The following is a 144,179-nucleotide window of genomic DNA, read 5'->3' as shown; positions in this document are numbered from 1 at the left end:
CTACTCGCATTAATTATACTTCAGGGTATCGTCGTCAAACCAACAAATCGTATGTACTACAGTCAGAATAAAATTATCCAAACTCCTTTTTTCAATGAAGTAATGAAACGTGAGAGATTTGATCTGTTGACGGCATTTCTTCGTTTCAATAAAAAACAGGAGAGAAGTAAATCAAATTCAAATTACGACCTACTTCAGATAAAACCAGTATTAAATATGCTTTCGGAAAGGTGGCAGTCGACTTACACTCCGGAGAGGGACGTATCTATCGACGAGAGCCTGTTGCAGTGGAAAGGGCGCTTTAAATGGAAGATTTATGTACCGAGGAAGAGGAATAGGCTGGGGATAAAGTCGTACAAGTTATGCGAATCGTCTACCGGATACGTATACACTTTAATGATATATTCTGGAGATAAAACTGCCATTCCCGACAAGATACAAGATATTGACCTCGAAAATTTTGATAAACCTGCTCAAATAGTGTTGACCCTGATGGAAAGCTTGCTGAATCAAGGACACAGATTATATGTTGATAATTTTTACGCATCACCTAAGCTGTTTGATGCCTTGGTGGAGAAGAAAACGGATGCGGTCGGTACCGTTAGACGCAACAGGAAAGGTATGCCAAAGAAGTTGACGCTTCGAAATGACACATTAGCGGCATACTATCGGAAAAAACTAATGGCTTTAAAATGGTTAAGTAGAAGGGAAGTATATATGCTGTCGACCGTTCACGATGATAGTATGAAAACTTACAATAATATTTGTAAACCCGAAGTTATTATTGATTACAATAGAGGAATGGGAGGAGTTGACCTTTCTGATCAACGGATCACAAACTATTCCCTTGCAAGGAGAAAAACAAAAAAATGTTATAAAAAGTTTTTTTTTCATCTTTTAGATATCACCATCTTGAATTCTTTCATCATTTATAAAAAATGCGGTCACGACATTACTCATCTGAAATTCAGACTAGAGTTAATCAAGGACCTAATTGATCATCATTTAAGAAGAACTTGTAAGAAAACAAATTTTAAATCTATGAGAACTGACATGTCTTTGAGACTAGTAGGAAAACATTTTCATTCTTACAATTCTCAATCTGGGAGGCATGTTTATCGTAGGTGTGTTGTTTGTTCTGCAAATCATATTCGGAAACAAACTAAATGGCATTGTCAGCAGTGTCACGTCGCTTTATGTGTAGTACCATGTTTTGAAATATTTCATACGCAGGAACATTTTTAATACATTTTACTATATAAAAGGTCTTTTTATCCTTGTTTCCATCTGGAAAATTTAAAGATTATATTTATATGAATTATAATTTTTTAAACCTCTGTTGTGTAGAGGATGGATACACAATTTGTCTTCTGTGCTACGAGAATACATATTTTATAAATAAGATTGTCACCTTCATAAAGTTTTAATTACCTTCAGTGTTTAATAAATTAGTTAAAAGCAATTGTGTGTACAGTGTTTATAATGTAGTTAACATAGAGACAAGTAGAATTTGGACCATCTAACCCATTCTCATCACAAGTTATGCTTTCAAGCGTAGATAACTTATGGCATGCATGCTCTGTAAAGTGTATGGGATAATTTTTTATGGCCCACCACACCAAAAAAGGAAAGCAAAAGTTACGCCAATCTAAAATAACATTGCTGAATATCCTACTTCGGTTGACGAAAGAGTGAGATCCTTATCTTCTGCTGTTTAAAATTCATTCATCTGTATTAGATAAATGAGGTTTATGGTCTCATTGAGGAAAGATGAACCTTATAGGAAGGTATCCCACTACTTCTCTCGCCATGCCTCTCATGTTTACCATGTATGATAACCATAGTCACAGGTATGGGGTTAACAGTTCACCTCTACTTGCTCAAACTTTGCTTTATCGGGAGACCTTCTTCATCTTCATTTTGTTTTTTGTTTTAAATAATTTGGGAATTATAAAAAAAAATATATCACTGTTAATTGAAAAGTTAGAGAAACAATAGCATATGTGCATAGTAAGTCAAATACTGTTTTATTTTGTCAAAGTGCCGTACTGTTAGTAAGGGTCAGAGAAAGTCATTGATTTTAGAACAAAAATTGAGTAGGATCCCTATAATATTATTAGAGAAGTTGAGTTTAGCTTGGAACCTTTGTAGAACTTCCTAAACAATTCTTTAGTAGCTTATTACCTTGATAACAACTAACATTTTCTATCCTTCAGCTGGATCTTCTTCAGGTCAATCATAAACATTGCATTTTTTAAATTAGTTGTTACCAAGGTAATAAGTTACTGGGGAATTGTTTAGAAGGTTTGGTGCTATACTTTCACTCCAGTATTCATAATTGTGTGTAGAATATTGCAAGCTATGCATCCGGCCATTGTAAATTATGTTCCTTTGAGGCCGTAGGTGCAGTTTTGTTATAAGGCCCTTTATGTAAAAGTGTTTCTTACATTAGAAAGACAATAAGAGTTATGTCACTGTTCATGCCAGGGTGCAAAATACACAGTTTTAAACGTTCACTAAATTTTTTTAAGCTTATTATCTTCCAGCTATATAATTTGAGGCTCCTCTAGACTAATACCGTATCTAATGCACCTGTCGGGTAATCTGTCATTTATAGACTGAAGCTCTTACAATATAATTAGATATTTGGATCTAAGACCTGAATGATTCTGTGGAAGAAATAAAGCTTATTTGGTCCATTTTTTCATAATTAAAAGTTCATTTTAAATTATTTCTTTCTGCAAGATGACGGGATAACTCATGGCTGTTCTGCAATGAAACCAAAACACATTTTTCTCCCAATTCAAGAACATAATTACCAAAAATAGGATCAATATTAGGAGACAGAACAGGTTTATATCTTGAAGAAACACCTCTCTATCATTATTATTATGGTTTTTTTTTAATCAAGACTCCTCTATACAACTGATTAAAGATGATAAAGGAGTGGTATTACAAAAGGGTCAAGGAAATATGGAAAGAATATTTTAGGAATTTATTGAATGAAGAAAACCCCAGGACTTTATACAAGAATGGTGAGGCAAATGAAGGAGTGGTGCAAGATATAAGCAGAAGAAGAAGTGGAAAGTGTGCTTAGGAAAATGAAGATGGGGAAAGCAGTAGGCACTGATCATATTCTGATTGAAGCTTGGAGAGGTTTGGGTAAGAAGGGAATTGATATCCTGTGGGACCTTATGAAGAAACTCTGGCAGCAGGAGAAGATACCAGATGAATGGAGGAACAGCATTCTGGTGACGATCTTTAAAGGTAAAGGGGATGTACAGAATTGCGGAAATTACAAAGGTTTAAAGTTATTGTCCAGATTTGGGAGAAAATTGTAGAAAGAAGGATTAGAGAGGAATCTGAGATTGGAGAGGAACAGTTTGGCTGGAAAGGAGTACGACTGATGCTATCTTTGCTCTAAAACAGCTGATGGGAATGCAAGAAGATTTGCACATGGGGGTGTTTATAGATCTAGAAAAAGCGTATGATAGGGTACAAGACATATGTAGATGTTTCAGAGAAATATGTTAGGCTCGTCAAGGAAATGTACTAGGGAGCAAAGACCCAAGTTAAGAGTAGTGTGGGCACTACAGAAGGGTTCTTCGTTAATGTCAGTTTACATCAGGGATCGGCCCTTAGCCCTTATTTGTTTGACCTGATAATAGACGTGTTGGTGCGTAACGTGAAGTGTGAGGCTCCGTGGAGTATGATGTTTGCGGATGATATTGTACTGTGTGATCTTTTCCAAACTGGAAGATTGGAGGAAAGTTTTGGAAGAAAGAGGCATGAAGATTAGCAGAACTAAAACAACTTGAATGACTCTGAATGAGACGAGTGTAATATTAAAATAAAAAATGTGCCCCTTCCTTTGGTTCTGAGTTTTAAATATCTTGGGATATTTGTCGAGATGGGAGGAGGATTGATCTCGGAGGTGCAGCATAGAATTCAATGTGGGTGGATGAGGAAGCTGAGTGGTGTGTTATGCGACGAGAAAGTGAGCTGCAACCTGAAAAGAAAATTGTATAACTCAGTTGTTAGATCTACAATGTTATATGGAGCGGAGACATGGGCAATAACAAGAGCCCAAGAAAGAAAGATGGAGGTGGCGGAGATGAGAATGTTGAGATGGATGTGTGGAGTGTCAAGGAAGGATAGAATAAGGAATGATTTTATTAATAAAGGTTCTATTTAGGTTGAGCAAAAAGATGCAAGAATGTTGGTTGAGGTGGTTTGGCCAGGTAGAGCAAAGAAGCGACAATTATGTTGGAAATAAGATCGGAAAACTGTTAATAAAAGGAAAAGAGGAAGACCAAAGATAAGGTGGAAAAAGACTTGAACCAGAGGGGACTTAAAGCCCTGGATATTACACGATCCTCACCAGAGTTAGCCTGAAGCAGTTCTTTGAGTTGTCTTCCAATGTGTGGAAGACAACTCAAAGACAACTCAAGCTGCTACATCTTGCATTAAAATAGTGCTGTGAAGGAGTTCACTGTAGCAGAGCGGATCTAGGAATTTCATTTATGGGGTTGCGCTTTATGTCAATATCGATACGCTTTGTAAAATAGTTCTATTATGGAAAACTCTTTTCTAGGATAATAGGGATGCGTACGTACAGTACCCTCCGCACCTCCTGGATCCGCCCGAGTAGTGCTCACTCGTGACAACGCATCTTTTAGAGCCTTCAGAAGCTTATCAATTAATTTTTTACTTCACGAATGATTTTAAAAGCGCCGTATTAATTAAAGAACTAAATAAGGTGCTGTCCATAAATGACGTCCACACTGGAAGGGAGAGAGTTATGACAAGTCGGACAAGGGAGGAGGGGTTGAACTTCAATGAATGTTCGTTTCATTTCTTTAAATTTTACACAGTTTATACATTTTATTATTCATAAAGTGATAAAGATTTTGAGATTGGTCGAGTTTTGTTGGACGTCCAGAGGCAAAGGAGTTGCGGAGAGGGAGTAAAAACTTCAAGAAAATGAGGATTTAATTTATGGATAGCCTTCTAACAATTGCAATTTCATAATAATTTCTGAATTTTTTTATATTTTCAAGGATTATCTACGTATAATGAGTATAACTACTTACATTTTTTCAGGATATGAAGCAAAATTAGGGTTGCCGTTCTCCATTTTGAAAACTTATCACGCTTCTTCCAGAAAAAGGATCCGGGTACCCATTAGTGGATAAACCATTGAATGCACCTCAACGGTTTTTTTCACGTGTCTAACATTACAATTGGAGACAGTTTCCCATAGAAAGCGCACACCAAATGGATAAAACCACTGAACACCTCTACTTGTGGGTTCGTGCCTCGACAATGCGCTAACGGCATGGAGTTTTCCGTGGTTTTTTTTTCAGTTTAGTAATTCCTAAATATGAACCAGTTTCCCATAGAAAGTTTACTCAGAATGCTCTCCCCTGGCGTTGCCATATTTCATCCATCCAACGCAATGTAACGCCGTTAGGACCTCGTACAGTACTTAAAACCACCGTGGATATGATATAGACAGAAGCTCAAATGTCTTCTCACCTAGGCCTAAAACTATTGTGGTTTTGGGTTTGGGCTTCAATCCCACCAGCGGTCGAATGGGTGAAATTATTGGATTTTGGTAATTGGTCACGGGTCGCGTTTACCAACCGGATAGTCACTTGATTTTCCTCGTTTTCTTCGCATAAATGGGGGCAATTTTCACATAGAAAGTCCCTGGGAAGCGCAAACGTTGGCAGATCTCCATTTGTTGCTTTACCACTAAACCAAACGAACCCATATTTCTTACAATAATTCTCCTTGTCCTTGGTCACGCAAGAAACAAAAGTAATAATTAGATAACAATATTTCCTTCTATTGTGACGACATTCCTACCTACCATGACCCCGCAGATAGGGGTGAGCTTTGTTTCTTTCCAAGTATAGAAGTATTAACAGGGCCATAGAGGAAAACAAATACCTGTAAAATGTGCATACGTTTTCATTATAAGGTTAATAGAGAATTTATTATCTTTTAGAGAATCAAATAATTTTGTTAGCGAAGATCTGTGGAAGTTTGGTCGCTATTTATGTATTTCATAAATAAATAGCCTCTTAATTTGACGAACAAAATACCCTCTAAATATGGTGAGAAGTGAGGGAAATTCCCTTAATTATGGTGATAGATAAAGGGAACATCCGTAAATGTAGTGAGGGATAAAGAAAATGCCCCTAAACATGTAGAGAAGTAAGAAAATATCCCCTAAATATGGTGAGAGGCAAAGGAAAATGAGCTACATTACTGCACAATATTTTATTTTTCCATAAAAGATATCAATAAAACAATTAATAGACAAAAATTATTCGCGTGAGCTGTATAATTAATCATATTTATTTTTTACATTTTCATGAGAGAAACATTTTATTCCCTTATTATTAATAATACACGAGAAGACAGAAGAACATTTAAAGAGAGTAATGCTTTGTTACCACGGTAGCATCGGGTATGTGGCTGTAGCCAATGGTAAGATCGAACACGTGTGACGTTGTACACAAGTGTTGCTGTGACACACGCGATGATCTTTCTAACATTTCCTTCAGGGAGAAATAAATCACGTGATGCAATCGGACTAATCAAAATCATGCAAATACACGAAATATTAGCAATTATTTAGATCGATTCGTGATTTTTCTGTGTTTACAGATAAATAATAAGATAATTTTATTGCATTTTAAGCAAAAAAAAAGGTCCTCTAATCGTTTATTTTAAACAACATTTTGAATTCTTGATACGAAATGACGTAACAATGGTCAGTACGAATGACCGTTATTTCGAATGGAAGCTGACGTAATAATACTAGAAATGATGTCACGATGACGCATCTTCGAGCATAATTACGTGTAATTTTATTGTATAATTACAATATTAACATTTATAAGCATTTTATACGTTATTACGGTGCTTATTATATGAATTTTAAGTGCGTATAACGTATGATTGCATTGAAATTTTCGACGTATTGTGTTATTAATTACTGCATATTCACAGTTAATTATGCATTTATACTCGCCTTAAACACTGTAAATTACGTAAGTATGCTTACGTAATAATATATTTTAAAATAGTGATTAATAAACGTCATTTTATACAGTTGATGACATACTAAGGTTTGCAGTAAACAGTACAGTATATTTTTAGTTATTGATCATTTGTAGGCAACAACGTACGCTCACGAGAAATAATTAGGTATGAACAATACGTTGAATTTTTATATCGTGATATTCAATGAAGAAAGCAATGCTGCATTGTTTTGTACTACAAAATATGATATTGTATTTTTTTATGCAGCTATACAAGATATAAAAATTACAGTATTGCATCTTCGTGCAAGGAAAAAAATCGTTATTTTATATTTTTTTTTNCTGCACTACCTCTATGGATGTCTAATGCTATCAGCCAAAAGGCTGCAGCTTCAGTTGATCAGTGACAGGAGGAAGGGCCATTGACTAACGACAGTGATACCTATATCTACTTCCGTAACCTCTCAAAAGTAACCAGCAGCTTACCACCATACCATTTGGATAAACCATCACATTTATGCTATTGGCTGCATATTTTGTACTCACCATTGTATTCACTTTCACTGTAATTACGAAATCCTCGCAAACAGCTATTTATATATACTATACGATTGCATGTAAATAACGTACCAATGTATTCTATAATGTTTTATGTTATGTTATCCTATCTTATCTCATCTTACTTTTAATTGTCAATTTATGAGTTGCAAAATATACAATTTTCAATCTATTTTATTTTAAAATTTAAAAGTCTGTCCTCTTTCTTATCATCTTGAATTGTTTAGTAATTTAAAAACACAGGTTGTTAATTGACGTGATTTTCACTATAATTAAGAGTAAGATTTTATCATTGCCTCATGCTATGTACTGTACATATTACTAGAGTTGTAGGCTATTCCTATACCAGGTAAAAACCAAAACGAATTGAAAGTCTCGTAGTGATCATTCATTATATATGGAAAACAAATGTTTAGTTGTTTCACACTTACATATATTAGAATTGTACATAAGTTTAAGGAATTCAATGTCTTCCATCTTCGGAACTTTTTCCATTTTGTTCTACTTGTACATATTTCTACAATAGCTCACTGTTTGAAAACATTTAATCAAAGTTATTTGCTGGAAAAGTGTGTAGCAGGCAAAGCTCTGGCATTGTGCAGTAGTGGGACAGCATCTGTGTGTAGGTGTGTTCAGTGTCTTTATATACTGTGATAGTTCCAGACTTGACTAGTAGTGATCTCTCTCTTCCATCACTCTTCACACAAACGTGCATAAACTAGAGGAATTACAGTAGTGGGACAGCATCTGTGTGTAGGTGTGTTCAGTGTCTTTATATACTGTGATAGTTCCAGACTTGACTAGTAGTGATCTCTCTCTTCCATCACTCTTCACACAAAGTATACATAAAGCAATAGACTATAAAACTGTGTCTTCATCTCTTTTTTCTTTCACATTTTCTTTAGCTTCCATTCTATGGTCTGATTTTATAAATGTTTTTTTTAACATTTTCACATTTCAGCAGTGATTTTAAACACTTAATGCCTTTTGTCTGTTTATAGCTCTCTCATCTAGAGCTTAATTCTTTTCTTAAATATGTTTGCTGGTCATGTACTGTCAGTTCTTTATTATACAAACAATGTCTGTTAAGTGAGATGCTATTAAGTACTTTTCTTAAGTCAATAAAAACATGTATTCTTTGTTTTCTTTATGTAAAAAACATTTGACTTTTCAAGCTATTCTATTTTAATACTACTATTAATCAAAATTTTTTTTCTAATACAGTATTCCTTTTAAAAGTCTCTCATCAATTTTACTAAGTAGTGAAGTCACTACAAATTCCTGTGTAATTTTCACATGTTCTGCTATCTGTCTTTATTGTATTGATGAAATTACACTTATCTTCAATTCATCCGACAGTGCTACTAGTGTTAAAAAGTTATGGAAGCATTCTGATTATTTATGCTATTTCTTCATTTATAACTTTCTAAAATATTTCTAATAATTCAGTTGTTTTTTCTGTTAATAGTTTCTAATAGTAATTTGTCACTAATGTGCAAAAGACCTACATATAAACTGAGCTGAAGGTTGATGTTTAATCATGCATGTTGCTATACATTGGGAGGTTCACTCTTGGATTGAGAACAATGCGATGAAGGAAAGTTACTCGCGACTCATCTTAACACATTACCATGCACTGTNATGTAAAAAAACTACAAAAATTATTGCATTTTATTCAATAAAACATCAAAAAATTACGTACCAAATTGTAATTTTTTTAAAAATTGCTATTGCATTATCGATTTTTATCTGTTATAAAATGCAGTTTTTACAAAAAATCAGTTTGTTTTTCTAAAAAATGCAATTTGAATTTGAAAAATTACATTTGGATGCTTAAAATCGATTTCCAATTCAAATTTCTCAATCACTTTTGAATTCTTATCACCTGTAAAGCACACTTCTAAATCCTTATTTATCTACAGATTAGAATATAACGTAAGTATGTCTGTCCTCTGTTTATTCACTTCAAATGTAAATAATTATTTTAAAATTTAGAAAAGAAATTGGATTAAATTAATTAAAATTTATGCCTTTTTTTTTAAAGAAATCATTGGAGTGTTTTTTTTTTTCCTCACTCTATCGCCGTAACGACGTGCCATATGCCATTGTTTACTTAATGAAACTGTGTTAATTTGTGACGTAAACAACTACGTCAGCATTTCGGAGATTTAAGGAAAGGTGTGATACTGTGCGATTTTTCTAAATGCAGGATTGAATTTTTTCGTTGCAGAAACTAGTTCAAAAGGTTAATTTATGATTGGAATGTGGAACGAGCGCCTGTGCCTGTGCACAGATGAGTGTAACGGTTGTTATTGCCCGTACCGCAGAACCGGCGTCAGATACTGACTGCATGACATAACAGCTGCTGTGACGTCACAGCAGGAGGAGAAGAGAACTGGTGTGTTGAGATGCCGCGGGGAACACGCCTAAATATAACGAACGTGTTTCCTTCGTCGATATCAGATGGGCGTGCAAAACGTTAGCGTGACTCAACGTGTACAGTACGTTATTAACGTCTCGTACAACGTTTTTTAACGTTAACTTTTGTTAAATATAAGCATCGTATCGGATTGTATAAGTCACAGAGGATTGTGTTGTTGTATACCGTGCGACAATAAAACAAAGAGAAGGGGGAGAAAAACATGTTTGACGTTGAGAAATTTATTAGTGCCGTAGAGAAGAGGCCTGCCATCTACAATTGTAAGTTGAAGGAATACAGCAATCGTGACATTAAGAGGAAATATTGGGATGAAATCGGTAAAGAGATGTACGAAAAATGGGACAGATATTCGGCAGTTGAGAAGAACGAATTGGGTAAGTCAACGTTTACTTGTAATTTCACTTCTCTTTGTTATAAACTTTGTATTTAAACAAAGCCCTTCGTATGCTGACGTCATATTCTTTTATGTAAACAATTTACTAACTTCTGGCACAAATCCTTCCGCTAGATTCACGTTCATTGGCTATTAAGTTTCTTCTTTTGTCGGTTACACAACTTTCTTTTGTTCTTATCCAATCTCCTATTCGCATAATAATTCAAATTGTTTTTACGATTACGAAGGCGTAACGTTCGTTACGAAACGTCGGGTCTACGTTACGCGGAATGTTACCTTCTCGTTTACAAAACGTGAACAATGAGTTTCGAACCTTTTCGCACTTCTTTGTTTCGCATAAAAGAATGGCTGATGTAAACAAACCAGTTCACTAAGGACGTGTTCGTCCGCACGTAACGTTCGCCCATTGGTCGAAGGTGAGTCACGTGGTGGGAGCAGGTCTTAAGCACGTGCGTACACACGTGGGGGAAGTCTCGTGCGTAATTGATGACCGATAACAAAAGAATACCTTTTTTTTTTTTATATTCGTTATCGCTCTTGTGTTACCTTTTTTTCAACGTTAAATCGTGTTACTGCGAATTTTTTTTCTTTGGGAATTATTTTTTCAATTTCTTCTGTTAATAATTATATTTTAAAGCACACTTTTCGATTATTTTTGGCACGCAAAATACCTCTAAACACGGGTTTATAAGGTTAATGTAAACTGTAAACTTTGTATAATGATATAAACCACTAAACTTTAGAGATTCAGAGGATTAGAGATTTTATATAACCAAAAACTCACTTTGTGCTTCAATTATTACTATAATTACTATGTAAATGTTCAATAGCCATGAGAGATTTGCAGGTAAATATTGAGGTTTTATTTCTAAACGTTCATTAATTAGGATTTATGACCCAACTAATTTTTAATGACGCTCTTCTTTGTGTAAAAATCTCCCTGAAATTAGCTATAAACTCTCAATAATCAGCTGGCATATAAAGATTAGAGGTTTACTAGTAAATGTAGAGGTTTTACCCCTATTTATATGGAACAAAATGATTAATCAGCTGGAATTTAGTCCACTCATCTAATATCTGGTAGCCTCTGACAATTTTTTTTTTTTATTTTTTTAATGTAAGGACAGGCAGAATATACAGGATATTGATGATGACTCATCTTTTATCATCTTTTTTCTTCCATAATACATCAAAAATGATTAATAACTGTATGTAAAATGCATGAAAACTCATACATGAAGATGAAATATTTCTATATTTTTAACTGAGGAAGAAAAAAAAAATTTGTTTTTGAACACTGGCAGTGACATGAATTGGTTCTGTTGAATGTTACCCCACTCGATTTATTCATTGTTTTCAGTAAAATCATCACTTATTCTGTGTGTTGTGATTGTTGCCTTGTTTATTACCATTTAACTAGTGAAATAAATCAGTTTAATAATGCTAGATATAAAATTTTTAGAGTTGTATAGGGATATTTACCTATAAAACCTATTTACAGATATATATATAAGTAGGTTTACTTGCAAAATCTGTATAGCCTTTAGGGATATACAGGTATTTATACAGTTGATCCCTCTATAACACTGTTGATTTTTCCGTTTTATATGAATTCCATGTTGTACGAGTCACTTAGATTTTACAAATACGTGAGCCATTCACAGCCCGGTACACATATTTGAAAAATATAAGTGACTCGTACAACATCAAATTCATATAAAACGGAAAAATCAACAGTGTTAGGGATATACAGGTATTTATACTTGTAAAACCTATTTAGGGATATACAGGTATTTATGCTTGTAAAACCTATTTAGGGATATACAGGTATTTATACCTATTTAGGGATATACAGGTATTTATACCTATTTAGGGATATACAGGTATTTATACCTATTTAGGGATATATAGGTATTTATGCTTGTAAAACCTATTTAAAGATATACAGGTATTTATACCTGTTTAGGGATATACAGGTATTTATACTTGTAAAACCTATTTAAGGATAAAGCCTTTAGAGATATATAGCTTTTTGTATCTGCAAACCTTATTTAGGGATATATTACATATAGAATATATATATTAGGGATATAAGTTATATATTTAATTTTAACTTTACTAGTAAAACTTATTTATGAGTAAATTGTTTAAAACCTTTATCGATAACCTGATAAATTGATATCTGTACCTGTAAAACATATTTAGGGATTACTATTAGGAACCTGTTCAGGGATATATAGATAAATTCACCTTCAAAACTTAGGGAAAAACCCCTCTAAATCTGTATAGAAACAAAACTTTTACAGGTAAAACCTCTGTTTATCTGTAAGAGTTTTCTTTTGATATTTTGTAAAGTGTAATAAATAAAATTTACACGGGGGGTGACTCGAAATTAAATTAATATTTGTGTTAATGATACAATTAATTTCGTGGATCTTGAAAGCACGTATATTATAAAGTGATTTAAATATTAATTATTACATTTGTAGTGGCGTATGCAATAAAAAAAATGTGCCATGATTTATGTTTCATCCATTCTTTAACATGTAATCTCTCCTTGGATGTGTGGAGTAGTTCTGCACGAGAATTTCAATATTTTATTTATTTAATGATTTTTTTATGAAATTCCCTGAATTTTATTCATTTGATATATTGCTTCTACTGATTTAAGTGAGGGAGTTGACTAATCAATAAGATCTACTTCATCCTGTTATCGCGTTAACTGATTGATCCCTAGACGATGTCGGAGAGGAGAGCAAAGTACTCGAAGAAATTTGCAATTTACCATGAAATATCTTAAAATATCTTCTCTACAACTGCTTGCAGCAACGAAATTTATCGTTTGGATTGCATTTTACAATATTATGTTAATTGAAATACGGTTCAAACCTCTGTACGACGGCCACTGACGAGAACATAAAAAATTTCCATTGTTTTGTATGCTTTGTTTTACAAGGTTTCTAAAAAAGTGGCCGTTACTGGAGGTCGTCTAATGGAGGTCCATTAGTGGCGGAGTGGATAATACCACTGAACACCGGTGGCGGGATTCCAACGGGTGGCCACAGGTCTTCTTTACGTGTCCAACTCCTAAACAGGCCAATTTCCCATAGAAAGTCTTCCTGGGAGACCCCACTTGGCAGATTGCCCGTGTGTTGCGTTGCCTTTATTCATAAAACCGAAAGAATTTTTGGACTCCATTTATGGATCTACGATGTCATATGATTATGCTAAAGTTATGGAAAATTTATGCAATTTTCTACTATTAAAAATATTAAAATTCTCACTGTTCTCAATTGGGTTACGTGTTACATTTATATACATGAATTGTATCTACCCTTCTTCTGTTGATCTTGTTTTGGATCTGCGTATGAATGTAAATATGGTTTTGTTGGAGAGTATGCATTCATCACCTGCATTGAGATTAATTTATGCCAAGAATTGCCATAAGCACTAACGTGTTGCTTAATCATCCGTCCTTCTGATACCACGAGAGCAATCAAGATGTGGCATAATTCATGAAATCTCCTGAATTTCAGACTCGTGTGCGATTTGCAATGTGGAAATTTCAGGATGTATTTTAAGTTTATACGTCAAAAAAAAATGATGATGCTGTAATAAATTAAATGTCATATCCGTTTTTACTTATAGGAGATTTATTAAAAAGAAAATGGAAAAATATCAGGGATTCATATGCAAGATACTTAAGAAGCGTAGAATCAACTACAGGACACATTTCAAAGAATGTAAACCGCTACAAAAGCTGGCAATGGGCAAGGCAGATGGAAGTTTTTAGGCCTTTTCTATTTTCTTCAAGGTAAGAGTTAGTGATTATGTAAAAAAGTCCATCTTGTGGCCGTCTTATAACGATGTTTATCATTATAGAAACGATTCAAATGCCCACGAATCGAACACAGAACACGAGGCAATCCATCCTGAATGGGAAAGTGATGAACAACCGACACGCGAGTCTGAATATTTCGAAAACCAGAGCATGGATCCTTCGAGTAATCATTGTCAGGATGTATCATCATCCGCTGTACACATAAGCGATAATGAATCACGGAATAGGAATAAACGTAGGAGAAAGGAGGAGGTAGAAAACCACTCATCCGTTGACAAAGTGTTGGATTATTTAAAAAGCAAAGGTTGCCATAGCAGTTTGGATGCAACCGAACTGATATTTTTAGGATACGCAAAGACACTTAAGACATTCTCTCCTAGGAGACAGATTATGACTAAAATGAAAATTGCACAGATTATGATGAAACAAGAGCTAGAAGAACAAGACGATCGGGCATCTTTAATGGATATTAAACCATCATCATATGGTTCCTGTTACAGTCATTCTACAAATTCTGACATGGCATCACCGGCAACGTCAACAACTACAAGATCTTCGATTGCCGAATATCAGGAGAGCCTTTTGGGTGAAAACCAATCCCACTTATCATCCTTTCTTCACCAGATTACTGATGTATGAAAACTTTACGGATTTTTATAATCGTTGCAATTAAATATGAAAACAAAAAATGTAAGATAATTTCTTATTGGTAAATAAATTTGCTATACGTCAACAAATTCTTCTGTAGAGATAGGTTATTCGATAATTTATTTATAGCCAGAGGACGGGTAGATAAAACCGCTAAACAGTCGCGGATTCGCGCCCCATTAACGTGTTTTCCGGACTTTTTTCCCGTGTCTAACAATTAAATAGTGGCCGGATTCCCACAGAAAGTCCTTCCGAGTGGCACCCTTCTTGGCAGATCGCCCAAGTGTTGCATTGCCGTATCCCAGTAACCCAAATCCAAAACCCTATCCTTAAACAAACGAATATTCACGTGGAATTTAATTAGCTTCTTCTGTAACCTACTTAATCTGTGGGTTCGTATCACAACTGTTCGAACGACATCTTGAATTCCCGAAAACCGATCCGTAGATTTAATGTTTACTCCACCGCACTCCAATGACTTGGGGTCCCACCAGTATCCAAGCGGTCTTCGTTCCCTGAATACTGGGAGTTCGGTCGTGGGTTCGCGCCTCCCTCGGACGAGCTGGCCACGTGGAGTTTTCCGGGTTTTCTCTACGTCTGTAACGCCTAAATATATGGCAATTTCCCTTAAAAAAGACCTGGAATGCATCCCCCTAGGTACGTCGCTCAAGTTTTGCGTTGCCATTAGTAAAGCAAACCAAACCAATGACTTGGATTCGATCCTTGATGGTCCGAACAATAAGTTCTTGAAATGGAATGGAATAAGCATTAAATCTGAAGTTGGATTTTTCAAATATGGGAGATTTATTGTGATTTATTTCGACAAATTGACTGTCACATTCGAGCTGATGGCGTAAAGACATGCAGATTGACAATACGTCATAAAACTCTTTTCTCTACGTAATAAGACATCTCGGAGCTATTAAAATTGATAAATTCTATTTAAAATCCTATTTTCTAATGTTAAAAACTTTTTATTATTATTATTATTTAATATTACTTTTTCTATTTACAGGGAAGCTTATGCTAACAAAATGGAAGTCGATACGAGACCACTTCAAGAAAGAACTTAGAGCAAACAGAGCGTCGAAGAATGGCGATCCTGCGACGAAGAAGAAGAAGTACATATACTACGATAATCTTCTATTTTTGATTCCTCTATTGGACGATAATCATCAAGCAACCACAAACTTTACTTTTGCCAATGAATCTTCGGATTGTTTGGATGTTCTGGATGAACAGGTGACAGAAACGATCGCTAGCAGCTCTACAGAATTCTTAACTAATGAAGCAGCATGCTCGACACCCACCACGTCTGCACCCAGTTTTCCATTCCCCGAGCCTCCTAGGCGTAAAAGAATGGACGGTAAGAAGAAAGCAAGCCTGGAGGAAGAGAATTCGGAGGCTATACAAAGGCTTACTAAGATACTGTCGGAGAGTGTTGCCATTCAGAAGGAAGAAATGAATGACGAATCGGGAAACAAGGCATTTTTACTATCACTTTTACCATTCATGAATAAGATATCCGACGAAGAAATATTAAGTGTGAGAATTAGACTTATTGATGTGGTACGCGAGGGGTTGAAGAAATCCAAATACGACCAGCATTCTTCGTTCACAGCTAACATACAGGAACCACTATCGGGTAGCACTGCCATATCGGCAACCGCTAATGATGACACTAGCGAATCTTCGATATGTTCGTTTCTAGATTTATGATCCTCAATCGTTTAATTAAATATCATTATAAATTTTATCATTTCATTTCTTCATTTTGTAAAAAATATTTTAAAAAGTAAATAAACATTTCAAACCCATCCTTAAATTGTTTTATTTCTCATTAATAAGCTTCATCTTATACTGTACAAGCTGTCTCCTCTCTAAGGGTGTAGGTTCGGACCCTGTTGGTTCGAACCCACGCCGTAGAAAATATATATGCTTGGGATAATATGCCAAATGTTCTTTCATCTTTTCAGGGACGTGGGTTCAGACCCTTAATGATCCGAACCCACACCCTGAATTACAATTTTCGTAATTAACGTAATATTCAACACTGATTAAATTATAAATCGTTTTTATTGTAAGGTTTTCAGGTTATTCATCAGATTATTTTGAATTTTACATTGTTCAACGTTAAGGAATAATTTTGATTGTTTTGCTTGCAAACTCACCCCATTTTTCTCCATAATTTGCTCTCTTTTGAATACTTAATATTGTATTTACTGTACTAACAAACGGAGCTGCAGACGTATTCACCTGCTCCTGCCAGTATCAGCAGTGCTCTTCCTTAGGCAAAAAGGAGTATCGATGATTAACACAAAGATACCGCAGGAAAATCAATGTTAGATTATAGAAATTAACACGAAAATCTACTAAAAATATCAATTTAAATACAGTCGACCCCCCTATAACACTGTTGATTTTTCCGTTTTATATGAATTCAGTGTTGTACGAGTCACTTAGATTTTACAAATACGTGTGCCAAGCTGTGAACGGCTCATGTATTTGTAAAATCTAAGTGACTCGTACAACATGGAATTCATATAAAACAGAAAAATCAACAGCGTTATAGGGGTGTTGGCTGTAATCATCACTTAATTACACGTTGTATACCGAAATGAGTACTATAAATGTTATACTATATATTTAATTAATAAATTTAATTTACAGCACATTACACATTACAACGTAACACATCATTGTACAATTACATCAGTACAGTATACATTAATTAATTGATATGTACTGTAATACTATAAACATTTACGTGTTGATTTCTGATACAATACTGAAAAATTTACTGTATACATTTAATTACGAACCGTAACACTTTACAGCATACATTTCGAGAATAATATGCTTAAATAACACGTGTATTGCTTGAAAATTACACAATTTAATGCCTTATTAATTGCGTTAATTTGTATTTAAATAGCTCTAGCTAATTTCATTTCGTTTTTTTACGTGTATAAATTAAGAAAAATGCAAGAGGAAAGCAGAAGAAAATAACAAGGAGAGTAAACGAAACTGTCAGAAAAGATATTGATCTCATTATTTCCCTTTGGCATTTGAAAGGTTTTTTATCCCCCCCTTTCTCTTTTTACTTTCGTACAAAGGTAAGAAGAACACACGAGTAAAGGTCGAAATTGATGTTTCTATTTTTAAATTTTTACTAGAAAATCTTAACTCTGTACTCTATTTTACGAAATAATTTAGTTCTGGATCTATCTCGCGGGGGGGTAGGGTAATTAATTGGAAATGTTTTTGATATCCTGAATTGATCACCTGACGTGTCTTCTCTTGCCTATTTAAAAAGGGGGGTTTGACGAAACATCTGCCGCTCTAACTAGTCGTGTAACAGATGTTTTGCGATCGAATATCGAAAGAAGCAGTGTTGAAGGTAGAAAATAAAGAAAATGCAGCAAATGGAATATCGATAAAACGAAAAAAAAGGTTAGCTAAAGAAACGGATTTGTAATTGCTACTGTCTGAGAAACCTTTTTACCCTCGTGGTAAAAGGTTTCTCAGACAGTAAAATTTTGGTCATAAAGGTAANTTATTAATTTTAACTCGGTAATATTGCATTTTTATTAAATATAACTCGATTATAATATTGCATTTTATTAAATTTAACTCGGTAATATTGCATTTTATTAAATATATCTCGATAACATTGCATCTTTACATTGTAAAATTAAACAATATTTTCTTTTTCACACAGTGTAAATAAACAACATTGCATTATTAATACAGCAAAAGTGAACAACACGGTATAACGCGCAACAGAAAATGCACGATTGCTTTTTATACACTACAAAAAAACATAATAATAATAACAATAATAAACGATACTGCAGTGAACAATACCAGAAGCGATATCGTGCAAAAATTTTACGCACACGCGTAAACGTAATCAATAACACTACACCTTAGAAATATCAATCACGTGTTCATTACATATTTCGCGTGTGCAACTGACACTATCTTGGCATTATATTGGCATTCATCTTGTAGTACAGTCGGAGAATAAACCTGACGCACACAAAGGTTGGTACCCAGTAAAGAGTAATGCCATCTCGAGTTGAGGGTAGATTGGGGAGTGTGATCAATACCGAGGGGCGTGAGGGCTTTGATGCATCCTGTACAGTCCAAACTCTCGTTTCACGTCTTGCCGGAAATGGTAAGCTAGCTGGAACCGGTTTCAAACTTACAATTCCTGTGTTTTCGGGGGGGACGAGGCGGGGGCAAAGGTCGAGACCATTTCAAAAAAAAAGAGAAAGAGACGAATCGTTATAATGGCTACTTTTAAATCCCGCACGTGATCGTAAATCATGTGTACTCTGGCTTCGAAAACAGGATTGTTGGTGTTTTCCTTACTTTCAGAAGGAAAATTACAAAAAAAATTACAAAAATTGTGACGTAATTTCTGGTGTTTTTTTTGGTTTCATTCCTTTGTTCTGTGTGTGTGTGTATAATTGGGTGTAACTTAAGAAAAAAATACAGAATATGTGACGTAATTTGCTCTTTTCTTTTCTTTGTGTGGGTGTAATTGGGTGTTTTTAAATTTACGTATGGATTTTTTCAGTTGAATTTTTTAAAAATTAGGAAGAAAATTCGTGGAAATTAANCGGAGAGTGTTGCCATTCAGAAGGAAGAAATGAATGACGAATCGGGAAACAAGGCATTTTTACTATCACTTTTACCATTCATGAATAAGATATCCGACGAAGAAATATTAAGTGTGAGAATTAGACTTATTGATGTGGTACGCGAGGGGTTGAAGAAATCCAAATACGACCAGCATTCTTCGTTCACAGCTAACATACAGGAACCACTATCGGGTAGCACTGCCATATCGGCAACCGCTAATGATGACACTAGCGAATCTTCGATATGTTCGTTTCTAGATTTATGATCCTCAATCGTTTAATTAAATATCATTATAAATTTTATCATTTCATTTCTTCATTTTGTAAAAAATATTTTAAAAAGTAAATAAACATTTCAAACCCATCCTTAAATTGTTTTATTTCTCATTAATAAGCTTCATCTTATACTGTACAAGCTGTCTCCTCTCTAAGGGTGTAGGTTCGGACCCTGTTGGTTCGAACCCACGCCGTAGAAAATATATATGCTTGGGATAATATGCCAAATGTTCTTTCATCTTTTCAGGGACGTGGGTTCAGACCCTTAATGATCCGAACCCACACCCTGAATTACAATTTTCGTAATTAACGTAATATTCAACACTGATTAAATTATAAATCGTTTTTATTGTAAGGTTTTCAGGTTATTCATCAGATTATTTTGAATTTTACATTGTTCAACGTTAAGGAATAATTTTGATTGTTTTGCTTGCAAACTCACCCCATTTTTCTCCATAATTTGCTCTCTTTTGAATACTTAATATTGTATTTACTGTACTAACAAACGGAGCTGCAGACGTATTCACCTGCTCCTGCCAGTATCAGCAGTGCTCTTCCTTAGGCAAAAAGGAGTATCGATGATTAACACAAAGATACCGCAGGAAAATCAATGTTAGATTATAGAAATTAACACGAAAATCTACTAAAAATATCAATTTAAATACAGTCGACCCCCCTATAACACTGTTGATTTTTCCGTTTTATAAGAATTCAGTGTTGTACGAGTCACTTAGATTTTACAAATACGTGTGCCAAGCTGTGAACGGCTCATGTATTTGTAAAATCTAAGTGACTCGTACAACATGGAATTCATATAAAACAGAAAAATCAACAGCGTTATAGGGGTGTTGGCTGTAATCATCACTTAATTACACGTTGTATACCGAAATGAGTACTATAAATGTTATACTATATATTTAATTAATAAATTTAATTTACAGCACATTACACATTACAACGTAACACATCATTGTACAATTACATCAGTACAGTATACATTAATTAATTGATATGTACTGTAATACTATAAACATTTACGTGTTGATTTCTGATACAATACTGAAAAATTTACTGTATACATTTAATTACGAACCGTAACACTTTACAGCATACATTTCGAGAATAATATGCTTAAATAACACGTGTATTGCTTGAAAATTACACAATTTAATGCCTTATTAATTGCGTTAATTTGTATTTAAATAGCTCTAGCTAATTTCATTTCGTTTTTTTACGTGTATAAATTAAGAAAAATGCAAGAGAAAAGCAGAAGAAAATAACAAGGAGAGTAAACGAAACTGTCAGAAAAGATATTGATCTCATTATTTCCCTTTGGCATTTGAAAGGTTTTTTATCCCCCCCTTTCTCTTTTTACTTTCGTACAAAGGTAAGAAGAACACACGAGTAAAGGTCGAAATTGATGTTTCTATTTTTAAATTTTTACTAGAAAATCTTAACTCTGTACTCTATTTTACGAAATAATTTAGTTCTGGATCTATCTCGCGGGGGGGTAGGGTAATTAATTGGAAATGTTTTTGATATCCTGAATTGATCACCTGACGTGTCTTCTCTTGCCTATTTAAAAAGGGGGGTTTGACGAAACATCTGCCGCTCTAACTAGTCGTGTAACAGATGTTTTGCGATCGAATATCGAAAGAAGCAGTGTTGAAGGTAGAAAATAAAGAAAATGCAGCAAATGGAATATCGATAAAACGAAAAAAAAGGTTAGCTAAAGAAACGGATTTGTAATTGCTACTGTCTGAGAAACCTTTTTACCCTCGTGGTAAAAGGTTTCTCAGACAGTAAAATTTTGGTCATAAAGGTAAAGTTTGTGGGTAAAAGGTTCCTCAGACAGTAAAATTTGGGCAATAAAGGTAAAGTTTGTGGGTAAAAGGTTTCTCAGACAGTAAAATTTGGGCAATAAAGGTAAAATTTAATAAAGGTAAAACTTAGTAAATACGAGACCACTTCAAGAAAGAACTTAGAGCAAACAGAGCGTCGAAGAATGGCGATCCTGCGACGAAGAAGAAGAAGTACATATACTACGATAATCTTCTATTTTTGATTCCTCTATTGGACGATAATCATCAAGCAACCACAAACTTTACTTTTGCCAATGAATCTTCGGATTGTTTGGATGTTCTAGATGAACAGGTGACAGAAACGATCGCTAGCAGCTCTACAGAATTCTTAACTAATGAAGCAGCATGCTCGACACCCACCACGTCTGCACCCAGTTTTCCATTCCCCGAGCCTCCTAGGCGTAAAAGAATGGACGGTAAGAAGAAAGCAAGCCTGGAGGAAGAGAATTCGGAGGCTATACAAAGGCTTACTAAGATACTGTCGGAGAGTGTTGCCATTCAGAAGGAAGAAATGAATGACGAATCGGGAAACAAGGCATTTTTACTATCACTTTTACCATTCATGAATAAGATATCCGACGAAGAAATATTNGTAAAAGGTTTCTCAGACAGTAAAATTTGGGCAATAAAGGTAAAGTTTGTGGGTAAAAGGTTTCTCAGACAGTAAAATTTGGGCAATAAAGGTAAAGTTTGTGGGTAAAAGGTTTCTCAGACAGTAAAATTTGGGCAATAAAGGTAAAGTTTGTGGGTAAAAGGTTTCTCAGACAGTAAAATTTGGGCAATAAAGGTAAAGTTTGTGGGTAAAAGGTTTCTCAGACAGTAAAATTTGGGCAATAAAGGTAAAGTTTGTGGGTAAAAGGTTTCTCAGACAGTAAAATTTGGGCAATAAAGGTAAAGTTTGTGGGTAAAAGGTTTCTCAGACAGTAAAATTTGGGCAATAAAGGTAAAGTTTGTGGGTAAAAGGTTTCTCAGACAGTAAAATTTGTGGGTAAAAGGTTTCTCAGACAGTAAAATTTGGGCAATAAAGGTAAAGTTTGTGGGTAAAAGGTTTCTCAGGCAGTAAAATTTGGGCAATAAAGGTAAAGTTTGTGGGTAAAAGGTTCCTCAGACAGTAAAATTTGGGCAATAAAGGTAAAATTTAATAAAGGTAAAACTTAGTAAATTTTTTTTTATTCCAGACGTGGGTTCAGACTATTACGGGTCCGAACCCACGTCTGGAATAAAAAATATTTTTTTACTAAATTTCAGTTTATTTTGAATTTCACCTTGTTTAACATAAAATAATTTCTTAATTTTAATTGTTTCGCTGGCAAGCTCGCCCCAAATTACTAAGATGTTATAATTTCTGTAGTTTGGATTTCTCAACTGGTAGATCGCGAGCACGTTCTTTCCCACAATATTAAAATCAGATCGAACAGGTTGAGAATCTCCGATGTAATTGCCGGAAAATGAAGCTTAAATTTTCGGAGAGTATTCTGTATTAATTTCTAGAATTTAAATGTTGTAGACAGTTTATAAATGTATTTAATTTCATTTATTACGGCAGAATAAATTTACTGCAGTGTTGTTATTGATAGAAAACTGACTGCAGATCGTAAACAAAGGTGTACTGTACTAAGTTAATGGAAGGTAGCTGTAGCAAGCAGCTTGGAGAACAAAGAACAGCAAGTGTTAAATTACTTCGGTTCCTCCATTTTCCCAGAAAATAGCGTAGTGTGAACCTTAATGACAATGAACGTTCGACCTAATTACATCCCGAAGCGAAACAATTATAAAACTTTGTTAATGATTTAACAATAATTGTTCAAATGGAAATTTTAACATGTATAGAATTAATTATTTTTATTTATATTATTTTTAAAATAATTAATTACGTTAATACAATTATAATTATGGTATTAATTTATTAATTTAATATTATCATTTTCCATAGGAAATTATTCGATCCAGAAAAATCTACAATATGGATTTTAAATTATATGTATAACTAATTTAAATGCTTAAGAATTTTGTGTTGATTCTAGATTTTTATCTATAAAATTCTAGAATTGTTTGTAATGTAATACAGTGAATACACTTTTAACAATTGTTTACTCTAGAACAGTCAATTCCAAACGATTCTAGATTTATTTAAGAATTTCTCTTCTTCTAGATATGTTTTAGAATTTCTCTATAAGTTTTCTATAATTTTCTTAGAATTTCTCTTTTTCTAGATTTGTTTTAGAATTTCTCTTCTTTTAGATTTGTTTTAAAATTTCTCTAGAATTTCTCTTATTATAGATTTATTTTAGAATTTCTTTTCTTCTAGATTTGCTTTAGAATTTCTCTATAATTTCTCTTCTTCTAGATATGTTTTAGAATTTCTCTATAAGTTTTCTATAATTTTCTTAGAATTTCTCTTTTTCTAGATTTGTTTTAGAATTTCTCTTCTAGATTTGTTTTAAAATTTCTCTAGAATTTCTCTTATTATAGATTTATTTTAGAATTTCTTTTCTTCTAGATTTGTTTTAGAATTTCTCTATAATTTCTCTTCTTCTAGATATGTTTTAAAATTACTCTATAAGTTTTCTATAATTTCCTTAGAATTTCTCTTTTTCTAGATTTGTTTTAGAATTTCTCTTCTTTTAGATTTGTTTTAGAATTTCTCTTTTTCTAGATTTTTCTACAATTCTAGAATCAATATTACAAATAACTCTAGAATTTTATATTTATAGTTCCATATATAAACGTTTTGTCCAATGGTTTTAAATATATAAAACAAATTTATATGTGTTAATTCTGGAATTTTATCACATTATTTTCTATAAATATTCTAGAATTTCCAGTTTTATATTTCTTTTAATAACACTTTATATCATAAATGTATTAAATTATGTATAATTAAGCGTATATATATATATATATATACTAATTAAATTCAAAATTTAGATTATTATCTATAAAATCTAGAATTGTTTGTAATATATTTGATTATATTTTAAACGATTCTAGATATTCAAAATACTATTATTTCCATTCTAGAATTTCGTATACGTGTTTATATAACTACGTATACATGAAATTGTAACTAAGAAAGATCTGTTAATTAATAATCTATAAAATTCTAGAATTGTTTCGTATAATTCTAGAATTTTACTGTCCATGTATAGATATATTTTACTGTAAAATAATAATAATAGTAAAAAAACAAAGTTCGAGTGTAATCAAAAACTTGGCTCATTCTGTGCATGTTTGACTGCTACATCAGTGACGTAAACAACCCTCTTGTGTGTCATTCACGTGCCATCTGTTGCCTCCCTTTACCGTTTCCATAATGAGATCGGTTTCAGAAACATTAACGTTAACCTGTTAGTATATATTTTTTTAAAAATAGAAAATAGTTTGAAAAACTTTGACCCTTTTCTAATGTAGTTTATAGTGTTTACTTTCATTCTCGTGTTTTTTTTTTTGTATTTAATTGTTAAGTAGACTGCACTGTATAATTTTAGTGTTTGAGATAATCGATGAGATTTCACTAAAGCTGCACATTTGATAGGTTCTATCAGGTTTCTGTGTTCAGTCACACGTGATAATAAAGTGCAACACCCTTCGTTTTCACTACTCCCTTGTAGAAATGAACTGCTCCATTCGTTACTGCTTAGTGATAACACCCACTGTACAGTACACTGAAAGGTTATACACTAAATTATTGTTGTTAAGTATTAAAAGTTGTAGTTTATGTATAAATGAATTTTTTAAATATATCACCTGATGTTAGTAATACACTACCTGTTTAATTATAGTTTAAGTCTTTAGCATGGGTGTATCAGATAGAGAATTATACAGCAGCGTGTTATTATTATAGTGAGCATGAATGGGAATTAAGTGATAGAGAATATGGACGAGACAATTTCCAATCAATGCACCACTGGGTTCACGTGAAGCGTCAGAAGAGCTCTTCTCTGCAGGTGCTGATTCAGCACAGATGCGCTCGTTTTTCTTTTGCTTTTTTTCTTTTTTTGTGTGTGTGTATCGTTGTTGGGTGTGTTTTTTGCCGTTTTTACTGTATTTAGTAGCTAAATAAGCAAGTATTTGTAATTTTTAAGATGTCAGAAAGGTCACAACTAGTCAGGAGGTGTGGGTTAAGAACGAAGTGCTACAAAAAATAATTCACGTTAATTCTTCCAGCGTGAGAATTGTAGTGTTTTAATAAGTAAAATAGCTACAAAACAGTGTTTTAATTAGAAAAATGGGCTACAAAGCAGTGTTTTAATAAGTAAATTAGCTACAAAGCAGTGTTTTAATGAGTAAAATAGCTACAAAGCAGTATTTTAATGAGTAAAATACCTACAAAACAGTGTTTTAATGAGAAAAATGGGAAAGCAGTGTTTTAATGAGTAAAATACCTACAAAACAGTGTTTTAATGAGAAAAATGGGCTACAAAGCAGTGTTTTAATAAGCAAATTAGCTACAAAGCAGTGTTTTAATGAGAAAAATGGGCTACAAAGCAGTGTTTTAATAAGTAAATTAGCTACAAAGCAGTGTTTTAATGAGAAAAATGGGCTACAAAGCAGTGTTTTAATAAGTAAAATAGCTACAAAGCACTGTTTTAATGAGTAAAATAGCTACAAAAGTGTTTTAATGAGAAAAACGATTTACAAAGCAGTGTTTGACCTCTAGAATCATTTCCAAGTGCTCACGTGAAGGGGGTTGAGTAGACACTAAAGTAGATGGGTGTGGAAGTTAAATATCAAGAGATTAATTGTTCACAGGTTACATTTACCGTACACTACAGAAACAATGTATGTAGTGAAAGCATCGATTTAAACTTCAATAGACTGGCACAGTGTGTTCACCTTATGCGGGGATTGGCCTTATATGGCTTACATAAGATAAAAGTATTCACACATCTGATTTTATTACGCAATTTGCTTTTAATTTTTAAGCGAAAAGCTTTAATTCTTATAAATAACCTGTGATTATTTGTGATTAATGTGTGCAGTGCTCTTGCATTTACGTCAATCGTAGTTATTGCTTACGATAAGGGATGGGAGGGGTCACTCTATAAGATTAGTGAGTGCATTATTAATTATTCAAATGAATGGAAACTATTTAAAGAAATGTTACAAGGTGTTCTTTGGCATCATGTGTAAATATATTTTTATATATTTATAGTAATTCTTTATATCTTCGTATGCAGCCATGCCTTTATGCAGGCAATTTTTGCTAGTAATATGTTATGTAAGATATTTTATATGCAGCTACACGTTATAAAAGATTGAAACTACTATCTAAACAAATAATGTGTTTGCTTACGTACTGTACAGCTAGAATACTCAAGAAGATTACAAGATATTTCATACTGTAAAATCATTTTTCATATTGTTTCTTTGATTTCTGAATAAATTCACCATTGGCTAAGCGGATTAAACCACTGAAAACTCATAGTTAGTGACGGGTTAGCACCTAATCAACCTAATCAACGAGCTTGCCACTTGGACCTATAAACACGTAACATTACAACACGTGATATTGTAAAACACCAAGCTTTCCAGGTTTTCTTTGAGTGTCTAACATCTAAACAGGTCAGCTTCTCATAGAAAGTCCTCTCAGGAGGCATCCCTTTGGCAGAGGGCCAAAGGGGTGCCTCCTGAGAAGACTTTAAAGGAATTGCATTGGATTAGATCGAGGGAACAGGGCACGCAAGTCCCGTTTTACTCTAGACCGAGCACTTAATCAGGGCCTCGAGATCCTCAGCGTTTAAATTGTTTTAAGTAATAAGATTTTGGTAAAAAATTAAAGGTTTCATCTTCCTAATTCACGAGAAATGAATAATTTGCAACAAATCTCTTCGAGGCCCTCGTAAATGTGAAGTCCTCTCTTGACATTTCGATGGTAGGGCCTGCATTAATTAATGCAGATAAGTGACGTCAGTTATATCAGTTTGTTATTTAAAATACATTTTGCTAACAACGTAAATTTCTTGAAGGAAATGATATCAAGCGAACCGCACGACTACGACGGTAATTACGAGTCAATGAATGCCAAGAAGTTAATAACTGGCTGGCTGACACTAATGAGTGCCAAGAAGTTAGAATAATTAACTCGAATGTTTTATTATTGCAAACCTACATTCACTCTGTACCTTGTGGTGTAGCCAATAGCTCGATAGACCAAGACTAGAGCAAGTACAGTAGAGAAAGAACGTATATTTAACCCCTGTACCTTCTCGATTTAGCGGAATAAACTACTTCTGTCACATTGCATTATCCTGTAGGGCCTACCTGATCGATTTTTTCTTCATTTATTTGTTTACAGACGTAAAGGGGCACGGATTCATCATCCCCCAACCTGGTTACCCTAAACGTTTGGTTTCTAGATGACGTGGTATTGATTACTCCACGTGTCATCATCATCATCGTACACCTATTAGCCAAGTATTCTGTTGTATGCTAAACAGTATGCAAATGAACAATGTCTTTCTCTTCTTGACGCCATTTTTTTTATTCGGTACCAAGACTGTTATTACTCTAATGTATGCAATCAGGAAGGCGCGGCCAAATTTCTTTACAGGACACAGATATAGAAGAGTAATGATTAGTGAGACGAGGTCCTAAAAAAGGCGAGGGCCCCCGGGTATGCCCGTGCGTTAATGCGACTTGTATGCATTAAATACGCGTATCTAAACTGATCATCAGTTAAACACGGTAGACGTCATCTTGATCATCTGATAGTATGATTGATTAGCTGAATTAGCTGCAAAATCCTGACACCACGCTAGTGTCACGTAGCCAAGTAAGCAAACCAATGATACAGTGTGTTTTATATGAAACAGACTACATAATTGGTTTGCTTACTGAGCTGCTGATCATCCCAAGACTTTATGCTAGGCATTTTTATGAGGATTTTCTCTAACAATCAGTTGCAAGCAGATAGCAATTTAACATTCCCCCTAGTCATTAGCCTACCCAGTTATTTCGAAAACCTGGCAATGGTTGAACGCTATTCACAAATACAGTCAAACCTCCAATAAAGGACACCTTCCAGCAACCTCTAAACAGCAATCACTGTACGTTTTTGAAGGAAAATGAGTACGAAATAACCTCCTTTTGTTTATGTTTTCTTCGGAGGTTTTACAAAAGTCTTATTGGTTTAAAAATAGCATAATTCAGTTGTTATCTGTACACAATGGAGGTTAATTAAAGAAGTTTTGGAACGGATACAACTGCATTTAAACTAGATACGTCAATCGATACCTGTACATCAATCACTGCATCACCTCTCTCTGATCGTTTAACTTGTTACAGATACGGATAGAAGGATAATAAAGAGCTGAAACGTGCTGTATTTTAATATATTTGACTATATAGGACCCGTATTGAATGACGTGTGGTACATTTTAAACCGTGTAAACGTAAATTATTACTTATTTTAGCTGTGTTGCGTGCAAGGAACTGTTGACCTCCATTTATTAATGACCTATTTATAATATATTTTCGCATAAAGTATAAGAAATAATTCTTAAAAATCGATGTATTTTCGTAAAGATGGATGCAAAACTCGTATTATTTCTTCGATTTTAAACGTTAGAATCGATAATTGTACTATATTATAGTGTATTAAAGGATAGAAGTTATATCAGAGTTTGGAATAATATAATGGATGGCGAGCGAAGTACAACAGGAATCATTTCCCTTCCCCCTAAAAAGCACGTAACTTCTCCTCTATATAGAAAATGAACTGCTCCGTTGCTACAGCTACGAGGTACGATAACCTTGTACTGTTGTGTACCGGAGATCCCTGCTGTAGTTGCTTTGTGTACAAGCCACTACAGTGTGTTGAAAAGTTTTGATGATTGGAAATTTCTGCATTTATTTTCAGAACAAGTGAAGCGGCAAAACGAAAGCAAAGAAACGAAGAATCGTGTACGAATAGTTCAGATGACACCATAAGATACTTATACACCAGGGATACTTATACACCTGCGATTTTAATGACAGTGAAACAGATAAGCAAGACAACCCTTTCTCGATTTAGGAAGAATTAACAGAAACCATAGAGTTACACACAAGTATTTACGCATCTGAGGAGATTTACAAGGACTAGAATGGGAAGACACTGTGATGAAGTGGTGTTACTCATTGCGTTACTCATCCTACAAGGAGTAGTATAAAAACCACATGGTCAATTGTATTTTACTAAGAAAGAAATGATGGCCACCCCAGTCTTTCAAGAGCTCGTGATAGAGAATAGAATTTATGCATCTTACTATCGATTCAGATCAAAGTAGGAAAGAAAAAGAATTGTCATTTCTTTCGAATCTTACCTCTTTTGAATCATCTAAAAGAGAAATGGCAGGAGATAAGTATAGATGAGAGCTTGCTTATGTAGAGGGGTGGTTTGAAATGGAGCCAAATGGGATGACCAGTACGAGCTTAAGTGTCTTACCGACTCTACGAATCTTTCACGGGATACGTCTACAACACAGTAGAATCAACGCTTCTGTCTGATAAAGTAAAAGATCTCGATATAAAAAGCTTTAATCAATCTTCCAGTGTGGTGGTGTGGTGTTAACTATGATGGAAAGTCGACTCGACATAGGTCATAGGTTATTTCTGGATAACTTTTATTCTTCGCCCAAGTTATACGACGTTACAGAACTGATGTAGTGGGTTACTGTTCGAATTAACAGGAAAGATCCTTCATATCTGGTGAGATATGAAAGAAATCGCGGGGTAGTTTTGCTCGTGGTAACGTGGAAAACTCGTGGCACTGAAATGGCGCAAAAGAAAAGACGTTTGCATGCTTTCTACCATTCATGATGGTGGCATGAAAAGTATTGAAAGGAAGCATTGAAACCTGTAGCAGTGTTGGATTATGACAAAGGAATGGGAAATGTCGGTGGGGCAAATGACACATTGGTCGTTATTCTACAAAAAAGAAAGCAAATTTTACATGAAGATGTTTCTTCATCTTCACGCTGTTTAATTCATGCGTAATTTATAATAAATGCGGGCGTAAGACATCCCATTTGAACTTCATACTAAATTTAGCCAATAATCTCATATACAAATCACAGTGTCAAACGAAAACAATATCAAAAACATCCTTCAGATCTACCGAGGTTGAATGATAGGCACTTTATGACCTTTAACCTCGATTTTGTAATAAAAATGGTGTACAGGAATATACCTGGAATACATATAACAAGGTTAACTGAATTTTGGGCTAAATAAATTTGAATTTTGTATTAACTAATTAATATTAGACAGATTACTTTTGTTCTTTATAATATAAAGTATATATATATATACACGNTAATGCTCCCCCTCACCCCCCCGCGTTGGAATTTCGAAAAATCCTTTCTTAGTGTGCGTTTCCATGACGTACCCTAACTGTGTACCAAATTTCACCTCTTTAGGTTAAGCGGTTTGCTCTGGGCGATGATGAATCAGTGAATGAATGAGTGAGTCAGTCAGGACAAGCAATTTTATATATTTAGATACACGCTTTATAATAACTATTTTTAAGTTTTAAGGCCCTATGTGGAGAGATAACAGGGCATAGTAAAGAGCAGGAATCGTATTAACGTGTTCGCGAACTACCAGTTGAGGAAACGTGACTAAAATGGTGATGAAATTACCCACAATACCGGATTATTCTAAGAAACAGCACTTAAAAATGAGCTACCGGATGCTTAACGATAATTATTTTAATGAAATTAATGGTAATTATATGCGAAAAATGGTCGGAAACAAAGATAAAATGAACGTTTATTATACGAGATGTTTTTAAAATTAGCTTCTAGATATATAAAGAGCACGTAAACAAGTGCGCAAAGAATGCGGCAACCGCTGAGTATGACGTCACTGGAAATGATCCCCCCGTAAATTGACGTTGCTGTTGGCAACAGAGGGGTGCCGTATGGGTAAAGTCACGTGTTCTTTGCACTTTCTTTGTTGTTGGTTGACGTTGTTGAATAAAATTCCAAAAAATTCTTTTGTTGTTGCATGGTTAATTAGAGTATTACAAAAAAAACTATTAAACCTGTGTATTTTTTACCGTAAACTTCCCGTGAGTAATAAAATATAACACCTAGCTTTAAACATACGGCACGAGATACTTCCCTTACTCCCCTCCAACCGTAGACTAATCCGTTGACCTTTCGACCTTGTGACCATAACCTTTCTCGCAGTAGTATGGAAGTAAACACGTGTTTTAATCTGTAGGAATGGATGGGAGGGAGAGGAATTACGTTGTTTAATGTAGTATTTTTGAATAAGTAAGCCGTTTCAACCCATTATTTCGGAGGAACCAGTTCCCTTTAAGCACTTTTTCAATCATTTTCGAATTGAATTTCTACGTGGTAGATCTTTCTCGTTTGTTCTAACGTGTAGTAAATAATGTGAACAGATGTTACTACGTCACTTGCTTCTTTAAGTTACACTAAAGCTATGCCAGGGGGTAGAGTTAGACACGTTTAACAAAAATACTACTTGAAAATTCTTCCGGCGTAAAGTATTTCATTTAAATACATTAGACTCTTGCTAATCCGGCCATTTTTTTTTTGCATAGAAGAGTAGCAGATTTGGAAAACAAACACTAATTTATTGAAATTTTTAAGTGTTTTGTATTGTTAACACTTGGATTATTAAATGTTCTGGCAGTATTGTTGATAAAATGGTTATTGTGTTTAATTGAGTAGACCCCCCCTATAACACTGTAGATAATTCCGTGTTATATGAATTCCATCTTGTACGAGTCACTTAGATTTTACAAATACGTGAGCCGTTCACATCCCGGCACACGTATTTGTAAAATTTAAGTGACTCGTACAAGATGGAATTCATATAACACGGAATTATCTACAGTGTTATAGGGGGGTTATAGGCTGTTTTTCGTAAAGGGTAGAGAAAAAGGGTTGTGTTAGTAGTTTTAGTTCTTTTCAGTAGTATACGGAGTGTTTCGTATAGACATAAAGAAGAGATCGAATGCACTCACGCAGGTGTTTGCAAGATGCAGAAAGGGAGGTGTGCCTATTACCGCCATCTTTCGGGATATTTCTGAGTTATAAGATACTTTTTTACGTTCTTCCATTAAAGAAATATATGGTAAATAAATAACAGAAAGTTAAATATATCATTTATTAAACTGATCCAATTACAGACTGACTATTGTTAAGAATAAATCTCATACCTGTAATAGTTGACTGCATAAAAAATGGAAGAAACGAACAAAAGAAATTGTATAATTATACAGTATTTTAAATTTTGCATAATTAATTCCTTTATTGTGTTACAGTTTGAAGATATTCGAATGAATTTTTAATTTGGAAATCTTATAATTCAGAAAAGTTAAATTTAAAAATGTCGACACCAGACGAAAAAACAGCGCTGAGTTCAGTAGAATTATCAAGGAAGTAATTGACACCAGGTAAGGAAATCTTTTCTTAACTTGGAGGAGTTTCCATGGCGCAAGTTTGTTTGTTATGACAACGCAATCTGCTTTGGGGGATGCATTCCGGGAGGTGTATTAAGGGAAACTGGCCCCTATTTAGGCGTTACAGACGCGGAGAAAACCTGGAAATCTCGACGTGGCCATCCCGCATAAACGAGGCGCGAACCCACGACCGAACTCCCAGTGTTTAGGGTACGAAGACCGGTTGGTCACTGGTGGGCCCCCGTGGTGCAAGAACATGGATATCAAGTTACATCTGGTAATGGGGGTTTAGTTTTGCTGCCAGTGAGCTAATCTTCCATTACAACAACATGAAATCTTTAAATAACCTGAAAATCAGATGAAACCCAGTCATTTGGACATAAATGGGCCTTTAGGAATACGAAACCTGTTAGCAAGTACTTAGTAAAATACGAAGTAGCTACAAAGTACCTCCCTACACACGAGGTTGTGTAGGGAGGGACTCATATTTCTATGACAATCAGTAGTTAATGAATTTGATACATTTCCCGCATACATTTAGATTAGTTCTCAGTACTGTACTATGTCAAAAGCTTATTTTATTTCTTAGCTCCCTCCTGTAATCAAATGGAACTTCACATATTATTGACGCCATTTTTGTTTTTATTCTTGGTAGTAAGAATATTATTACTTTGACATGTGCAATCAAGGAGGCCAACGGTCGAATTTCTTTCAAGGATACAGATGTAGAACAGGAATATTAGTAATAAGCGGTGAGATGAGTTCCAAAAAGGCATACCACTAAGTATGCCCGCAACCTGAGGCATTAACTACACTTGAGAGTATAGCGCAAGGACCAGTATATCTATCGATTCTAGTTATACTGTAATTAATAGTATAAAAGTTATTTTTTAAATAAGATCTTATAATAGCCGGGAAACTTGTGTAACTCGTTGCTGGTTTTTTTTATAAGTTACTAAAAATCTCCATTGATAAGATGTTATTTTGTATGTGTTTTTGCTCAAAAAGAAAACATTACGTTCCTAAAGATAATGGTTGCTATTAGAAGTGGCCGTTATCGGAGGTTCGACTGTATTAACATATATCGTTCAATAGGGCTAGGTTTCTGAAATAACTGAGACTTATACCCCCTTACTTTCAGAATTCAATTCGCCCCAGGAAGTCACTATCACTGGCTTAACGTGTTACTGATGAAACAATGGATAATAAAGAGCTAAAACGTGCTGAATTTTAATATTTGATTAAACTTCTCTCAAATAGGACCCGTACAGAATCAAGTGGGTAAGCTTTTATCTAAGTTACTCAAATTTTAAACTGTGTAAACGTAAACTATTACAATAGAACCTCGATTATCCGAATTTTTCCTTATCCGGGCTGTCTTCATCCCCAATTAGTCCGGATAATCGAGGTTCTACTGTACTTATTTTAGCTGTGTTGCCTGCAAGGTAGTGTCGACCTCCATTTATTAATGACCTATTTATTTTATATTTTCGCATAAATTACAAGAAATATTCTTAAAAATCTATATATTTTCGTAAAGATGGGCGCAAAACTCGTATTAGTTGCGTGATTCTAACGTTAGAATCGATAATTGTGCTATATTATAGTGTCACATAATGCATAATGCTTCTAACAAAACCTTCCTCTCACAAAGGAAAAGAGGGATGGGATGAGTGGGGTACGGTTAGGGGTGTTTGGCATAAGTGTATAGAAAAATGGCCAAGAAACCTCACACTTTATGCTAGATATACTAGTAAACAATGGTCGATATCAAGTAGATACTATGCTGGACATCATTATGAGGTTTTATAATCCGTTGTACACATAACAATTTAAAATGAGGGTGTTTCTTTTAATATACTTACAATGGAATCTATTGATCATTCTAAACGTGTTACGTAATAGTAACTGTTGGTCTCTGTATATTAATGACCTATTTATTCTGTCTATTTTTTGACAAAACCCACGAAAACATTCTTAAAAATCGATCATTTTGCTGAACTTTAGTGTCATACAATTAACTATTTTAAATATACTGTTAGTTTCAAATTATTTACGAATGTAAACTAGAAATAATACGAGATTGTGGGAACAGAATCGTGTGGAAAAATACAACTGAAGGCGAGCAAAGTACAACACAAATCATCCCCTCTACACCGAAATGAACTGACCCGTTACTACAGCTACCCGTTACGATAACCTTGTGAGGTAATACACTAGCGATCTCCTCTGTAGTTGCTTTGTGTTCAAGCCAGTACAGTGTGATGAAAAGTTTCGATGATTACAAATCCCTTCATTTACTTACAGACCAAGTAAAGAGGCAAAATGGAGTCGAAGAAAGCAAAGAAACGAAGATACGAATACGAAATTGAATGGGATAGCTGCAGTTCAGACGACACCCTAAGATACACCAGACATGAGGTGTGTGATGTTAGTGACAGTGATACAGATGAATACGAATCAAGTGAAAGCGATGAAGGTGAGTCTTGGAGTCTTTCAGGAGAAGCGAGAGAACCCTTTCCCACAGATAGCAATTTAGGAAAGGTTAACGCCAACATTCCTTTCTTGGATCGTAATCCGGAAACGATATTTGAATACTTCTTTACGCAAGAATTAACAGAATCCATAGTGTTACACACAAATATTTACGCGAGGAAAATATTTAAGAAGAAGAAGAAGAAGAAGATACGCGAAGAAACACAGAAAAAATTAAGCAAAAGTCTACAATGGAAAGAAACTAATTGTGATGAAGTGAAGTTATTTCTTGCTTTACTCATCCTACAAGGAATAGTGAAAAAGCCAGATATGAGACTGTATTTTACTAAGGATAAAATGCTGGCCACCCCGTTCTTTGGAGAGATCATGACAAGAGATAGGTTTGTAGATCTTTTAAGGTTTATGCATTTTACTATCGATTCGGAACAAAGTAGGAATGAATACGATTACCATTTCTTTCAATTCTTACCGCTTTTGAATCATCTAAAAGAGAAATGGCAGGAGATCTACACGCCAGAAAGGGATATAAGTATAGACGAGAGCCTACTTCTGTGGAAGGGTCGTGGTGTCGTATGGAGAACCTACATACCAAGGAAGAGGGCACGTATGGGAGTAAAGTCTTACCTTCTCTGCGAATCGTCCACAGGATACGTCTACGATATGATGATCTATACAGGAGAATCTACACTTTTGTCCAATAAAGTAAAGGATCTCGACCTTAAAGGATTTAATAAAACATCCAGGGTGGTGTTAACTCTGATGGAAAGTCTACTGGACAAAGGTCATAGGTTATTTCTGGATAACTATTATTCTTCGCCCAAGTTATACGACACGTTAGCACGTTACAAAACTGATGTAGTGGGTACTGTTCGAATGAACAGGAAAGATTTGCCACCAGGTATGAAGAATAAAGTCCTAAAACCCGGGGAAGTTTGCTCGTGGTATCGTGGAAGACTCATGGCACTGAAATGGCACGATAAAAGAGACGTGTGTATGCTTTCTACCATACACGACGGTAGCATGAGAAGTCATAAAGGTAGAGGACGGAAAACTACGATGAAACCTGCAGCAGTGTTGGATTATAACAAAGGAATGGGAGGTGTCGATTTGGCAGATCAATGCATTAGTAATTACGCTATAAAAAAGAAGCGCATGAAAAAATTTTACATAAAGATGTTTCTTCATCTCGTAGAAATTACGGTGTTTAATTCGTACATAATTTATACAAAATACGGTGCTAAAACAAGACGTTTGAACTTCATGTTAAATTTAGTGTCTAATCTCATAAAGAAATGCGCTCAAAGCAGCAATCTTGAAAGATATAAACATTCGAAAACGGATCTAATAAGGTTAAGCGAAAGGCACTTTATAACCTATAACCCTTCTACGGCAAATTTTGTTCGTCCCTATAGAAGATGTTTTGTTTGTTCGCGCAAAAAGAAAAGAAAGGGAACAATGTACAGGTGTGCAAAGTGTAATGTTTCTCTATGTGCTATTCCTTGTTTCGAAAAGTATCATACAAAAGTACAATTTTATTAAGTAAAGAGTACACAAGATTCACTTATTGCACCTTGAAAGAGTAATGTCTTTTGCACCTTGACTGAGCAATTCCTTCTTTAATTAATCACGATGCTCTGTGTATTTCTCTTGTGTTGTTTAACCTCCACATGGTTTAACCTTATCTTAAAAGTACAGGATAACCTGGAGATTACTTACAAGTGATAATAAAACTTCCAAAAATTTTAATTAATTTTATAAAAAGGGGGTTTACGATATGAAATTTCACGTACGGTTTTCAATTATGAACTTACGAACACTCCTTCATTAATTGGAAGAACTAAAATACGAAATACCAGTCGACCCCCCTATAACACTGTTGATTTTTCCGTTTTATATGAATTCCATGTTGTATGAGCCACTTAGATTTTACAAATACGTGAGCAGTTCACAGCCCAGCACACGTATTTGTAAAATCTAAGTGACTCGTACAACATGGAATTCNGTATATCTATCGATTCTAGTTATACTGTAATTAATAGTATAAAAGTTATTTTTTAAATAAGATCTTATAATAGCCGGGAAACTTGTGTAACTCGTTGCTGGTTTTTTTTATAAGTTACTAAAAATCTCCATTGATAAGATGTTATTTTGTATGTGTTTTTGCTCAAAAAGAAAACATTACGTTCCTAAAGATAATGGTTGCTATTAGAAGTGGCCGTTATCGGAGGTTCGACTGTATTAACATATATCGTTCAATAGGGCTAGGTTTCTGAAATAACTGAGACTTATAACCCCTTACTTTCAGAATTCAATTCGCCCCAGGAAGTCACTATCACTGGCTTAACGTGTTACTGATGAAACAATGGATAATAAAGAGCTAAAACGTGCTGAATTTTAATATTTGATTAAACTTCTCTCAAATAGGACCCATACAGAATCAAGAGAGGAATTACGTTGTTTAATGTAGTATTTTTGAATAAGTAAGCAGTTTCACCCATTATGCGCCAGGCTGTGAACGGCTCACGTATTTGTAAAATCGAAGCGACTCGTACAACATGGAATTCATATAAAACAGAATTATCAACAGTGTTATAGGGGGGATCGACTGTATTTTAATGTCATATAATGTTGTATTATAAATATATTGATAGTTTCATATTATTTACGACGGTAAAATAGAAATTATATAAGAGTAGTTACAACACAAATCATCCCCTTCATCGCACCCAACTTCTCCTCTACACCGAAGTGAACTGGCCCGTTACGATAACCTTGTGTGGTAGTATACCAGGGATCTCCTCTGTAGTTGCTTTGTGTTCAAGCCAGTACAGTGCGTTGAAAAGTTTCGAGCGGCAACATGGCGTCGAAAAAAGCAAAGAAACAAAGGATCGAATACGAATGTGAATCAGATCAGTTTAGTGTCATTTCAGATGACGACGAGTGTGATATTAGTGACAGTGAAACAGACGAATACGAATTAAGTGAATGTGAAAGTGGTGAAGGTGAGTCGTGGAGTCTGTCAGGAGAAGCGAGAAAACCCTTTCCCACAGACAGCAATTTAGGAAAGGTTAATGTAAACATTCCTTTCTTGGATCGTAACCCCGAATCGATATTTGAGTACTTCTTTACCCAAGAATTAATAGAATCTATTGTGTCACACACAAATATTTACGCATCCGAAACAATTAAGAAGAAGAGGTCGGAAGGATCGCTGAAAACAGCGAGCAGAATTCGATATTGGAAAGAAACCGATTGTAATGAAGTGAAGTTATTCATTGCTTTACTCATCCTACAAGGTGTAGTAAAGAAACCAACCATGCAATTGTATTTTACTAAGAATGAAATGCTGGCTACCCCATTCTTTAGACAGGTCATGAAAAGAGATAGATTTCTACTTCTTCTATCATTGATTCATTTTACTATTGATTCAGAAGAAAGTAGGAAAGAAAACGATTACCATTTCTTTCAAATCGTACCGCTTTTGAATCATCTAAAAGAGAAATGGCAGGAGATCTACACGCCAGAAAGAGATATAAGTATAGACGAGAGCCTGCTTATGTGGAAGGGTCGTGGTCTCTCATGGAGAACCTACATACCAAGGAAGAGGGCACGTATGGGAGTAAAGTCTTACCTTCTCTGCGAATCGTCCACAGGATACGTCTACGATATGATGATCTATACAGGAGAATCTACACTTTTGTGCGATAAAGTAAAGGATCTCGACCTTAAAGGATTTAATAAAACATCGAGGGTGGTGTTAACTCTGATGGAAAGTCGACTAGACAAAGGTCATAGGTTATTTCTGGATAACTATTATTCTTCGCCCAAGTTATACGACACGTTAGCACGTTACAAAACTGATGTAGTGGGTACTGTTCGAATGAACAGGAGAGATTTGCCACCAGATATGAAAGACAAAGTCCTAAAACCCGGGGAAGTTTGCTCGTGGTATCGTGGACGACTCATGGCACTGAAATGGCACGATAAAAAAGACGTGTGTATGCTTTCTACCATACACGACGGTAGCATGAGAAGTCATAAAGGTAGAGGACGGAAAGCTAAGATGAAACCAGCAGCAGTGTTGGATTATAACAAAGGAATGGGAGGTGTCGATCTGGCAGATCAATGCATTAGTAATTACGCTGTCAAAAAGAAGTGTTTGAAAAAATTTTACATGAAGATGTTCCTTCATCTCCTAGAAATCACGGTGTTTAATTCGTACATAATTTATAATAAATACGGGGCAAATACAACCCATTTGAACTTCATACTAAATTTAGTGACCAATCTCACAAAGAAATACTCTGACAGAATCAAACCTAAAATAAATGAAATATCGAGGATACGTCTATCAAGTTCAAAGGAGAGGCATTTTATGACCTTTGTCCCCGTGTCGAGTAGAGACGAAAGCAGGCTGCTTAGGAAAGCTTGTTATGTTTGTAGAATGGAAAAGAAAAGAAAGGATACTAAATATCGGTGCGCTAAATGTAATGTTACGTTATGTCTTATTCCATGTTTCGAAATATATCATACAAAAAACAATTTAGTTACGTGAAAAGTACGCAAGATTTCTTTATTGTTCCTCATCAGTATCGGGAGAATGAACAACAGAGCAATTTCCTGTGTTATCGTAATGTCTAATGTAAACCATTCCGTATTGCGATGACATTTATTGAACAAGTGGATTACCCAAGTGGTTCAACTCAGGTGATTTTAAACTTTATAAATAGATATACTGTTATTCTGTACAACTTTTGATATATTATTAATAAAGATACACATTATTTTCATAGTATTTTAAGACTGGCTTCACTACGTAATGGGTGGCCCGCAAATCAGTTAACCTAAGACTGTATAGAGGAATGAGTATGGCGTCGGTTGAACCGTACCCCCATACCGTGAATTGACGTTGCTGTTGGCAACAGAGGGGTACCGTATGGGTAAAGTCACGTGTTCTTTGCAATTTCTTCTTTGTTGGTTGACATTTTTGAATAAAATGGCAAAAAGTTTTCTTTGTTCGCGGTTGAAATTAACGGTTAAGAAAACCGTCTATTAAAGTGTAATAATTAGGACATTACATACGAAACATATAGCACGAGATACATCCCTTATACCTCTCGCACTGTAGACTAATCCGTTGATTTTTCGACCTTGCGACCATAACCTTTCTCGCAGTAGTATGGAAGTAAACACGTGATTTAATCTGTAGTAATGGATGGGAGGGAGAGGAATTACGTTGTTTAATGTAGTATTTTTGAATAAGTAAGCAGTTTCACCCATTATTCTCTACTATTACTAGTTTACTACACGAATAAGGCAGAAAAATACAGTAGGGGGTATGCCTTATTGATAATTGAGAGGGTATATTAGCAATAGTATACCGTAGTGATTGTTATGTAAGTGAGAATAATGCTTGCTTATCCAGCTGTGTTAAAGCCTCTTTATCGGGTATTGTAAGCAATCACACATGCAGAAAAATCTCCCTCTTGTCGCCATCTATCGGGATATTTTTGAGTTATAGGTCTTTTAAGATATTATCAATTCACCAATTGAAATGGTCTTTAAAGAATATTTGAATTGACATGTTGTGATAAAGGTACTATTGACAATGATGCTGTATGGCTGATCATGTTGCTCTTACAGCAGAGACAGCCAGGCACTAAAGGCATCGGTTCTTAGTGTTTCGGGTTCGAAAAGCCTCATAAATTTTAACGAGTAGTCTATTAAGTTCTTCACTATCAACTATTCCCATTATGGTGTTAATAAAAAGATGATACTTCTTGATAGAAGAAGTATCATTTTTCATCCCACTGGATGCAGAACCAGTAAGCCGCCGTGGGTGCCATGTGTTTACAGGAATTTTTAACTACAGATACTCTATATAACGTATTGCGTTATATATATATCAATTTATTATAAATTTTAATAATGTTTATAATTTTTTAAAAATTTAATAAATTAAATCGATTCGTTATTTACAATTTTTAAAAAAAATGTTTTTTTTTTTTTTTTAATTTTTACTCACAGGTGGCACTCTCTATCAGACATGTGCTTAAGGAAAACAATATGGCGGCCTCCACGTGATAATTGTTTTTCCATGTTTTAAAGACGGTATTTGCTCGTTTAATCATTAATTCTCTAAATTTTATATTAAAATAACGTAATTAAATGCTTAAAATGTTTAAATATTTTAAATTTAAATGAAACTGTAAGAGATTCCATTTTTTGTTTTGATTGCACGAAAGTTTTAGCAGTTTTATTAATTAATTAAATTTCTTTTAATTGTAGACTTTTATAAAGAAGTTATTTTCTTTTACAATAACGACTTTCGATGACACTTTTTATGTTTATTAAGGGTAAGTGTTTTTTTTATTCCTTTCCTTTCGCTAAATTATTGATGAATACAATGTAAACAATTAAAATATTGGCAAGTGTATAATGCAAATACAATTTCACGCTTGAAAAGTTTCGCTTCTAATTAAGTTTAAGGTTAGAATTAATTAAAAAAAACTGGTTCTTTAAACAGAGCTAGGAGCGAAGTTGCTTTTTTTTCCCTTAATTTCCGGAACATTAATGATACAAGCACAGTTAACTATGCCTTTTGTGCTTTTTATATTTATATATAATGCATGATATGATGAACTATTAACTTTAATTATTATCTGATGTAAAATTGTCTATGAGATTAATAAAAAGTTTAATAAAATGTCTTTAAAACTGCTGTATAAATTGCTGTCTCGGGCAATACATGTGAAATTATGTACAATTTCTTCCATTATTATTTATGAAATCTTTTGTAAATTGATAAGAAATTCATAATAGTATCAAGTAGTAATAAAGTTATTTTTGATTATGTAATATTTGTTAGTTAATCTCTCAGTATACTATTTAATAGTTATTCTATAAAAATCAAATTGCAATAATCAATCTACATGAAAGGTTATTCAAGGAAGGAACCTATTTAACTGTACTGTAATTAAATTTATTTAACTGAATATTAATTTTTAATCTTTGTTATATTTATAATGTTTATCTGGTATTTAGATCGATGGCTAAATTATTATTTCTGGTATTTATTATTATTTTTTTCAAATAATTATGCTACAAGGACATGGAACTACTGAAAGTGTATGTTTATTTCTCTTCTAGATTCCAATAATCAAGCAATTAATATTTTAATAAATACCTCGTGCCTCTTCATAGTGCCAGTAGTTATTATTACTATAGATAAACTTAATTGAATTTTCCAATTGATACGGAGACAGTTTACTGTAGGAATTAGATTTTTTTCATGTAGAGACTTACTATGCTTATATTGATGAAGTGTTCTATATTTAAATATATTTCTAATTTATTTTATGATTAATGACACAGACATGTTAAATATGATGGGTTGCAATACTGTAGACTTATTAGTTTGTATGTAATTATTATTCACTGACTTATGTTTGTGAGGCTTATTAGTCAAGTAATAATGCATTGAATAAATTTATCATACCTTCTTATAAATTTTTATAATGCTTTTTATGCAAATCTATAATTAAATCAGATCGTTAAATCACGTATCAATATACAGTCAAATGTGATTGATACAAAGTTCGAGGGACTCAAAACTTGGCCCTTTGGGTTAATGAAATCTGTATTAACTAAACTTCTTAATTAACATTGAAACGCCTATCGTCCCTCACACACAGAACGTCGAGTGTACTTTGCATTAATGCAGACTTCATGTAAATTAATAACGTGATAACAGAATTTGACTGTTATTTTAAAGCATTTTACTATAAAGTAAATTTTCATATAAATTATTATTTGGTCTGACCAATTATAACAGTAAGATGTCAGCGTACCACTGATGGATCCAAACTTCAAACTTGCTTCATAATTTATCATGGTTGATATGGATTGGTGTATTGTTGTACATCTCATGACCAATCTCCTAATTATGGCTTGTAGTGTTAATCAATCAGTTTATTTGTGTAATAATAAACTATTTGTGTTAAAATAATTATTAAATTCTGATTTATATCCTGAATCTCATTCAGACCCTATTCATCCAGCTGGATCTCCATCACCAGGCCCTATCCATCTAGCTGGATCTTCCCTCATCTAGGTCTGTATATTCAGCTGCATCTCCCATCATCCAAGCCTTATCCATCCAGCTAGATCTTCATCATCAAGCCCAAGCAATCTAGCTGGATCTCCCCTCATCCCGGCACTGTAAGGATAGGGTTCAGCATATTCAGATCAAACCATTCTAGAATATTTTGTGGCTGTGATTTAGATTTGAAGCTGTTTGGAGCAGCCGGTTTATACCTTTCCTTCAGCCATTTTAAAAAGAAACCAAAAATATAATATTTAGTTGTATTTATTACAATAAAAAAATTAAATGAATGTTGCTAAAAGTATACAGTATATTAAAGCTTAACGACAAAATCATTTGGCCTGCAGCATATATAATCATACTTCAGTGTATTGATTTTTCATTTAACAATGTACCTGAAGGTACATACAAGTCATTAATCTAATGCATATTTCTTGATGAATTATCAACTCATTTTAATTAGTTTCGACTTACTAAAAATATCAAAAAAAAATATATATTAATTATATTATATCATAATTAAAACACAGTAAATAATTGAGAAAAAATAAAAATAAAAATACTCTTTAAAATGTAATTACTAGATGGCAGCACTTGTTAAAATTTTCAAGAAGTGCTTCCATCTAGTGGTTAAAGAAAAAAACAAACTTTATTAATAATGCCTTTTTTTTTTATTGGTATTTATTAGGTTAAACGTTGCTGAAAGGTAAAACTTTTAACAGTTCTATATCAAATTAACATCAGTAATTTTTTTATTAAAGAATTAATAAAGTTAACAAAGACAGTCTGTGATACCATATTAGCATACCCTGTATTAGTATATTAATTAAAACAGCTCATTATAAAAAGAAAAATTTATGTCTACTTGTTATCTGTATAATTTATTAATAATGACTTCCTCAATTTTAATAAGAGTGATAAATTAAAATCAGATTTTTGTTAAGGAACAACTTCTTCTTCTGCATCAATAAACCTTAACATCAGTTCCAAATATTCCATTAGCACAGTGTTTACTTATGAAAGAAGTGATAAAGTAGATAAAAGAGCAGCAAAAAAATTTATAAAATGGAGCCAAAGATCATTTTTCTGTTGAAAACATTTGTTATTTTTTTTTCTTATCAGATTAAATTGTTAATTTGATTATAAAAAAAAAAATCCAATGATAAATGTCCAATGTTTAAAGTGGGTTTTAAGCATTTATTCCCTGTTTTTAATGTATTTTAAGTTATTTTGTTTCAGGTTTACTTTCCTTATACCTATTTTTATAACTGAAAACAAGTAATAAGAGCTGCTGATATTAGTTTTCATTTAGTACACAAACTAAGTACAGAGCTTACTAAATTATAGAATATTTTCTACATTGTTTTTTATAAATTAACAGTTTTTTAGGGCATATTCCAGAAATATTGGGCTTTTAATCCTCTTAACTTAATTAATTTTTTAAAAATAAATTATAGTACAATATTGCCTGTGTTTTATGTTATATACGTATGGGTAGAAAGATAATTTTTTCACCTTTTTTTTTGTATTTTGTATGTAATTTCAGAAGCGACCGTCTGTGTGTCGCGTGTTGCGCTTTTTTTTTTTACTTCTCAGTTCCTAGAACATCGGAGAAAAGTTAATTTCATCCAGTTTCTTGAAAACAAAAATGGTGAAGGCACTCTTAAAAAGGAGCGCCGATTTCATTAATTTTCTGTAGATTACAGAGGCCAGTACTGTTTGTCTGTTCGACGGAAATCTCGTAAAAAGTAACGAACATCAACTCCTACACCAATAGAGGAGGAAAACTATGATTAAATATTTGTTGGAATTGTTACTTCTTGGAACCAAACAGAAAAAATAAAATAATGTAAAATAAAAGAGGACAAACGTAATAAAAACTGAATGGAGTTCAATATCGGGAGTTTATTCTAGGTAATACTATATAGCCAGTCACGTGAGCCGTGTTGTTTTCTTATTGTACAGTTAACAGTTTTGTTGAAAAATCTCTCAAAATGTTATAAGTCTATCAGGACGTCCCTTCTTTGTCAAACGATAACCAGGGGGTTAAAGTTCGGTCATTACTCTACTGATGGGGTTAAGCGATCTCATCCTTTCAACAATATCCGGGAAACAGAGGACCCTATCTAATAAAAACCAGAACTGACTATCGGCGATTGTTATCTTTAACACAGGGCAATTTATATATTTGAGTTATGGCGTCACCGATTGATAATACCAACGATAGCGATCTCTCGAACAGAAAAGAAGAAAAAAAAACTTTAATTTATTTCTCGCTCGAATTGGCTTAAAAATTAATTTTAATCACTTTTAAATTGTATTCAGGGTTGTTATTTATTTAATTTTCGTGACGTGTAAAGTGTGCATGGATTTTAAAATGGCGGACGGGCAACTTTGTTAATGCTTGCTATTAATTACTATAACTCGTTATTCGTGTATTTTAACGCATTCGTTCTAAGTAAACATTTGTATTGTCGGTACTTATACGTCCACTCTGAATCTGGTATTAATACGTGATATAGATTTTGATTAAATCGGGTAAATTATTTAGGAGCACGCTGAATTTACTATGTTTTTTGCTTCGTGTCAATTGACCTTGTTTACATTATTAATGAGGATGGGTGACAAGGTTAGTAAACTTAATTAGTCATGACACACCGAAGGTTATCTCCCTTTCACGTCTTAGATTATCAATAGACCTTAAACTTAACTATATGAGAAAATCTTCATTGTCATTATTCTATTATGAATGAGAATTGTAAAATATTCTGAATAACAAAGCATTAGTGAAAGCGTATAAGAGAATTCATGTTTTTTTTTTTAACGATGGAGTTTTTTTTAGTTATGTGCGGTTGTTATGACGAACAACTCTGTTTTGTGATTTAGACATCCAAGAAATCAATGGTGGAGGAGTTCACTGACCGCCTCCCCTGCGATCGATACAATATATAGGTCACGGACAGAATAGACTCTCCCAATTTCAGAAAACAGGTGAAAATCCATCCATCACGTTAGCAATGCTTTTCACGTATTTTGACAGCTGTTATAAGAACCATAAAAAGTATCAATCGCTAGAAATTCCTCTAAGGAGTTATAACAATCAAAGAAATATTTTATATTAGGGTCAGAAAAAAATTTATATGCTGAAACAAGATTTAGAAAAATATTTATAACATGAATCTTGTAATTTACTTCATAAACAACAGCAATTTATTCGTTAAAAAAAATGCAATTCAATCGATACGTTAAATTCGATTTCAAATGAGCCAATAAGACGACGGAAAAAAAATTCAAATTTGAATTATCCAATTAAGTGCAATAACCGATTCGAACGTTCCAATAGGATTAATTTTTTTTATTGCAAAGAGCCAATGACCTTTATCAATCAATTTAAAAGGAAAAAAACAGCAAAAAACGTTATTAATTAAAAACAACTGTCACGAAGCTTTATGCTTCGTGTTTTTAATAAATAATTACAAATAAAAGTAAAATTTAAGAAACATTTTACTTAAAAATAACTGCGAACTGATGGCATCTTTCAATTATAAACCATAAAAAACGATTTTTAATACCTTTTAACCCGTAAACCTCGTTACATTATACGAATAAGTTACGGTCTTTAAATTGTTAACGCCGTTAATGTACGTTTCGGTAGCAATGTTAAGGTTACGTTCCTTAAAATATCAAATATTTAACCTTCATAATGCAGTTAGACAATGTTTATGCAGCTTAATTCAGAAAAATAATTAACTATGCGAGTCTAAATTTCAAATGGGATCCGATAACCTGAATATAATGTCTAATTTATTATTACGCTGCAGTGTAATTTAAATTTCGCACAAGATTACAGTCGATTCCCCTATAACACCGTTGATTTTTCCGTTTTATATGAATTCCATGTTGTACGAGTCACTTAGATTTTACAAATACATGTGCAGGGCTGTGAACAGCTCACGTATTTGTAAAATCTAAGTGACTCGTACAACATGGAATTCATATAAAACGGAATAATCAACAGTGTTATAGGGGTCGACTGTACCCCCATTTTGCTAAGCTTCGAAATTAGCTCAAAGGCTTTAAATGTATGCTTTCTAATTTGCATATTTCGCTTCGATTTTTTCCTCGACCACGTGATGGCGGATATAAAAATAGAAACACGTGCTCGCCTGGTTTTCTAAATATAGAAGAAAGTATCGAGTGGAGGTTGGACGTCAATCGCAATTAACTAATTTGAATTGCAAAATTCATTTATTTCTTTACTTCTATTCCTTTAATAATAATAAATTGGAATCAGTTTAGACGTTAAAAACGCACTGCCAAAACTTTTTTTTATAAAAAAAAAACCCGTTTAATTCGTTAATATTTTTAACCAATAAATTTAAATTACTATTTTTTTAAAAATATCCAATGAGCGCTCGAAATTATCAAATAGCCAATTAATTTGAAATGTTCGATTTGAAATTGACTAATGAGACGATAGTAGGGCGTACGTAAGCCAATAAATTTGAAATCAATTTTTCAAAAATGACCAATGAAGTGTCGAGATTGATGAATACGCAATCGGTTTGAAATTTGCTCATTTTAACGGACTAATCAACTATTTCGAACCACGTTTGAATTAAATAACCGATTTATAAGGGACCAATTAAATTTTTTCTTACGTTTTTTTTTTACTTTTATGGCATTTAATTCAAAACTTATTTAGGTCGAGATTCCTTATATATATTATCCGGAGGGTGAAATTAAGTTTCGGTCCACGGATCATCTTTATAAAATTATATAAAAAAAGGGGTGTATGTGGAGAGAAATAAGTCATTCAACCGAATTACTATAGAAAAATTATCGTTTTGATAACAAACAGCATAAAAAATGGAGGAGTAAATGTTCAAGTGGAGTTCATCCACATATACACAAATACACACTTCTATTCTTTAAAAAAAAATGTCCTATTTTGGGTGATAAATTTGCATTTTTACACCCTGAATTTTTATTAAATTATCTGTTTTTTTACATGCGGTATGCCTAATTGTATCTTACAAGGCTCAGTTAGTGATAATTTATGTCATGTTATCGCTGTTAACAGTAGATTCTTCTGTCAGATCTCCATCTTACATACGTTACAACTAATAACATCACCCTTAGATAAGTTATAACAGATAAGCCGTGTTGTTGTTCCCAGTTATAATTACTGTCCACAAGAGAATGCTTCACAGATAACTTACAAAACCATAATTACTCATACGGAATTCCCTGTTCTCAAACAATACTTGTGTACAATTATATATTCTCTCTATACATATGCCAAATAGAAGGTCGAGGATGCCTACAAAATTGTCCCAATTCTTTATATGCAAGTTTTCCCGTGAGAAGAAGAAGAAAACAAATTAAGGATCGACGAGAGAAATACCTTGTTGCAATCTATTTTAAAGGTTTATTTTTACAGGAAAACCTTAAATTCTAGGACCCTGATCCATAAAATTTATTAGGATCTTCAGGTGAATTCGTGTAGGTATAGTACCTCTAATAAAAAACTGGCGTGCCATTATGGCTCTTGTTACGGACTTTCTTTAAAGGGTTCATTCACATTTCTGCCCTCAAAAAATTTAAATAATGTTACTCGAAAACAAATGATTATCGTGAACAACAAATTATGAAACTGAAATCTGGACATTTATAGGACTGGCGTAGGTGTGGGTGACTTTCAAATCCCCCCTTTTAATTTCCTCATAAGGTCTGTGGGTAGAGTTAAACTGTGATAAGCTTCAGAGAAACGTGAAATTTTCCTCTTTGCATGCTGTAAAATCGGTTAGATACGTAAGATTTTTACGTGTCAGAAAATTAATTAGGCTATTGTCATTCGGTTCCACTTGGTTTACATTTATGGATTTATACATACAGTTTTTTTTCTAGTGTTTTGAGAAATACAATCCGTTGTGGTCAAGGGCTCTGGGTGAGTCATACATCTCTATAAGATTTTGAAATACAATCTTGTGTATTTTTTTTAATATCATTTTAGGACGATTTAAATCATTTTCCTGTCATCCTGAGCTCACACTCTTATGATGGACCCTACTGACCCCATTTTGAAGGTGATCAAGATTAACCGGTTGGCTTTAATGTAAGGTGCCCAACAGATATGTTTAAGATTAAATTTTTTTAGAAACCAGCCCGCACGACGAAATCAAATTAATCTTTGGACCCAATTCCTCTGGCGGGATAATTGGTTGCCATTTGTAATTTTCGGTAAAACTTGTTAAAATATATCAAACGTGTTCGTATTGTTGAATCGAGGCCCAGTTTTCGGTTCAAAACATGACTTGGCTCTTTTAAAAAAATTATAGTGTAAATTCGTACTGACCCAACTAGTCCAATTATGTTAGAACAGAAAACGTATTGTACATTCAAGTTAAATGGTTCAAACTTAACCCCTACTTAACATGCGTTAAAAAGGAGGGAAAAAAATTGTAATTATATGAAACAAATGAAGAACTTGAACACCTTTTCCTAAATTTTAAATAGTGTAATTGATAAAATGCTAAGATTAAAGAGTGATGAGTGCACAGGTGCACAAATGACCTAGAGCAGTCGAGTTCTATCCCCTCAAGGTCGACCTTTTCTGAACGCTTAGAAAATTTATCCTTGAATTTTTCATCCTAAAACATCGACTAAAAAATGCTTTTCTCATGCTCGTAAACAATATTTTATGTAAATTTTAATTGTTAAATTCACAAAATGGGGCGTTTTTGTCGTTTATAGTTGGATTTTTCTTCCCTTTCACTCCATTACTTTCGTCTGTAAATTCATGCCCTGCATCCTAATGGCGATTGAAACTATTCATGCTGAAAAATTAAAATGTCTTACAAGTTTTTGGATTAAAATTTTGGCCCTTATCAAGCTAATAAATTGTATATTTTAAAGTTTAATTTCCTGTTTACGTTCAGATTTGCAGAGAGGTTTTTTTTTGGTTGTAAACAGGACATTTTGGAGCCTCACATAAAGCTTCACGTTTTAAATTTATTGTTAGGATATGGAGGAGGAGGAGGAGGAGGGCCTCTTACATGATACAGTTTAGTGCCACAAGTTGTAAAACAAGGCCAATCGGGAATCTTATTTCTCAAAATGGACACGTATATTTTTGAAATTTCAAAGTTTTTCTTAGCTTCGTGTGTCATTGTTTAAATTGCAAAAGTGAATCACATATTGCTTCATCACTAAAATATATTCATTAAGTAACCCGTAAAGGGTGATGATCCTAACTACATCATCGTCCTGATGGTGCTAAATCATTCACAGCATCATCCTACTTGGTAAGATTTGTATTGCACATCCATCGATTCTAAGAAATTTTGGGTACGTTTCAGTACTTGGCACGTTTACAATTGAGTAAAACTGGTTGAGCGAGAGATTTCCTTACTTTGTCGTTTTATAAACCTTTTTAAAATCCTTTTACGTCAATTGTTATAACGCTTGACCTTGTTGTCTTGCATTCCTTAACAGTATCTAGCTTAATGTTAATTTATTTCGAATTCGTTCCAAATTTTGGATCCAATTTCGTAATTTCCATGCTCTAAGATTATATTTCACTCATTTTTTTTATTATTAATGAATATGAATTAGACGAGGGCCTCCATTTTTTAATGGCACACACCTGTTGTAATTGAAGAAATCATCAATAAATTGCTTGCAATTAGGCGTTGTTGTGCCTGAATTTTCTGGGCGTATTTTTAAGGATACGAGATGCCAAAAAAATTAACACGCATTTTTCCTTAAATTACAATTCTAGACAATAGTTTCTAACGGTTTTTACGCAGTTATGCAAATAAAAATCGCAAAAATCTCATTAGTTTAGACGAGGTGGAGCGCGTAACGTAGACAACTTACTCCTCCTTTTTGGCGCCGTTACTCAGGTGTGCCATGGTGTTACAAGATCGGAACAGTAACTCCTTTAGCGGTGAAAAAAAAAAGAAAGAATAGCTTAGAAAAATTTACTATATTACTCTTCACCCAAATGGGACCTCTTAACGTGTGTTTATATTGCCTCCACTTTAGGCAGAAGTGTAGTCGTTCCTCAACTTTAATAACAATGTTCATCTTTGACGAAAGGTGTGATTAGTTACGAGACAAAATGGATCGTTTATCCTAAGCAAATAATACACGTTTGGTTCATTGTAAATAGTGCTTTTTATTCTTCTTTTTTCCCACACCGTTTGATACAGTGCAGGCCTGTTTATTTTAGTAAAGAGGTTGAGAAAATCGCGTTAATTCCGGTTTGAAACCACATGCGAAGATGTGTTCATCCCGAGTTCTTGTGATTATCTATCAACTCTTAACATTTTCCGTATTGTTTTTTTTTTATTTTTGTAATTTATCCAAGTAATTTACTCTCACACAACGCACTTTGAGAACATTCTCCTTGTCTAGATTAAATAATAATAATAATAATATCTATATAAAACGTAAAAATCGCTTAATTTGTAGATAATTAATAAGCGAATAATCTAATTTACACGAAAATACATTAAAACGCACCATTTATTTGGCATAATATGCAAAAAAAAAACTTTTTTTTTACTACGATGTACGAAAACGTCGCGCGACAAATCGCTGCGATGTTTGCGATTTTTCGTTTTTATAACTTTAAAATTAATTACAAGAAAATGTATTTATTTTGATTTTATATTTTACATAATTAAAAAAAAAGTAAATTTTTTAAAAAGCTATGTACAAAATGTCGCGCGATAAATCGCAATATCGCAGCGACCTGTTTCTGCGATATTGCGATTTATCGCGCGACTTAATTTTACAGTTTTTTTTTTAAATCTTTATGCTTAAAAAATTCGATTTTTTTTTTAAAAGTTTAAGAGATTTAAATCATGCAGAAAAATCATAAACGTCTTTGGTTTCTCGTTAACGAGATAAATTTTACTTTAAAAAAATTTGGGCCATGTTAATGCCATTTCTCTCTCATCTATAGATAACATCGGCGGAGGCGAAGTTGTGGTTACGATAGGAGGAAATCTTCAATGTGCCCTGAATGCTGATAAGATTTAACTGTTATAAAAGTTTTACGTATTAAGATATTAATTGTGACGCACAGGTCACACTTTTCGAGCAGCCAAACTCCTTTTCTACACAATTTTCTTCCTGTTTTCGATTAAAAGTAGCAAATCGAGATGTGTCTTACATAACGTAACTTCTCTATTGATGTAATACTGTAATACGAGTCATTCGTTCTGTAAACTGTCTAGCCTCATAGCCTGAAATTCTATCATGTGCCTTAAAAGTAGCCTGAAAGGAGCCAAATTAAAAAAAATTGCCCGAAAATAATGAATAAGCCTGAAACAATATGATGAAAAGTAACCTAAATCACATAAGAGAATGGACGTAGAATAGCCTGAAACCATGAATGAAAGGCTATTTTTCAGTGGTGTGAACTTTTCGCTCCTTCTTTATCTCATCTTAATGCTCCTATAAGGAAATTGTAGTTATATCTATTATTTTAATACTGTTTTCTTAATGGTAACACGAATTTCTCTCACTTAACAGCTTTCACTTTTTGGGAGTGGTCACCTGTTTTTTAAGTATCTATATTGCTAATCACATATTTATGAATGTTGTGGTTTCGACAAAGGACGTTCAGCCAATTTACCTTGAAAACGTATTTATGTATTTATTTATTTATTTTTCTGAATGTCATAAATTTATCTACGTTACGTGGTTACGAAATTTAATATATATATTTGTTACGCCGAAACTCGGACGATTTTTGTCTGTTCGCGATGACGTGACAAATGCTATTTTTATGGTAAAATGTCGGATTTTTTTCCGTATATTTGAAAACCAGTTTTTCCAAAAATACATTAATTTAGCCTCCCGTGAACTGGTAACTTGAACGTGTTTAAAGGTTATTTAATTTACCGTAAAATAGGGGGATTAACTCTTGTCGCTCTTAGAGTCGCGTCGCGATCTGCTGTTATCGCTTTACCAATCCATTAAGATAAACTGAATCGTTGACGATTGTAATTTTTTAATTATTATTATTATTAATCTTAATTAATTCGCTGTTATCGTCGCGATTTTCAGTAATTATCCTTTCATTTTTGATTGTCGCTGTAGAGTTTTGCGATTTGTCGCAGAGATCTTCCAAAGCGATTTTTTTTAAATATTTGTCGCATCGCTTCGCTTCTTTATCCAATATGGCGTAGCGATACGGTGTGCTAAACTTGTTTGTTTTTAAACAGTCGAGATAGTAAAATAAATCATTACAAGGTGAAATATGGAAGAACTTGTCTGGTATCACGTCGTAACAACGCCGTTTTTTTCATATTTTTTTTAAAATAGTGCGGAGAGCGAAGCGAGTGAATCTTGTCGTGTCGCCATGTTTAAAGCGGCGCGAGTTACTTTCATAAATGATCGCTATTTTCGTAACAATATGGCGCTGGAGGTGTGCGTATATGCAACTTCCTTTTTATCTCACCTTCATAAATTATGTCAACCGAGTTTATCGTGATTCATCGCTCAGATATCTCGTGTTTTGACACTTGACTGGTGTGATGCCACCCACGTGTTAATATACCGATTTCTATTCCGCATAAATATGTAATATTTACCAAACCAATTATGGAATAATTCGTCCGCGTGTCTGTACCGAAATAATAACCGGAGAAAACTCTGATTGTTTTGATTACTTTTGCTGTAAACGGAAATGATTAAAATTCTAGAAAAGGCGCTGTCCTCTTGGAACAGTATCAAAAAACACTGCCAATTGTTTAAATCGATGAAAACGTGGTCACGTTCACGTGACGGGCATTACATTCTAGATGTAATCAATACGTTAATGCGGATATGTTGCCCTCCTTAGATATAAAATTTATACAAATTGTTGTGTGTAAAACACACGCTCTTCTTTGCCTGTACCGAGTGTCAAAGATGGCTGCTGATCGATCATTTATCGATCAGTTTTGTGATGATAATGATAACTTCCCATTCATCACGCCGCTGAAATATGTTACGATCAATCAAATGATACGATTGATTCATCAGAGAAATCAGTATAAAGTTAGGAATAGTACAGTTTAAAATAAATACCCTTTGTGAAAGAGGACACGATTAAAATGTCTTATTCACTTTCCACTTGGAAATGAACACCTTTAAAATGGTCTTTTCACTTTCCACGTGGAAATGAACACCTTTAAAATGGTATTTTCACTTTCCACGTGGAAATGAACACCTTTAAAACGTCCTTTTCACTTTCCACGTGGAAATGAACACGTTTAAAACGTCTTTTTCACTTTCCACGTGGAAATGAACACGTTTAAAACGTCTTTTTCACTTTCCACGTGGAAATGAACACGTTTAAATACGTTATTTCCACGCAGGCCATTCCGCCAACCCGCAAAACCAACTGAAATTAACAGGAAGGAAATTTCACAGGAGTAAATTTTAATTTGCGATACTTCAAAGCGATAACACGTACTTGAATTGTTTGTAGAAACCTTCGAAAATTGTTTCTAAAGTCTCTTCACGTGACGTGCGTAACCCTTTAATGACCTAATTTCTGGTCGGGGTTGGCACAAGGCGTCCTTGAGTGGGTGCTGCTATCTTGGCAAATGGTACGCCAACATTACTTTTTAAGGTACTTGGCACTTACGAGGAAGTTACAGGTAAATTTACTAATTTGGACACCATCGAAGGAAAAATTAATGAGATCGAATCGATTTTTTAGAGATTTTTTTTTCTCTTTTGCTTGTTGTTTTAAGTAGAAAATACTACCATTTTGTAACGTCATATACCCTTGAAATTTGCATATTTAAATTGTGGAAATTTAAAACTTAAACAATGTCATGACTTAGTAATGATTTGTGGTTAATTTTGCAACATTTTAATGCTGTTTTTCTTAACATAAAACCTCCCCACATCACGGATTCTTCGAAAAATCCCTAATTTAGGGGATTTTTTTCAAAATGTATCTCCTTGCTCTTCCATTTTCCAGAAAGAAGTAACGTGATAACGGTGAAATCGATCCCTGATCTCCCGTGAAATCCCTGCATCATTTTTAAATCGGGGGAAGATGTTTCTGGCAGGGATTACAGTTCGATTTCACTGTATTTTAACGGTCATTTCCTTTCTGTTTACGCATTATTTGTTTATGAAATACGCCACGAAACAGGTTATTAAAGAGAACAAAATATTTATTATTTATTTTTTTTATTCAAAGTATACCCTTTATGAGGCGCCTTAACATCCGGATTTTGCTACTGGCACAAAGTTAAGACCTAAATTTACGACATTCCAACCGTGAACGTGAATCTACGTGGATCTGCTACCTGTTTGGCCCTATTTCTTTTTCTCCCTCCCTCCCCTTCACTCAACTGCTCACAAAATACAGCAATTTTTAGAAATTGATTTAGAGAATTAATAAGGAATTGCTTTCCTTGCATGCAAAATTTGTAACATTATAGAAGTGGAGGGGTTGGAAACGCTTTTCTTGAGCTTTAATTACAGAAAAATCGGTTTTTATCCCTTTGCAAAGGGGTAATTATCTTGAGTTTCTTCCTTTGCAAAGGGGGTCCATTGGTGGCATAGTAGATAAGACTGATAAGTTGGTGCCTGACCAGGTGGCTTTTCTTGTTTTCATTTGTCTAACACCTGAATATGGCCAATTTCCTGTAGAAAATTCCTCGGGTGGCACCCCTTATTGTCTCATTCTTCAAACCCTCTGCAAAGGGGATTTGAAGAATGAGACAATAAGGGTGTGCCACCCGAGACAATAAGGTGAAAACTAAATGATTTACGATTACCACGATGATTTAATACCCAAAATTGAATTTCTTGACCCCCGCAGCTAAATTGTAAATATTAATTTTTCAATCCGGGGTAGTGTTTATCTTAATTTGGTAGCGTATCTTGTGCAAGACACGCGAGCTTTAAAGCCAATTTGGCATGGCAGAGATAGCAGAGATACTACCAAATTTGGAAAATCATTCCACAATTCTTAACACGAATGTTTTATTTCTCAACAAGGAATTGATTTTTCAAGTATGGCAAACGAAATTCTTTTTTTTTTTTATTTGTAACACGCAACAATTGTCAACTTATGTCAAGGTGACTACACTATTATCAAGACAAAAGGATGCATTTTGAAAATGCCACCGCTACCAAAAACGTCCAGAAATTTCACTTACGCAAAGGGGTTAATGCCCAAAACCGGTGAGGTGAAAGAATATAGATAGAGGCAACACCTCGAACCTTTATTTGGAAGGACACAAGAACCTCTTAATCTTATTCTAACCCACATTTTATCATGGAAACGTACTCATTTATATTCCTGTGTAGTCTCGGTCAAAGACTTTCCTCGACAGTTAAGATATTTATTGACAAATCTATGGTCCTCCGGGGTCAAGGATTCATTAGCAAAAAGTAAAAGAAGTAGAGAGGGGGGAAAGGAGGACGGTTTTTGGAAAGTAAAATCTTTTAAATTACTTAGCATCATACGCGTTAAATAGTTAATTTCTTTGTTTACGCTTCGTTATAGACCGTTAAACTGTCGTTGCTTCGATATACCGTTACGGTTTCGCACCGTTGATCATGCACGTAAGAGTGTTTCTATGTTATGGTGTTAGACAAAGCAGAAAGGAAGTTTAACAATATTCCACTTTGTACACCATCAGATATGTCTCAATAACTGATCCACTTCTCCACTCTCGGTAGGGACAAAGGTTCACGACTTGTGTTCTTTTCTTCGAGCGTGTGAAGTAGCATAAACTATCCTCGTGCTACCATAGTAACAAATGACTTTCTCTTGGGCCAAGTTTCCACACCAGTTGCTTCTGTAGTGTATACTCTTTACTTTTTCTCAGCTGGAGAGAAGATTGGCTTAGGACATCGTCCTCGCTAATCGTTCTTGGTGTCGATCGTGTCATTAATCCCGTTCTCTGATCGATTTCTCACGTTTATCGCTCAGAACTTGATCGAGTATTAACGAGTTGATTCAATATCTAGAGAGCTGCAATACTGTTCGATCGATCTCGATTAAAAATTATCGAGATCATCGAGTTTCCTTGCTGCAGCAATTCGAATTTGGAGATGATCGGTCGAGTCATGAGTTTGTTTTCTTTTATGCGATCGGTCAAGATCAGTTTCTTTCGATCGATCGATAGAATGAGCTGAAAAGGTCCGATCGATCTCGATTTAAAATCGAAGCAATTTCAAGAACTAAGTCGAATTTAGAGATGAATCGAGATAAGTTTTGTGCGATCGAAATCGATTTCGATGAGTAATTGAGTCATCAAGCGATCAATCAAGAGATCGATTTTCATACAATCGAGTGAATGAGCTATAAGGAAGGGGGATGAATTACAAAATTGTCCATTTTATCTCGATTGAAAATCGAAGCAGTTTCGTCAGATCGATCGCACGAAAGTGCTTTGTGGATTGATTAATCGAATCTCCAGATCTTCTTCATGCTATTAGTTTCATTTGACCGATCGAGCTTCCTGATCGATCAAGATCATCTGAATTCAAACGGAAATAATTAGGAATTCAATGTAAAATTCGAGTCTTTTAATTCTGTTTATCAACACGGGAGGGATCGAAAATCGAAATTTTGAATCTCGTTTGGACGGAATTGATCGAAACGAACAAATTTCATAATTTGCGCCATAATTCCCATCGAAGTTTATGAACGAAGGGGCATTAAACACAGCGTTTCTGACTAAAAAAGGTCACATTACTCGCCCATTCAGTGTGGATGGATGACGGCACGTGACTTAATTTTTGTAACTTTCCTGCAGCAACCCCCCTTTCGAGCCCTCCAGGTCTTAAATAGGTTGCGTTAACTTCCTCTCTTATAAAAATTCATAACTAGATTGAAAGAACAGGAAATTGTATAGGTAGATGAAACGACGAGGTGCAGTTAGTACCCACAATAAAGACAAACGTTTTTCTAGAATGGAACCGTCTATCCGTTGTTATCGAGTGGGCACCCTACCCGCTCCCTATTACTAGGTTATCTACAAAATACCTGCAACCTACGCAGCGAGGCGGGTCTGCTTGGATCAGATCAACCCAACTGGAGAATTAGGGTGGAGATGTTGCCCGCAGCGTGAGGGGATGCATTGCTTTCTATATATATATTTTTTTATTTTTATTTTTTTCTTCTATCCTTGATCCTTTTTTGAGGTCTTCCCTTCTCCCCCAGTTCAGCGAAGATCATTGAAGACGTGGATCAATTAAGGAATTAATGATACTACGCTAGATACCTTCTTTACAAATGATGGTTAGGGGCTCGCTTTAGGGGGTTTTTCTTGGACGGTTTTTTTAAAATCTAGTAGTGTAAGCGCCCCAAAATTAAATCTACTCTTTATTTGTAGCGCCCGATGGCGTGAAATACATTTTGCATTCGGTTTGATCATCATTCGATCGTGCTCAAGGTTATTCTGTTTTTCGATCAAGGTTTTCGAATTGCAAAAGATAGATTTAACCGGGCGTTTTGCTTGATTAAAAATAACTCTTTTGTTCAATTTATCCCTTGAACATCGTACTCGAATTGTGCAGATTAAGCTGCTCAATCAAGCAAAACATTTGAGGTTACTCTGATGGAAATAATGAGTACCCTACAGGTCTTCTAGTGATACCCTATAGGGCAACGAATTAAACCACTATTCCGCTTAGCTGTAGAGTATACTAAACACTCTATTTTGCTTAGTGTTACTCTAGAAGAAGAACCCCTATAGGGTAACCATTCAGCACAGTGCAAAAGAGGATGGACATAAATCACAAAAAAAACCAACAAAACCTTTCGCGCGTGTTGCCCTATCAACGTTATCTCACATCAAAAGAAACTGTGCAATTTTGGAGTGTAAAAGCAATTGAACAGCGCGTGCAACAGACATTAATGGATAGCAGATGCATTTTTATGTTCGTGTCGATGTGCTCATTGCTCAAATTTGGTCATGATTCCGGTCGGCATTTTGAAGGTCGTCGAAGGGCTCGCGTGTATCGCAGGTGTTGCCGGTTGACGACTTTCACTCGACCTACGAACTTTCTATCCATTTTAATGGGCCAAGGGGAAAGTTGGCGCTCGCGTTATTATTATTATTATTTTTTTTTTTATACGCTCCTCTTCCATAATCCATTATGATCCTTATAAGGTTTGGACCCTACTAACCTATATAAACAAATGAAAGTTTTTTCGGGGTTAAGTTTGTTTTCGTTCGAATTGTGTGGGTCATTCCGGTGTCAAATTGTACTTCTCTCCAGATTATCAATGGTTGTGACTGTTTTCTAGAGCGAAGGCCATGCTTCAATTAACTTTTCCTACATTTTAACAAAAGTTCTAGGTTATTCGCACCGAATGCTGCAATTTATTTTTTCTTTTCTTTTTTCTTTTTATAGCTTCGTTTTTTTCTGAACTAATTTCAAGTGTTCAATTGAAAGTTATCCGTTTATATTAAAAAAATGTCACGGACATTTTGAATTTTACTTCTTCTCAGTTCGTTAAACCGACTTTTTTAAAGATTTATTTCCATGTAAAAACGCGTAAAACCGAGTGTAATTGGAAGAAACGGTTACGCGTAATTCAAATTTCGCTCTGTTTCTGTGTGTGGATCAATGATGGATCAGTAATTGAAAAAATTGAGGATCTAAAAGACAACAAAGACACCTTTTTTTTCATGTTAAAATTGATTTGCGTAACGCTCGATTCGTTACGAAAATGTTGCTTTTTTAACGAATGAATTTTATGCAATTTCTCTCGTAAATCTTCGGTACAGATCCACTTTTTTTGGGCGCTTAAATCCCGTTTTTTTGTGTGTGTGCGCGTGTGTTACGTTACCGGAAAAAGTAACCGATTTTAGCGCCATTTTTTCCACTCGTAAGCGTTAAAACACGTTTACGTAACTTTATAGAATCGGCGTAACATCTTTTCTAAACAAGAGCCAGGTTGCGGCCGAAGTTTTCATCTCTAAAACGTGAACGTAGAACGTAAACGTGAACGTCGAACGTAAACGTGAACATCGAACGTCGAGCGCCGCTCGACGTTCGACGTTCACGTTTACGTTCTACGTTCACGTTTTAGAGATGAAAACTTCGGCCGCAACCTCGCTAAGAACTCGCCAGAAACTCTAATTTTCCAACCATTAAACCTTTTAACCACGTATAAAAGGAAAACGTAACAAGAAACATTCGCTTTATTTTTTTATTTTATTGTTTTTTTTCGCAAAATGTTACAACGCTAATATACAACATTACAGTTAGTCCTATTTTTTTGCTGTTTTTTTTTGTTATTACACACAAACTTTTCAATCATCTTCATTCTTATCATCATCATCATCATCGTCATCTCTTCGGTAACAGGCATTTCATATATATATATATATATATATAAACACAAAAAAAGTGGCTTGAAACAGTTACGTCCCATTTGAAAAATCTTCCAAAAATTTCGTTATTAACACTACTCATCAAAAATTGACTAGTTGAAAACATTTTGATCGTAACAACTTATGTATAATAGCGAAAAAACCTTGTAAATGTCCATTTTTTGTTGTTGAAACCGATCAGTAACAGCTTCAGAAGGTAAGGCACCTATCACAGATACGTACCAAACAAACGTAACAGAGGGTTGACAGTCACGTGGCATTGAAAAACACACACCGGCTCACCATTTTAACATATTTAACTAATCCGTGACGTTACTTTGATTTTGATTAAGCTTCGAAATTTAGGATATGTTACGCATATGTTAACAGAATTTGGGTACCTTACCTTCGTTAACTTTACCCAACGGAATGTGTGTGTGTGTGCTTTTTTTTCCTGTTGTTTAAAAAACTTCTCATACAACGTTACTAATTCGGTTACGTTCGTTACGTACACGAAAACAAAAGATTTAAAAAAGAAACCAATCATGTACGGTTTAACATTGCACAAATGTACATCAACCATTCATACTTATTATTTTTTGGCAAAAGAAACATGCGAAATCATCGAATGGCATCCTCTCTCTATCTCTCTCTCGCTCGTTTTCCTGTCGTAACACGTTTTGTTCTCGAAAATTATGCAAAAAAATGGTTCCTTTTGTTTACTCGTGTGGTCGGGACTAAACACAATGGGCTTGTTTAGCTCCCCCACACGCTAATTATCAAAAAATGGAATGTGAGTTACTTCATTAACGCACGTTGCAACGTTGGGGCTATTCACATAGACGAAGGGTGTAAAAGGGAGCATCGAGTCGTTGTTTAGCGATCATGCACCCCCGCACCCCCTACTGTTTCGCGTTTTTTTTCTTGTAAACTTTACTGCATTTTCTGAAAGAAAAATAGTTTTATTTTTTTTGCTTCTTAGCAGGTACTAATTCATCACAGAAGCTCGACGGATGGCATGGCTACTTGTTTATTAGTGGAGGAAGAGTAGGAGCAGGAGGTGGAGGAAGAAGAGGAGGAAAATAAAGGTCAGTGGAGAGCAACACCTAGCGTATTTTTCGGATCACAACCGGTTAAACGAAAGAAATGGATTATTTCTTTTTTTTTTTTTCTTAATGGGATTGTCGAGGCATTTTATGAGGCATCTCAATTGCGCCAAGTTCGTAGAGGTATCTTGGATGGCGACATTCCCATCGAGTCCTTGCGAGGGGAGTAATTTCGCTGATCGCTTTCGTCTTCCAGTCCCGGTTTCCCGTTCTCCACCTTTTTCTTGTACTGATTGATGAGCAGCTCCATCCTCTCGAGGATCTTCTCGTCCGAGTCCAAGTTATCGTCCCTCAGCATCTCTTCGAGTAGGGGTGATATCTGCTTGGACCTCGCCGGGCTGCTCACCGCTATGGTGGGGTTTTCGGGGGAACGCACTTTGGGGGTGGTTGCGGGACTCTTCCGTGGCCTGTACGTCTCCCTGACAACGCTGGGGCGCGGGGAGCGCTGCCTGAAGGTCCACGTCTTGTTGCCCGTTTCCACCTTCGGTCGCTGCTCGGTCATTCTGAGATTTCGGCACGAGTACCGGCCCGGGCCCTGTCTGGACAGGACGGGGTTGTCGTCGAGCTCGTCGTATGTCTGCGACTGGCTCCTGGGCATTGAACCGGTACCCGTCGATGCCCTCCTACCCTTAACTGGACTCTGGTTGGGGGATGCCCCTCTGGAGTAGCTGTTGTAGTGGTGATCCGATCTACGCCCACCGTAGCTAATGGTATACAGGTCCTCCGAACTCTGAGCTTTCTGGTAGCAGGAGAGCTTCCGGGCGGGGGGATCCAAGCAGGGTATGCGAGATTTGAATATCTTTGCATCGTTATCGTCGCAGGTGGAGCGCCTTCGACCCGTGTAGTGACTGAGCTCTTCGATGGAACTAGCGTCTTGAGAGGACGGTCTAGAGCCCTGAGAGTACCTCCAATTCAGGTGGTCCTCTTCGTAATCGGCGCTCCCTCTGCTGATCTTTCGAGGCACGCTTCTACGCCTTCCCTGAGTGCGACCCTCGCCTTCGGACACTTCCGAAGAGCTTTCGGCTGACATGGGGTGGGGGCAACCGTTGGTCTTGATTCGTGGCGTGGGGCTGTCGTCCCTAGTGTGGACGCTGGTGCTGGAAGCCGAAGAATCGTCGCTGCAATGGGAATTTCGGGAAGGACCCCGAACTGGATAATCTCGGTTGTCCATTTCCTGATGTGAAGATCTTCTACGAACTTGGGGAGATGTCGGAACGCTTGCTGGTTTGTCGCCCCTGCCCAGGCCTGGTGTGGTCGATCTGAAAAGAGGAGCAGATTTTCGTGAGCATTCGATATGTAAACACACTACACCTGTCACAATTGGTGAAACGTGATCTCACCTGTTATACGTGACCTGCATCTGGGGGCCGTATTTACCAGGCGACATGCTCAGCTTGGCCGAGGTCGAAAACCTGTGGCCTGCGTAAGAAAAAAAAGGTAAACGAAACAATTAAGGCTCAGTCGAAAGTCGTAAATGTCACCCGATCCCGATTGTTAAACAATGCGTGAACTCACCCGAACGACACCTGCACGGGTCGTGTTTGTCTAGGTAGTGCTCCAGGGTGTCCCAGCCTCCGCCTACTCTCACCATCACGTGATTTCTTAAAATCTGTAAGAGAAACAACACAAATAAACGACTCGTTCTAAAATCCCTATTTTTTGACATCTGGCCCACTAAATGCCTGCTGATTCTACTACCAACGAATGGAACTGTATCACGGAGCATTGAACATTCTGCTGCACACCAGGTAACAATGGAATCTGAAATATTCGTGTTAGCAAACACTTGAAAAAAAAAAACTGGAATTTCGTTTATTTTATGATTAAGAAACCGAAACGCTCGAGCTAGAAATGATTTTTCGAGTGTAAGCACACCTGTACCTTTACAGGAGAAAAGCACGCGCTCACCAGGAAATCGTGTACACGTCCATCTGTACAGGACTTCTATTCTAATCTGTGACAAAAGTTTAACCAGCTGCACGACGGGATGTGTTCTAATAAAAGAAAAACAAAAAAGAAAGAAGAAATACCCCGTCATGCAACTGGAATTGAACTTGTAGGCTGTTATCACAGATGGGAAAACAGCAGCTTACAGGTGCAACATACCTAAGTATCAACCGATAAGTACCTGCGTATGATTTACAATACTTATCACTACCCTTTTGCGTATCGTCGCGCGTAATACATTAACATTCTTGTGTGTTACGCTCGCGTTAATCTTGTAAGAAATTCGAAAAATAAACGTGACCTACCCTAACGAAGATGAGCACTTTGGTGTCTCCAATCCTGTACTTGCCATCCGCCACCCGAATCATAGGAAACTGCGAAGGACAGGTACATCGATTGAGCAGATCCACAACCTGAAAAACAATCAAATAAATAAATTTAAAAACGTCACAGGGGGCAAAACAAAATACAGCATTTAATATGAACTTTAACCCCGCGCGATCCGTAACCACTTTCATACGCTACACCTGTTGACCCCTTTAATCGGTCAGTTTACCCAAACAAATGGCTCGAGTGGCACTAGACACAATTTATTAGATTCTTTTTTGTTTTTTACTTTTTCCTCCCCTAGAAGAGGTTAATATTCTGGACAGACGGTGTCAAAGTTCGGCGCGTGCCCGCCGACAGCATCAACAAACACAGAGAAGAAGTTGTCATCGTCGATAAGACAGCCGCAGCAGACTGGGATAAAAATATCTGACATGGGCCTCTGAGGAGTGGCCTCCCATCGAGTATAACATGATCGCCCAGTTTTTAGGGAAGGAGACCGGAATAAACTCGAAAAATATGACGAAAGGATCGCGTCACGTGACCGGCTAAAATAGGATATGGCGAAGAGACATTGGTATGAAGATTTAAATAGAAAATTTTCCGCGTGGTTTCGATTCTTTTAAATTGGACCACGCTGTATCAAGTTCCTCACTTCGAATTTTTTTTCAGGTCGGAGAATTTCACGTTTATATTATACAATTAAACCATTTTCTCGTGTTAGGAATTTGAAATAGAGCCACGGGTTCGGGTAATTTGCATTATCTTCACGATTTCGATCATCAGAATCACATTACGTGATGGTACACACACCCATACATAATTTCAATCAATACGACATTCAAATTATCACCATAAAAGAAGCCACGTTATATATGATAACAAAGCGGACATTCTTCCAGGGGTACCATAAACCACTGAAGTAGTTGGTTGAGGGTTCGAGCGCTGGCCTTTTCCGGGTTTTCTCCACGTGTCTGACCCCTAAATAGGGAACAGTTTCCCATAGAAAATCTTCCTGTAGGGAGGCAGATCTCCCAGTCCATTCTTCCATACGTAATTCCCATAGATACATTATGGCATTCGTCCCATTGGGAATATGCCGACACTTACACGTACGATAATAGGGTTTCGACACCTTTTCGCTCCAGATTTCCCATTAAAATAATTAGTGCTTAATTAGCCACTATCTACCACATGATGCCACCTCGCAAGAGCACCCATCTGAATGCTCTTTTGTAGTTTTTACTCTCCCCGGTAACAAACGAAGCTATTAACTTTACTTATTTATAACCTCTTAAACTTACGAGCTGACCCATAAAACGCGACCCCCCCTACTAAAAGATTCTATTACAAAAATCACGGAAAGGCGTGAACTACCAGGAAGAGAGCGGCACACTCGGGGGGTGTAACTCGATTTCGATCGGTTACTTAAAGTCGTTAAAGACTCCCTTCCGGATAATCGGCGCGGATCTAATCGATTAACCGGCCCCTAATGCTCGCACAATTCGAGTTCCAGGAAGAGAAAAGACTCGTCGTACAGAGACGAAGTCCCTTTAATGATGCCAGTTTTTCGACTCGTGTGACTCACATCTGTGTTATTGACCTTGTGCGGCACGGCGCAGGCTGGATGCGTAAAGCATCCAGCGAAAAATAGCGCAGTTGTAAATAAAAAAAAACAAAAAAAAAAAAACTCTAGTGTTTTCCGAGCATTCCGATCGTCCATCAGCATTTTATACACTAGTGACGTAGCGTGATTCCAATTGCTTTATTGGCTAGGAAATCACGTGCCATTGCAATGCATTAATGGAATTTATCCCGTTTGTCACCGAGTGGCGCGGCGCTGTATCGTTTTCTCACGCGTCGTTTTGTGATATCGATGACAATTTATACAGCCTGGCAACAATGAATAGTTACGTTGATGTCGTTTGTGGCAACCTTGTAGAATTTTTTTTTATCAAATGTGGGCCGTTCTTCTGCCCACCGCTTGAAGTAGTTGGGCCATCAATCTTCTCCGTTCGATGCCTTCCACCGCGAGTGTAGTATAAAAAAAAAAAAGAAAAAAGAATCTAGTTAATGGGTTTCGATGAGACCCTACGCTTGTTGCACAATTTTTACCGTTTCGAGTAAGTTAATACCCTGGCCATTTCGATTTTACGACACGGGTTTGGTGAGGTTAAGATCGTTAACCTCGCCGCCGAAAAACGAAATCCGTGTAATTTATATTCAATTACTAAGTTAATACATCCGAAATGGGAGTTTATTAATCTGACGAAAATATTCAATAAGAAAATTATGGGGCGTGGGCGCATTGCTGAATCATAAAAATTTCCATGTCTTTCTACCCCTAGTTCCGCGTAGCGTGTTCAATTTTCTCAGGTGGCACCCTCGTCGATTGTTATAATCGCTACGCTTGGCGCCCCCTGAATTTTTAATTTTTTTTCAAAAAAAACTCTGACGTTAATTTTAAACCATCGCACTTAAACCGAAATAACCTTTCGAAACACTTCAAATCTTCGTTTTACCTATTCGAAACAATGCTAATCGATTTACAGACCAATTCAATTATTATTCGAGCGCGAAGAATCATGAACTGATTTTATTTTATTTATTTATTTTTTAATATTTATGCGACAGAAAAAAAAATCCACCCACGTCTTTTACGCTTCGTTAAAGGGGGACGACGAGAGAGAAAAAGAGAAAAAAAAGGGGGCAGGTTTTTCGAAAGTCGTTTTTCTTCTTACGGAATTTTGTAGGACGATTGAATTAGCCCCGAGCCCGAAAAATTTATATTGGTTTACCCCGATTATGTATAACTCCGTATGTATTGGACTTCCGTCTAGCCGAGGGCCCATTTAGGCTCGTAAAATGTTTCTCTCCGTCCCTTTTATGTTCGTTTTCGATTACTCCGAAAATTATCGTACTTTTTATTATTATTATTATTACTATTATTACCGCCATCTTCGCCCTTCAGGCAAAAATTCGGAAAATCGTATCGAATCCATACGCGATGTTCATGCCAAATTATTATTTTCGATTTCGTTCGGAAATGCCATTTTCCTCCCCTTTCCCGAAAGCGTCACGCTTGAAATTTTTCTAAAAAGCGCCATTTTTTTCCCCGTCGTGATTCGCGCTTCGTGCTATATATGTATATAAAATAAATAAATAACGTTATGTAATGTTTACCGAGAAGAATATCTTCTTGGCTTCGGTTTTTTCTACAAAAGTCTCATTTTTTTTTCTTTCGTGTTTACCGGCGCGACGTCACGAAACGGGAGGCATTCAGCTTCTCCACAATGCGTAAAAACCGAGTGAAAGAGGCCATTTGTGCTTGTTTACTTAATAGATCTCCCTTTTCGCTTAATCCATTCCCCTTTTCGTTACTAAAGACGTTTATTTTTAGTGTCATTCTTCTTGTGTCGTCACCCATCACTGATTTGTGCCATTTGTCTCTTTCAATAGGGGGTTATAAATCTTTCTTAAGCGTAGAAAAATCGATATGGTGAATATATACAATCAATTCTTCGTTAATCACTCGTCACGAACGAAAAAAACAGACCTTTGAATACCTCGAATTACTTAGCCAGTTTCAAAGTAACTTTCTCTAGGGAACAACGGGCGATATTTTTGTCAATTGTTAAATAAAATTACCGGTCGCCATCTTTGGATCTCGGAGAAAAAAAAAGCGCAGTCCTCTTCTTATATGCATTTATGTCATCGCACCGATTTACTTCATTTAATTTCCCCAGAAGGCACAAAATCTCAAATATATAATATCCGGGAGATAATATATTCCGCTGACGAGTCTCAGCAACTTTATATAGATTAAAATCTCTTTTTCATAGCATTAAACTTGCAAGAACCTTTATAAACAACCAGAAGAATCGAGTAATTCGGTTATGGCGTAAGGCACAAACCTCGTTACTTTGTCGAAAAAAAATGCATTAATTTGAAAAAAATATATATATAATCAAATTTAATTCTTTACATCCACAAGAATCTCTTCAATTTTCATTCCAGAAACACAAGAAACGGTTACATTTTCGTAATTAATGGCCAAAATATGGATAAAAATACTTCCGCCATTTTGAATTCCATTTTCAAATTGTATTGTTTTTTTTTTTTTCTGGAATATTTTCGCATTTTATTTACACAAAGATTTTCGAGTAAATATTCAAAAGACGCAATACGATTTTTAAATCATTTTTCCATTCATAAATCACAATTTCCATTTTTTTCTTCTCAAAAAACAAAGATTCTTTCTGCGAATGCCATAGTTTCTTTGTTACTTCCTTAAAAAATACGTCGAAAATGCGTAATTTAATGAAAAAAAAAAAACGTTGCGAGTCGTTATTTTAAGCGTAAACATTTTTAAAATTACATTTATTTAGTGACTAACTCCATTTTTATTCCTTTACTGTTATGACGTCAGAACTGAATGGCAACAATTTAATGACTTTAAAAGAGCTTTTTAGTCATCAAAATACTCAGAAAATGAATTCTTAAAACTTATATTCTCCGAGGAAATCCCATTTTCTATCTTTTATACTTTAATTCGCAAAAAAAAAACAAAATGTCTGCCGGATCCACGTAGTGACGTCATTACCGTCACGATCGTCTGCTTCTCTAAGTTACTTTTTTTTGTGTTTTTTTAACGTTTCTTCTTCACTCAAATTATTTTTATGGGTGGAGTTAGCTTACTCGCGTGTTTCAACTTCCATCTGTTCGTTGTACGGCAGATGGGCGACCTTGTGTAGGATATTCTCCACCTGTTTAGAATTAGTTCCATTAATCCGTCCGCCATAACGCACCTACCTTTACCCTCACGCCCCCTGCTGATAAAATCGCCTGACCTAAATAGATATTACAAAATTCGTTTGGGAAATGAATTGTTTTATTATTATTAACTCGAAACGTCGTGACGAAATACGTTTTGCTTTTTATTTATTTGTATTATTATTATTATAGTATATAAAATATACTATATTCACCATTTCTTCTTTTCGGAAAAAAAAATTATATATATATATTATATGTATGATGACGTAAATGTGTTAAATCATGACGCAATAAAAGTGGGCCGGGAAATGATCCGATGCCCCTGGCGCCCGATCGATGTATTAACGCGTTGACCTTGTTACTGAATGCTTAACAGGTGTTCGGGAATCGAAGGCCGGAGGGACCGGTCCATACCGGGATGGGCGTTAACCGATGCACGTGCGACCCGTCAGCTCCCAATCGGCGATTCTGATGGTACGGATTGATCACTTTCGCCGGTTTCCTTTTTTTTGTCTGTGGTCTCTTTTAAAGATCTGCATAGATAATGGGAGACCCCGATTGGAAGATGGCATGCAGCAACCATTCTAATTTTACTACTATACATCAATCATATTCGTTCGTTTCCATTCAATACGAAGTCTAGAATGTACGTCTACGATTTCCCCCCTCAAAAACTGATTATATCTACGTAACGAGACGATACGTAAAGCTCTATCTTGGTATTTTTCTAAGAGGAAAAACCCCCCGAAAATAACTCTGACAACGTGTCCATTAGAAACCCGCATCCGGAAGCGCTTTCACAATAAACAAATAAAAAGCGGCAGAGATTTTTTTTCTCTTCTCGATTATGCCACCTTTAAGACGCCTACAGTCAAAATTACACTCGTTTTCTATGACTTACGAAATTTATTAATATCGTTATCGACACGCAACGTGTGACGTTGCCGATTATTAAGAGGAAGCAAGAGATAAGGAGCGATAAAAACAGAGGAATTTTCAAAAGCCCCTTTTCCCTGAGGGTAGTTTTATTGATCAAAACTACTTACTTATCGAACAAAATATAAGAGTGCCACCGTGGCCGACGTCACGTAACATAAGTCGACTTCCTCATCCCTCGAAACTTGGTTATTGTATTTCTTTTATTAGTTCTTTCGCTACGTTTTTATGATAAATTTAATGCCTGACTTTATTGCTTTTGTATATAATAAAAGCTTCAGCATGTGGTCACCCCCTCTCTAACTTAACGCAGGGAAGGTCGAATCGTGGGTTTTTTTTTTATTCTTTCTATTACGTAGGACTGCGTGTTCGCGTAACTGAACTTATTGGATGTAAACGAGGGATGGTTGTACGGCGTGATCCCTCCTCCCTCGCGAGTTTAAACCCTCTTTCGAATTAGTGTGACATTGGTATAAACAAATGACTTACCCGTTCGTGCAGGCTTCTCAAATCATTAGTGATGATTTGCATCCTGGGTTCGGAATAGGTATCCGAATCGTCGTCGGCTTCGTGTCCATCCGAGTCGGCACCACCTTTAGCAAGTTCCGCATCGATCTCTTGTTCCATTTGCACCAGTAGCGGCGCAGGCATGCCAAACATGGCACCTCTTCTCGCCACTTCCAAAAGGCATAGTATGAAACTCCTTTCGTTCTTACGCATCACCAGATCTTCCGTTTCGAAGAGTAAACAGTCCTTGATGGCTAGACTTCGGCACCAAGTGATGAAATTCGATACATTGTCGCGTGCGTGGAAAGTGCCGGGCATGACCCCTGTCCTATAGACAACATCCCTATCGGGGATGGGCATATTGACCCCATTGTGACCCGCCTTGTGCCAATCGCGTGCCATGTGAAGCACATGATTAGCGTGTTTGCAAAGTATAACACCGGTCTCTAGACGATCCATAAAATTGTCCACATTGATGTCCAAATCGTAAAGGCTATTCAACCATTCGGCCAAATCCTCCTTCATGGCGTATAGATATTCTTCGCTTGATTTGAAGGGCCGGAAGGGCCTAGGTTCTAAGTGGCGTAGGAGATGAAGATCGTCGATGGCTAGCCCTTCGCCACCGCCGGATGGACAAGTATCCACGTCGTCTGCGGCCATTCTAATTCCCTTCATAATCCGTTACGTTAGAAAGGTGCACGACTAAACACTAACCATGTCATTTTGAGGGAGAGGTGCACCTCGTACCGAAACACACAGCTAACTAGTTGACAAACTAGCTTTACGCCAAATAAAAACCCTATGTCGGCTGAGATACATGTGACCGCATTGCTGTAGTGACGTAGTAGTACTCTTTCGTAGCGCCATCTCTCGAGATGACAGTAAAGCTGAAGCGATCAACAACAACCCACCATTGAGAAAATTTCCCGTCTCTCCGATCCCCCTAGGGAAATTCCCTAATACTATCCGCGACGCTCGCATTCCGTAACACTGCACCTCCCGAATTTCGGGGAAAATTACACATCGTTTTCGACAATTTAAAAAAAAAAATTTCTTTAAAAACGTTTCCGTAAATGTTCACAAATCGGGACACACAATGCCGAACAAATTGACCTTGTTTCTAATAAACACAGAAAAAATCGTACCGAAGTCCGAAAAAAGAAAACATATACAGTACACGAATATAAATTGTATACTTTATTATTAAATAACTTCACAACAGGGAAGAAAAATGTCTCGACTAAATTAGGGAAAGGATGATAAATCATCTTTGCCCAACGGGGGTATAGAACACAACTAATTTGTAAGGATGCCAAATCGTGATTCACAGTTGTAATCTTTAATTTCCCTAATTAGGATCGCTGTTGCCATTCGGCATTACTCATTAATTAGGTTCGATTAGAGTGCGGTCTATTTTTTTAATTAATATGAAAGTTTTAATCGAAATAATAATAATAAATTTTTCGAAATTCTTTTGTGAATTGTATCGATGAGAGGCGTTTCCTCACAGTTCCACTTTATAAGATTGGAATGTGTTAATTTTCACTCTTACCGGATGTTGTCATGGCGATTGCCTCTTCACTTTTGTTTAAATAAAGAACTTATTTTTATTTATTAACATTTTCTATAAATAATTTTTAAATAAAATATTCATTTTAAATGATAAATCGTTAAAATTTCGAACGTTATTTTTTTTTTGAAATTTATTCACAAACTCGTCTTTCGTTACCATAGCAACTAAAGTTTTAATAATTTTGTTAAATTTCTTTTATTTACGGTTCTTTTTGTATAAAATCGAGTTTATTTCTAACGTATTGATATTAATTTTTCAATTATTGTGCATTTTAGTAATAAAAAAATTTAACATCGATATTATTTAAAGCCGATTAAAATCTCGCAACCCATAACAACACGTGGCTTTACGATTAGTAGTAATTAATTTAATTAAATCTCCATAAATTTTATATATTAATATCCCAAATTAAATTTTCAGTAATTTAATCTTCGGAAATCTCAGAAATCTCTTTATGAAGTAGCCATTAAAAGTCAAATTCTTGTTGTCATAACAACGAAGTTTTTTCCCCCTCTTTCTTTCCGTGCCAGCTGATAAAGTTTATCTAGTTTAACGCAATTAATACAATTTATTAAGAAATTATTTCCTTCATAAAACTCAATTATATGCTTAAATAGATAAAATTTCCATTTGTCATCGACATCGACGTATTTGAAATTCTCGTTACTATAGTTACGAAAATTATCTACTGTAGTTCGTAACGAATGAATAAACTCGATTAAAAGTCTATATTAATGTATTTATTACAATTTTATCAACGGCGATGACGTTATTATCGCTTTAATTACTAAAAATGATCTCGATGACAAAACGCAAATAATGAGATTCGACCCGATTATAAATAAAACTGATTAAATTGATAAGTATCTGCTTGCTATTTACATTAAATTAAATAATAATAAATATAAAAGTGCATATTCCAATTTATGAACATTTTGACTAATGACTAACTATAAAAAAAAAACATTAAAAGATCCCGTTGTCTTAGCAACCTGACGTCATTTATCTTATACCCGATAAGTGCAATATAATTAAATATAGATTTAATTCATAAATATTAATACTTTCTATACGAGAATTTAATCGATTTTTATACGATTGACTTTTCTTAATAGTCATTACTAAAAATATTATTTATTGAGTAGAGAGAAAAGTTGAATTTATTTGCTTGTATATTCTTTTTTTTTCTTTTTTATTTCGTAATTTTAACTTAGACACAATAATTTGATAATTGCGCTTCCATTTAACATATTTTTTCGTTTTTTATTACAAGCATTTTAATTATATTATATTATTTTAGTAGTGACGTCAGGTGGACATTTCCTCGTCACGTGGTCGGCCGCGACTTTTTAATCGTCTGGTCGAGAACAAAAGGTAATTTGTTCGTAGTTTATTTTTCGTGATTTGTAGCAGTTTCACGCAATTAAAAAACGAAATTTTTAAAGTAATAAGACACGCGGAACTGATTTAATGGCTAAGAAACACGATTTTTAACCGAAAAACCCAAGTGGGACGTCCGTAAGGAATGTAGTCACGTGGGCTTTCATTTTATATATTAAATGAAAATTTAGTTAATTTGTAAGCCCATTTTAAGAAAAATAAACGTTTAATCGTTTAAATTATAAAAATTAACCGAGTTTAAAATGTCCGGCATATTTGTGCCAGACGATAATTACGCATAGCGCCATCTGGTGCGCGTAATTGTCAATAACGAAATGACACGTGGTTTAATGAAACTGAACAGTTTATCCTTCACAAGGTCATTATGACTCATTACCTGCAAACCTGACTCACTGGATCATACCTTCCAGACATACATTAATAAATATTTATACGAATAATTAATTTTTCGCTATGCGCATCTTATAATTCAATTAAACAAACCCCTTTAAAAAACAAACATGCATTAATAAAATTGATATTCTACATTCAGATCGTTATCAGACGCTCTTAAGCTATTTCCTATGCAAGAATTTTAATAAATTAACTGATGTCAGGCATTAATTCTTTCAAAAAATTCACTGATATTGTGTGATTTCTATCTCAAGTTGTGATTAATTCAAAAAACAGGTTTTTATTATATACACGACAAGCAAGACAGATGTTAAGAGTTTTCATTTATTATTTAACTGCAATATTTTTGTAAATTATCAAAGAAACACTTCAGATAGTTTTGTGGAGATAACCGGACTGTATCAGCTTTCATCTGCTTATAAACTGTATGAATGGGTTTTAAATTAAGCGCGAAAAATAATTAATTAATTTGAGCTTTAAGAATGTGCATATTAAATTTTAAGCAAGGATTTTTGTTTCTGTTCTGATTGTATCGGCTTTCGTTAATGCTTACGTGATGTCGACTATATTAAAGTGACCCAATTTTGGCGGAACTTTTGATATCCAGCTTAATAGGGTCAGGGCTCGAAAGTCAATATCGGTCGCATTGGATCAAGGACTATTTTCCAAAATACAACCCAAAAAATTGGAGTTGTGACCCTCGAAAATACTCAAAATTAGTGATAAAATGCATAAGAATTGATATAGTTTTATTTTAAAGCAATTTTTTTTTTTTGCATTTATTATACATTGACTTTAAGGTAAAAAACAATAATATGCTTAATTTCTCACATTTATTAGGATATAAATGAATAATTATTAAAAAATGGCACTTAGTTGTAGCATAAAATAATGCAAACAATAATAATAATAATTCAATTAAATTCAAGTGCTGACTTTCTTCTTTAACTAATATTGCTAATTGAGTGTCACATTATTTGATATTTATAAAAGATAAAAGTGATTAACATACAAAGACAATATTTTCAAACAAATAAGACTGTTTCTATACAGTACATAATAAGTATTTTTGTAAAATTACTGTTTTATATTTTCATTCACTGCAAATATACTTTAATCGCATTTTCTGTATCTCGTTATCATTCAGTGAATATTCATTAAAAATAACATTAATCTAAGTTCAAGCAATTTACCGAATACTTTTGAGATGTATTTTCTTCACCAGAATATATACACTTCTTTTTTTTGTCTATCGTATACATGACAGATACAATACTGCATGAACAGCAGCTTCTTATAGTATCCCACCTAGTACCAGATAGGCCCTAAATATAAAGAAACCAGCTGTGAAAATTGATAATCCAAGCTGGACCCTTCAAATGATAGGCTTTACTGCTTTAACCATTCATCCATCTGTGTATATCGGTAGTAAATTTATTGGTTTATACCCACAGAGATCAAACCGTGGCTCTTCTATATTACAGCTTCTGTATATTGGACCATTTATGACATAAGTTATATATAAAATATTGTTCCAATACAGGTTATAGCAAACTTTAATTAATAAATTGCTTGAATTTGGACTGATGAAAAGAATCCTTTTGTTCTTTAATTTTCAACATTGCATTTTATAATTAAGTTTTTTTTCCTATACAAATATTAATTAAACTGAATTATAGCTTAACCAGTCTCATTTAGTATGACTTCTATTAATCATGAGAAAAAAAGAAACTAATATTTTGCTATGAATATATGTTTCTTACACAGCAGGCTTTCTGCACCTTTATTTTGATTATTTAAAAATGTGGCATATTGTAAATTCTGTTTATATAAAATAAAATTAATTTCAGTAAATGCTAATAAGGATATTTTTATATTAAAAATCATTCCACATTTTTTTGAACACATCCATTAATATTTCAAAAATATTTAAATTATGACAAATCTTTCAACTTGTCAATATAGTACCATTGTCGATTCATGAATTTGGTACTGTTCTACTGTTCACTTCGTGTAATTGAGCACAATCAATGAACATTGAAATTCTAAACTTGCTTGAAACATCGGGTATGTTTCAATATGCATTTAATGATGCATCAGCAAACTATGTTTAATATTCACTGACATATTCATCAGTTTGTATACACGGATGGAACACAGTTTACACGTGTAGCCACTCGCTGGTCTGTGGATACAGTGAGCTCTGACAAAGAAATATGGCTACCTCCACAGTTTCATTATTAATACTATTTTAAATATCATCTTTATTAATCCAAAGTTATTTTGACAAAAGTCTTCAAATGCCACTATAGCACCGTTTGCTTCCGCTGTCTTGTTAGGTTGACAGACATTCCAGCAAAAGCGTATTAAACCTCTCACTGGTGCAGCAGTTTTAGCCGAGACTGATTGATACTGGAATGTACCCATTTATAAATTAAATTAGTATCTATTAATATATCTTTAAAAAAGTAACAGATGTGCTAAATCCAAATTACATATTTGTAATTAACTTTTCCTGTTATTAAGACCAGATCCAACAGACTGGAATACATCAAGGTGATTCTGACAGTTTATAAATGATTCTACATACAACCATAAAAATCTTAAATTTCTCTCAAACATTTATTTGATGCCACATCAAAACAAACCGTGATATCACCATCTAAACACTCTTTCGACAAAGTCTTGTCATCGAATTATTAAACTAGTATAGGAAAATTCCATTATTTATACTCTTATTTAAGTCCTTGTTGAAAAGAAACTGATAATTCCATCGGAGGTATATGACCACTGTCACCTATTCCAAACACTATTACTCTACCATTCGGTTTAATTGTTATTGACGTTATACTTGCATGGAACAGCATAAATCTTTTCCATGCTTCCGGCGGTACTTGCAGGGCTCTGAAAGAAAATGAAGATTTTAATATAAGCAGAGAAAAATTCAATAAATATTTATCATTTGAAATCACAAAAATTCAATGTTATCTTGCACCTAAATAATGATATAATATATATATATGTATATATATATTAATAGCCCAAGCATGGGAATAAAGAATGTCGATTGATTTATTAATGCACATTACACTATACAGTCTATACATATGCACAAGTGCGACTTGCAGTAAACTTTGGATATGTAAAAAATCGAGTCCAGCATCCCAGTCAGATTGTTTTTTTCTTTCTTAACTGACTCTATATGGTGAAAACACAAGGGCATTTATCCATGTTTATTACATGTTTGGCAAGGACAAGGCTAACATATATGAGTCAAATCATTCATGGAAATTTTTGAGGTCTTCCCGGACTCAAATCAGGATCCTCTAAAATGGTAGATAGAATAAGTGCGACTCAAAGATAGCGTTAGGATGGCTCTAGGATACTTTAACTGAGATGTCAGAGATGTATACACACTAGCATGCTACAATAAACATATAGAGAAACACACAAAGGTCATTACTTAATGAATATATTTAATTAAAAATTTGTAACAACACGTGCTTATTTATATTCTGAATGCATTCTCTTCATCTGGAACTTGTCCCTGACCTGTTCGTAAATTGACTTTTAGACACGTAAAGAAAACTATCAACTTCTTTCAACAAAACAAACATTTTACGTATAAAATATACAGGGTGGTCCAGAAGTCAGTTAACCGTACTCTATTTCATTTATTTTAGGTATACACTTACATAAATTTAGTTTATGATTCATATATTTAACAACTGGCTTTTGGGCCACTCTTTACTTAAAGCACTGAAAAATATCTTAATTAGAAGAAGAAATTAAAGTATTTTAATACAAAACAATACCTTAAACAGAACAAATGCCGCATTACCCACTGATAAAACTCGATCCAGTCAATTATTATAAGCTTTGTTTTCGCTTAATTCTAGTAAATTTTATCGAGTTTCGTAGAAAAATAGTAATAGATTTGGAACAGAGTAATCCTATATATTTAAAAATGTCGTTACCTGATATTCCACTATTAAAATAAATACACTTCCCACACTTGGATATCGAATTACGATCGGTAGTGAATAGGACCGATTATTTCATTAAATCGAATCTCTGCAGTCATTAGATCGATAGGATCAAAATAGAAATACGAAGACGCTATTTTAATTTATTAATCAATATTTAAATTAAATATATATAAACTTGTGCCACATTTAACGTAATTTAATAGTGCCACATTTAATTAAATTTGTCGTGGAAAATAATTTACAGAGACTTAAATATCCTCAATTACTTCATTTACTTTCTCGGCACGAATACCACGATAAATAATTTCTGTGTACGAGGCTCTAAAATAGCTAATAAATCAATGTTCTATAGAAGATGCATTCGGGAAGAATGTTATACTTTAATGAACTTATTGTTAAGAAAATACAATTGTGCAATCGTGCATACTCCCATCTCATTTACAAAGGAGTTAAAAATAGCTGAGTACACTTATACTGAAATTTGATGACTCAAGTAAACGACACAACCTTAAAGGTCTTTGCTCGAGTCATGCAATTCCTGTAAATGAATGAGTTAGACAAAAATGTCAAGTTGTATTGAATGAATTGTCAATTCATATATAGTAGTAAATGGTTTTTTATGCATATATACTATAATATACTCCATAATATAATAATACAAGTCCTGTCAGTATAAATCCACCTTTACACGAGTACAGGATCAAAAGATATAGTTTTATTATTATTTGATTAAATTGCACAAAACATCTAATTATCCGTTAAGCATTATAAAATGCATAATAGCTTTATTTATTTTTAAAATTTGCATTTAATTATACTCATTCAGTTTTGGTAAAATCAATCACAAGTTAAAAATAGTATTAAAACAATAAGTGAGTATTTTCGGAGTATTCACTTCATCCTGGCTTAATTTCCTTTAAGTATTTGACTGCATAAACAATGCACGTCGGAAATTTAATTACAATAATACAGATATTTAAAGTTATTGAGCATTTTTCAATGCATAATGGATAATTAGCAGATATAATATCTCATTAAAGATGAGAGAATATGACAATTTTGTTCTTATTCAACCCATAGACGAGCCTAATGACAGCATGTACTGTATTTTTCTCAATTAAATTCCTGTGCGGTTATTTTTAGAATATACGTATCCCCATGGGTTCTTTCCAGACTGTGGTTTATTACGTTGTAACAGGAGATGAATGGTTAAAAATTGAAAGAAATACCTTAATTATGCATTTTCCAAACTCTCAAAACAGTTTATTGACTGTATTTATGAGTTACAGCTATAAGATTCGAAATACCGATAAGCTCTCGACTCGCAAACTTTATCGCGACTTTCCTATGCTTAATATTTGATAATATTTATAATTTTATTTCAAATAATATTCCCATAAAGCTTTGAATAGTGCACTCTCTGACTCTAGACAATTTGAAGGAATAGAATTGTAATTACACTCCTTACCTGCCACTCTGTATAGTGCACATTTCAAAACATTTTCAACCTGGGGTTTATTTCTAACAGTACCTTAACTCCCTCAGATTTAATTGAAGAAATACAGCATATACAAAATTGTCCACCCACTTTGTCAGACCTAATCATGTGCACAATATAATCAACGTTTTCAAAGTCACTCTTTTGCATTTATATAGTGTATATTGTTAGTTACATTGCAGCGATTAAAATTGCTATATTTACAACGTAAAAGATATTTTTTGTATGAATTTTAATACATGTTCAAGATAAAATGAAGCTTTATAACCTTACAGTAATGATTAATTTTAGATCTTAGACTAAATAGTGTGTTAATATTTATTATTATTATTATTAAGATATTCAATACTTAACATTTATTATCTCCCTAACACATTTGTAAACATTCCCAGAACATATTAATGCTGAATCATCACAACGATAAGTTTACATTTCCCATTTTTGTAAACAATAAGTCAGTAATGTAGCAACATTGTCCCAAATTCTTTGCTTGTGGCTATAAATTAAGAAAACAATATTGTGCAACACGAGTTGCAATCATTCATACAGCAAGAATGTATTTTGAAATATGTACGTATCTAAAAATCGATAGAAATCTCGTGTTTTGGATGGTGACGTTACTTGAAATGTTTTGATTTTTTTCAAAAACTGTAGAATAAATATTTAAATAGTTTAAAAGCCAAACAATTGTTCATTTTGTTAATGATCTATCTTGCCCAGAAATCATTAAAAATTGTAAATATTTGATACTTTTCTTCTTAATATTCCTTATAAATTTAAACTGAAAAGTTTACAATTGCTTTTCCTCAAGTTTTCAATCCAGATAAAATTACAAGAAGGCACTTAAAATTCACTCCATAGACTTGTCAATGTGGATAATGTATGGTAACTAAGATCGGATACATTGTAGTTTTTGGTAATCTCTCTGTTGTCAGTGTTATAAAACACAAACATATGTCTAGTTTAAATACATAGCAGCCTGTAAGCATTTTAGACGCAAAAGAACAATATAATCGGAGATCCAAGATATGCCGTCGAGTTCTTATTACGTAAGATTATCCATAGTATATATCTATACTTTGTATTCCAGAAAGTTGGCACAGCCCAAGAAATGAGATAGGATCTAGTAAGTGACAAATGTGAATTGCATGTCTAACTGAAAAACCATAAAAATAAATGAATAAAAAAAAATCAATAAAACAAGGAAAAGGGCCTTCTTATTGTCCAAATGCACATCATGGGTTCGGCCAAACGGTGAGGGAAAGGCCTAAAAAATTAGCAACAAGTTGCTAAACTCTTCTGGCAACAATTTGGTGGCACCATCTGTTATCATATTTTATATATAACTATTATGTATAATAGTTATAATTATAACTATTATAAAATAGTTAAATCCGACCCTACTGGAGATACACACGACCCTCTTTATCTCTCCGCCCCCTCGACCTTTAATCATCAAAATTTAACGGGAATCTCCCTAATAAACAACCTTCCTGCAAAATTTCTGAAATTTTCGACAAAAAGCACAAGAGTTATTAAGCTTCAAAAAGGGTTTAAAAAAATTGTGCCCCTTCCATACTCAAACATCCATACATACAGAAATTACCCCTCAATTGTTTTGCATTTCTCGGCAATTCAAGGTCCCAAGTCCAAAAATTAAAAGTCTCGGGGAGTCATTTTTTTCTGACCGATCGCCATACTTTCCCTCTTACGTATAACTGTCGGGAAAGTTTAAAAAATATAAAAAATCTGGGATTTTTACCCTTACAGATTTGTCATCCATCCAGTTGTCAATGATTCAATGTTATGATACTGGAAAAATTAAACTTCTTTCCTATTATATTACTAATAAAAATAATGACATTAAAAATCTTTTAAATGTGTGAAAACTACGACAAATTTTTTATTTATCCATAAATTACGTTCAGGAAGCATCGCATATCTAGCTGTCGACATATTAAACACTTTAACAACTTCCAGCAATTATATTCTTTACAAGATCCATTGTTTATAACCAGTTTTCTAATTGACAAAGATTGATACTGGTAACTTTTGTCATCGATATCATATAACATTAGAACTTAACAAAGCTTAATGTAACCGGCCGTTAACGATATATTTATTTTCATCGTCCTTGTCCTTCTTAATAGGACGATGGAAGAGAGAAGATAAGAACGACCGCCAAGTTGAGTTTATTTTCAATATCAAAAATTATGGAAGTTTAAATCAAAATGTACACTCCTTAGTAACAATACAAAGCTAGTTTAATGAGATTTTTTATGAGAAAATACAGATTTTTGAAGTTAATTATATCAAATAATCATACCTTTAGCAGGTGTTTGAAGTTTCTGAATAACAACCCACCTTTTATCGTATTTTTATTTATTTTCTTAATGAAAAGTAGGATTTAATACTTTATAGTTATTCCTGCCCTAGCAAGTATTTTAATTGTATTATTATTAATTAAAAAAATAAAATTGCCTTATGTTATACATTAGTTTGACCCCTGATCCAGTCACATTTTCATTAAAATTTCTTTATTTAAAGCATCATTATAGTAAAAAACTGCATCACTTTTGTGACAAGAGAATTTAAAATTGCGCGTGGTGCCATCTGTTACAGTGTTTTATTAAAAGTTTTTTATTATTATTATTTTAAAATGGCAAAAAGCTTATTTTTAGGGGAGAAAATGCTAATAATGAGTAAAATAGTCATTAAGTCTGACCTGACTTGAAATATGACACGCTACCTCCTCGACCTTTAACTGTCAAAATGTAATGGCATCGATGCCCGTAATACACAAACCGCCATGCAAAATTTTGGAAATTTTCAACGAAAGGCACAGGAGTTATTAAGCTTCAAAGTGGATGAACGAAGTTGTGCCTCCTCTCACACATGCAAAAAACTCCCAAAGTTTTTTGCATTTCTCGACATTTCAAGGTCCCAAGTCCAAAAATGTGAGAAGTCTCGAGGGGTCGTTTTTTGACCGATCGCCACACTTTCCTTCTGTTAGATATAACAGTAATCGTTGTCAAAACATAACAAAAATTAGGGAAGAATCTGCTGCTGTAATTAATGAAATTTGTCATTATGAACAGCAAAAAGCAGGCCTTTCCAGGGAGCATCTTTGAGTGATTCATCAGGAAAATTTACTACTCATCTTTTGGTCATATAACGTAATGTAATTATATAGAAAAAGTTTTAAATCGCTTTTCATTTGTTTTATCAAGTTTATCATATATTTTTCTCTCTCAGAGGTAGGTGAAAATCCACATATGTCATCATCTTATCCTCAACTTCTTATGCCTTCAATTAAATAATGTTAATAGATAACTCTTTCTTTAGATCTTTATAAACTTGGTATGATTTGAGATGGATGAAACTGCTGAACATTGGATTTGCTCCCCACTGATGGACTGGTCGTATCGAGTTTTCTCTACGTCTCTAACACCTAAACAGGGGCGAGTTTTCCATAGAAAGTCCTTTTAGGAGGCATCCTTTTCGGCAGATCACCCGAGAGTTGCACTGCGTATTCCATTAATCCTAACCGAATTTGACATACCGCAAAGGTGGAGAAATGTCCACATACGCAGCTAAAAATAATCTTTACAGACCAGAAAATTTATTAACTGCTGCTAACAATTTAATAAATGTGTAATAAAATGAAAAACAAACTGATAATATATTGATTTCTGTTAAAAATATGCTAAGAAATACCAATAGTTTCTATGTCAATATAAATTCAATGACACATTAAATCACAAATCCATTAAATGATAGTAAAGTTTTTGATAATTACTTAAACAGGCAAAATTCCAAGTAAATAAACATTCGCTCATAATTGGGTGATTCGGCAATTCTTAAATATTTGCTATAGATACTTTAGTAATTTCAAAATCAATAATTCATTACTAATTTAGAAGAAATTATTTAAAACATTTAATTATTTGGCATGACTAGAACAATAACTTTATCAATAACTTACTTTGCATTTTTTCTCATACACGAATGCAGATAATACAACAGATCGGTTTGGTTTGATGGGATGTAACACTGCCGAAGAGAATTTGAGGACTTACTATAGTAAACTGGCCCCCTATTTAGGTGCTGGATGCACGAAGAAGATCCCAGAAAAATCTACAATCAGTGTCTAGTGGTAAGGACACATTGAAACAATTATAAGTAACACTAATCCATTATTGTTTGACCATTTTTTTTCTTTGCAGAACAGCAGCTAGTGTATAGCTGAAATAAAATTTCAACTATTTAAATTACTGCAAGTGAATAACCAATGCTTTAAATGTGGAACATTTTAATTGTTAACACCGTTAGTGATAGATAACTTATAATGCATGTTATCAAGCAAATGTCGAGTCTAACAGCTTGAAAAGATGGCTTAAAAGTGCCTATTTATGTGGAGAGACAGGCTGTCCATAAATTATGTAATGCAGATACGGGTGGGTAGATATGTGGAATTGTTACGATGTATTATGATGGAGTGGGAGTGTTTACGTAATGCTTGGCCACATAAGCCACCTACAGTTATGGCTGTATAACTGACAGCTCTTTATCCATTATGGTAGATTTTTATTATTATTTGTTTAAATTCTTTCACTATACGGGACTAACATGATTAGTCACAACTAACGAGCCCAAATTAACTAAGCATTTGCTGAAATTGAGTGGCACTGCGTGAAATTCTGATTATTAATCCTCTACGACAAATATAAACATAAAAGAGCTTTTTACAAGCCAGTCGTGAACTTTGCTAGGCCATTACAAAGGCAGCTTGACGATGAAGACAAGGCCTGATCATTCAAAAATTTAAGAATCTGATCTGGACTTAACAAATTACACTCTAGCCTTTACCGTACCATCAGGATTACCTTATGATATTCCTAAGCAGGATCCAAAAGAGGTAAGATAAGGCCAGATTAATCAGAAGTAATAATGAAGAATTCCCTCCAATTATATAGAAATGTTTTGTCTTAAAAGTGCATGCTACTACTTATTGATTGCAATTAGTCTACAGCAGCAGAAAGACATTTTCCAAGATAATATTAACTGAAAGCTTTACACAATAAATTAGTAATCATCCCATTAAAATAACTTGCACACAAATATTTACAACTTAAATTTCTCAAGCTACTAATATAAAAAAATCTACCAATGAGTTGCATAAATTATTTTTTAAATAAAATCTCATCTTATATTATTAATCATAATAAATAAATAAATTTGTGTATGGTATAATCTATTATGAGATTTTACTATAAAAAACTTTCTATATTTTTAATATAAATGCTAACAATGAGTAAAATCTTCATATATCTGACCCCAGATATGACCACGGCACTCGGTGGATTTATCCACCGAGTGCCGTAACCTCAAATAAAAAGGCTTCAAAACAAGGGTTTCTTTCTTAAATTAAAGTAATTCTTTGCCCAAAGCACCTTGTGTGTACTGTAGAATATTAAGATTTATAAAATGTAAGTAATTAGAATATTGCGTACAAATTTAAGGTAATTTGATAGTAATAAACTATAGTGGAACTTACCTGCATATAAAATAACGAATTACATTTGCATGACATACGATAATTTCATAACTGTCTTCTCTCTGAGAGGCTGGAGCTCTGTGAAAGTACTTCCTAAAGGCCGCTTCGATTCGTGCTCCGTCTTCAAAGAACTGCTAAAATAAGAAAGTTTTGTAATCAATAACTTTGTTTTGTAACTTTCAATTAATCATAAGTGATTCAATCTACTACTTGCCATACAGAATGCACTTCGCAACCGTTCGTCACTTTATGTTTTGCATGCAAGTTTACATATTCTGAACTGTATTGAAAAGAATTATGTGCAACCATGTCATATGGGGACATAAAAATCATCCAAACATACAGTCGACCCCCTATAACACTGTTGATTTTTCTGTTTTATATGAATTCCATGTTGTACAAGTCACTTAGATTTTACAAATATGTGAGCCGTTCACAGCCCGGCACACGTATTTGTAAAATCTAAGCGACTTGTACAACATGGAATTCATATAAAACGGAATAATCAACAGTGTTATGGGGGGGGGTCGACTGTACATTCCTTATCTAAGATTATCACAATATGTCTTTATAATGCAGTATTCTTTGTCCTTTACTTTTCTTCTATGGCATAAGCTCAATGTTCTGATCCCGAGGCTAGTGGACATTCTGCCATGTTTTCTTTTAATGTTCTATTGGCGATTTTGAAAGTCCATTTGTCATAATTTGTTCTTACAACATGGCCAGTTTATAGTCCGATGACAGTACAGAGTCTCAAGATTGCTAGCCGTTGCTAGAACATCATCAAACTGGCCAATGGCTAACTTGGCACATGGAATCAGCACATGTTGAAGTTGTACTTGATTTAATTTTGTGTCACTAGACCAGAAGTGTTCATCTATACTTTGATGTGTAGAGTGAAGGATAGCAATCATAGCAAAACCACAAACTTCCTTTTAGCAGTGGACTGTAAACCGACCCTTACTGTCACACAGACTTTCTCGCATCCCTTATCTTTGGTGTTTATCTTATGTTTACAAGTCCCTTGTGTTCATTGAATAGTTTATATATTTATAGTAGATATCTGTTTAATTTATCAAACTAAATTAATTTTTCTTTTAGATCCTAGCTAAAGTGGAAAATTTCAATACTATGAAAACCACTTGTTTGGTATTCCTTGATTGCATTTGATGAAGAACATTAAAAGGTATATTTTTTATTTGAATAATATTTAAGAAACACATGCTTAAAGAAAGGCAACATTAAGTACTGTACATATTCACTAATATTCATCTTACAGTTGCCAAGAAGCCCATTTCGTAATACCCATCATTGGTTTGGCCAGGGTTGTGATGGAGCCAAATGGTGTGAAATAGAACCCAACGTGCCCAGGCCAGACTACTACCAAGAATCAACAACTTTAATGACAATCAACTGCTAATGTGGAAAATAATGTCTGTGCAAAAATGTAGAAATAAACTAGAATTTGTAAAAGTTGCAAAACTGAAATCCCTATGCAAGTTAAATTTTTACAAATTCTAGTTTATTTTGCATGGGGATTTTGCAGCTTTCCAGGAGCATCCTAATTAGGATACTCTCAGAAAACTGTAAAGATCCAATTTATATTGTGCTTTCTGCATTCGAAATTTGAACTACTTCAATTAATCTAATGTCGTTCATTTATGTATCTGCGGAGAGAATCAACATTCGTAAATTAAATATGTCTTACGTGATTTTTCGGTCTCCAGTGTTTCGAAGGCGGTTCGGGAGGAAACGGCGCCCCTTCTCTCAATAAGTCGCATTCTTCCAATGGGACTTCGGGAAATAATTTGGAGATGATTTCTGCAGTCTCTCTGGCTCTCGTCATCGACGACTGAACGATTTTAGTGTAGGAAAATCCAAAGTCTTTGAGACGTTGAGCAGTTCTTAAAGCCTGTTTTCTACCTGGTAAGTAAAATGTAGTTCATATTCAATCTAATTACTTAAAATTTTAATAAATTTCAATTATAATTTGATACTTTTAATATCTTTTTGAACGTTACATTCAAGAAGTTCTAGCTATTCTATTGTTTTCACACCATTTCTATTTGCCCTATTCCACACCTAGTGATTTTTACCTTCAAAACAAACAAAACATTTCCCCTTTAAAAGGGGAAATGTTTTGTTTGTTTTGTTAAATTAGATCTGCCTAGGGGGAATGCCTTCCGAGAGGTCTTTTTAAGGGTAATTAGCCCCTATTCAGGTGTTACAGACATAGAGAAAACACAAAGAACTCCACGTGGCCAGCTTGTCTTGACGAGATGTGAACCCACAACAGAACTACCAGTGTTCAAGGAATGGAACCACTTGATTACTGGTGGGCCTCTTAAAGGGGAAATGCTTTCATTATGATGTTACAGAACAGTCTGCTTGCTGAAAGATGGTTCGAATAGTTGCATGATCTCTGGCAGAAGGGTCAACAGTATTTGAAGGTCGCAGCATTTAAAATGTTTTCATATCGACATATTCAAGCAATATGGCAGCGGTCATGGAGCTTTTTGTACTTTCCACGTAAAACGTTCCAGGCAAAGAAGTATTTAGTTAAAAAATGCTTTTAAAACTTACCTAGATCGGTGAGTACTCTATCGTAGTCACCGCTTCCCTCCTTAACATACTGACCATGTCGTATTAAAAATAAATGACGAGTCGCTCTCGATCTCACTTGTTCTAAACGTTCATTATATCTATTTTCCTCTTCTGCACTCAAATTCTTTGGAGGGTTGACTAAACTAGATGGTTCTCTCCTAGATAATTTAAATAACCAAATAAATTGTTTTTTATATCATCATTTAGGCTAGGTTTGTATTGACATATGAACCACTAAATAGATACGGGCCAATCAGTTTGTCCCCTTTTGTCGACCGTTTGACCAATTTGTTAGAGTCGAAACTGTCTCGACTTTGGTTTATTGGACTGATGGACCGATTGACAAATTGGATTGTCCAACAAACCAAAGTTGTGACAGTTACTCGACTAGTGTTTTGACTGGCCAAGTTCTAACTTGGATCAAGATTTTGCTTTGATGAGAGTGCATTTTTGGGTTTACAGTAGTTCGTATGACAATGTAAACCCAGCTTTATGTTAAGATTTTTTGTGAGTTAGTTAAATTTCATTTTAATGTAAGAAAATTAAAGTATAAATTATTATTAGTTTACGCCACACTACTGTCGGGGAACCACAGTAGGCAAAAAATTGTCGAAGAGTTTAATGGGATCAGCGGGAAGTCTAGATACAGCAACTTAAATTTATTCGGAACAAAAGTTTCCGGCCACGTTTAAAGGCCTTCCTCGGATTGTTCCAGGCCTTTAAACGGGGAATTATCGGCTCCTTCCTGGAATTAAAAAGGTGTATCTGTTACTTATTGTTCTGCGAGTACTAAGAGGGCCTTTATTCCAGAAGAGTTGCTCGCTGGATCCCTCAAACCGACAGGCCAGTGCCTTAAATGCTTCGGCCATCTCGACCATCCCAACTGTTCCACTCGAACCCATTATTTGATATTTGTCACACAAGAAATTCGTTTAAGATACATCACAAAACAATAACCAGTTAGTTAATCATGGAGTTTGTGGTAACATTCTTTCATCTTTCCATACATGCACATAAAAAACTGCCGATGTCGGCAGTTAGGATAATTGTATTGGGTTGTGGTATATACTACTCTAAATATGCCAAATCCAATAGCAGAGCCAGACATTTTTATCAGAACAAACTAAAGATTTCCCGTCAAAAGCCAAGAATCGCGACACCGACGGGCTTTGGATGCTTTCGTAAACATCCGGACCGACGGAAACCTTCCTCCTGGGCCTTCTACCGCTTTGCAGATTGCCGAGAAGACTTTTCCGCAACTCACAAAGGCACAACTGTCGGTCTCGGTTCTGCTTTGTTGACGTTCTTCGGCTTTCCATCAGAGATCTACCATCTTATTTTAGAACAGATTGAGATTTACAATGTAATCTTTCGTGGGACGTACAATGCGTGGGGCACGTTACATGCCCCGCGCATTGTACGTCCCACGTTGTTATAATAATACCACAAATACCACATCCGATATAATTTTCCTTATCTCCGCACCCGTGTACACCACACCTGAAGTGTGCCACATGCCAAGTATAGCTACAACCCGTTCGAATTCGTCAAAGATCTTCACAGCGACTCCAAATTTCCTCCATTAACTGCAACTTTCCACTCACCTATCCCAATTCGAATCCCATTTACCGTTAGAATTCGAAGGATACGTTAACAGCGAAGCGTTGGCACGCTTTCTAAAATCGACGGCCCCCGATATTGCCAAACAACCGGCAGTTATGCCCCCTCCGATGACACTCCACAGAAGCTTACTAGCAGACATTTTTAAATTATTCGTCAATTTCTCTAAACTTCCGCACCACCTGGCGGACGAAAAACCTCACGGGAAATGACGTCTTAAAATAATTATAAATTAACCAATCGCGATCGATTTTATTCGACCGTTCTTATTTATTATTATTATTTTATAAATTAAATCGCTACCGTAATCGAACCTAAACGCGTTTTTCGTATCGAAAAAAAAAAACGCACCACCTGGCGAATAAATATCTGGCCGGAATGACTCTACAGAAAAAGAAATTAAAAAAAAAAAAATCATACATTAACCAATCACATTCGATTCCTGTTTCTTTTATTCGTAAATCGAATCCGTACTACGATCGAACCTAACACGAATCGAGTTTCGTTTATAGGTTACGAGTGGAAGGTGGGCATGTCAGTGTCGATAGCAATTGATCGAAGCAGACAGGTTTGTTGTTGCTTTTTATACCGGAATTTTTCTTGTTTCGGGCGTAAATTTAACTTAATTATCTCTTTAAACTCGTTTTATCATTCCCTAATGTGTCTGGATCTTCTTATTTTACATTTTTCCTTCTTTGTTTACCTGTTTTTACAATGTTTACACGCCAATTGCGGCTGATTATTCGGGTGTGAGGCATGTTTTATTCATTCCGTTTGATATAAATGACCTCTGTGCGTATGTATGGTCTGTCTGTATGTGTAAAGTAAACAATTACTTCAACGTAGAGCAAAGCTTTTCCATTCTTACAAGTGAAATCTCTGCCAAATTACACATGGTTTTTCTACTTTCCGAGCAAATTAAAGCCAAAAATTGAATGCTTAGATGAATATTCTTATTACTTATATACAAAATATTGTGCTGTTGGTGTGTTAAACACATACACATATAAAATTTAATCGGGTCATAAATCAATCCGGCTGCAATTTCGTGTGTTTTTTTTCTTGTCCGGTTATTTTTGCCCCGTTAAGTTCTCGGAAACTTGTTTAATCCCCTCGGTGGTTTGTTTTTAAGAAATAAATTGGAATGCGTCGAAGATATAATCGTGCTAACCTTGAGTGGAACCGCTCCTCGAAATTTTGTAGTTAATGTTGGCGTTTTTGATTCTTCTTTCTTTTACCAGAGACCGGATTTATCGCTTTATAACTGCGATCGCACCGTTTCTGCGTTTAATTTTTGCCCGAGATTTTGTCGGCAGTTGCTTGTGTTTTGATATCCGCCTCGGATTTTGTCGGTAATCGTTCCTTTTTATGATATTTGGCTCGTATTATGTTAGCATTTTCTTCTTTTCTGATATTTGCCGTAGAATTTGTTTGCATTTACATCCGTTTGTTAATGTTTCACTTGAATTTTTCCAAATCTAAGTTGAAAATTAGAAAACCGAGTCGAGAAAATGCATTAAAATCCAGAAAGAAAAGCTTATTTTTACAGCAAAACAGTTACCTACTGATAAAAGGAAGCATTATGCCGACAGATAGCATTTACATTTCTTGTTTTAACAAATGGATACATGTTTGTTTTCATTTATACTTTTTTCCTCGGAACGAGTTATCGACGAGTATTTAGGTCGTTCGTACGGCAGTAGAAAGCAGAGAAGAGAGGAAAAATTTATATTCGTTTATCGTTACATTTCCTCTCACGCCCTCACCTGTATAGATAGAGTATTGATAGAGTATCTACATACCACATTATTTAATCATATATTTTGTGGATAATGGTTATTTTTAAAGAATAAAACTTCAACTCTTGCATCGTTGACGGGCAGCTACCTGTTGTTGACAACAAGAAAATTAGATACCGTTCAATAAATATGATTAATATCGATGAAAGAGGGTCGCCGCATCGTCAATTCATCGTGATAAACAAACATTGAGTAAGCGGCACATGAGAGCAATTTATAAATCACTTATATACGCAAGTGGAATTTTATTAAGTAATATGCTTATGAATTTCGACACTCGATTCTCCTTCCCTTTCATATTTTGTGTGTAATGATGTCAGAATGTCTTCCTTTTCATTAAGCAATAATGCTCTTGCAATACTTTGTATATCCTGGTGAATGGCAATAAACTTTAAATTTGATACACGTCTTCAAGTAAATATATAAAAGTATGTTGTTTACAGCAGAATAATTTTCGAATTACAAAAATTTATCTGCGCGAAAGGTAAGGCGAGAGGTTTTATCAAGATTCTGCTTAATTGGTTTATGTTATGAGGTTACATTATTATGAAAGTAGAGTTTAGTAATTAAACGATCAAATTACTTATTAAATTCATATAAATTAAGTTTAATATTTGACAGAAATTATCAGTTATGTTGCTCAAACTTCCATCTTTTCTTCCAGATGTGCTAGTTGCATATACAATCAACCTGATAAATGTTATTAATTAATATTAATGAGCCCTATTTAGCATGTATAATTTAATTAATAATTATACTAATTCATTTAAATTTAATTTTAATTCTTTAAATCCAATTTTAATCTCTTTTTTTGGAGCAACACAAATGCTTTCAGGCTTTGCATTCATCATAGAAGTTAACAGACGGGAATCTTCTGTATCTAATAAGAGAAATCTAAATGCGCATTTCTCGGAAGGAATGGGCAGGAGGCAAGAAAGGGTGCACATGTGCATTTCCGCGATCCCCCCAGACACTCCTATCTCTGCATATCTCTCTCGCTTTTCTCCTAGTAAACTTCCTGTGCTTATGATCTTTTGCTCCGTCAAATGCTCGTCCACTTTCCTCAATCAGGATTTCCTTGGTTACTCTTTGTTTAGCTTTCCTTCCACTCTTCCCAAGTGTACTCTCCAGTAATTTCTCACATTTACTCAATACAGCCAAATAATTGTAAAGCAGGCTTGTTTTATACCACATTCTTTCATGATATCCTCACTCCTTATGCAGTTCCTCTTCATCGCTCAACACATTCCCTTAAATATCTCATTTCGTGTGCAGTGATGCAACTCTTGTGTCTCTTTGCTATACTCATGTCTTACTACAGTATGTTGACATAGGAACTGCAACACTTTTATACACTGCCATTCTGCTTATGTGAATTTATTATAATTTTAATTTAAGTGTCCTTCTTTGCCAAACATTATTAAATATAAGCTCAATTAATTAACCATATTTGAAGGAGAATTTAAATCCTTCTGATAGAAATGAATTGCTCCTTAACAACTTTGTTATTTGGTCAATAAAATTAGTTAATTGGTGGAATTAGATGGGTAATTGCATGTTTGATTAACTTTTAATTGCTTTTTATTATGCAATTTGCTCAATTTACAAACCTTTTATCGTCGATTAAGTGATACCGACTGCAGTCATCGCATTTATTTGACAAATACGGGATTTACAATTAAAATTATTTAAAATATTTTACAGCTGTGAAACTAAATAATGGGTACTTCAGCATCTAAAAGGAAAGGAGGTGAATTAAATGGTAAGTCTGTAAATTATTCTGATGCCTTTTCATGTAATAAAAGCATGTTTTGATTTTCTGCAGAAGGTGTGTATTGTAGTAAAACCGACTCTGGCGCAGCGGAAGATGTAGTGGAAGTAACCGTGTGCAGAGAAGACGATTTAGAAAATGGAGAGTAAGTGCTTTCTAATTAATGAAAATTATATTTTATACACCATAAAGATTATTATGTGATAAAAATAAAATTATATTTAGAATGAAAGTGTATGAACTGGGTCAACAGGGAAGTGTCCTACTTGTGAAAGAGGATGGAACTTTCTCTGCTCTCGGTACGAAATGCACTCATTATAACGCCCCTCTAATTAAAGGTAATGATTAGTTAAAGTGTTAATTATATTTAATTACACTATAAATTTTAATTTAATTAATTGTATTTTGTTTTTTCTACTTTAGGTGTGTTGAGTAATGGTAAAATAAGATGTCCGTGGCATGGCGCCTGTTTTAATAGCAAAACCGGTGACATTGAAGATTTTCCCGGACTCGACAGTTTGCCGTGTTATAGGGTAAAGACTTACACACTTCATTTATAATACTTATGTAGCATGGCTCAAAGCCAGAAAAGGATCTAATAGATGGTGATTGTCTAAAAGAAAATGTTCAGCAAAATACTCTGTAGTATATACACAGCTTTAAAGCAGGAAGAATATAATGCTGCGTATTCTACACTGTATTATAGTATACAAAAATCTTCTAATTCTAATTGTTCTCAAATACCAAAACTTTATATTTAAATATATGCTTTTCATTGTAAGTTTTATTTATAGGTTCGAGTCGATGGCGGAGAAGTTAAAGTAAGTGCTTCTAGTCACGAAGTAGGGAAAAACAAGAGAGTTAAACCTACGTCAAAGAGAACCGTCGATGATAAGAGAACATTCATCGTCATTGGAGGTGGTTAGTATTTAAAATTTTTCATACAAAAATAAACTTTATGGAGTTTACAATTGTTATCAAAACAAACTTAATTAAAATTTATGCTCATTTACAAGGAAATACAGTTTCAAGGAAATTTAGATTTCAAGCATATCACATAAAATATACATATTTATTAATTAAGATGCTATCGTCTACGCGGAAATCATTAATCACTTTATATTTATCTCATTGCCTTGAAATCTTGTGTTTTTACATCTCTTCCTCTCTATTATCAAAGCTGGATTCATACCTACACACAGTGGTCAATGCTTTTCCTATAAAAAGAACCTAATTCTTTTTGCTTTATTTTCAACAATTCCTGCCAGAGCCGTAACTAGGCAGGTGCAACAGGTGCATTCGCACAGGGCCCACTTGGAAGGGGGGGCCCAAACTGCTGTTCACAAGAAATTATAGTTTTAAATCTTAAATTTTTCCTCCTTTTTACTGGCGATTACATTTTGCCTTATTTTTAGACCCTAGATGTCTGCTCACCAGTGTTCCCAACCGTGGCGACTTTTAGAGGGACGTAGTGAGATAGCAGAGACCGCAGAAAATCAGCCAAAAGTAGCAACTTTTGAAATTTTGTTTGTTTATTTTATGAGAAATTTAAATTTATAGATTTTTTTTTCTCTACTTTATAGAGCTCTCTGGAAACGACTAATATTATTATGATATACAAAACTGTATTTCTAGATTTTTCTACAGTGTGCNTTTTAAACATTAGAAATTTCAGTATTTAAATCAATTTATCTTGTTAAGTGTGGTTTTTAAATCAATTTACAGGAGTTTTACCGTCGACAGAGTTCCTTGAAAATACAAATATTAAACTAAATACTTCAAAGCAGATTGTAGTCGACGAGGTAGGAGATTAATCTAAGAAATCTACATTTAGTGTAGATATGTTATTTAATGAAATGCTTTGTAATTTAGTATATGAAGACAAACGTGGATGGCATATTTGCCGGAGGTGATATCGTCGAATTTCCACTGACTGTAATGGATGCCAGAGTAAATATTGGACATTGGCAACTAGCAATGGCTCACGGTAAGTAAAAGAAGGGAAACACAGTTTGTTTTAGTATCATATCTACAAGGAAATGACATTTGCGTGATTAATTTTCAGGAAGATGTGCCGCACTGAACATGCTAAATAAAAATGAAAAATTGCTGACGGTTCCATTCTTTTGGTCCATGTTATTTGGGAAGAGTGTCAGATATGCCGGTAAATGAATTTATATTTCACCAAATATAATTATATTAAACACCTTTTTAAAAGCTATTTTAAATTTTTAGGATATGGAGGAAAATTTGATAAAATTACAATGCATGGCGATGCACATAAATTGCAGTTTGTTGCATATTATATAAGGTAAGCTTTCATATGTAGTAAAATAACCAATTTATTTGTGAAGAGTAGACTTCAAGATGCTGTGAGCTGATTGTATATTATATTATCCTGCTACACGTGAGAAATGCTTAAATCTTTAACATTTATTTACTACTGTTTTTAGGAATTACCTGTTAAACTAGTTGGCATCACTGAGTTTACTCCTCACGTTATTAGGTTACACAATGTAGACAATTTACACTTTAAGCTAGGTTTGCACTGGCATACAAGCCTCTGCAAATTAGATACGAACTGTCAGTTTGTACCCTTTTGGGCAACCATTCGACCAGTCGAGTGTTTCCTTAAAATTGACAGTTATGAATGAAACCCTTTCGACCAATTGTTTTCTCACTCAGCATTGTGTATATGATGAGAACAATGTCCCACTTTGGTTAGAGTTTGCTTTGTAGTGATTCATTTTTATAATAAATTTTTGAACTTTTTCTTGTAGAGAAGGAAAGGTAGTTGCTGTAGCATCTATGAATAACGATCCTATTGCAGCCAAGTTTGCTTCGCTTCTGCTTTCTGGCAAAGCGCTAACAAAAGACGACGTAGAGTAAGTTACACAGATTGAAACCCGTTGACTCACGTAACTTCTATACCAATTTTTCCATTTGTTTTTTTTTTCAGATGTAGTTCAGAAGAGTGGCCATGAAGTACATAACCGGGAAAATCTGTATATATGCATTGTTATAAAACACTTGCTTTTCTAATCGAATGAGTATTTTTAACAAGAAGCTTAAACCGAATTCTTTTGTTAAGCATTCCATTTTTAACAAAAGGTTATTTTTCTTTGTTTTTAATTTAAAGATAAGCTAAATTTGTAATTATAATTTATAGTTGATTAAAAATTTTTGTTTTTAATAATTTGTTTCTTAGTTTAAACAATTATGACTCCTCCAATACGGTTATACAGTAGCTCAAACTGTAGTTAAATTCCCATTAAGTGAGAAATTACATGTTGAAAATAAAACCGATCCTAATGTTGGTTCTGTTCATGACCCCCCACATTCTACAGCAGATCCCCAAGACCAGGATCATTGGCGAGTTTCCCTCCCCACTCGAATCCGAGACCTTAGTGATGTAAGACGCGGGACCTAACCACTCGACCCGGCTGCTTTGGGATATGATAAGGCAGCTAAATGACAAATATTTTCATTCACAAATTAAACAATCATTTACAAAAGCAGATTAGATTTATTAGAGACAATAGAGGAATTTCACCGACAAATTTTGCAATGACAGACACGACATTAAAAACAGAAACGAAATAGGAATCAACACAAGAAATGAAAGAATGACACGAATTAAATACTCCAATTAAATTGAACTCAATATTCCACAAGAAAGTCCAAGCAAAGCAAAAAATACAAGCTGACCATCTTCACACCAGGCCCCCTGACTAGAGTCCGGTCAGTCACTACCATGTGGGGGCCATGGTTCTGTTAGTCATTGCACAGATACGCATGCTAAAAAGCCACAACATTAAACATGACATCCTGCCGATCAAAAGGATTTGGCTTTAAAATTGTCACGAGTAGTTTGGTCTGGATTTCTCGGACCTCATTCTTCTCCATTTGGCCACACCATTGTAGATCTGGCCAAATACATATGGGCATAAAGGGCCTTCGGAATGGAAGGAGCTGTAGAAGAAAGTTATAATCACATATACAATTCATTTCCAGCATTTTATCATACGTTTTGTTACGGATGAGAAAATACAAAGTAAAAGTAAATTTCACTAATTTTTTTCAATTATATTCTAGCATAGAGAATGGTTTTGTGTCCCGTAACATGCTGAACAAATCAGCTCAAACCTGGTCAGCGGGAGATTTTCGCAAGCAATCTGCATCATCTTTGGGCTGCTTCCCACACCTGTTATTTCTATCATGGTCCGCACCCACCGGGCAAAACCACTATACACTGGTAGCCGATAATGGTTTGCACCCGACCTGCGGGCCGACCACGTGGAGTTTTCTAGCTTTTCTTCACGTGTAAAAGTAATTATGGAAAAAGTTCTAATTGAATTCTGTTACACTTACAATGGGAAATCGAAATTCAATATACTAACATAATTGTTTTTTCTTTGGTATAATATGTATATATGGCCAATTTTTTGGGAAAAAATTTCGGCATTCAATGGAAATTAGGCAGGAACTCCGCCGTATATCGAATTTCGGGTATCACGCGTTATTTATACATTGACTTAACACGGGAAGGAACTTTGACCCCCGATATCTACCGTTCTTACTGCAATTAGTACTTTACGAACGCACCCATAGATTCTGTTGTTCTGACGTCACATATATAATTTCTCTTTATTGGCTAACGAAAGCCACGTGTCTTAGCGGCTGCAGAAAATATTCAACACGTGGGATTGTGGTAATCGGTCAAATTTTGACCACCATTTTGTATTATAAAACAAACATTTTGAAATCTGGCAGGATTGTTTCTATAGTCGGGGCATCGATGCTGTTAAATTTCGGTAATTAAAGGACGAAAGGGGGCGTCATTGTGTCGTAGTTCGAATGGGTTGAGCTTAAATAACAGGAGATTTCGGGTGAGTTCGTAAAGTCGAACGAATTAAACCCGAATGACGTCGTTTTTTTTTAATGAACGCTCGCTGAATAAATTAAAAATATTTACAAAAAATGCATTCTTATATTTTCATGACAATTAAAATTTCTTAAAAGAACACTTACTTAAATATAAATCAAACCGTATCGCCGGAATCTCATTTGGCTATAATGTGACTAATTAATTATTAAGATGCAAAGTAATTTGGCATAGAGATAAGCGATTACGTTGCCATCTCGTGTCGAATTTAATCACTAGAAATAAATTTTAACACGAGATGGCGGCTTTACCTCTTGTCTCGCCCAATTACTTAGTATCTTAATAATTGATTAGATGATAAATTATTGTCGAGAGGAAATGTAATTTTAGAAATGCGCTCTTTTAAAATAATTTACAAGAAATTACTTACTCTCATTGACTGGTGCGTTGAACGGGGAGAAAAGAGAATGCGGTATTAAATGACGTAATGACTCTCACACGTGTCTGTGTACGTTATATTAATAACTTTATCTAATAAACACGTGAGATAACGCGCCTGCCTATCTGTTTGCATTAATAAAAATTGCTCATTATTTCTGGTAAACATCAAGATGGCGGCCGAGAATTTTTTATATACTTTATTATTATTTAAATTTAAATGTAATCTGCTTTTATTTCGTTTTTTTTTAATTTTATTAATTAAAAAGAGTGCCATAAAATTTAAAATTCAAATTTATTAATTTCTTGTACTAATAGATGGCGACGTGGTAAATTTAGACTTCGCCATCTGTCGGTCAAATCTGGTATCGTCTTTCCGGAAGTGGAAGAGTGCCGCCGTCTTTCGTTCGTTTCGCGGGCCAAGAAGCTATTAGTTATTTTTAAAATTAAAAATTCCTGTTATTAATGAATTAATAATCTACTTTAAATAAAAATTCGAAAAACGACGTGGCGCCATCTGTCGGAAGTTTCCGACAATAATAATAGGTAAGACGGCGTTAGATCATTGGGCGTGAAGTTTGAATAAGTTGAGAAATTTGTTAAGAATGGAGCGAATTCCTGCGGGAAAAGTTCACTTCCGGTTTCTTTGTCTGTCGTAGCGCACACGTGGGTTGCCATGACGACACGAACGTCGAGTTAATCTCGCGGGTTCTCGCGAGCGAGACGATAGTCGACCGGGAGTGCTGGAGCGGAGTGGATTTCGCAATCGCTGGCATTTCTTGGCTTTCTACAACGCTACGAACGGGCAGAAAATGGAAGAGGACACGAGGAAATGTCGACTGACCTGCACCCCACCGACTGGTTTCGTCGTTGCGCAACCACGTGACCCGAAGAAACTGAAGACTTACCTGGAAAATTGCAGGAGCTTTGGCAATCTCACACTGCCCAATGCCTCGAGCAAGGGAGCCCTCCTGTCCAACAGCAACCAGCAGCAGGGAGCCAGGAGCCCGGAAGCCAAACCCTCCAAGCCTGCCTTCACCGACATCTTCGAGGGCCCCCTCTCGGCCAGGCCCACCTTCGCTCTGGAGTATCCAGAAGACGCTCCCCGGACGCCACTGTCGGAGCAGGGATACGGCGGGATGCCCCTGCCCGAGGACGTCTTCGCCACCGTTCACTCCGCTCCCTTCCCCATCCAGGGGGTGTCTCTGTACGGACGGGACCGCTCCCTCCTTCGACTGACGTCCCGCCGGATGTCCAAGTCCCTGCCGGAGCTCAGGGAGTGCCGAGTCGTCCCCGCCGGCCTGCCTCTCGGAGACGACGAGGAGGACGCCTCCGAGGACGGCTACGTCTATGAGCCCCGGTCCGGATCCGGCTGGCGAGTCAAGGTGGATTTTGTTCTCTGCGTGGCGTGCCAGACCCTGGGACTGAACAGCATCTGGAGATTTCCTTACTATTGTTACAAGAATGGAGGAGGCAAGTATGATTTGCTCTCGTTAAGATGATCTTAGTAATTAATTAGCGCATTAATTGCTTCTGAATAATTACGTTTGTTTTATGCGTGCTTATGTAAGATGGGTTATTCTTGTAGCGCGTTCGGTATTTTGTAGAGAAGTCAAGAATGTTAACGGGGTAAATGTATGCGTGCAACCCGACTATTTCTGCAGATTCACCGTTGCCTCATACGTTAGTTAATGGAATGACATTCCGATATTGCTCGACACAAATCCATATTTTGAATAGCTGCGTGACGCATTGTGTAACGTTACTACCCTCCCTGTGTTAGAATTCTTCCGAGCGCAACCGTTCTGTGTATTTAAGTTGGTTTAACAACCACCTGTTGGATCCGAATAGAGCATTTAATGTCTCTTGTCATAGCTTTATGTGATTTTCTTTTATTCTTTATGCAAGTTTAAATAATAGCATAGTAGTTAAAGAGAAGCGAGTTTTAGTCGTGTTGTGGCATTCTTTAAAGGTATTCGTACCTGTACTTTGCAATAATTAGCCATTTTATGCGGCGTCTTGCTTAGTCGGGAACGTTACCGATGCACATTACAACTACGATTCTGAAATTTAAGTTTTTTTTGCCCCAAACTGGCATTGAAATTAATTTGTCAGACATTTTGGCTTCCTCATTAATTTTACACCATTTAAATCATTTAATTTACAAGCTGCGTGCGTCGTCTCTGCTAAGACAATCGTTTTTAACACGGCAATTGCTCTTCCTGTCGTACACACAGAAACCAAAGTTGCATCTCTTTAATTAATAGCCTCGTTAATCTTAACACACTAATTTCTAGGCTTTTAATTGGGTTGCGTCACTCTTCTTCACTGTTACTATCGCTCGTGTCATTCGTAAAGCTCATAAAAATTGTAAAAGTAAACAGATAAAGCTACGTGCCGAGAAAAAAGTATATAGAAAATCTTTTAGCAAGTGGAAAGTAAACAATGACGCGCGTTTATCTCTGAGAGTTATTTTTTGACGAGGCCGCGACCTTTTGTTTTATCTGCTCTAGTCTGCGGTAATTTATGGTTTTATCTGTCGTTCGACGTGCCTTTACGGAGTCGGACTTAACAGGTGTGCGTAAGCTGAGACATTTGATAACGTTTGACAATTTGATCTCCAAAGTACTCTGAATATTGGGTTCTAGATTTGGGGCATTTCATCTTTGCCCGTCGAGTACGACCTCGTACCGAATGTGACCTACCTAATACACAATTTGCTGCACGGCCTTTAAATTGCCAAATGCAGTTCTACATTCGACACATGAAAGTAAATTTAAAATGGAAAGTTAAAGCGAGTATATTTAGCGCATAATTAGAATGTAATTCTGCCAGGCTAATGCTCCCATTTTAAAGTACGGCATTGTTTAAACACAATCAAGGTTAATACACAAAGCATTTATGTATTAACGAGGCACAATACCGCCCGTAAATAGTTCCTAGTACTACTCCATTGATGTCGACGGAGGCCGACACCTCCAAAGCGAATGAATGGGGGACGGCACATCAATTGATACAGATTGCCGCTCTCCAATAAATTACGTAGTAAACGGCGCGTTCGGCGTAACGGATAATACTCCGCGTGCCGATCCCAGAAACCTCTCCGACAACCGTGGGCGGTCGTTTAACACTATCAGCTGTGTTACGTAATAGATTACTTCCCATCATTGTATGTTCTTAATTTTACATCCTGTAGTCGACAATTTGTGTCACCGACTGTGAATAGGAAGCGTTTAAGCATTTAGTCACATTTGGTTTTTGATGCGTTTCCAGTAATTTGAATTGTGAATGAAAGGAAATGCGCTGTTTTATGAGGGTTTTTTTTTTATATTGTTAGAAGAGCATAATAATTTCATTGTTTCGATCTATAGAAAAAAAAGCAGCTATTAAATGCAATAAAAATTTGTAGTGTGTGAAATTTAACTTGCTTCCTGTTATACTTTCCTGTGTTAAATTTTTAAAATATTTTTTAAATTATAAGGAGAGATCGAAAAGTAACCCGTGGGAATATTTTTACGGCTAGAAAACAAGAAATAAGTCCAAAGATGTTACGTTTCTTAGCTACTTTTCGACATTTCTCTTGTGGCGGCACCGGTTTTGTTTGTGAAATTCCGTTTTCTAGTTTCGTCCAATCACGCATGGCTAAAATGGATGAAATCCAAATGAGTCTAATTTGGACACTGGAGCACCTCAGAGAGAATTTGCGTTGTTTTGTCACGAGTGGCAGCCATAATGAGGGGATAAATGTCGTTGCGAGCAGTCCGACATTTGCGGCATATCTGTCACAGTTTCTGTTGCTAACAGAACATTGTGAATTTGTTGAATTGTTAGCATAAGTTGCGGTATTTTTGGCAGTCTTGTCTGGTAAAAGGTCGGCCGGGAGAATATAGACCACATGACTCCAAATATCTTCAGTGTTTGGGATGAGTAGTGTTNCTTGTGCGTGGAATGTGGAGTGTCTAAAAGTAAAACTTTTAACCGATACGGAATAAAGCAAAATTCTTGCCTTTAAGGAAGACGGTTACTGTTATTATCCTATAACAAATAATTTTATCATACCCCCAAAAGGATTGACGTAAGGTATATTTACATAACCGGGAGAATATAGACCACATGACTCCAAATATCTTCAGTGTTTGGGATGAGTAGTGTTTCCACGCCACGTAGACAAATGGCTTTGTGCACATTTTACCTAGCTATTAAATTTGAAATACAAAATTCTTGTGTTTTACTTCCAGTCAGAAGTAGAAATTTGCAACGATTTTATACTAGAGATGAATAATTTTAGATATAAAATATTTTATTTGCCACAGGTTCGTTTGTCCTCGCCTACCTGATCTTGTTAGTGTTGTGTGGCGTGCCAATGCTATGCATGGAGCTGTCCGTAGGACAGATAATGCAGACGGGACCGATTGCAGCTCTGGGGCAACTGTGTCCTCTGATGAAAGGTCAGTAAATGATTTATATCTGAATATTTGTTTGAATTTAAATGCAAAACTTTTGTTACAGGAATAGGATTTTCCAGTATTGTCGCTTCATTTCTACTGACTGCATATTATAGCGTTCTAGTTAGCTGGGCATTGTTTTATTTGTTCAATTCCTTTTATTCTCTTCCCCGTTGGCTTACGTGCGGTCACACATGGAACACAGAGTCCTGCTGGAACGAATTTATAACTTTCTCTTCCGCGGAGATGCGAGGTTGGCATTCTTCTGCTTTGAACAATGTTGACGGCACGCCTAGTAGTTTGGGCATAATTCCCGACGTTAGTAATGTCACGGGTATGAATATCACTTTTGTTAATGCTACCGTAGCGCCTAAACGCATTCCGGTTACTTCTGCGAGCTTCGTCAACTGCACGTTATCATCTCAAGAATTTTTGGAGTGAGTATTTTGAATTAACGATTCTGGACGATCGTCGGGACTAGAGTCATTGGTAGTAATTGCAGAACTGAACTCTTTACAGCCGAAAGTTATTGGAAGTGAGCGACAAAATAGAAAATCTGGGAGAGTTGCGATTTGAACTGATGGCTGCCGTGTTGTTCACGTGGGTCCTGGTCTACTTTGCGCTACGCAAGGCCACCCTCTTCAAAGGGAGGACGGTCTACGTGTTGGCCGTGATGTCTCACGTCGTCCTGCTGTCGCTGTTTCTGAGGGTCCTCTTCCTGGAAGGAGCCGGCAAGGGCCTTTGCTATCTGTTCAAACCAAACTGGGAACAACTGGGCAATGCTAAAGTAAGGTTTACCTCTTAGAATAAACAAATAACATAAAGTTTCATGCGAGTCTTTTTTTTTTTTATAGGTATGGTTGTACGCACTCGCACAAATCATACACTCTCTGGGGATCATCATCGGATCCAGTATAGCGGTCGGTTCGTGTAACAAAAAGCAGAACAATGCATTCAGGTAAGACCAAAGTTAAATACATGACATATCTCACCGGGAATACATACGGATTATTTATGAATTGAGTAATTTATTCTGATGTAATAAAACTACAATCATAAACACACAAACATACGAGTTGTTTTTGCAAAATACACAAAAACTTGATAAACGTTTACACTCGTAACGCGAGAGTTTTAACGCATAACTGCCGAGAGGTGAAATTCCCGTGCGGATCTTTCTCTTCTTTTGGACCCCGCCGACATCTCAGCTTTCCTTCGGAGGTTTGCCGTCTTATTTAAAGAGGCAACATATGCTTCTAACATAATTTCTTGTCGGCTGCGTTCGTGTGATTCATACAATAACAATCAGATTGTTATTGTAATTCAAATGGTAGTTATTTGTAAACAAATTGTTCTACATTACGACTACAAGCAAATAAGTAAACTCCTTTCCCCTACATGAAAACAAAGCGATTATTTGTCATTGCTCAGCGCAAAAAATTCTGGTATTTTGACCCTTCGGTATGCCATTAAGAACTGAAAATGCCACTCTGAGCTAGCACAAATTAATTTTTTGAAGATTAAAAGGAATTTTTTCTAGCGTAAGGTGTATTGAGAGAAGGTCACAAGTCTGTCCGAATACAAAATGTATGCGCGGATTTATTTGCATGTATCTAGCAACATAATGTGCTCTACATTTAGATTTAAATTAAAAGTCAGAATATTCTTTTATTTGTGGGCATATATTTTTCAATTTATTCAAGCTGATCTATTAGAACAGACCACTCGTATACAAGTATAAAAAGGACGGACGTCATTGCACAACACAGAGTAATATTTCATTTGGTTTTTATTTTGTACAGATTCTGACTAATTATTTTGTTTCTTTGCTTTGTCATTCTGTAAATATAAAGCCATATATTTTATAAAACAAACATTTGTCACAATTACTATTTTTATGCTAAGTGAAGCCTCATACTTTGAATTTAATTTGTTCCGGGAGTCCGTTCAAACTCCGAATCAATTTTTCCCATTAGAAGTAATGTATTAATGTATTAAAATGAATTAATCCGTTTCCAGACCCCAAACGATACCCATTTCGATAAAATTAAAACGGCAAATACACGTGATTTAAGGTAAAAACAACGCAATTAAATGCCCTAATAAGAAATTAAAACGACGAAACCGTAAATAAAATACGTAAGTACCGTCTAATAAAATGAAACTTGCATTTATTGGTCTACGGATTAGGGAGTGCCCAAAAGCTGTCAACAAAGAAAACTTGTAGGAAGAAATTGTTAACAAACAATACAATATATATATATAATCAAACGCAGAAAGTAAAGCGGAAAAAGCACCGAAAACATTTAAGTGTAACGCAAGAGTAAGAGCGAAAGACAACTTGGACGCACAACAATTGCATTTGTGCTTTGAGTGCATTTTTTCACTGCAAGCGCAGTTGAACTTCGAAACACCATTCGAACTCCGAGGCAAATTTTGCATTCAAAACTCCGAAGTGTTCAAAGTTAGAGTAGTTTTTAGTACAAGTTATCACAGTATATTACATATAGTGTACACAAAGTTAAAAATATGTAAATCAGTAAACATTTTCCTAGCTTGTGCGTGGAATGTGGAGTGTCTAAAAGTAAAACTTTTAACCGATACGGAATAAAGCAAAATTCTTGCCTTTAAGGAAGACGGTTACTGTTATTATCCTATAACAAATAATTTTATCATACCCCAAAAGGATTGACGTAAGGTATATTTACATAAATCTTTCCTTCCTTATATCTATATGGTAATTTTTTGCATTACACACCTGGTAAAACAGCCTTTAAAAAAATGGATGTAGTATATAAGATTAATTGTGATTGCCAAACTCCCGAAAGATTATATAGGTGAAACAGGCTGAATTTTACAGAAATATAATAATTTCCCATGGTTTAATCATATAACTGCCAGATTAACAGAAATAATATAGAAATTCTCCATAGTAGTGAATACACTAGAGTGTACGGTATGGTGTATAGTAAGGTTTTTTTATATAAATAAAACTATAAGTGTATAACGAAAGGAAAGTTTTATGTAAATATACTTTACGTCACTCCTTTTGCGGTATGATAAAATTATTTGTTATAGGATAAGACCAGCGCAAGTTGTATTTTTTGTTGTGTTACTAATAATTTCTTAATATATCATAATATAGCATTGAAGAGGACCTAGAAACAAAATAGGCCCGAAATGCATACGTAATCTGATATTTCAATAAACAATGTTCCTGGCCTTGAAGCCGTAAGACAGTCTACCAGAATTTTCTGAATTAGAGACGTACATAAGAAATTTTCAATATATTTTAACCTTGGAATTGTATGCACACTGTGATAGCAACAAGAAATTTGTGTCCTTGTCTTTACAAATGCCACTCGACCGTGCACATTCTCTTGGCTGGCATACGACACTTGGACTAGATATAATAGAAATCTTTGTGATTCTTAAGCAGTTTTGCTGTATATATTCCAGTTTTAGTATAGATTCCATGTGCATGTTTTTCATTTTTTAAAATGACCTTAGAAAGACTCTTTACCGTTACAGTGTAAGGTTATTAAAACCTTAAATGCCAACTTAGAAACGAAACAAATGATGAACAAAGCAATGTGATTAATCTCCGCAATGTTCTATGCCTCTAAATGGCTTTTGCTTTGCTTATAGGTTTAAAAATAAATCCACAAAATATCTCTGAAATGCCATAGAACTCCGGCATTTGATTCCGAAACGTGCGAGAGCCGAAGCCAGACTGCAAAATAATCCAAAAACATTTCTTGGCCTGTTAAAAAGTTTTCAACTGCCTTAAAGTTTTAACAAAAAATATGGCTAAATTAAGTGAGAAAGTTGTAGTGTCACCAAATTATTCGGAAATGACATTTGACAGAAATGGACAATGCTAGTAACAAAATAAGTTAGAGGACCAAGTTGCTCATATATACCTATGCTGCCGACGATAAACTGCAATATGAAGTCTCTCTTAATTGTCAAATGCCTCAACAAATGCTACACGTGGTAGGTAATTGCAAGGCGTACCACCGTACTGTTTTTCTAGTATTTTATCTGCATTTGCCATACAGTGGTACCGTCTTCGTTTGTATAGCTTTCCGAGAGTCTTCGTTGACACGATAGTTCCTCAAAGTGTATCTGATGAGTGAATTGTTTGCACATTGCTATGCCCGAGTTTTTATCTGTAAGAGTGGTGTCACATCAGTTATATTTTGCATATGAGAGAGTACTGTTCGTATTCAAGTGATAAAACTTCTCTGTATGATAAAATGTGCAGATAGTTCCTCGAAGAGTATCATGTCGACGAAGGCTCTCGGAAAGCTAAACGCAGAGTATTTAAAGACGGTACAGCTGTTGGGCAACTATGGACAAAATTCTAGCGAAGCAGCAGGGAAGTATGCCCTAAGATTTCCTACCGTCCCACGCGCGGACCATTTCTCAAGACATTCAATGGCTGAGAGAGGCCGGTCGTACCGCAGCTCATGTAGGTATGCACACATTACTCCGTCTTCTATTTGCACCATCCGTTTTTGTGATGTGTCATTTACGGCCGATTTAATGCTGTAAGACTCGTGTAGTTAGAGACAGGAATGCTAACTTTCAAGTTTTACTGCTAGATGTGTTGTCGTCGACCAGAACTATGGAAATGAGATATTGGTATGGTGAAGTTATTATCTTTAAACTTAGTACTTTTACTTTATGTCCGTACATTTTTATACAAGACAAAACGACATAAATGAATTGTCTCTCCATAATTTGTGCTTGCTATTTAATGCATGACCGATAATTGGGTTGTTCTTAAGAAAAGAATTGCATTATCATTCCATTGTGTCGTAATTAGCTATCGCATTCCGTCATTAACACTCGGTTTTAAACATTGTTTGTGATTATCTGACTTGTAAAGTTTATCCCGAATGCGTAAACAGATCCATTTGGTTAATTAAGTTGATAGGTTTTCATTTTTTTTCTACATAAAAAGTTAATAAAATGGAATATTAAATGGCAGAAGTGCCGCAACTTTGAACGGTATTCTGACGATTGCCTCGTCACGGCAGATAAGAAATATATAAATATTGCGTAACTGACAATGCGAAACAAGTGTCATAAAAACTTTTACATGTAAAATATTAATTTATGCTTCTGTATTTTGTTATTAATGTGATACTTTATCATTACAATCAAGAAATAATTTACTTTCTAAGCATATTTGAATGCAATTAATCTGCGAGGGAAATAATCTTTAACTTGTCGTTACCGCATATTTTCCTATTAAGAAACAGAGCAATGTGCATTTTACAGTCACTTAAATTTGATGTGCGCCTCCTCCGAGGAATTTAAGACCCCGCCGTTGCCGAAATACGAGAAAAATCCGTTATGCAATTCCAAGCGTCTCGTTCGAGACGTGCATAAAATATAAAAACATCGACTAGGTCAAAACTTGTAACGTAAAACTCTCGCCGTAATTCGACACCAAGATCTGGCAGATCGTCTTCATTAATATTTGAAAAAAAAAAATCTATTTGCATTGAATTTTATGTGTGAAAATTTAGTTTAGTAAATGTCCTTGGCTCTATTGTTTAGAATTTAGGACGATAAAAAAATTTAGATAAGTCTCGTCAAATTTTTCCACGGGAATAGGTTAACATCGGGACGTCGATTTGCAAACGTTGCATAAATATTTATGACGACGCTCCGAAAAATTACTACGGTGTTAAGAGTTATTATTGGTTTTGACCTCTGAACTATGTCAAAAAACACTTGCTGTCCTTGCAATGCCGAAAACTCTCGTATAACTTACACAAATAAAGTAATTTGCATAAGAAAAAGTTATCACAATATTAAAATAACTTTTCTAATCCCATAATTTGTAAGTGTAGATTCCTGTGTCAAAGAATCACACCCTACGAAAATTGTATAAATACCAAAAAAAGAAAAGAAATACGTAGTAATTTAATATGCAGATGGATAAAAGAGAACGCTAACTTAACAAAGTGGATTAGGTTATCAAAATTCCACCAGTTTACTTAGTGTTCACACGAACACTAGTTCAGTCGACCCCCTATAACACTGTTGATAATTCCGTGTTATACGAATTCCACGATGTACGAGTCTCTTGGATTTTACAAATACTTGAGTTGTTCACAGCCCGGCACATGTATTTTTAAAATTTAAGTGACTCCTACAACATGGAATTCATATAACACGGAATTATCAACAGTGTTATAGGGAAGTCTACTGTATTGTAAAATAGTTCACAACTTTGGCATATTGTACTTATTTTTTCAATACGTCAAGTACTTAAATAAAAAGCAAGGTTTTTAAGTAATATTTAACTTTCTTTGGTTATTAATTACAAAATCTATTAGGAGAAAGGAGAAAATGTTCTAATAAAGGGCGAATTTGCCGAGATCAATTTGTACAGATTTAAATTCAACTATTAGAGCTAATAGTATTTTAGGAAAAGTACTTGATAGACGTACAGAACAAAAAAAAATCACGATAGTGTTTTGTTTAATTCCCTAACTGTAAAAGTGGCGGCATTAGAATTGGAATGTTGCAAACTGATATTGCGTGCGTATTGTGAAATTCCGTGTTTTAGTGTAAGAAAACTTGCAAAATCTATGGTTGCAAAAGTCGCCAGTAACTTCAAAGAATATTTTGTTATCGAAAGGAAGCGTGTAATTTTTAATTACGACAGAGTGGAAAGTTTGACGGTCGTCAAAAGAAAATTTAAAACTTTCTTTGCAAGATGTGGTAAAACGGTAAAAACATCCCAAAGCTACGTTTAAATAGTAAAATTGCGAGATGGACTGAAGAATTACAAAGTACGGACCGCTCCGGATTGCGAAACGAAACAAAATTTAGCAGTAAAACCCAGATCGCAAGACTTATACAACCAAGTACTAGTGTATTGTGATGGACGACGAAACATATTGTTTTGCACATTCTAAATATCTTACCGGTTGAGATTTCTACATCTCTTCTAGTCGCCAAGATGCCCGGAGCACTACAAGATGAATAAGACTAAGTTCCGTCATTGTGGTTTGAAGAATGGACTGTTTCTCTCTACTGGGATAATAAATGCAAACACTTACATTGATGACATTTTTAAGGCACACACCAATAAGCCACTTTGCAACTTGTCATTATTCTAACACTGTGTTCCAAAAGAACGAAATCCGCCAAAACTGCAACCGATCGAACGGCATCGTTTAATCCTTAAAGGAATTTTTGACATAAATGTATTTGAGTAACAGAGTAACCAATGAGCTTGTGCATAAGCTTAGACCGACATTTGTTGCGAAGTCTGTTCGGCAGGGTACGGTGTCACTTAAGGAGATTGTGAACTATTTTGTAACTACAATAGTAATACGCCATCTTAAAATAAATAAGGTTAATTTTGTATTATCTCCTGTTCAATTTTTATTTGTAGGAAATTTTCGGTGACCCTATTTTGGTGTGTTCGAAAGTCTCTTAGGGTCTTAAATATAGTTGTAAAATTATTATTATGAACCAAATCCAATTTATTAAATGTTAATATTATCATTTGCAATTGCTTTCGTAGGGATACTTGGATCCTGGCATTTTTTACGGTGGTCACGGTTCTCATTATAGCGTGCATTGCCTTCGGGAGCGTTGGACACCTATCCGCGAGAACCGGAAGGCCGATAGACTCCATCCTGCACAAAGGTAAATATTAGAAACGCGAGGCAAAATTGCCAATGTCTGACACCGATCTGTTGCAGATCCCGGTCTGGCATTCGTCGTGTACTCCGTCGCCGTGGGGACCACTCCGGTGCCTTCGCTGTGGGGTGTGTTCTTTTTTATCATGTTTTTCTGGCTGGGAATGGAGTATCAGGTGAGTGTTCTTGCACTCTGTCTTTCAAAGCAATTTTCTGTCGTTAAATTAAAACTGTTTCTTTTATTGCTTCTCGTCAGAAAGTATGGTAAGTGGGCACAATATGCAAGGTGTAACATTATTTTCTTCCATTAACTGCAAACGATTCATTTCTGTATGTCTCTTTCAGATAAAACTGGTGGCTGTTGTGGTGACGTCTCTAGAAGAATCGTACAGTCACTTCATCAAACGGAAATTCCAAGGACATTCCTTGTTCCTCTTCGTAATATGCGTCTTCTGTTTTTTCTCTAGCATTTTGTACGTGACGCAGGTAATATATTTTCCGAGCGGAAATTCTTTAGCGCCGGACCGTCGGAATGTAATGCGTTTTCCGTTACAGGCTGGAATATATTTCTTTCAAGTGATAGATCATTATGTGGGAGTGCTGGCAGTTGTCATACTGGCCGTTTTTGAAGCCATCTCCCTCAGTTGGATTTATGGTAAGTATCAAAACAATTCGTTTAGAACCTTATGTTAATTAAAATAACTAATTATGTTCGATGTGATTTAATCATCGAGGGACCAAAAAACTAAGTTCCGACATCACGGAAGCTTTGGGGATGAAGGTGTCCGTCTACTTTCAGATCTGTTGGGCTTTTCTCTCGCCACTGGTGTTGCTGGTAGGAGATTTTTTAATTAAAGGTAATCGTTGTCGTTCAAAATTTGACAGTGAACTTCTATTGCAGGCTGTGGTAATTTTTAGTATTGCAACAATGCACAAGCTGGCAGACGATTCTGGTTACACCTATGCCAGAGTGGGTAAGGCTGTGGGATGGTTTGGTTTTTCCCTGACTCTCTGCTGGATACTGATCATAGGACTGAATACTTTCCGCAAAACGCCGAAAGTACACTTTGTGGAGGTGAGATTTACTTAATTTTTGCATGTAAATACAAGGGTTGTTAGGCTTCTGTCCAGAGTTTTGGTTATAGCAATGGAATTGTGTGTGTTATGTAGTCTCGGTTTATTTCTCTAGGTACTCTCCCCATTGTTTCGGCAATGTGCAATGCTGTGCATGCAGAATAGAAGTCTTTTGGCTGGTGTTGGGGAAATTCTGGATCTTACAATGCAATTATCAACTGTTTGGTAGAATTACCCTGTGGCTCTACCATCAGCCAAAAAATTTTTGGTAACAATGCTATGATGAGAGTACCTACAGAGAAAAAAGAAACATTATGCAGTCTCAATTTATGTCTGTTCCATTACCGGCCATTTGTTTTTGCAGAGGATTCGAGCAGCTGTGGAACCAAAGAAGCATCCCGAACCACTTCACCTGTGGGATCCAAAACCCATAATAGTCATGAACGGTACGCTTTTCATGAAGGAAGAAGAGGAGGAGTACGACTACGACGAGAAGGAACTTCCCCAAATTTCCGAAAGGGCCGTACCTTTTCTGGAGTCGAAAAATGCGAGGGAGACAGCAATCTGACGAGAACCGGGCAGCTAAATAATACTCATAGTTTTTAGGCCGTACGTTGCACTATTTATGTTAGAAACACAAAACCGGTAGGATGAAAAACGTACGTCGGTTTTATTTTGTAACTTTTTTCCCCCCGAGCGCATCGCGCCCGTCGCTCGAGAAACTTCGGTGGGCGAGGCTTTTCGGCCATCAGTCAAATCAAAATGTCCCAATGCCGGTTGTGATATAATTGAGAAATTTAATCGTTGCACGTCGAAGATCGAGGTTCTCCGCTGTGATAAACCTGTCGTGGAACAAAATTGTCACGTTAAAGAAACGTTTGGGATCAAAAATATTCGATGTACATATATCAGAGTTCTATTTTTCTACTCCGATCGCATCACGGAAACTGTAAACTTACTTTGTTAGAGCCAAAGAACCTTTTACTGTCGCATTAGCACAGTACATGTAATATCATTTTTCAGTATGTTGTATAGAAACAAATAAAATTGTAGTTCTTTTGTATTTACTGCCAACTTAGTCTCTCATTATGAAAGTATATAACACCAAACTGTAAAAACTTATAGGAATTTTTATGTCTCTATACATCATTTGGCTACCATAACAATATATATATATATATATAATAGTTTTCAATATGAGTACGTTTGTACTAACATCTTTGATTTCACGCCAGATCGTGATCGGCCACACTCTGCATCAGGTATTCTTGGTAGAGATGTTGCTAGAACATAATTTAATGTTTAACACTATGTGAAATGGGATCGATAACTAAAGAATCACAAATGATCCTCTTACCTTTTTCACCTTCACATAGTTTTGTATGTAATCCTTAGTTTCGATTAGGGTCCTCTTTTGTTTTCTGGTGAGGGTGGGCTTCAGTCTTGATTTGAAACACAAGGCGTAAATTAGTATTTTATTAAAAGGTTAATTTATCACTATTTTCTTAACTTACCTGAAATACCACTTTGCCAGGATCAGAAATAGGACAGAAATTATGGAGACCGCAATCAGGAACGAAACGTAATAGTCGGAAGGAAGTCTCTTCCACAGCGCACCCACGTTCGGCTGAAACGACAACTAAAAATTAATACTGGAAAATTCGGAAACATCCCCTGGAGAGCAGTCACTTACCGTGTACAGCCGAATTATTTCGGACAGGTTCTCCCCCAAGACGTAGCTTGAAACGTTACCGGTGAGGAAATTCAAGACGAACAGAAGCGGCAGAACGATGCCCAGCATGGCGAGCAGTATTCCTTTTCCGCTGGCACGAAAATTCTCCCGTTTTGACTGTCTGAAAATATACTACAATAAGTAAAAATCTAATTGTGAAATCGTAAATGTTTGTCTGCAAGACTATTTGGAAATGTTCACTTCGATTGTATAGTTGTCTAATGAAAAAAAGAAAGCAGAAGTGTGAATGTCAATTTGGTGTGTGGAATGTAAGAGAAGCAAGAAGTGAAATGACTGAAAATAAGCTGGACGAGAGTGAAAGACAAGAAGGTTATGGATGTGAATGTGAACAAGAACGTTGATCTGGTCTGTGCGAGAGACAGAGCAAGCAAACACAGGAGTAGGTGTTTTAATTAATGCATACGTGCATGAAGGAGTACAAGCAAGTGAATTAAAGAACAATGTGAGTGTGCTTCAAAATAAAAATATAGAGAATGATTATTGTCCTTTCTGGCATTTGCAATGACGAGTTTTGGAAAAAGTTGTGGAGGGTGTTATTCTAACTGGAGATGTGAGTATGAAGAGAGGTATCTGAAGGAGTGCTGGTATACGTGGTAATCTCTGGGTGAATGATAATGGAGAACAATTCATTGAGTCTTGTGTGGAAAGATATCTGTTGTTGTCCAACAGTTTTTTATCATACAAGTTTACATACAATTTTCCTACGTGAACTAAAGTCAGAGTAGCATAATACATTTTGCTGTGTAATGACAATAGATTGAGAAGTACAATGGAAAGGATATAAGAGTTATGAGATAAGCCAACCGTGGTTCAAATGATTACTCGTGATAGTGAGAGTGCACCTGAAGATCATGGAGGAAGAGGAAAAAGAGTGCCCGATGACTGGAGAAGCTAAATTTCCAATTTTGTGTGGTAGAAACAGGAAGAGAGATATATGGTGGAACAGTTGAGCGAGCAGTGAAAGAGAAAAAAGGCTGCAAACGTGGGCCAACTGAAAGGCAGTGTAAATGAGGATGAATATAAAGTGAAGAAGCAAGAGGCTGCGTGAATGAAGCATGGGTCAGGCATTTGCAAGGGACATTTCAGGAAAGTAGAAATAGAAATACTCTTCATTTTGCTTCCAGAATAGTTATGTGACAACAAAGAAATGTCATACCTTGAGTATGAAATACAAATGGTGAGTTGTTGTGGCACAAATAAGAGGTGGCATGAATATTTGAAAACCAGTTGAAGGGTAGTGAAAGTGCACACAAATGGAGGAACAGTTGCAGAGATAAATGAAGATAGGGCCACATCCATCACTATTTTTTTCAGGAATGCAAAATGGCAAATCTGTTCCAGGTGGTGTGACTACAGAAATGTTAAGATATTGAAGAATGGATGCTGTGACTTTGCACCTTATGTTGGGATAAGAACATGGTGCCGTGCAATTATTCCAATAGACAAGGGAAAGTACAAGAACCTCTGATTGCTGAGTATACCTGGAAAAGTATTTGTGCAAGTGCTGGTTGAAAGTTGAGAAGTTGACTGAAAGTAAATATGGAATGTGCAATGTGGATTATTAAGGAAGTGAAGGGGTATGTGTATCAGATTTTCACATGGAGGAATGTTTAAGAAAGTGTTTGCAATGTTTGTTGGTCTAAGAAAAGTAGAATGAATATGGCAGATATTATGTGATTACGGAATGAGAAGTAAGTTACTTAAAGGTGTGAGAGTGACGTGTGAAAACAGCAGAGCATGTGTGTGTGTGGATGGTAAAGTGTGTGACTAATTTGCAATCAAGAGGGAGTACGACAAGGATGTGTTATGTCCTCGTGTGTGTTTAATGCTTTTCAAAGACGGACGTGTGAGGAGATCTAGAGTGCCTGACTGTGAAATAAGAATTGGGAATAAATGAGACTCATTCATTTCCAATTCTCATTGACACTATGCTATCAGGAGAAAGCATGGAAGAGCTTCAGATTTTTATCTCGAAGAGGCGCTTGAGGAAGATATGCTGCGAGTGAATGTATGGCAATTATTAAAATAGTTGCCAAATGGATGATCTGTAAGAGTGTAATCTTTTGTTTGCAGTTTACACTTTTTACATCACAGGCACAAAAATATGCATGTTATGTATGTGTTTCAAACAGGATTATGTCAATGCTAAATAATTTATTATATTTGATAATTTGAATATTTGATAATTTCAATGAGAACATTACTCCTTACATATTCCTATTTGGAAAAGAAAACTTAGGCTTAAAGTTATCAAACATATAGTTGTGTGCAACAATGCCTTGGATGCTAAAACAAAGTCTTATAGAATAAATTGGTGTTAATTAGAATAGGAATTTTAAAATTAAATACCCAATATACTTAACAGTATATTGGGTATTTAATTGGACATTAAACTGTCCAATGTTTTTTGGACAGTTTAATGTCCAAAAAACATTAAACTGTTTTGCCTTTTTTTTTTTTTTTTGGGGAGTTAAAGATCAAAAGGCCTGAAATCTTTGGATCCAACACTTAATTTGTTTGGTGATGGATCTCATGCTCAAAATTTCATCGGATTAACTGACAGGAAGTCATGTTACAGGCTTATAAACACAAGACTCAGCATTGCAATTAACTCTTTCTGTACATTAGTTAGTTAGTTTCCTTTCTACTGGGCCAATTGCCAAAATGTTGACTATTTTACCTAGTATCACTCGATTTTATACCAATAATACAAGAATTCCAACTGTATCTGCTGTTCTACATCATTCTAATCCACTGAGACTCATTCTAAGCTGAAAACAGTTAATGTCCTTCCAACTCACATGTGAAATAAATAACATTTTGAGAACCGTCCCGACGTATTTGTATCCGCTCCTCTAACAAGTGCCAAAAATAGCCTTGAAAATAACAGTGTTCATGTGTGTTTGTGTGCGCGCCACATCCCCGGCTACCTGTGGTGATGTGGTAATGCTTGCAATTTCTTTTTATCTCTGTAGTATCTGGTTCGAAACCCAATTTACAAATGAAATTTTTCTAATTTCAAAGTTTCATTGTATTTGAGTAGTTGGTTGGTTGGTTTTCTATCAATTTGGAGAATTTTGTTGCAGTAGAAACATTGCCTTCATAAAGTTTCTGTTTAATTTGATAGCAATTACATATATTTATACTGTGGAAAAGTGTATATAATTTGTGTCAAGTGTCAATATTTTATTGTTTATTTCAATCATTCTGTCATCACAGATGTACTTCCTTGTCTTTATTTATGAATTTATTGTATGTATATTAAAGAAAATCCCTTTAGTTGTAGCGACTAGCATTTCTGTCACAAAACTTCTACCGAAAGTTGCTACGACTTGTTATAAACATATAAATGCATGCAAGGAACAGCTAAGCAAATATTTAAAAAAATACACATTTATCTATAAATTAATTTGAATTATCACTTCGCTAACAGGGAAGATGATTGGGTATTGCAAGTTACTTCTATGTCTGCTTGTCACAAATTTTGAGGCCTTTTTTGCGACTTGGAGGAGCCAGATGCACCTCGACGTCTCTTTTCTTGGAAACAAATATGCCCGATAGCTATTGAGATGTCATTTATTTCATGCATGGATCGAAAGGTTTCTCTTGTTAGTGTCTTAATAATTAATTAATCATAGTTACCGATATATTTATATTTTGTAATAATTAAACCGATATCACGCATCAATACAATACTTGCGTTTAAAAAAAATCTTATCCATTCCTTTTAAAACAAGCATTTAATTTTTAATTAGGAATTAAGATTGCCAATAATTCCGTGTTTTTATTTTGTTTTTGTCTTAATTATGAGAAATAAACTAAATTGTTAAATGATAGAACAAAATAAGATCTTAGTTTGGATAACCTATGACTTTTGTCAACTGCAAATAGTTGTGACAATCATCAAATAATTCAATTGTCAAATAACAGAGTGCAACAGGAACAATTCCTTCATTACAAACAGAATAAAGCCATGGTTTATGTAATTCAACTAGTTAATAAAAACAAAGAAGCTGCATTACGTATGCTTCACTTTTAGGTCCATCTCGAACAAAAGTAATGCTTACTTAAAAACATTGCCGCATTCCTCTCAAGGATGATTTATATACTAAAAGGCTACAGCCCATATTAGTTAAAACTATGCATAATAATATCCTCCTACTAGCGTATTGTGTATATTTTAACAAGGTTTATTATAATCAATGCATGAGATAAAGATGATGTTGATGACATCCGGATACAGTTACTAAGTTCATTTCATTTCTCTTTGTAAGTTGTTAATCATATAAAATTCGAAAATAACATTTACTTTTTAATATTGAAAGGATTAAAGGCAGAAGAGCTTTATTGACGAGAACACGTATGCTGCTAGATATATGCTTGGCTACTAACGTTTCAAGTATAAATAAATTTCTATCTTGCAATATTGCATCCTAATGTTTAAATATTTTCGAGTAATGTGATGAGTTTATTTTGAAAAGCAACATCTTCTGCATATTGTGTCGGCAAAAGAGTCACATTTAACTGGATCAATTTATAAAAGTGTGTGACAAGCACCCTATCAAATGCCCTATTGTACCCCTACAGAAATTAAATTAGCCAAGTACGGGAACGTAATTGATGTATTTACACTCTCCCAATCATAGTTTTCATATAGCACGATAAGAAATTGATAACATAACATTACGAAGGAGCAAGCATCTTGGAAGGACGAGAGGTTTTTCCAAACCTCTCATCCTTCCAAGATGCTTGCTTGGACGAGAGGTTAGTGATTTGGATATCACTAAGAGGTTCAATTACAGTGAACAGAAAAAAAGGAAAAGAAAAGAGGGTCTAGTTTCAGTTTTTTTAAGATTTTTATTTTATTAATATTACTAGAAAAAGAAACGTTTTGTAGAATTTGGGGAGAAAAGGATGCTTTTCACAGTTACAACTGTTTGTGTTTTGTACTTTAATTAATAGACATTCATTGCCTTAACATTATCGTCTTTTAGAAGTTTTATGGATGCAGGAGGGAACAAGTGTACTTTTTTATAAGTGATCTCGACATCTTTATTCAATGTGGTTAAATAAAACTATATTCCAGAAACACAAAGCTTACAATTACGTCAAGGCAATACTTAACTCGGAATTTCGGATATCCGATCAACTTTAACAATACAAAAAGCATGTTAATCCCTCAATTTTATATAAAAATTTGTGATATTTTTTCTATTATAACTCATCTATTCTAAAATAAATATTCCATTCCAGTATACAAATTTCAATTACAACAGTTCATTCTTAATTTCAAATACTTTTGATGTCGCCGTAATATCTTAACTGAGTCGTCGGCTCATTAACCAAAAATGGTCGGAGTTTTGGCCGTCTAAAGTTAGTCGGTTATACTAATTTATGTATTTTGCAATGTCGCGTCAAGTTTATTGAATTTTTACATTGCAATATAAAGTGTACATTTGACTTTATCTCGGTTAAATAGGCAGTTGAAAATGTTTACTACGTAATAAGTTTATTCTGTTATATTGAATGACAATCTGTAAAAATTTCCCAATTTTTTCTTTCAAGTAAAGGGTAGAGTGTCAATTATATTGTGAATAATCATTTAATCTTTCATGTTTAAAATATTCCTCATTTATGTACAGTCTGACAAATATTTACAAGTAACATTTTTCCGGAAGTATTTACAAATCTAGGATTAATAAAGATTTCAGGACAATACGCACTCGTCACGAAAAATGGAATCGTATATTGCGGAGGCGATGCGTTCACAGTCGTATTCGAGAGAGTTTAGGGTGTTCTGTATTGTCAAATTGATGGTCCTGTCGATCTCTTTACACACTTCTTCAATTCTGTTAACGCATCTGCTCGGCTAATTTAAATACAAAAAATGTGTAGGTTTAATTACCGCGTTCTGCAAGTTATTTTAATTTGCATTATGGCAGACACTTACATTGTTCGAATGAGGCACGTAGATGGTTGGCAAATCGAAACCGCACTTGTTTAAACCGGGACGTTTACAAAGTTCTTGAACGATCTGCATTAACACTTTCTGAAAATGAATATTTATGTTAATATTTTAATTTTTCTATACACAGGATAATTCCAAAACTATTGTTAACTTTAAACGTGTATCCTACAGCTTGGAAGTATAAGAAGGCTCAGCGAAACATTAACTTTCCAAGATATGGCCATTGTAGTCACCATGGAAACTCCAGGAAGTTGCTTGCTGTTCTCTATTGCTTGTATGTTCTCTGGAATTAAGCACAAATTTGCTATGGAGAACTCATCATACAGGAACACTTCTTCCAATGGTAAAAGTGATCTTGTATGATAAGTTCTCCATAGCAAATTTGTGCTTAATTCCAAAGAACATACATTCATTAAAGCTATTAATTTGCAAAGCAAATGGAAGGCAAATGTGATGAATCATATGACTGTAAACAACGCACTGAATATGAGAAATGTCATTGTTTCCGAGTCATACACTAGTGTTGCGCAGCAAAGAATGCTTTCACATTTATATAATTAACTGATACGCATTCCATCGTCACACCCATAATTTTATTACAGGAAAGGAAACCAGAACAGACTTATCCTATGGCATTTATATACTTATTTTGTTCATTATCAGAACATTTTGTTATTCTGAATCATAGAATATGCCTTTAAACTTTCTAATGGGGATTTGGAATCATCCTATATTTAAATTGAGTGTTTTATTCAAGTACTTGTACAAGAAAGAACGTTACAAAATTATCATACCTGACGATCGCTTTCATGTCCGGCTTCGTCCGCCTTACTTAAATACATTCTGATGCGGTCGCTGTGTTTTGCATTCAGTTTCTCGACAAGATTCAGAGTCCTTTTGCATAGCGCCTGTCCGATTGGATCGAAGAAAACAAAAATTAAATCCGCCACCTCGCCTGCAAGATAATATTTATGCCGTAACTGTGATTTTTAATGACAATTTTGATTCAGTTAGATCCCTTTTATAATTTCCTAATTTAACAAAATTATCAATTGATGCACATAATTGATTACCTAAAAATAAAATGGCTTGATTGACATCAAACGGGTACTTCATGTCACCATCCACCAGACCCGGAGTGTCGACAAATGTCACCAGGCTAAACTTTTTCTGTTTCGAAGTCGATATCTCGGTCGTCAGATAGTCCGTCAGACCTGCCGCGGGGACAAAAATTACTTTCAGTTACTGATATCTCCGAAAAGATTTGAATTGACAGCAACTGCAGGTTCTGCTCTCGAAGAGGTCTGTCTGGTGGAACAGCCCTTCACTGGGCAGCTGGCCTCCTATGACAGCTAGCAACCCGATGATGGACTATACCGCCGAGACACAGCAACTTCGTCGATCTTGTCCGAAAAACATAAGTAAAGCTACTCTTTAAAGAGATGAATGAAAACAAGCGTCTCTAAAATTACCTTTAATCTTTTGCAGTGGAGTAAAATACGGATAGAGATGCAGTGTGGCATTTCCCTATTTCAAAATAAAAGAGTAAATTATTTGTAACGTATTTTTAACAATTGGAAACTATTTCCAAAATGAAATGTACCGTGAGCGATTCCCTTTTCTTTCCGCTGGTGACGATGGTAAATCCCTGAGTTTCAATGGCCACGCCAGTTTTCTGAATGTGTTCTTCTATGTACCTGGAAGAAACAAGAGGATGAGTTGACCGTACAAGCAAAAAATATCCCTTAAAATCACATTTAATCGACATGTGCTAAAATTTCTAATCATAAACTAATAATTACTTTACATATACGCTTGCTTGGCTGTTATAAGGAAATTAAATATGACTTTTTCTTTTAATAAACAAAATTATCAACCGAATTATTAATCATCACATATACAGTCACAATTCGTAAATAATGATATTGACACACAATATCTTCAGTCATATATGATCTGTACACTAAATTAATTATATTTACTTATTAAAACATTCAGTTTTCTTTAAAATAAGAGCAGAGGATATCTATGTTATTTGAACCACTGCGTAACATTATAGAGTCTGGTACGTAATAAAAAAACATTATCTACGGAAGTGAGTAATTAGAAATGACAGATAAAGACTTTCATATTTATAAACCAATTAATTACTGTTGCAGTTTCTGCTGCAAGAATATCAAATATAAGCTTCAGATTGTCTTCGTTTATTGTATTTGTTAGCACCCTAGAGCATAGTGTTTAAATATTTACAACTTTTGATCCAATCCGGCTTGCCCGGAGGGATAAATTAGTCCGAAAAATCAAGATTTACATCCCAAAAATTGGTCGGCGAAGTTCGGAAGCACTTGGGTCACAGATATTTAAAGCTTTTGCCCCAATAGAGCATTGACAAAACAAAGAAAATAGAAAGAAATAGCAAAAAAAGAAAGTACGAAGCATACAAAGAAAATTTGCTAACAACCCTCCAATATCTAAGCTCGGTTCGAACGGCTTGTATTGAGATAAGTGATTAATCATCAAAACAAATGGCATATCTTAAAGTTAAACTAGGAGAGAGATAAGGCCCTTCTTATCCACGAGAATGACACAGATGCGGATGGCCAAATGTCGCTCTTCGGTCAGATACAACCGTTTAATTTAAGAATGTGCGAATTTCTATAAGCAAACACATAATAAGTTATCACGAGAAACCCGTAAATTCATAACACGAGAGGATTAAGCTTATTTTAACAATCAATTATCTTATCCCAGATTCGAAAGTAATTTCCGAAGTAGATTTCGAAACAATTAGCGCACAAAATTATCTGCTTAAAAATGGGATATCCCGACTCTGCGAAGGATCGTACAAAGCTTACAAAGTGCAATAATGCAAAATTTCTGTGCAATAACTACTGGCATAATGTTAGTCTGTTAAAGAACTATTATAAAATAAATTATTGCAGAAACCACGCTTGTCTAGGAAGCACTTAAGAGCAGAAGAGTAACTTAAGGAAATTTCTAATCTAACTAAAGCATAATTTAAAGACTAAGTGAAATTATAAACAAAGCGGTCACACGATTACAACTGTTGGCACCAGCCGACACTGCAAGACGAGCTCTTAACGACGGGCCGTTCGCTTCTCGTGCGATTTAAAGTAAAGACTACCTATCCGCAGCAAATCTCTCCCTTCGGAAACATGCCGCGTACTCAACTGCCTCTGCCAGAACGGGAGAAGAGGATGAGAATCGCCAGACGCCGAAGGAACAAAAGGAATACCCCGCGGGCAACGGTAAAAAAAAAACGGACACTCACCAGTTGACGAAGGTGCTCTTGCCGGCCGAATGGTTTCCTATCAGGAGGACGGTGACCTTCTTCCTGGGCGCCAGGAGCCGAATCCCCAGCGAAGCGGCGATTTTCACAAGTCCTGAAATGGATGGTGGTTTTAACGTCGGGGAGAGGGTCGTCGGCGGGACCCGTCCGAACCTCGACTGCCGCACTTGCCCACGTGCGCGTGGCGCGCGTTGGTGCGCGTGTGTGTGACACGCGATGCCCCTCCTCCTCTAATATCGGCAGGAAGAAGGGAGGGAGGGTGGCCGACGACGGCAGAGACTCGCTGCCTTTGCTTCCTGTTCTGTGTCCTCCACTTCCCTGATAACGGCAGTAGACGTCCTTATCTACAAATTACAACTTGCTGCTTAATAGGAAAGGAAACGGGGCACGACTCCGCCACCGCCACCCCCTCCTACGCCCGACATTTTTACTACGTCCCTCCCGCCGCAGCGGAAAAATACTCGCCATCGAATCCGCAGCTCAAGTCTCGTCCGCCGGCCAAAAATCCAATAAAAATATTTATATTAAAAAAATAATAATATTAAGGAAAAAAAACGAGGGGGAGCTTCTCCCGCGATCAATTCCGTCGGCAGCAGCCGCAACGTCGACGTTCCGCCATCTACCGTCGCCGAATGAAACTACGGCCGGGTGACCAGACGATGGAGAATTTTCTCCGTCCCGCTCGAAATTCCACGCGCCCGAAACGTGCGGAAACTTCGCCTTCACCCTCCCCGAGCATTAATAATTATTAATTCGCTCGCTCGACCCCCGTCCTACCTGTTGAGTGCCCGTGACGTACTTTCGAACCTTCTCTACCCGAACCTTCTCGCTTTCGCTAATTTTTTTTTCTTCGTTATTAATTAATTTAAAAAAAATAATAATTTCCTCGCTCGAAATCGGTTTCCACGCGAAAAAATCGATTACAATAATCAAAATGGCGGCCGCGGGAGTAATAATATAAAAGCGCCGGCCGGCCGACGTTTAGCTGGGAAAGACGAATTTTAAATATAAATCAAGCCGATGGCAGGTATTGGCTGCGGTCCGGGCGATTAAATCCAATTAATTAATCGCGGGCGACGGAGAAAGAAGGGCAATTAAAATCCGAATAATCGATTATCGTAATCGATTGGCGGCGACGTAAATTCGAATTACGTCTCCGGGCACGTGACGCGTCCTGTCCAATCGCCGGCCGCCCGGGCCCGGTTTGAATTTTCTGGAGGGCGAGGGAGGTTTCCGGCCACGCTGGCCTCCCCCCTGCGTTATTTCGAGTGAGAAACCGGCGAGTAAACGGGGTCGAGGGGAGAAGAATTGCCGAACGAGTCGTTATTCGGCTAGTAACGTATCCCAACTTAGATCCCGCGCGATCGTCATCGGATGATTTCGGGGGGGGGTTTGAGTGGTGAGGGGACGATAAATGAAGAGATAAAAAAGGTGTTTGTTTGCACGGTGGCTAAGCATTTCCTTTGCTCCTAGAATGCGAGGGGGAGAGTGTCGTCTGCCCTGTTCCCGTTCGCAGAAAGGGGGTAATTTTATCTTCTGTACGATCGTAACAAGTTGAAGACAAACACTCCTGCTGTTTTTCTCTCGTTTCTTCTTATAAAAATGATGATTTTCTTTGTTTAGTGCTGTCAGATGATAAAAAGCATAGTTTTTTTCTATTCGTTTATCCTCTATCAAATGGAGGATGAAGAGGATTATTATTCTCTTCATCCTCCATTTGATAGATGATAAACGAATCAGAATAAACAAAGCTTAATGCTCAGTTACATGGATGAAGAGGTTAACTTTCCTTGCTTAATGCTCAGTTACATGATTATGAGCATAATTTTCTATTAATTTATCCTATACTAAAGGAATAAAAAGCTTGATTTTCCTCTATTTTCTGTTTAATTCTCTGTCGGATGATGAAAAGCACGGTTTTTCTGTTAATTTATCATCTATAAAATGGATGAAGAGGTTAACTTTCCTTGCTTAATGCTGAGTTAGATGATGAGCATGATTTTCTATTAATTTGTCCTATACTAAAGGAATAAAAAGCTTGATTTTCCTCTATTTTCTGTTTAATTCTCTGTCAGATGATGAAAAGCACGGTTTTTCTATTAATTTATCATCTATAAAATGGATGAAGAGGTTAACTTTCCTTGCTTAATGCTGAGTTAGATGATGATGAGCATGATTTTCTATTAATTTATCCTGTACTAAAGGAATAAAACGCTTGATTTTCCTCTATTTTCTGTTTAATTCTCTGTCAGATGATGAAAAGCACGGTTTTTCTATTAATTTATCATCTATAAAATGGATGAAGAGGTTAACTTTCCTTGCTTAATGCTGAGTTAGATGATGATGAGCATGATTTTCTATTAATTTATCCTGTACTAAAGGAATAAAACGCTTGATTTTCCTCTATTTTCTGTTTAATTCTCTGTCAGATGATGAAAAGCACGGTTTTTCTATTAATTTATCATCTATAAAATGGATGAAGAGGTTAACTTTCCTTGCTTAATGCTGAGTTAGATGATGATGAGCATGATTTTCTATTAATTTATCCTGTACTAAAGGAATGAAAAGCTTCATTTTCCTTGTTTAATTCTCTGTCAGATGATGAAAAGCATGCCTTTTATATTCATTTATCGTCTAGCAGATGAATAATGATGATTTTCCTTACTTTACAGTTTATATTAGTAAGATGAATGGAGAGGATGATTTTCCTTGTTTAATTAATGCTCTGTTAGAGAAATGAATGTGATTTCCTTTGTCATACACTTCATGAGATGAATCACGATGATAATTTTCTATTGTTTTATGCATTCTCGGATGAACGAAAATGATAATTTCTATATCTACTCTCTAAATCGAAGCATAAGATAAGATAAGAGAACTGTTATGATATTTGTCTCGTTCTCTGGAGGGAGAGGTGTAAATATCCACAGACGACAGAAATCTAAACGATCCATTGGCTAAATTATGATGATTAAAGGATGTTTTGGGGATGTAGCTACAGGGAATGTGCGAATAATTAGCTTAATGACGAGAATTGCAACTTAAACAGTAAAATTATGCAATGACTTGTCGGTAACTAACATTAACAGTAACACTGTAATGACATGCATCTATTTATTGCTTAAGAAAGTTGGATGCCGGCCCAAATTAATGGCTTCGTGGAGTCGAGTACGGGTTCTTATTATTTGTTTTCCCCCCAGTGTGGGAAATTATTATTTTAGTTCTAGTTTTAAAGAGAAATTTGGTCAGCGGCAAGGGAGTCGCGCGAGAGGAAGGGTGGGGGAACAGTTCCTGAATTCCTGAAACATGGTACGAGGCAGGAAGCGAAAGAGTAGAAAAAATCGGCCGATAAGATTTCGCAGGAATTGGGTGCATTGTAATGTCAAGGGCCAAATGGAAAAATATTTTATTCATTTTCAAGCAATTTCAACGTACCGACGTGCTTTCAAATATTCCATAATTAATGTGTGAGCAGAAAACTATGCATTTACTAATTAAATAGGATAAATTTAAAGGGGAAGGACACTAAATACTCTCATTTAAAACAGTAAACATAGTGTTTTTTTTTTTGGCAAATGTGAATTTGTAAAAGAGCAGAAATGATTTGCACAAACCAAAGTGACAGTATCTTTTAAAGATACACTGTATATATTACCATAAGCTCTGCTCTTCGTTATTTAACATTAGGAAAATTTAAGACAATGAAGTAGGATTTTAAACAAAATCTTGCATCGTTGTCGCTTACGGCAACAGATTTTTCCCATTTCAAAGCTCTAATTTTCCACTGAAGTGATTTTTTATTGCACAGAACGTCCACGTAATAGGCCTCAATTTGGACCGGAATCCCTAAGCTATAATATAAGAGGCCCTTCTGCTTCTAAGTACGAGATTCTATGCCGTAGCCTTGTAGCTTAAATTCTATTTTTTGATTTGCGTTAATGCAACAATTGCTTCTTGTAACTTATCGATCACTGGCTAATTTATAATTTACAAATAATTTTGTCTTCGAATGCAACTTTAAAACAAAAATAAAACCCAAGAGATGATTATCACAGAGTGACTCATATTATTGTGAGAAAGGAACAGGAACAGATAATACATAGAAAATATGGCGGACAGGAAATTCCTTCTTCCTGTAGCTGATCAAACCGATTAGAAAGGAGAATTCTCTGCATCATTTTAATAATTATTTCAAATTACTAAACTAACGTCCATCGTCCCTCAAGTTACTCATGGCATGGCATAAATAGATGTTTTGTCTCAGTTTGAAAGGGCAAATTAGCGTTAAAAAATGAGGAAAGTTAATATAAAACCCTTTCGAGAGCCTCTGGATTACGCATTAAATAAAATACTTGTTGCTTGGCAAGTCATTTAGTAACTTTGTCTTATAAATGGTCTACAGATTCTCGTGATATAAGCTTTCGTGTGTCTAACTCTATGCATTAGATCCTAAATTATTAATTTAATGCAGGAAAATTTAGGATTTGCATATAATTGTCTTAGAATTCAGTTTAATGTATTTGTTAACATGCAGCTATTAATTTATGTATTTTTATATTAAAAAAAATACAGTAAATGAGTAAGAAAGTGTTGATTGTTCCTCTCTACTAAAGCGTATTGTCAGGAAATTTCGTAACATTTGTTGTTTTTAACAAGGATATTTAAAAAATAAATATTTTTGCTGAAAGCTGTGCGGTTAAAATTCTATAGACGTCCTTACAGATATAATGATGAGTTACGCCAGTGGACAGAGGAAACTTGATGAGCCAATTCTCCTGTATTAAAAATGTGTGTAGGTGTGCACCAACACTTGTTGGTGCAGACCTACACACATTTTTAAGCAAAAACAAATCAGAACATACATTTTAGCTACAAATATTCGGTGAATTGTAGTGAGTTTTAACAATAACTTTCTGGGATGTTTGCGCAAACAATTAAACTTATCAACTAGCAAAGGAAGATAAGGATGTTATAAATAGACTGGACGGAAAGTCAAACTTGACGCAGATAAAAATTGGGTAAAGACGGTCAACCAATGATAACTCGGCATGGATTGGGACAAGTGAGGAGGAGGAAGTCTTAACTCTATAAGTGAAGCAGTAATAATATAGTACGCAAACTTGAGACTATTAAATGGTTAATGGTTTAATTTAGGACCATTTCTGAGCCTTTTAATATAAATTCCAAGGTTAAATTACAGCTAATGCATCCTTTAAAAATTTTCCTTCACCTAATACTGGACAGGAGGCAAAATGCCATTGATTTATAGTATATTATAGTATTTTTTTGTTTGTGTAAACATGCAAGAACAGTTTATATTGTCATAAAGATAAAATACAATTAAAAAAAAATAGATGTAGACTTATAAACTGTCATTTTGACATGTTTTTCCCAATATTACAAGGCCAATAATTTTAACACAAAGAAAGGTTGTTAATAAATGGCTGTCATTTCTAAATACTGTAATTTCTAAATCTAAATCTAATTAAGTCCAACGTCAAATAAGGTAAGAATATGATAGTCAAGTGTACAATTATAATCTATACCTATAGACATACTGCAGAATGAATGAATGAATTAAGAAGTAGGACAATTTAAAAGATTTTTGGCAATGTTTAACCTGTTTTGTACATCAGAATACACTATTTGTTTGCCTGCCATTCGACTAATGTTATGCTACAAAAGCTGTCTCATAAGTTATATTTTATCAATAAAAACAGAAGGAAGAAGTGTTTCGCTATTCCTGGCTAATGCTTGATGCTTGAAAGAGGCTTTAGAAATATGTGTTGCGGCAATACAAATTTTAATTGAAATTGTCATAAGACCTCAATTTTTGTATTTTGTCGAGCATTTTATATCGAGTTTTTGATCATTCGAGGCACCCTTACAGATCAGCATCATCTCAGATAATTGAGACTCCACTGTAATAGCTTACAAAGTAGGATTTTTAGTGAGTTAAAGTGGTTCTATCTCACCAAATAATTTAAATACAGGTGTATTTAGATTCCTGATTTCTGCCATAAAGTGAAACACCCATTATTTTTTCATTTGTACAAAAAAACCCTATTCATATTATTGTTTATTAAATGTGCAATAATAAACAATTAAAAAAATAAAATAATAATTAAAAAAACCCCTGAAAATACAGATTATATTGTGTTGCAAGTAAAAAAACGCTTTAAAAAAATCATTCGTAAGAAGAGAAAAATGTATTATATTACTCATAAGTTAGCACAAATATAATTTATGCAGAAAGGAAAGATTTGCGCAAGACCAACGGGACGTTCTCAGAGTTTAATGACACACTATAGTTTGCGTTTCGTCTTCCGTAGCCAACATTATTAAGTTTTAAACATTGCAAACAACTACAAAATATTTAAAATATTATTTCCTATTTAATGTGTTTATCGATACTTTAGTTAAGAATTTTCACCTAAAATTTGCTTAAAAAAAAACCCTAAATATGGGACCTAGCTATGTAAATTTTATAGATTTACACAAGCTAAATTAACAATAGCTTAGGGTACTGTACCGCAAGCGTGCAGCTCAGGCTTTTAAATTTAATACTGCTTAGTGAAGAGGAAAGGCCTAGAATTATCCCAGAAAGCAGCCGCAAAACTAATGTACGTGTATGAGTGGAGGGGAAGAGCCTATCTTTGATTGGCATAGAATGATGTTTGATTATTGTAATCAAAGTAGCTCCATCTGTTGAGTATTTATGTAAACATAATATAAATAACATTAATAAATTAGCAGAAATCCAATCGTGATTATAACATGAGAATTACATAATTTGTATGCACACACACGACTGGATTATTCTTAGAACGCTACATAAACTATTTAAATTGAAAATATGCTGTAAAAAAATAGATTTAAACTTACAACAGATATGTGCCACTAGACTGACAGATCGGCAAAGGACGAAGATCCCATAATGACGGATTATAACGGAGCCGAAAAATCTTTATTAGCTATAACCTTTCTACATGCTTATTGCTGCGTTACTATTGTGTTATGTATAGCAGACCACGCCAGAACATACTCCCATTATCAAGCAGTGCCTATCTGTATTTTATAAATTGAAATTTTGCTGAATAGAACACTATTGAATGCGAAACTGGATTGCAAACATTCAATCTATTTGAAATAGTTTTTTGTATTTCGAATAGTTCGGGTTTTTGTAACGGCATTTCTAAGTTCGCAACCAAATTTCTACATTTAGAAATTTGAATTGCTACATTATTCTGCATGATGTAGGTTTTACAACTGAAATTGGAACAAATTAAATAAAGAAGTACTATAAGGTAAGTCATCGCAAAGGTGTAAAAATTTATAACCTGGTTTTATTAATATCTTTTTATGGTTGTATTAATATAGACTTTAAAGCTGGAAAAAAATCATTCATTTAGCTTTAAAACTGTTAAAGTAATTAAAAATGTAGTAGGAAATGGAATGTAGAGGTTTAACACCTCCCTCTATGGTCAAATTTATCAGTAATTTATAATTATTATAGCCGATATATAGCCAGATGCTATGCGGCAGTTGTCGTAGCTTTGTTTTAACTTCAATCTACATACATGAAATCTTTATTATGCTAATATTTTTATATTTTGCAGCACCTCAGAGTCAGTGTGGCAGCCTGGCATGCCGCAGCAACCAGTCGGAGACACCGATCTATGCATCTCTTAATTTCATTTATGGTGGTGATAGATAATCAATATTCTGCTGATATTGGAAATAAGAGCTCTGTCGAATTAATATGAGAATGTAGTTACTGAAAAAGCAAGTCTTTTATCATGTTTGTATAAAGTTAGCATATATCTGTGCAAAAAATGTTGTGTGTATTTAATATTGCCGCTTGCCAAAGTATGATGCATGTGCTGAGATAAAGACTAATGTTTCTAGGCTTCTATGTAATGAAACTTCCACGCCACACACTATACACAACTACCACCTTCTGCAAGCAAATTTTCCTTGGACAAGTTCTATGTATATACTGATTTTGGCTGTAAAAAATGGATATGTTATTGATTTATGTGATTTTATTTTATTAATGAATGTAACACGTAATCTGTTATGGTGGTAACAAACCATTTTATCCTGTAATAATCATTATCAACAGTGTCCTACTGATTACCGTAAGTTTTTATCATTGTTTTGTTCTAGATTATTTACTAAAGGTCAAAATAATGAAAGTATGTTTACAGAAACTTATTACAATTTAAATACTTCAGTTTACTATGCAAAACTTATTAAAGAAACTCCTCAAAATGTGAATTTAATTCAAACTGCTTTTATCGAAACAAAAACCAGTCTCTGCTCTAATTTGATTTGATTTATTTGATAATTTGAACACTGATTTATTGTTCACTCTATCCACTACAAAACTTAGGTTTTTATAAAAGAGAATCCTGTCAATAACTAAGTTATCAACTAATTGATACCAACAATATTACACATGAGGTATGACAGCGGCTTTTGAGATTTTTGTTTTTGTATTGTTTCATGTAGAATGTATGACTTTATCATACGCATTCTCAAAAAATAGCTTCCTCTATCACTCGGGAACTGGTACATATAAACGTACTGATCTGCTCAATCTACTCCATGCAAAATTTTAATAGAGTTTATTACAATTTTTGGTTTTTGGACGCATTCTATCTTGTTTTCCTGTTTGAATCGTGCCAATTTCTGCATCTCTATGCAAGTACTTTTTTGGTTAAAGCTCTGTGTTTGTATTTATTGTCCCTGTAAGATGGCATTTTGATTTTAACAATTGAAAACAGAGAGGAACGCCTGTTTAATAGCTGTCAGTGTGCATTTGATATCCACCGGCATTTGGGACTTTATCCAAAATTCACTTACTTGTATAAAACTGTAGAGGAATTCCAAAACTGATAGGTAATTCTATTTTTGTAAGATCTTGTGTTATAATACTGCCGTAGTATGGGAAGATTTTATACGTATATTCAGTTTCAGTATCATGTGATGTAAAAGCTTTTATTTCCCACTTAGTTCTTATTGGGATTTAAATTCTTCCTTTAAATTTAACAATCGACTTGTCTACACAGTTACATTTACAGAGTATAAGATGGTCTAAACATCTTGAACTGAAGTATTCTGAAAGATTACTGACTTCATGAATCTGAGTTCTCAAATTTGTCTTTGGTTGGTTGTGTTTTTAAATGGATCGTCTGAAAAATCATGTTGAAATCAATCTCTCATAAGTGCATCTGAATAAAATAGTATTTTGCTGTTATGGGCAGCTGACCAGCACTGTTGGGTCAACACATTTCTAGAGAAACTGTTCTGTTCCATTTTAAATTGGGCATATTCATTTGTCTTTTTTTATAATTAGAATAAATCAAATTATCATTGAAGAACAACTTGAAAATGTAACGGTTCTCTGACATTATCCAATATATTTTGTGGATTCATTCTCTGCGGCTACATAGCAAATAATATCAAACTCAAAATATCACTTTGGATGTAACATCCACCCAACTGTCATCATTTGAGTCACTCACTCACTCTGCCGACTCGTCATCACTTTCTTTGTATCTATTTTATCTGCCACGATTGAGTAAAAACTGCAATCACAAATAACAATATAAAGTACAAATACATCATGCAACCATATGCTACAGACATCGGCGCCAGATTGACCGTAACGTGTTGCCGCTATGGCACCCAAGAGCGCAAAGGGTTAAAGAATGTATGAGTTTAGCAAGAATAAATGGAAGTGTATTACACATTTTGAGTTAACTAAACTATTTATAATGCAATCTAACCATTTCTGTGCATAATATTAAACAATATAAAGTATAAGTGATTATTGATAATTATGTTGCTGTGATAAAGTTTCCTATGTAATATTTTAAAAACTTGTTTTATCAAATTGGCAAAGCGCTCACCTTTTTCTGGATCTGTATATAACTTGTGACATTCTTTAAGAATCTTTTCATTGACCGTTAAAGTGGCCGAATCGATGGTATTCGTTGCGGCTCTACGTTTCGCCTGTCCGCTCATACTTATGCAAAAAGCTGTTGTTAAAAATAATAAAAATTATATTAAATATATAAATAATGTTGATTTAAATGCATAATTAAAAAGATATTTAGATTTCAAAATTTCTAATCATCCAAGAAGTAGCCTGGTGGATCAGAAAGTAAAAATATTCTTACATAATATTATCAAATTCTCTGACGTTTGTAAATGTGATACCTCTTTTATTACAAACAAACCAACACATGCTATACAGAATGTCCCGTAAGAATAGAATTATAATAGTTATGTTGATCTTTGTTTATTCTTTACAGGTAACGTATAGCTCTACGTAAAGAGTTTGACAAATTTGAGTTATTTTGATGGCAGGGACCTACAATCAGTGTGATGTTGCCGAATGGTTAAGTGAGCTGCATCCGGACTTCCCACTAATCCAGATTTGGCCCATTAAACCGTTCTGCAACTTCACAAACTGCATTCTGCACCTTCGAAAAAAACTCCAATTCTTTTCTCTTTATCAAAGCCATGCTTTACCTATAAAAGCCTAAAGAAAGATCAACATAAATCCTAAATTTCCAGACTTATGAAGCACCCATAAAATCAGTTTCTAGAATGTGATGTCTTCTGTCCTTTAGTTTTTCCACTTTGTTCTATTCATACATATATCTTTCTTGATATCTCTCTTCTCCACCATTTTACATAAACCTCCATTCCAATTGGCCTCTTAAACTACCTTTTCTTGTTTTGCATTGCTCAATTATCTCTCTCAGCTTGGCTTAATTTCATTTTAAATACTCGTACTGACTGTGTGCGCACATGCGTACAAAGTTCTACATTTTACACTTTTATAAGACTCTTACTTCCTTCAAACAAGCAATTAGTTTTCCTGTATTCATACACACTTCTACTGAAGAGCATTTAAAAGAAATTATATAAAAGTTAATTAAACATGTACATAAAACCTCCACAAAGTCTCTGTGGGTAGTTGACAATTCTATTGTGATTTGATGTCTTAGCTACTATGCTTATTAGTTTCTTATAGCTTAACATCCACTGACAAAAATTAATTTGTCGATTGTAGTCATTGTGTATTGATTCAAGGTTAATTGGTGACAGAGCTGCAGAGACTAATCTTACCGTCTATACCAGGGTCGGCAACCTATGGCTCACGAGACAATTTTCAGTGGCACTCTGATTGAATAGAAATGTAGTAAAAATTATACTTTAATTATTAACTAGACATTTAAATGCAAGCCATAGTTCAGTGTAGGCCGTGGTACATTAAAAACGAATCTCTTGCTTGAATTTACATGCGTTTACACTGTGTATCGCCATCTACACATTGTGCATGCGCTTCACATATATGTAAGAACATAATTCAATTAACAACTTGACTTCAAAATTAAATCCATTATAACCAGATCAATTTCGATAATACTGTATATATAACAAAATTGATAGAATCATATCGGTGTAAATTAGATTTGGCATAACAGTGCCAAAAGGTTGCAGACCCTGGTCTATACAATCTAACACATTCTTATGAAAAATATCATATAAAAGGAGAATGTGCTCTTGGTAGATACCTCACGTATTGACGAAAGTGTGGAAAAATACATGAAATGTGAAAGATATTGACAAGGCAAGTCATCGTTTTATTGCACTATAATCCACACAAGTTCAGCATTTGTTTCTCATTACGTTTCATAGTCCTTATGATTTTTTAATATAGTGAGATATAGTGACAAGTCACTATATCTCATGGTCATGGAGGTCTACACTTTAGCAAATTCACTCAACATACAATGGAAACAAGCTAAAAACATTAGTTATTAAAGTTGCTGTAAAAACGTCGTTTGAGAGTTAATATCTACCGAAGCAGTTATTGTTGGTTAAAATTTGTATAGAGAATAGAGCGAAGTATACAGATTACTTTTAACTAGCATACTTTACTTATGTGTATAAGTACTGAAATTATTATGAAGTACCTCTATTCAATGTTGTGTACAGAGAGATTTAATGGTTCAAATGCAACCAATCTGGTATGTCAACATTTCAAAATATATTAAAAAATATTTCCATTAAAAAAGGAAATACCAAAACTAATTAACCAACTAAAATCTAGATCTTAATTGGTGTGATTTTTGGTTGCAAAGACAGTTAAAAAGCATGATTTATTGAAAACATACTGTAAATTTGACAGCCTTAATAGATGATATTGTGCTGTGTGTATGAGAAGTATCGTAGAAAATCAGTATGGTCAACTATCAAACACATTATTCTTTGCCATTATGTTTCACTCATGTTTAATGCAGTCTTCATTATGTCAGATTGTTTAATGCAGTCTTCAAAGACTGAATTAAATAGTATCCTTTGCATTGCTACAGTTTTTGTACGGCAACATTAAAAATTCTTGGAATAATGAAAAATAGTGACTGGGAACAATAACAGACAAAGGGGTCAATCTTAAAAGATGAAGTAATTGAAGGAATAAGAACTTCCAAGGACAGCAAGGCACTTGGAACCGATTATGTTACTTCAGAATGAATGAAAGAATGGGGTAAAGTTGCTATATAATATACATTCAACTTATTCCAGAAGATTTGGAAGGATATTTCCGTATGGTAAAAACCAGAATGCCAGTTTATCCTGGGGAATGCTGGCATGCTGGTTTAAGTGAGGTTATACATCCCTCTCTAGAGGGCATATTAAAAAAAAAAAAACAAATGATTTACATCATGTAAAAACAAATGACTTTTTATTGTAAAACTGTGAAACTATCAGCATTATATCAAAAACTACGATTATATGTTTAATTTCTTCATTTTGTCTTCTTTCTAATGATGTAAAATAGTCGTGGAATTCCAAAAGTGCTTTTTTTTTATGCGTATTTTATTGTTATTTGATTCAAAAATGCAAAAACAAACATATTAAATTTAATAAACTCACTGTAAATTATCTCAGCTTACACTGATTAACATCCGCTCTGAAATTTGAGATGATGGTTTTATTTTTAAGGTCTGGGTAAACAGTTAGTTTAGCCCACACTGACTAATTACTACTACTACTGTACTACTAATGTCAAATAATAACATTGTAATGCCAATCAAATTACAATGTTATTATTTTATTGTGCTTGGAAAAATATTTTCTTTAATGTTTAATTAACAACTAGTTTTGTTAGATCTGGTTCATTTTATATTTTAGTTGCAGTTTAACTGACATGCCAGAAACTCCGGCGTTACTGTCGTTCTGCGAAAATACAGGAGTATTTCACTTGGCAACCCAAATGACTTTCGTATTGAGGATGACCCAACCAGAAGTTTACACTCCTCACTTCCAAATCCTATGTCAACATAGTGTAGGACTTGGAGATGGATTATAGTTTCAAAATGTAGGTAAGAATGAAACGACTTAACAGAATAAGGCAATGCAGCAAAAGGGTGATTGGCCGAGCAAACCAGTAGGACCTTTATGGTCCCTGTTTAGACGTTAAACACGTAGAGATAACATTGAAAACGCCACGTGCCACAGATAGCCTCTCGACTGGGAGCAAACCCAAGCCAACTACATGGTTTGAATTAAAATGAGCAAGATGGATGAGATATTACGACAACAGATGGACTAAAACAGTGAAAGAGTGGATACCTTTAGTAATTATAGGAACTGTTCTACTCTCAGCGCCGGGGTGAAATCAATGTTGCACTATCCGGAACATGTGACCGTCGCTCGACGCGTATACACTATACATCACTGTTGACAAACGTTTTCGAGCGATCCCTTCGCTCTTCTTCAGGTCAACTGAAATTCCCCGGACGGAGTGTATATTGTTCCGGATAGTGCAACATTGATTTACCTTTAGTAACAAAACAATAGCATAAACCAGGAGTGGGTAGACTTTCGTTCAAAGGTTTTATTTTCGTTCTAGATGATTTTATACAGAATTAGAGAATTAGAGAAATTGTGAGCATTACATACATGAAAATAGGGTAATGTCCTATATTCACCTAATAAATAGAATATTACCTACAAGAGTTAATGTGATTAATGAAATAACATAATTAAAACATTCACACTAAGAGTTCATAAACATCAGTTTATAAGTCGTACAGTATATGAGAAAATAGGACATTTCCCTGGCCATACTTTTAATATGTCTAGAGAAACAACACAAAAACAAATGATTTTCTGAGGCACTAGAATCTTTTAAAAACAATAATAATATTTAACAGCACCACCTTAATAATGTATGAAATCCATTTACTTTGATGCAGATGATACAAGAAGATATCTTAAGGCCGATGAATGCATAATTCTGTCAATTTTCCGTTTACATCCTGACGACCAAAAGGACTGAATTGTCGGGCTCATTGTAAATGCTTACTGTTGTTTTAAGTTGGTTATTTGTGAATTTGATAATAGACTCATTATTATATTTAAGTTTGCACGTTGTGATCTCTCAGACAATATATTGCACATGTAGGCATGTGTATCATCTGGGAGCTCATGCAGACTTTCAGCTATCTGGAATGCCAAAAATGAGCCATTGCAAATCATTATGACTCATCTACTTTGCAGGCTCTCGGGAGATAAAGAAATGATACACTTTGCCAATGTGCCCTGTTTATTAGGAACCATTCAAGTATTAAGTCGATAGTCTGTGGAGGATAGGGCATTTTGCATCTGACAATAGCCGACGATGGAGAGGGGGAAGTCTTTGACAACATAAAATTGCACCTATTGTTTATTTTCTCTCCATTCATAAGAAAACTGTCTGAAAATAATTCTTGAATATTTGCAAATTACTTTAAACTTCTACTCCAATGGCATAATAACAGGGAGGTGATATCGCTATTTCTGATGACAGAAAATGATGCGGGAGGGATTAAAAAAAGAAAAATTTCTGCCGAAGTAATACTTGAATGGCTCCTTATAAGTAACTTCTTGTAGTAGTTGTGTTATCTTTGAGTTTCTTTCAAAATTTATTTATTCTAGATATCCTGTATTAGGTATAGGATTTGAATCCATATTTTTACTCTATACATTCATCTACAATTTTTTATTTGTGAAATCTTGTGTTTTCAGTGTAGCATCAAGCAAACAATGTGCTATATTTGTAGTATTTCCAGCATTTTTGTGATATTATTTATGACAAAATTTTGATTAAATTACTTTTCACGACATTAACTACAGAAATATGAGTAAACACGTATATCAATCTGTAATAATGAATTATGAATCAACTGGCACTGATATCTACTGATTAAATAAACATACTGATATAATATATTCATATATAATTCACTGATAATATTATTAAATATATTTATTTTAGTATCAAAACATTAACAAATCAGCATACTATTAATTTGCTTAAACTCTATTTAAGCAAATCAATCTATTAAACTTAAAAATATTGATTTGTTGACTTCTGTTCAAGCTTAATGTGCTAAAGAGCTTAATTTTCTAAGTATGAATAACCAATTTTCCATATATCATTCAATGTACCAAGATAACTACAAATCAAAATTGATAAACTGTATTCNCAAAGGACGCGACGGGGCTGTTGTAGATTTTAAACGTTTCTCACCATAGCTGTAAAAATCTAAATATGTTAAACTTAGTAGTCATTTGTTTTCTAACTAATTTGTTTTAGGACCAAGTGTCCTCAGAAATTACCCTAAATTTACAACTTTTCGGTCACTCTCGTTAAACTGGAAAAATTTCTGCCTTTATTACATTAATAATGAAAAGAAATCAGTCTCCACTGTACTTGGCTAGAGATGGTTTGCTTAAGCTTTTGTTTAAGTAAAATTTGGCTCTTTCATCAGGGTTTTGTTTATGTCCCCAATTCCCTAATCGCTTAATTATTTAACTACTTCTTAAGTAGAAATAAGTCGAAACCGGTTACTTTGTACTCGAATATTTGTAGTCGCGGGAAAAAAGTGAAAAGACAAATTTTTATGACAAACGGATACATAAATCGTAAATGTAAGGAAAATAAATTCTAAATCTTTTTCTGTACCTCGTGCATCTCTCTCGTTCATCAAATTTAATTGTAAATGATGTTATCAAAGTAACGGTTAATTTTTTAACATTATACAAGAATTGTACGTGTTTTTTTCATTGTACATCATAATATCACTGGTTTAACATTGAAATCCGTGAGTAATATAAAATCAGAGAGCGGAATAAAAATATCAAATATTTTAATGGATTTTTTTAAACTCCTGTCAACTATACAGAACACTAGCAATATACAGAACAAAACTATACAACTAGCATCTTAACATTAAATGGGCAACTGAAATCTTATAGTACATTAGTAAAAACATACCAGTAAATTCTTATCGGTTGGGTTAAGTTATAAATCTACTCGTGATTCACGTAGTCGGGCAAGGACGGCCAAATATCTAGCGGGCAGGCGGCTAACAGCCCAGAACCGGTCCCAGATAGAATTGGATGCGGTATACGTGTAGCATCCACCCAAGGTCCTAGGCTTCCACCGGGTGAGGTTGAAACCGGGTGAGGTTGGTGCTCTGTAAAGCACTTGCGCGAATCTGGCTTTTTGGATGCTGACGATACAGCGCTTCCACTCCGCCACTAATATTCGAATATACAATAGCAATCTTATCTTTTTTTTCACGTGTAGTATAGAAATTTGTAATAAGATACATAATGCAGTTATAATAAAATATTTTGCGATTATTTTCATATAATTAAAATTAATATGTATTTATTTTTTAGAAAATACAAGGGAAGTGGCACATCCACCGCTTCCAATGACAGCACGCCACTGTATATTATGGCTTTTTAGAGATAATTGTAGTGTCTTTATAATGTTTTAATGACTCACAAAAAATCCGTCAATCAATTTAACTTCTTAAAAAATATATAATATACATATAAAGATAACGCCATAAGTTCAGTATTCATTAAATGCTGAGCAAACATGTGGTCAATGCTAAGTAGTGTGTATGATTTACTTGAGACTAATATTTGGTATTTGACATTTCCTACTCCTTGTCAATATATTGTGCCAAATCAAACAGAAGTGAATACTGTTTTAAATACTGAATAGTGTATAAAGTAGCCAATCTGTGGCTTCAAGCCACGTGTAGCTCTTGTAGACCCTTACTGCAGTTCCCATATACTTATACAATGTACAATTCTCTTTTATAAACTTGGTACACACTACTTACACTTACATAATTTTTTGTAAATTTTGACTATTTCATAGTGTAATATACACAGGGATTGTAAGTGTAACTAGCATCTTAACATTAAATGGCAACTGAAATCTTAGGGTACATTAGTAAACTTGGAGTTAAATGATTCTTTATGAGTAAAGTAATAGTGATAACTATAGTATATTAACTATATACAATGTAAATAGATGATGCACCTCTTGTGAACTTCTGATAGGCAATGTAAAGATATTAGAAATTGTATACATAGAAGAGCTTTTAGTTCAATATTCCAAGTATTATTTATTAGTTATATTCAAATTTAATTGATTATACAAATACTTTTCAGTTTGTTTTATTTTACTGTCTCCCTTCACCCAATTTTTTATTATTATTAATATATGACACCAGTTAATAAAGTGAACTAGTGATCCCGACATTACCAGACTCAAAATTAAGTCCAGTCTGTCTCTATATAATGGTATATAGTGTGTATATATACATATACACACACTATATGCTATTATCTTGTTACAAGTTGATGTTTGCACTTACTAATGTTAATATTATGCACATAACATTATATCAGATGAAAGGTACAAATGCAGCTCTGAATGGGATGGTTAATATCTTATCAGAGCTGTAGACCATGCTCACAGGAGTAAAAAAGTCAAACGAACTGAAGATCTATGTTTAACCCTTTGCAACATATAACTGTGTAGCTACACAGCTACATGAGTGCGATTACCAGCACCCTCTAGCAGACAAAATTGGCATTCATTTTGAGTTCCGCCATTTTTTTTATAGCAACAGGTGAAGTTTCCTTAAGCTTAAAAGATAAAGCCATTTACACAAGATGCAAGACAAGGCGTGATTCAATATTTGTTTTTTAAGAAGTGGGCAATACCAAATAAACATTGAAAGATAAGGCAGGCGACTATCCAGGATTCGAGTAGCCCACTCAACCGTTGGCAGAGTACTCGATGTTATACAGTTTTAGGGGGTGCAGGAGCTCACCCTACCCAGGCACTCTGGCGTGAGCAATAGCTCCCGAAGCGCACGACTACATGCGGAGCATGGAGAATAAGCAGTATACCAATAAGTGTTAAAACCTGACCTTCGGAAGTGAATATCTGGCAAAGGGTCGCACGTACAGGTACGGCTCCTTTGACTTTTTTCCTGTATAAGATAGTCTACAATTCTCGGGGCATAAAACCCCTCATTTGGAGCTCAAACCTTACCAATCATCGGTTTCTTTAACTTTTCTACTCGTACGAGCAGGTCTACAGCTCCGACAAGGTCCCAACCGACCCGTTCGGAGTTGCATTTGTACCTTTCATCCAAAATACTGTTTATGTGCATAATGTTAACATTATTAAGTGCAAACATCAAATGACAGTTTAAATTGTATTCTGGCAAAATAACCAGTTATAAATCACAATTTATGTAAATATTTACTTTAATTTTGTTAAAAATGATGTAATTTTATTGGAGATTGTGTCACATGCTTCATTATGTCATGCTGCTTCAATGTTGGTAAGTGTTACTTACAGGTAAAAAGTGATTAATATGAGCTTAAAGCTAGATTTTATAGTAAAATAGACTAATAAAACGTTACTTACTACAACAAACTTTATATATTTGATATCCAACGGCTCTCGAATTAAAAATAAATCTTTATATTTGATTAAAAATGTATAAAAAAAATGTCTAACGATATAACATCAGACGACAATGTTTGTTATGCTATACAGTCGAAAATGGTTCGTGTTGCCATCTTCCGTAAATTTATAAAATATAAATAATAATTTAATAAAAAATAAACTACATAAAAATATTTTAGAAATTAATATAATTTTCGCATTAATAATAATAAAATAAAATAAAATTTCAAAACGGTCTTTCTCTTTAATTCTCTCCACTTCGTTGACATTAGGCCGGACGACCGAGCGGACAAGGTGGCAGCCTACCGCTCTGGGAGACCCGGGTTCGAATCCGAACGGGTCGAAAAATCCCCAGAAATTTTTCGGGGGTGGTCCGTTCGGATATGTTGGGCCCCGTCCCTCACCACCCGGCAACCCCACTGTGGGCCTGGCCGAACCCATAATGGGCTTGCAAAAAGAGGCCCTCTTAGTGCCCACAGAGCGGAAAGAGTTTTTAAAAAAAGCGGTTTCGTTCTCTTAACACTGAAAATTCGGTTGTAGGTCGCGCCGCACTCGGACGGGCTGGCCAGGTGGAGTTTTCCGGGTTTTCTCTACGTCTATAACGCCTGGATAGGGACAATTACCCTTAAAAGACCTCCCATAAGGCATTACTTTCCACTCTCACGTAAAACCAAGCAGATAAAAAGCTTCGGCAGTCGGATAGTCGGATGCAAGCGCCATCGCTCTCTCGGAGTTATAACCAGAAGGACCGCACGCTCCATATAAACCGAACCTAGACAGATAGAGATGGAGGCCCTGTTAGTGCCCACAGGCGAAAAGATTTAAGAAAACACCTAAGAGGACCTTTTTTACTAAGCCCATTCTAGATTCTGCCAGGCCCACATTGAGGCAGACGGAACATATCTTCCCCGAAAAATTCCTAAGATTTTTCGACCCGTTCGGCTTGAATCAAGGGTCCCGAAAGTGGTAGGCTGCCATGTTAACAGCTCGACCATCCAGCCATTAATTTCAAAACGACATCTTAAATTTTGTTTATTTAATTTTATAAAATTAAAATATTCAAAAGAATATTTTTAGAATTACTTACTGAGAATTTGTAACAATAATTCCAGCCTTAAATAGCATTAATGATTAGGTAATTTGGACATTCTCAAATATGGCGGCATTGTTGTAATTAAAGTATCCGACATCCATATTTAAGTAATTAATATCCTGGCGAAGATTAATCATAAAAACACTTAAAGTTGATATTTGGATCAGGAAAAAGCGCAGAAAAATCATTAAGGATGAAAATAATCCAATATTTCGACCATAAATTGAAAAATTCAATGTAAAAAACTAAATTTATTCTTGATAATATTACAACTTTGCGCGCTTCCAGCTTTCACGTGGCAGACATGATTTATAGTTTCTGCCGCTATTAATCTTCAGAGACAGATGTTAAACATTTTACGAGTCGCTGGACTGTATCCATTTTAATACGGAGGGAGGATAGAAACGTGTATAATGTAATTTTCTATAAAACGCCGCCTGAAGGAAGATGCAAAATAACTCCTGAAAATTTCATTAAAAGGATACGCAAGGCTCATTATGAGAGCTTATCACTCGGTTACCCCATTCCATGAAACTGTTAGGAAAGTCATTGACGAGTGGTCCCACCAGTGGCCAAGCGGTCTTTTGTACCATGAACACTGGGAGTTCTGGTCGTGGGTTCGCGCTGGCCACATGGAGTTTTCCGGTTTTTCTCCACGTCTGTAACGCCTAAATAGGGGCCAGTTTCCCTTAAAAAGACCTCTCTAGGCAGATCGTCCAAGTATTGCGTTGCCATAACTAAACAAACAAACATTGTTGAAAGGTGGTAACTCTCGGACTTCCATTAGCTGGTAACCTTGATATAATGCTCTGTGGTACATTCATATTAGAATTAAGTTATTCTTTGGTACACCTGTTTGCGACTGGTTTGCACTAGCCTTCTGTTAACATCACTGCTGTATTTATGGAGCCTACATAATTTGCATAAAATTGTACGTTTTGATGGAACATTCGACTACTTTCGGGATATTTTTATTGTCTAGAAACGTTTACAAAAATATTAAAGTTTAATTTTTGCTCTATACTATGAACTCTGGTGTCCATACTTTTCTTTTAACAATAGAGTCGTGCCGGTCATCTATCTAACACCTCTGGGAGGGAAACGTTTTGAATTGACATGACTTGAATCCGGTTTGAATCGGAAATTCATATACAGTTAATTGGGGCCTCTTGCTCTTAATATTTCCATATTTGGTCTCGTCTTTCATGTATCTATCTATCGTTCTCGAGATTAAGGAAAGACAATGGGAATTTATAGGACTTTCTATGGAAAACTGGTTCCTATTTAGGACACGTGAAGAAAATCGAAATTTTCGTGTGATCAGCCCTTTAGTCAGGGGGAACCCACCACAAACTACAAGTCTTCAGTAGTTTTATCCACTCGGTCTTTCGGCAGGAAGCATGAAGGCCCTACTATGAAAGGACAGAAAATAATTATTGATGTACCGTACCGTGTAGCCATTTGAATTTCTTGTACCACAAGATATTATATCCAATTCTACCACTGTTGATGCAACTTAATACTAAAGATCATTTTGTGTAATAGGATTTAACCATGAAAAATATACCTTGTAATCGATCAAATACAAGTTTTGAGTTACAAAACGCCTAGTTTTCGGCTCGGACCAACTTAATATTTTAATTATAATTATTTTTCTGTTTAAAATTCTTTATTCTTATTCTGTTTAAAATTCTTTATCAATCAGTTGGCACTTAGTGTCAACGCAGGAAACGGAAATTACTAATACATTTGTTATGAATGCATGTGAAGGATCA

The 144,179-nt window shown here is 34.9% G+C and overlaps 9 protein-coding genes, 1 long non-coding RNA gene and 1 pseudogene across 13 annotated transcripts in view; 7 read left to right on the top strand and 4 right to left on the bottom strand.

Moving 5' to 3' along the window:
• LOC111615843 (piggyBac transposable element-derived protein 4-like) overlaps positions 1-6,647 on the top strand; it is a 7,172-nt gene extending 525 nt beyond the window's left edge. Inside the window, exons 1-2 of the mRNA XM_023357279.1 lie at positions 1-1,850; positions 5,104-6,647. The exon at positions 1-1,850 is cut by the window's left edge and continues 525 nt beyond it. Of these exons, the coding sequence (XP_023213047.1) occupies positions 1-1,245 (1,245 nt within the window). The 3' untranslated portion in view covers positions 1,246-1,850; positions 5,104-6,647. The remainder of the gene's footprint in view (positions 1,851-5,103) is intronic.
• Positions 6,648-9,826: 3,179 nt separating this feature from the next.
• Positions 9,827-20,457, top strand: LOC111615813. Of its 3 annotated transcripts, XR_002755141.1 has the most exons (4): positions 9,827-10,427; positions 14,096-14,261; positions 14,330-14,978; positions 15,952-16,057. XR_002755141.1 is itself a non-coding variant. In XM_023357259.1 (3 exons), the coding sequence occupies exons 1-3, from the start codon at positions 10,256-10,258 to the stop codon at positions 19,849-19,851; spliced, it is 876 nt and encodes a 291-aa protein (XP_023213027.1). In that variant the 5' UTR covers positions 9,834-10,255; the 3' UTR covers positions 19,852-20,457. The 3 variants fall into 3 exon arrangements, 2 of the variants coding, with proteins under 2 accessions (XP_023213027.1, XP_023213020.1); XM_023357259.1 differs by lacking the exons at positions 14,096-14,261; positions 14,330-14,978 and adding an exon at positions 19,654-20,457 and having other exon boundaries at positions 9,834-10,427; positions 15,952-16,457; XM_023357252.1 differs by lacking the exons at positions 14,096-14,261; positions 14,330-14,978 and having other exon boundaries at positions 9,835-10,427; positions 15,952-17,298.
• Positions 20,458-21,493: 1,036 nt separating this feature from the next.
• LOC111615504 lies at positions 21,494-30,979 on the top strand (annotated as a pseudogene).
• Positions 30,980-35,310: 4,331 nt separating this feature from the next.
• On the top strand, positions 35,311-37,557 carry LOC111615804 (piggyBac transposable element-derived protein 4-like). Its single transcript, XM_023357242.1, has one exon. The coding sequence runs from the start codon at positions 35,468-35,470 to the stop codon at positions 37,175-37,177; it is 1,710 nt and encodes a 569-aa protein (XP_023213010.1). The 5' UTR covers positions 35,311-35,467; the 3' UTR covers positions 37,178-37,557.
• A 686-nt stretch (positions 37,558-38,243) lies between these two features.
• On the top strand, positions 38,244-40,439 carry LOC111615325 (piggyBac transposable element-derived protein 4-like). Its single transcript, XM_023356754.1, has one exon. The coding sequence runs from the start codon at positions 38,496-38,498 to the stop codon at positions 40,191-40,193; it is 1,698 nt and encodes a 565-aa protein (XP_023212522.1). The 5' UTR covers positions 38,244-38,495; the 3' UTR covers positions 40,194-40,439.
• Positions 40,440-61,078: 20,639 nt separating this feature from the next.
• LOC111615779 (GAS2-like protein 1) lies at positions 61,079-71,533 on the bottom strand. The gene is made up of 5 exons (XM_023357219.1): positions 70,684-71,533; positions 64,461-64,568; positions 63,724-63,817; positions 63,549-63,627; positions 61,079-63,467 (listed from the first exon to the last, which is right to left on the bottom strand). The coding sequence occupies exons 1-5, from the start codon at positions 71,374-71,376 to the stop codon at positions 62,309-62,311; spliced, it is 2,133 nt and encodes a 710-aa protein (XP_023212987.1). The 5' UTR covers positions 71,377-71,533; the 3' UTR covers positions 61,079-62,308.
• A 4,775-nt stretch (positions 71,534-76,308) lies between these two features.
• LOC111615787 (serine/threonine-protein phosphatase PGAM5, mitochondrial-like) lies at positions 76,309-89,488 on the bottom strand. Its single transcript, XM_023357226.1, has 5 exons — positions 89,321-89,488; positions 87,696-87,874; positions 86,821-87,035; positions 85,113-85,246; positions 76,309-76,972 (listed from the first exon to the last, which is right to left on the bottom strand). Exons 1-5 carry the CDS (start codon positions 89,476-89,478, stop codon positions 76,804-76,806), a joined length of 855 nt encoding a protein of 284 aa, XP_023212994.1. The 5' UTR covers positions 89,479-89,488; the 3' UTR covers positions 76,309-76,803.
• LOC111615495 (apoptosis-inducing factor 3-like) lies at positions 86,903-96,004 on the top strand. Its single transcript, XM_023356901.1, has 12 exons — positions 86,903-87,038; positions 92,840-92,897; positions 92,961-93,051; positions 93,132-93,244; positions 93,330-93,439; positions 93,701-93,827; positions 94,608-94,708; positions 94,779-94,893; positions 94,972-95,070; positions 95,142-95,217; positions 95,687-95,791; positions 95,866-96,004. Exons 2-12 carry the CDS (start codon positions 92,855-92,857, stop codon positions 95,888-95,890), a joined length of 1,005 nt encoding a protein of 334 aa, XP_023212669.1. The 5' UTR covers positions 86,903-87,038; positions 92,840-92,854; the 3' UTR covers positions 95,891-96,004.
• A 408-nt stretch (positions 96,005-96,412) lies between these two features.
• LOC111615796 lies at positions 96,413-98,284 on the bottom strand. The gene is made up of 2 exons (XR_002755137.1): positions 98,222-98,284; positions 96,413-96,878 (listed from the first exon to the last, which is right to left on the bottom strand). It is a non-coding gene; the product is annotated as an uncharacterized LOC111615796 (long non-coding RNA).
• A 360-nt stretch (positions 98,285-98,644) lies between these two features.
• Positions 98,645-112,484, top strand: LOC111615755 (sodium- and chloride-dependent GABA transporter 2-like). Of its 2 annotated transcripts, XM_023357194.1 has the most exons (12): positions 98,649-99,702; positions 102,543-102,677; positions 102,739-103,111; positions 103,194-103,461; positions 103,529-103,632; positions 110,230-110,354; positions 110,411-110,523; positions 110,693-110,833; positions 110,903-111,002; positions 111,082-111,182; positions 111,249-111,422; positions 111,786-112,484. In XM_023357194.1, the coding sequence occupies exons 1-12, from the start codon at positions 99,042-99,044 to the stop codon at positions 111,987-111,989; spliced, it is 2,499 nt and encodes an 832-aa protein (XP_023212962.1). In that variant the 5' UTR covers positions 98,649-99,041; the 3' UTR covers positions 111,990-112,484. The 2 variants fall into 2 exon arrangements, with proteins under 2 accessions (XP_023212970.1, XP_023212962.1); XM_023357202.1 differs by lacking the exon at positions 111,786-112,484 and having other exon boundaries at positions 98,645-99,702; positions 111,082-111,178; positions 111,249-111,391.
• A 10-nt stretch (positions 112,485-112,494) lies between these two features.
• Positions 112,495-141,407, bottom strand: LOC111615769. Its single transcript, XM_023357212.1, has 13 exons — positions 141,270-141,407; positions 132,370-132,498; positions 122,435-122,546; positions 120,746-120,839; positions 120,615-120,669; positions 120,216-120,356; positions 119,937-120,097; positions 119,125-119,223; positions 118,898-119,043; positions 113,115-113,274; positions 112,936-113,048; positions 112,779-112,863; positions 112,495-112,704 (listed from the first exon to the last, which is right to left on the bottom strand). The coding sequence occupies exons 2-13, from the start codon at positions 132,482-132,484 to the stop codon at positions 112,648-112,650; spliced, it is 1,338 nt and encodes a 445-aa protein (XP_023212980.1). The 5' UTR covers positions 132,485-132,498; positions 141,270-141,407; the 3' UTR covers positions 112,495-112,647.
• Positions 141,408-144,179: the final 2,772 nt, after the last annotated feature.

Source organism: Centruroides sculpturatus, unplaced genomic scaffold, assembly GCF_000671375.1.
Source record: "Centruroides sculpturatus isolate CEXI.00-Female unplaced genomic scaffold, Cexi_2.0 scaffold161, whole genome shotgun sequence".
Taxonomy (NCBI): domain Eukaryota; kingdom Metazoa; phylum Arthropoda; class Arachnida; order Scorpiones; family Buthidae; genus Centruroides; species Centruroides sculpturatus.
The sequence above is the reverse complement of the archived record's forward strand: the minus strand, read 5'-3'. Positions and strand labels throughout refer to the sequence as shown.

Bases quoted from the DNA above. Each gene is read 5' to 3' on its own strand.
- LOC111615804 (XM_023357242.1), top strand. From the start codon at position 35,468: ATGGAGTCGAAGAAAGCAAAGAAACGAAGATACGAATACGAAATTGAA.
- LOC111615755 (XM_023357194.1), top strand. From the start codon at position 99,042: ATGGAAGAGGACACGAGGAAATGTCGACTGACCTGCACCCCACCGACT. The intron at 103,633-110,229 runs GTAAGACCAAAG...TTGCTTTCGTAG, and splicing joins AAGCAGAACAATGCATTCAG to GGATACTTGGATCCTGGCAT. The intron at 111,003-111,081 runs GTAAGTATCAAA...TTAATCATCGAG, and splicing joins CTCCCTCAGTTGGATTTATG to GGACCAAAAAACTAAGTTCC.
- LOC111615495 (XM_023356901.1), top strand. From the start codon at position 92,855: ATGGGTACTTCAGCATCTAAAAGGAAAGGAGGTGAATTAAATG. The intron at 93,052-93,131 runs GTAAGTGCTTTC...AATTATATTTAG, and splicing joins GACGATTTAGAAAATGGAGA to AATGAAAGTGTATGAACTGG. The intron at 94,894-94,971 runs GTAAGTAAAAGA...ATTAATTTTCAG, and splicing joins GCAACTAGCAATGGCTCACG to GAAGATGTGCCGCACTGAAC.
- LOC111615813 (XM_023357259.1), top strand. From the start codon at position 10,256: ATGTTTGACGTTGAGAAATTTATTAGTGCCGTAGAGAAGAGGCCTGCC. The intron at 10,428-15,951 runs GTAAGTCAACGT...TTCTATTTACAG, and splicing joins AGTTGAGAAGAACGAATTGG to GGAAGCTTATGCTAACAAAA. The intron at 16,458-19,653 runs ATATCCGACGAA...TTCATGAATAAG, and splicing joins TTTTACCATTCATGAATAAG to ATATCCGACGAAGAAATATT.
- LOC111615779 (XM_023357219.1), bottom strand. From the start codon at position 71,376: ATGAAGGGAATTAGAATGGCCGCAGACGACGTGGATACTTGTCCATCC. The intron at 64,569-70,683 runs GTAAGTCATTTG...ATTGTTTTTCAG, and splicing joins TGAGAAGCCTGCACGAACGG to GTTGTGGATCTGCTCAATCG. The intron at 63,468-63,548 runs GTGAGATCACGT...TCCTCTTTTCAG, and splicing joins ATGCAGGTCACGTATAACAG to ATCGACCACACCAGGCCTGG.
- LOC111615325 (XM_023356754.1), top strand. From the start codon at position 38,496: ATGGCGTCGAAAAAAGCAAAGAAACAAAGGATCGAATACGAATGTGAA.
- LOC111615787 (XM_023357226.1), bottom strand. From the start codon at position 89,478: ATGTCTGCTAGTAAGCTTCTGTGGAGTGTCATCGGAGGGGGCATAACT. The intron at 87,875-89,320 runs GTGAGTGGAAAG...TAAATTATCTAG, and splicing joins TGGGATTCGAATTGGGATAG to GAGAGAACCATCTAGTTTAG. The intron at 87,036-87,695 runs GTAAGTTTTAAA...TTTACTTACCAG, and splicing joins TAGAGTACTCACCGATCTAG to GTAGAAAACAGGCTTTAAGA.
- LOC111615769 (XM_023357212.1), bottom strand. From the start codon at position 132,484: ATGAGCGGACAGGCGAAACGTAGAGCCGCAACGAATACCATCGATTCG. The intron at 122,547-132,369 runs GTGAGCGCTTTG...CATCCATTTCAG, and splicing joins ATATACAGATCCAGAAAAAG to GACTTGTGAAAATCGCCGCT. The intron at 119,224-119,936 runs GTATGATAATTT...ATTCATTTTCAG, and splicing joins GACATGAAAGCGATCGTCAG to AAAGTGTTAATGCAGATCGT.